At 38.0% G+C, this 139,416-nt stretch overlaps 2 protein-coding genes across 8 annotated transcripts; one reads left to right on the top strand and one right to left on the bottom strand.

Annotated features, from left to right (window-relative positions):
- The first annotated feature begins 72,386 nt into the window (after positions 1-72,386).
- Positions 72,387-111,682, top strand: LOC133530044 (protein 4.1 homolog). 7 transcript variants are annotated; one of them, XM_061867860.1, is made up of 18 exons: positions 72,387-72,540; positions 72,923-73,070; positions 73,689-73,805; positions 74,164-74,347; positions 74,754-74,906; positions 76,003-76,188; positions 76,831-77,003; positions 90,866-90,966; positions 93,035-93,118; positions 95,439-95,526; positions 96,068-96,132; positions 96,457-102,762; positions 102,975-103,196; positions 104,018-104,122; positions 104,670-104,756; positions 105,249-105,356; positions 107,366-107,476; positions 108,694-111,682. In XM_061867860.1, exons 1-18 carry the CDS (start codon positions 72,406-72,408, stop codon positions 108,763-108,765), a joined length of 8,445 nt encoding a protein of 2,814 aa, XP_061723844.1. In that variant the 5' UTR covers positions 72,387-72,405; the 3' UTR covers positions 108,766-111,682. The 7 variants fall into 7 exon arrangements, with proteins under 7 accessions (XP_061723844.1, XP_061723842.1, XP_061723838.1 ...); XM_061867854.1 differs by lacking the exons at positions 72,387-72,540; positions 72,923-73,070; positions 73,689-73,805; positions 74,164-74,347; positions 74,754-74,906 and adding an exon at positions 75,315-75,448 and having other exon boundaries at positions 76,831-77,243; XM_061867855.1 differs by lacking the exons at positions 72,387-72,540; positions 72,923-73,070; positions 73,689-73,805; ... (1 more) ...; positions 74,754-74,906; positions 93,035-93,118 and adding an exon at positions 75,315-75,448 and having other exon boundaries at positions 76,831-77,243.
- A 1,126-nt stretch (positions 111,683-112,808) lies between these two features.
- Positions 112,809-134,053, bottom strand: LOC133530045 (phospholipase A1-like). Its single transcript, XM_061867861.1, has 8 exons — positions 133,943-134,053; positions 127,177-127,440; positions 125,150-125,246; positions 122,746-122,906; positions 119,772-119,894; positions 116,595-116,837; positions 115,670-115,850; positions 112,809-114,573 (listed from the first exon to the last, which is right to left on the bottom strand). Exons 2-8 carry the CDS (start codon positions 127,433-127,435, stop codon positions 114,414-114,416), a joined length of 1,224 nt encoding a protein of 407 aa, XP_061723845.1. The 5' UTR covers positions 127,436-127,440; positions 133,943-134,053; the 3' UTR covers positions 112,809-114,413.
- Between the last annotated feature and the right edge of the window lie 5,363 nt (positions 134,054-139,416).

The raw sequence follows: 139,416 nt of genomic DNA, 5'->3' as shown, positions 1-139,416 counted from the left end.
TTCAGAGCAATCTAGCTAGTCGTTTTATAATGAGAGCGTAAATACGTTTATATGGAGATGCGAGCTTGCTGCGGACTCTTTATATCAGTCCTCGCTCTCGTTCGTCCGTAGAAACTCCTCTCGCAGAGGAAACTCAAAAATGCAGCGAAAATTAGCAACTTTACAAAATATAGAGATAACCTACAAACCCATTCCCTCAGTAGATCATTGTTAACATTGCTAATCTTTGCAATGTTAACGATCTCCTTGAGAACAATATTTATGTTTACATAACTAATCTTATCTTAGGCGCTTATCCTTATCACATTGGATGGGATTCGCACGTCGCTCCGATGTTTGAGCGAGACAACGCTCGAGTATTATAGCGATATAAGTGTGATAACCGCCTTAAGTATGGTGTATGCATACAAACACGGTCCTTATAACTGAAGAATTTAGTTCTAGAATGGTGTGTTACTTACGGCGGTATTCTAATACAAAGTTTCATCAATGAAGCCGTAACAGCATAATAGGTTTTCTGGTGAGTCATTCTTGTGTGGCTTTTGTGTTTACTAATTACTTGTGTGCCACCTTATCGCTTGCAGTATACTGACTGCTGGGAGGACATTGCATTATAAAGATCGGAATGGCGTTCTAGTGTTCAGAAAGCAGATTAATTTGAGCAGCAGCGTCTGGAAGACGCGATCTAAGCCCCCCTACACGTACACCCGCAACCCGACTGGACAACTCCATTGCGCATACCACATCTTCAAGACAAAGTTTGGTTTTGCGAGCCACATTAGGGCCGTTCATAATCCGGATAAGAATTATTTATATATTAATTGTTGATGAAGTCGCCATTGTCGAATAGGGCAACGAAGATTGATATGATGACAATTTGGGCTGTTCTCTTAAATTTCGAAGGATTTCCGAAAAATAACTTTTGGGCACTGCAAAGGTTAACCTAATCTGAGGGCCTACCACCCTTTCACTTGACTCACTTGTAAATTCGTACGCAAGTGTGACAAGGAGGCAACGCGTCGAACGTGGTTCGTGGTAGACTTATTCTCATTTAATACTTTTTTTTGTATACTACGTCGGTGGCAAACAAGCATACCCGCCTGATGGTAAGCAGTCTCAGTAGCCCATGGACGCATGTAACTCCATAAGTGTTACATGCGACTCTAACAGCCCGCACCCTCGTCGAATTCTGGAAACCTTACTCGCCGGTAAGAACACAACACTATGAGTAAGTACGTGCTATTTGGCTGCTGGTTATTTACTTTGCTGTAACAAGATAAACTTGCGTAAAATTGACACTTAATTAAAATAAAGATAAACGTGACAAGGTGTTTATCCAATCTAATTTACGCCACAGCACCCAATTTACGCAAGTTAATTAATTAGGAGTCGTCTGTGCGGAAAGCGCGCTTCCTTACTTATTTACGACATAGCTTTCACTTACAATAAAATTGACCAAAACATTATTGGGCGTAATTAGTGAGAGTAAAAGGGAAAGATTCCCGCAATTTGCGAATTTCGGGTTTCGCGGTAGGCCCCCTGTCGCCATTACGACAGGCGTAGCGTAACGTAATATAGGCGTAAAAAATCAAACTTCTGACACATCCGCCAAAGACATCTGACATCTGACCAGTGACGCCATGATTTCAACTAACGAGATTTCAGTTGATTTCACTTATAAAACGATACGCTTACTCGACGCTTGGTGCCCAGAACTCTACGCGTCTCGTACTCGTAACGTTTTTACGATACGCTTACGCTCCGTGTGATATCAGGACATACGCGGTCTTGAAGTACTAGGGGAATAAATGTAATGTGACACGATTGTTTCTTGGCTCATAATATTAAGCTGATCTCGTGTCCTAGCCACGAGTTTAACTCTTGGCTAATCCCCAAAAAGGGAGTGCGGATAGGCACCTCCGGCGATGCAGTTCACGCTAAAGTGATTTCCATTGATGATTTGCAAAAGTGTACTACACACTCACTACGTTTTACGATTTAAAATGAGAGCGTAACTACGTTTGTATGGAGAACCGACTTGCTGCGGACTCTTTAAGTGTTATTGTTACTTATTCTGTCTGTGTGTAGCTCTCATTCTAACAGATAACTGCCTCCCTTTCCCACCAATCAGTATAATAGCGTATAAATCATCAATGGTGTCGCAGCGGGAACTAGTTCCACTGGTACATCCGATCATTACCCAGTTGAGCCTTAGGCAATTAAAGTTCCAGCTCGTTTGTGTACATTTCGCCGTTGACTGTCGCTTCCGTAGTGTCCTCATTCCAAAAACACGTATAAAAGTAGATCATCTAAATACCTTTAGATTTATATTTTCAGTTTAATTCATAATTGATTGACTAGCACAGCACGTTAATGCCCGTTTCAGACGAAGCGATAATATATATTAATATACCGAAATATATCTTATAGTATCGCAAGTTTCTTTTCTTGCGAAAGTATCTTTTGTCCTCTTCCAACTTCCTAGCTTTACTTTTACGCCCCCTTTAAAGAGAGTGGAATTATTACTTCCGTCTTCCCTAGTAAATGGTTTTCAGAACTTATTTTACGCTAAGTCGCGGGCAGTCGCTAATAGCCCTTATTTTATGTAATCCGTCTGAACAGACTTGTTTTCCATATTACCTCGTTCCTTGTTCTCATATTGACCTTCATTGCAAGGTCAATGACTCGCATTCTGTAGTTGCACTCCTTGACATTTAACCTTTCTGTCAATGTGATATTTAATTATATGAACTCGACGAAGCTTTGACCTAATTTCGTTTATTTGCAGACTTAGCTTTTCACACGTTTTGGAAAAATAGACAAACGAAGTGTAAAAATAGACGAAGTGTAAAAATAGACAGACGAAGTGTGTCTATTTTTACAAGCTTTTGTTTAACTTGTACTGTTAGTATGTAATAGCCACTAACTTGCTTCATATTTTTCAGTGACTTCTATTATTATAATAAAATAAGGGTGACAGCAGAGCTGGTAACCACAGTCACCAAAAGCGAGGGGATAGTACATTAGTATAGTAATGTTACATTACTATAGAGGATACGCGGCCGGCAACCCCGTTTCTCGCCGAGATTTGTATAGTGCTTTTCTCAAACTTGCAATGAAATAATAATAAAAAAAAAATACGATGATGATGATGATTGTTTCATGTTCTAATGTGATAGGTTATTCAGTGCGTCGGGCTCCGAAGGGAAACGAAAATTTGATTATTTCAGCGCTACGACGCACGGTTTAGGAGATAAAGCCCTATAAAGATTTCTGCATGACTGAAAAAAAACCTTTACAGGGCTGTATCTCCTAAACCGTACATCGTAGCGCAAAAATAATCAAATTTTCGTTCCGGTTTGGAACCCTGAAATAATATTTAACAAACACAAGAAAGAAAAAAGACAAAAAAAAGCATACTGGCAGAATTTTGCCTATAGGTTTTTTATGGTTGAATGCCAAGACGTGCCATAATTTTACGTTGAAAAACAAAAGAAGGTTGCCTTACAGGCCTAGGCGTGTAAGCCTGTATGAAATTCCTTTACATATCATCTTCACTCATAGCACCTGATATGTGGTATTTCCGGACCTAATTTGAAGTAAGTCATGTCAACATTTCATTACAAGTTTGAGAAAAAATATTTTGTTCGTGTCAAATCTTGGAAGCTTTTGACCGACTTTCAGATTTCCGATTGAGCTGAAAATTTGTATACAAATGTAAGTCTGGTGGCAATGCAATATTTTGGTACCATCGAGCTGATCTGAGGATGGATGCAGGAGGTGGCCATAGGAACTCTGATGAAACAACGCAACTTAATTGTGTTTGGGGTTTTTAGAATTGTCTCGATGAGTATTAGTTGCCTATTGACAAAAAGTGCATGTGCAGCTTATTGCCAGTTCTACATTGGTCACCAAACGCAAGGTACAAATGTTTGAACTCGCCATAAACATTAACCAATGTGTAAACAGGCCCCAAGGCGAAGGCCAGCCGAACTTAGCCGTATGCCACACTTAGGTACCTGTATTGACTTAGATACCTTGTATAATGATTTGTTCTTAGTTAGTGTACATTTTAGCAGCGACAGGTATGTCGCTCAAAAGAAATTCAAAGAATGCGAATGAATGAAATAAAATACATTATTATAGGTATATAATAATGTATTTTATTTCATTCATTCGCATTCTGTGAATTTCTTTTGACACGATATGTAAAGGAAGGACGAATACCCATATTTAAAATTGTAACTCGTTTTCAACCGGTTTGGGGATCATAAATTAATAAAGGGTTCTAACTTCAAAATGGCGTCCATTTTTATAAAGCAAACCGTTTGGGTTTGGAATTTAGCGGCGAATTGCTTTAACAATTTCGTGACTTCTGTATTACGCGGATATCTCCGGTGTGTGAGCGAGACAATGCTACACGTGTACAGCGATGTCTGGCTCGCACAGCGGAGCGGCGTGCGGATACGCATCCAATGAGTAGACCGCCTTATTTACCCTACTGAAGACGTTGGGAGGGTTATTTTTTTGAGTATGCGTGTCTTTTGTGTCTGTTTCTTTGACCCATATGACCAAGTTTAATGGATTTTGTTAGTAGACGCCTCGACTGTTGAAATTAGGATATAGGGATATTTTTTGAATTAAATACAGGTTTTTTCGCTTTTTAAGTGTAAGACCACCAGTACCCCTAGTGTAAATAAATTCGATTTCCAAACGTGACGTACGCGTTTGCGTTTAGTCTCATTTTGTATTGGATTTCGAAAGAGCGCGCCAAGCGGGACGTTTTGGAAACTCAAAATCCTATACAAAATGAGACTTAACGCAAACGCGTTCGTCACGTTATGATGTCGATCAAAGTTACACTAGGGGTACTGTACTCTACTTTTAATTTACAAAGAATATTTGCGTCAAATCCGGTAGTTCTGATTTTTTACAGACTAGTTTATGATGTTAACCTTATGAATAATCCAAGTTTGTAACCTCGAGTGCAGAAGGCAACTTTGTCATCAAGTGCGAGTCGGACTCGCCCATGAAGGGTTCCGTATCATTTATGACGTATTAAAAAAACTACTGACTAGATCTCGTTCAAACCAATTTTCTGTGGAAGTTTGCATGGTTATGTACATCATATATTTTTTTTAGGTTTATCATTCTCTTATTATAGAAGTTACAGGGGAGGGCACACACATTTTACCACTTTGGATGTGTCTCTCGCGCAAACTATTCAGTTTAGAAAAAAATGATATGAGAAACCTCAATATCATTTTTGAAGACCTATCCATAGATACCCCACATATATGGGTTTGATGAAAAAAAAGGTTGAGTTTCAGTTCTATTTTTGTGTGAAAATCTTGATGCGGTTCACATAATACATCTACTTACCAAGTTTAAACAGTAAAGTTCTTATAGACGGACAGACAGACAGACCTGACGAATCCATCAGGGTTCCGTTTTTTGCCATTTGGCTACGGAACCCTAAAAATCGAGAAAAAGGCCATTGCAAAATGCGACAAAGTTACTGGATTATAATAATATTGTTATTATATATTAGTTTTAATTTGTTAATGTTATTGAGAACATTGTCCTCAAGATATGTATATATCTGTAACTCCATTTACCTCTACTGATGACATCACCGGCGCCTCGTGACGTCATTAATGATTATTATGGACGATACTCACATAATTATCCGCTTTCAGCTATCAATAGATTTACGTGACGTAATTTGCCAATCATAGTGCTAATGGACCCCATTAAAATGTATAATGAATGTATTAAATTATTTTAATTAACCAAAAAAATCCCATAGAAAATCGTTAAAAACCTTCTTATTGCACAACTTCAAAATACATGTACAATGAAACACACGTAATACATAGGGAGAGAGGTAAACAACAGGCGGCCTTATCGCTAAAGATCGATCTCTTGCAGACAACCTATAGGTAGTGTAGAAATCAAACTCATAATTTTATTTATTTATAACTGTCAATCCAATATTATATTATTTTATTTGTTAAGGGTATTTTTTTAATACGAATATTACGAATGTACTGAGGTCACTAGATAAGTTTTGCAAAAGACAAATATGAAACAATGAGGTGCCATATCACATATATTTTTATAAACTATATTTCCATAGACAATGTTTGGGGGGAAAACATTTACTTTATTTTAAAATTTACTTATTAAAAAACAGATTTAAACTTTGAAAACGTCGGCGTGGGCTAAGGGCGATTTACGCATATTTTATACAACATTTTCATTTCATATAAATTTAAGATTTTTTAATAAGTATTTTTAAAAAGAAAGTAAATGGTTTCCAGCCAATCTTTGTGTATGGAGATATAGTTTTAAAAAGTATATGTGATAGCCTGATAGCCCAGCTGTTTATTTCATATTTGTCTGTTACAAAACTTATCTAGTGACCTATGTATTAAAATCCCTAAACAAAGTCAAGTTTTTAGATTTTAAATGGTATAATTTAGAACATATTCTGAATATCACTGTAAATACTAGGACAGGAATACTAGGTATTCTATGATATATACATAGTAGTCCTAGGAGCAACACGTATGTATAATATATGTAAGTATCCTCCTCATCCGGAGGCAGTAAAGATGTTTAAGACCACTAACTCAGAAAATGTGCATTTTAAATGGCATAGGTAGTATGCGAAGCTTATATCTGGAAATCAGAACGTCGTAAGTCCATAGGAACTTTCCCACAGTTTTAGGTCGTAAAATTACAGCAGTAAGAAGTATAATCAGGTGTGAATATATTGCTGAGAATGTAGTGTTGTGGTAGGAAAGTAGTTTGCATGTTAATAGCTTTAACGAAGTGTTTAACATAAACATGCACAAGATTTAATGTTGCGTTAGGTTGGTTAAGTAAGGTTATGTCAGCCCGGCCATTTGTTCTGTAAATATCATTAAATAAATAAAATATCAGCGGCTCTAAACTCTGACCCGAGAAGATTTAAATCCCTCCTAAATTGTAGGAGGGTATTCCAATATGGGACCGACAACTCGGCGGGACACATCTTTTCAGAACAAAACTATGGATATCTGTTCTGTTACTAGTTGCGAGTTGGTAAAGTACCGGAAGTAACGCAATGGTATATTTAACATTGCCTTTAAAATCAGCCCTTATAACGAATTCATAACGCTTGGCTTGTCCAATTATGTGCAGTTGTCAATGTAAGGGACGTTTCCTTTTCATATACAGTTAATAGTTACGTATATGGTCTTCGCAGTACGTCAACTTAAAGCATGGGCAGGTTATGCTTCGACGTTTCAATGCTAACGACACGAATAAAATATAGTCATACATAAAATTTAAGATAAGGCAAGATGATAGATGGATGAATTATTTGGCGGCAACTATACTCTGTATGTTTAGGTATTTAAATAATAGTAAACAAAATCTACCCTCAAATGGCTCCTTAAGCCAATAGAGCGTAGATGAAAATCATTACATGATCAAATATTGTAGGTTAGGTTATGTCGTTCAGTGACAGATCCAGGTGGTTTTGTATTTGGTTGCTTAACCAATAAATGTTATAACTACCCGAAAATGTACAAATTGTTTGTTTACTTTTATTTAAATAAGTATAAACAACAACCTAAAACACTGGCTTGACTAATAACGCGAAAATATGATGTTGTGTTTAAACTGCTTAAAAAAGTAAGTAAATATATTTTTTTGCCACAGAAGAAAAATTCAATAACGATTTACAATTAAGTATAAGGGCAGGAACAAGCGATCGCTTCCAGACAACATACAACAAAAACTAAACCTAAAAAAAGATGCTACGAATATGGCTAATCAAACGTCTGGTCATGTTTAGTATTTTAACTTTGTCCTATAAAATATAGAATAATTTCAATGTCACGCTAGTAGGTTTTACAAATGTTTTCCTTATTTTGATGTTTGCTACCCACGAGTGGCCATTATACTATTTTCCTTGCATACGGCAAGTCTTAAAGTTATCCATCCATTATCTAACATGCTGTTTTTCTGTCGAAGCTTTTGGAAAAATCCTGAGAAATTCAAGAAATATTTTGGCTGTCTGGCTGCTGCCATTGCTATCTGTTTCAAAGGAAGCTAGCATATTTTTAGACTTATATACTTGTATCAGGCCAAATTTCTTGAATGAATAGAATACTTCCATAGTAGACTAGTGTTAATTTCGTCAAAGCAAGTTTTAGACTAGACGCTGTTACACTGAGATAAGGGCTACTATTGGATGTGAAATGTCAATTTAGACCGCCTCCAACTTACGTGGGCGCCATGGTCTAGGCAATCAAGTCGGATAGGGTAATGCTCCTTTCAATTCATACCTATAGAATTCCTTGCAGAAGAGCATGTTTCTAAGGTGGGTTTTTTGGAGTTCAGTAAGATTGAGGTTGATATATCTCCATCTGTAATTGGGCTGTGCTGCCTGCTCCGATTTTGAGCAAGAAATTGTAAAAAAAATCTAAAAAAAAGATAGAAGAGTAGAACAACAGTCCGTTAATTGTAAGACCTTCACAGCCGGAGTGAGTTGACGCTGAAAGGAATAAAAATTTACGTACCAGTCTGACTTAAATACATCAAATAAGCTTATTTTTACCTCCCTGAAAAGTAGTTTCGTTTTCTTGCTCATAAATTGTAACAACAGCCGATTCATATTCACAAGAGGTTGTCCAGTTTCCTAGTTTCACATTGATTGAGTTCCATTCAGTCTTAAATCGAAACATGGAAACATGGAATGAGCGTGACTTCCAGGTCATTAAATTAAATAAATAAATAAATATTATAGGACATTATTACACAAATTGACTAAGTCCCACAGTAAGCTCAATAAGTAAGTTAAGTAGCAGCATATTTAAAAATACTGCAGTTTTCTGGACTGATTTCCATTCTGAGTCACCAGTGACATAATGCAAGAGGTCACCGTAATGACGTGGCCGTATGAGGCTTAAACTAAAAATAGAAGGTGACAAAGGAAACAGTTTTTGTTAGTTGTGGATGTAAACAAATTAGTATATGATTACGTCATATGTAAACAAAATGGATGGAATTTTTAGTTTTACTTGTTTACTGTAGCAAAGTATTTTGTTTTTGAAGTATTGCAATTATGTGAAAATTATACAGTTTTAATTTTTGTTAAAAAAAACACCCCAATTTTTTTTATGTCACTTTGCGAACTAGAAATGTATGACACATTGACCTTATGTAGTTTTCAAGGAACTTAACAAACGATGTTGGCATTAAAATATATTTTCCAACATGTCTCAACTCCTCCCTCCTCCAAGGGTCAGGATTATGACCTCTACTACTAGTATTTGAACGATTTTCCAATAATTTTATAGGTTTCAACAGCCGTTCATCAATATCGAATTGAGAAATGTCTCAACGGCAACCTCATTTATAAAATGATAGGTCTAGCATTCGCTGGATCGGCAGCCATTTAGCTAGAAGCTAGATTACCTGGTTCGATGAACCGTTTGATCTCTAATTCGATACCGTTAACGTCTAGTCGTGGTTAACCAAGGTAATATATATTTTTTTCATTTAGGTGCTGCAATAAGAATCTGAACTAATCTTCCTACTATTTTAATTATTTTTTTAGGTGTCCCACAAGGGAATCTACTTAGGGCCTCAGGTTTTAACTAGCTTCTAACATGAACTCTAAATATTTCCCAGGTTGTATAATATGATAAGGTCTAGTTAAACCGGCAGGCATTTAGCTAGATTACCTGGTTCGATGAACCGTCTGATCGCTAATTCGATCCCGTTAACGTCTGGTCGCGGTGAAGGCTATGTTCGCTGATGCACATTAGTTTTACTACCTCGTTATTCTTGAGATACGGACTGGAGCCCTATTCAAACATTTCTACATTGGATTTTCATATTTATGTTTGCCAGTCATTGAAAAATTTATTTTTTATTACAATTAAGGCCTTCAAGTACATCTTAGTTTACTAAGGGTAAATCGTCATTTTCTAAAGTTCGGTTTGTCAGATATTAACTAAAATTTATAAGGATAACTGCAGTAAAAAACGTAGTAATTAATCAATAAAACGGCAGCAAGGCATAAAGTAGAAATTGTGTTTAAAATTGCTTTCATTGCAATTTCATTTACATATCTCTCTTGTTACTTGCCAAGAGGTAGTTGCTTTTTATTCTCGTTTAATAAAGAAAAGGAAAACTTGAAGAAAGTTTCCTTTAAAAGAACGACCACGAATTCCGTCTATAAATGGCGTATTTACAAATAAAGTAGGTAAATAAAAAGTTTTATCTCAAACGCGTAAAGGAAAACACAGTGGGCGGTAATTTCCTGTATTCTTTTCTATTGGATTTATTCAATGCTTTGTATTCTATGTCATGGACAAGTTTTTATTGAACTTTTGTGGTGTTTTTGTATTATGGTTGTGTCATGAACTACAACTAGCACGGAACGTTTTATTATTGATGTGTAACTTTATGCCTATGGCATTCTCTACTAATCAAACACAGGGCATATAATATTAGGCAATTTTTAGTCTCAAGGCTGTGCCCTCCGTCTTCATTAACCTAAAGGTCAATTAGTCAATAGAATAAGTATAAAAGGGTCGCCCACAACCGCCTACGCTTGAGTATAAAACAATGGCATACATTTCATTTTTCCTTAACTTATGTTTTGTTAGTAAGGTTTCGTAAATCCAACGCGTAATTGTAGCTTTTTTCTCTACATAAAATCTTTCACATAACGACCAGACACAAAAAAACTTAGTCGAGTTCAAACGGTTTTCCTAAAATATGTTATTTCATCTGTGGTTCCGCGGCAGATTATCTTATCTTATTTTTTCGGGGGTCCTTGTGGATACGCTTCAACTCATCGGAATCCATCCCTTAAAAGCAATCTTTTGCCTACTCAAGAGCTTTTTCGAACATCTCCATGTGTCGGATTATGAATAATTCCTTCGGTTCCAGATAGCCTACTCCCAAGTCCTTCATTCTCTGTCTGGTGAGGACGTGACACCACCTACATGGCGGTATCAGTGTGTGAATATTTATATGCTCACCTGTATTCATGCTTTTGTCCTAAACCTAATGGTAATGAACCTGCGAGCAACACCGGCTTCCGACACGTCGGAAGGGAGGAGCCTAAGCGATATCTTACCGTACAAATTTTTCTGCCATTTTTTGCGGGGGGAAACGTGCACACAGTCGCACTTCTAACTCACTATATGTATACAAAATCCAATCTGTAATGACGACACAAATACATAGAAAATGACACACGTCAAAGACAAATCTTGCAGACCTCGATCTCTTTTTGTGTACGGACGAGTCACAATGCACCGCCATAGGTACAGTTGTGCCTATGCTTTGGCAGAGGGGAAATAGTATGAATGCCGTCTCCCTTCCCTGTGTTGCTCGAAGTAACGAACATTGCAATGAAGTAGTGAAGACTACCTATATTGTTAACTATTTTTAAACTTTATTGCATAGACATAGGGTCCAAGAGTGGTTAATGTGTTACTATCAGTACGTCTTTTAATTCAAGATGAAATAGTTCCCGTTGTCATTGTAGTGGACGGACCAGAGGTCATCTCATTTAGTCGTGATTTATGATGTCAATTGCTACAAATTACTATCCAGTTACACAACGCAGTTGAGAATGAAAGTGTCCATCATAATGATGAAAGTATTGCTGTTCTAGTTATGACCCTTCAAAACCTCAAAACAGTGATTGTGAGAAAATTGTGGACAATGGTAAATCAGATGTTATAAATTATATGGTGGTTTTCGAAATCGCACTAATGTGTTGTTATAGTTTGTGCTGTGAAAACTGTACTTAAAAACTTTCTAGTCGTTTAAAATTAACTGTTAAAACTTGGTAGTATCGATAGCTTTTGTAAAGATAAATTGTGGTCCAAGTAATTGATGCTATTGATGAATCTTTCCTTATCGCATCCCTCTAAAAAGTCTCTATATATTATTCTTTTTCAGTTTTAAGTTTTGAACAATAAAAATCCCCGCCTGTATGAGTGATAAATGAGTAGAAACGAAGTAACAATTTATACTCCCAAACATATTTTTTACGGCACACTTTGAGAATAGCTTAAACGCTGTGCATCCCGCGCCGGTTGGCTGACATCATCCTACTTAAATACAGGCGTCGCCAACCGGTTCCGCCTGCAGCGAGTTTGGCCGGGGGCCTTAAACTGTGCGATTAGTTGCTATTTCTCCATGTCATCTTTATACTAAGGTATTTTTTATAGAAATACCGCTATACGTTGACTAAAATCTTATATTTGTAACTAGCGCCAATAGCCATCAGATATAGCAGAGCGGATGGTGTAGCTCAAAAATACCTGAACATGAATTTTAACGTTGATAATAGAGGATTTGTTCAGATATTTTTGAGCACCTAAGCCGCTTCGATATATCTGACGGATGCAGTACAACGTGTTATGTTAGTTGTAAGCTCCCCAACAAGGTTGAACATCGATCTGGTGAAGATTACAGGAAGAATAGTCATACATCCATGACGGTTATCGGAGAGATCTATCTGTTAAAATGATGATGAATGAAAACATAGATAATGAATAATTTGGTTATGCAAATGTCTGTTTACTGTCCATGCACCCGTCCTTCAAACTTTAAAATGACATTCATTTTTTCGTAACCATTAAAAACGCTACAAATAATAATGAAGCAACAAAAAACAGTGCCAATTTCAAACATAACGTCTCTAACCGCCCATTCAGAACAACTGCACTGCAACCCGACCAAATTCAAAATTCATCCACATACATTTTCTTGTCTACACTTCAGGCGGTTGGTACAGAAGTTGCTCAATGATTTTCGTTTTTGTATTTGTATATATTTACATTATAGCCTTTACACATTGAAAATATATCTAGGACGGGCCTTACATCAGGCACTAAGAATGTTGCTAGTTCACTGGTGTCACTCACGAATTCGAACCAATCTAGCAGTCAAACGCAACTAGTTGCGACCAATCACGCGCGTGATGCGAACTCGTCAACCAATCGCGTTGTGGCGTTAGACTGCACGATTGGCTCGAATTCGTGTGCGTGACACCGAAGTACTGGCCCCATTCTTCTTAGATGTCAATGCCTTCATAGATGACTATAATATCTTCTTATGAATCGCCTCAGTCAAACGCTAGACCTATATGTGTGCATAAGGAACGCTTCCATCAGAGAAGGATGGAAAGCCGCATAATAAAATTCGGACTTCGCGAATCAGACGTGATATTCGCTAATAAACACGCACGACCGGTTGTGTGTTTTTGCGTATTGCAAGGCTTGGTCGAAAGGGTCTATTGAACTTTAGTTTCTCTTATATTTATGTATTTTTATACGTGTATGTGTGATTAGTGTAGTGCAATGCCTTTTGTAACGACAGGATTCGATTCTTTCTTGTTCGACTGATTGTGCGTTTATTTCAGCTAAGCCGTTACAGCCGGAGCGATAATATACCAAAAGATATAGTAAGGCATCTTACGATATTTTTTACGTACCATTTGACAAAGTCCACGCACGGAGCTATAACAAACATTTTGGCATCTTACGATATCTTATAGCAGGGCATCTAGCATCTACTGACTTTTTAGGGAGTTTTCCGGAGGAAAAGAAGGAGGAGGACTTGTTTAGATTTATAATTCGTTGTCTGTAGTTTTAAGTTTTATTTGTGTTTGTGCTCTTTAAAATGTTCCTTGTAAATTGTATTTCTGGCAAGGCATCTTAAGATACGATATATAGCTCGGTATATGACGATATATTTTGGTATATTTCATCTCTCTCACAATGTAGGTGCTAGACAGAAAGCGATATATATTTTGGTATCGTTGGCGTGTCTGGTGCGTAGCGATACTATAAGGTATCTGTCGCTATCTTACGGTATATTAATATATATCATCGCTCCGTCTGTGACGGGCTATATGATTCTTAACACGTGTGCAAACAAGTGCGAGTCGGACTCGCCCATGAAGGGTTCCGTACCATTTATGACGTATTAAAAAAAACTACTTACTAGATCTGGTTCAAACCAATTTTCGGTGGAAGTTTGCATGGTAATGTATATCATATATTTTTTTTAGATTTTTCATTCTGTTATTTTAGAAGTTACAGGGGGGGGGGGGGGGGGACACACATTTTTTCACTTTGGAAGTGTCTCTCGCGCAAACTATTCAGTTTAGAAAAAAATGATATTAGAAACCTAAATATAATATCCAGTCTCAAAAGCTGTAATAGTTTTGCGTGCAGTGTCCCGGAGAGGCATATGGCGCTGTTGTTTCTAGCTGTTCAACCTTATGTATTAATGTTTGTTATGTTTTAGTTATTTTGATGATGACATTGACATATTAAATACATAGTAGTTATGTATTCTGTAGAACTAGTTTTAAGATTGTTAGCTTAACAGTCTCTTGACGTGAAATATGTATTTCATACAATTTTTTATTTTTTTTATTTTTTGACATTTGGAGAACCTTTACACCTCCAAATCTTATTATTGTGTATTATTATTTTTCTCAGACCGTGGGGACCTTATACATCTCCAAACTTAATGTATTAACCGTGGAGACTATACGTCTCTGTCATATTGTATAATATACTTGACTTGGTACATACTAGTTATGTACAGAATGTAGCATAGTTTATGAGACTGCTAGTTTAACAGTCCAGACGCGGTTTATTTATTTAGTATAAATTTTATTTTGACACTTGGAGAGACTTTACACCTCCAAATTTTATTAGTATTAGTACTCTGACATTGGGGACCTTTTACATCTCCAGATTTAATGTGTTTTTAACCATAGAGATTATACATCTCTATTGTATTGTATTAATTATTTATTTTAAGATTATTATAATGTAATGTTTACCCAGGTATTGGCTGTTGTATTTATAAATTTTGTTATGTATTTTTCATGTCACTATATGATGTTACTATAAATGTTGTATTGACTTGTTAAAGAGCCCTTGAGGCCTACTTGCAGAATAAATTTTTGAATTTTGAATTTTGAATATCATTTTTGAAGACCTATCCCTAGATACCCCAAACGTATGGGTTTGATGAAAAAAAAATTTTTTTTAATTTTTATGACGTATTAAAAAAAAAACTACTTACTAGATCTCGTTCCAACCAATTTTCGGTGGAAGTTTGCATGGGAATGTATATCATATATTTTTTTTAGATTTTTCATTCTGTTATTTTAGAAGTTACGGGGGGGGGGGGGGGGGGCCACACACTTTTTACCACTTTGGAAGTGTCTCTCGCGCAAACTATTCAGTTTAGAAAAAAATGATATTAGAAACCTCAATATCATTTTTAAAGACCTATCCATAGATACCCCACACGTATGGGTTTGATGAAAAAAGATTTTTTGAGTTTCAGTTCTAAGTATGGGGAACCCCCAAAATTTATCGTTTTTTTTCTATTTTTGTGTAAACATCATAATGCGGTTCATAGAATACATCTACTTACCAAGTTTGAATAGTATAGCTTTAATAGTTTCGGAAAAAAGTGGCTGTGACAGAATCGGACAGACAGACGGACATGACGAATCTATAAGGGTTCCGTTTTTTGCCATTTGGCTACGGAACCCTAAAAAGGGAGACGGTGAAATGCTTTAATAACTATAGTTTCATGTGCTTCTTTGGCTACGATCTTTAGTGCATTTGTAGATCAGAGGAAAACCAACTGCTGAAAAAAACGCTTTCTGCCGCTAACGCTTGAATATGACTAAAATAGAGGTAGATATAAAATTTCGATATTCGCGGTAGGCTCTTAAGCCAAATAAAAATGTTATCGAATCAGAAATTAGATATAAGATTTATGTAAATGTCTGAAAGAAAAAAAATTTCAACGTTTTTCGATCAATTGTACCTCTGATTTGAATGAATGAATAAAATTTCCATTTGAATTTGTAAGTCGTTAAAGAAATTACCTTTAGAATTGAGTCATTATGGAGGCTAATTTCGTAGTAATTCTATGCTAATCGTGGTATTCTTATTTAGCGTACAATCATCCATAGATACCGTAAAAAGGTAAATGCAAGAAAAAACCATTGCTTTTGGATCGTAATATTATTAAGTTACTGGACCTATATCCAGTATATTTAAATTAAATATACAGTCGACCGTAACCTGGGTTAGTGCTTCTGGGCATTTTCCGCAAATCGACAACCATTGTGCCTATTTTGCGTGAAACGAGGTAGCGCTACTCTAACCACCCCAGCTCCTCCACGAAGCCTAGCAAAGTTTTCAGGTCCGTAACCTGGGTACAGTCACGTCTAAAAATATCGATACGGGAAAAAATATGTATACACTACCGTAATAATATATGAGCAATAAGGTCATGTATACATGTTATTGGCACTTTGTCCATATCGGTATTTTTAGAAGTGACTGTAAACTGTGTATAAAAATCTTGGCCTGCCTTAGATACAGTTATCCGCCGACATCTCAGTAACTAAGCTTCTGTACTGATTTAAATGACTTTTTTACTTACCTTGTTTTTCTTTATTTTTTGCAGGTAAATCCTTGCGTGCCAGTAGAGGTTGTCTATGACTGTAAAAACTGAAACTGTAAGTTTTAACTATGAGATTAGTAGAGAACTACGAACTATGAGAGGTGTTCAAAATGGGCTGTACGGTCACAGACTAATTGTTGACCCGTCCACGGTTCAAGCTAATTTGTTTTCACAATACTAACGCTATGACATCTCCAATGTAAAGTAAACCCTAAACATGACATGGTAATTTACACTAAAACAATTAACTTTAAATAAAAATTAAGATAACTCATATATTTTTTTTTTGTTTTAATATACCGAACAAAATAATAAATTATTATTCCGTCTAAAAATAGTTATTATGTGCATTTTACTGACAAGATGTTTAACACTTTCTGTCATGTCTACAATTGTGACGTTTTCAACTAAAGGGCACAATGTCTGTTGTCGATTAGGTTAGACTCTATATTATTTTATGCGTTCTTCTTGTCTGTTACCTTTCGTGATTTTTCTCACTTGATGGTCTCATCGGAAGATCAGCGCTGGAAGCCACCAGCAACATGTTGAGATGAGGCCATTTCGTGGTACTTTATACTTTATTTGTTTTTGTTATATTATGTAATGCGTCTTGTTTGTGTTAATAGCGTCTTATTGATAACCAAAAATACCAAACGGGTACTTGGTTGAAAACGCCACAATTGTGTCCATTGTGACAATGAGGTCCCATTTAATTATCTCATACAGGGTGTTATTAGTACGTAGTAAATTTGTTTTCCAATTTTCTTCAACAAAACATCATAAAACCTATAATGTGTGATACTTAAATTATTCCAGGAGCCGAGTGCTAGCTGTAAAAATAACGGTACTTAATTTGTTAGCACCTTATATTTTTGGAACGTTGGCTATAATAGTAGTTTATGTGACTGCTACATAATAATAGGGCTTAAAATACACGAGTGTGGCTTTAAGAAACGAACGAAGTGAGTTTCTTAAAAGGATCACACGAGTGTTTTAATGCCTAATTATGCACAGTTACATACACTATTTTATCTACACACATATTATAAACTTTTCAACAATTGACATTTCATTTCGAACAAAAAGGCATCTCGACTGATATTAGAAAATTGAATGTCATAACAGATAAGAAATTTGTAGTAACAAAACAGTTTATCGTAATGTTGGCCATTATTTACGCATTTTGAAGGCATCATAGAGGGTTTATGATATGTGTGTAAATAAAGATGTTTGCGAACTCTACCGTACATATAACAGTAACAGTACCAATCAGTATTCTTAATTGACAAATACGTCTTATCACGGCATACCTTTCAATTGAAAAACAGGGGTCACAGTTCTGTCCTCCATTGAGAATTAGAAAAGGGTTCGACAAATTGACTTGAATGAAGGTCCGTAACGCTCTATTGGTCATTGCAAGTGCAGGTGCACTCGAAGGTTGTGTTGCTGTGTTTTTGAAAGGCGTGAGGTATTGGAGTTTATCGAGTTTTTGCATACCTATTTTTTTTCTATGGTAATGTTCGCAATCACAATTACATTTAGCGTTATAATATTGATCTAAAAACGTATCTGGGAGAAGATTTTTGACCTCGCGAATAAAATAAGGAAGACATACCTACAGATGGGAATTTTTTTTTGTGACATTAATTGATTGGTACGAGTAGATAAAGGTATATAGAATTATCTTATCTTAGTTTCTTAAGGTGGACTGGAGTTACAAACTTGAAATCAGTGTCAAAACAACTGCCAAGCTGGAGCTAATAATTTAGCCATCAAACTTGTGAAATTTTTGACATCCCTATTTTTAGTGGAATACTTGTGTCGCAACTTGATTGGAAGACATCGTTAATCTATCCTCTTCATGCGACGCGATAAACCCAAATAGAAATCAGACAAAGAAGCGATAAAAACGATCCGCACCTCATTACAATGTTAAATACGAGAATGTCAAAATTTTAAATGCAGCCATCAATACTAACAAAGACATTTTAAAATGGACCTTACTGCACGATATCAAGGTTTACGATCCCATATCTGAACAACGCTATGAATTTTTGATGACGGATTTGTATTGCCGATAATTTTCGCAAGCTCGCATTTCGTACTTACATGCCATTGGATTCCTAATCTTGCCACATTGATATAAGGGTTAAGTTCCAATAGTTGACAAATGTGTGATATAGCCTGCCTATTAGGGTCAGAGGCGGTCAACATTCCGTCACGGTACGGTAATGGCGTGTCATTAATTGTTTATGTCCCATGCATGCATTGTAAACCTTTTTATTCTGAATGGCATTCCATGTGTTTAGGGCACCGTATGAGGAAGAACAAATTTTTGTTAAATAACTTTTTGGAAGAAAAAACATTTTTGGTACAAGTTTTTATCGTTGACTATACTTTTTTATTTTCCACTAGCAACTAATACTCATCGAGACTATTCTAAAAACCCCAAACACAATTAGATTGCGTTCTTTTCCTGTCTCCATCATCAGACCAGCTCGATGGTACCATAATATTGCATTGTTACCCGACTTACACATGTATGCAAATTTTCAGCTTCATCGGAAACCAAGAAAAGTAGGTCAAATTTAACTTGCAAGATTTAATTACATATCCACAGACAACGGGACAGGTGAAAGACAATAAAAGCTCGTCAAATTCAATTTTCTTTTCTTTTCAAACTCAATAATAATTATATAAAGAAAGACTTGAAAGACTCTCGCTAGGTGGTTGGATCAAGGGTCAGATGCAGAAGGCGGTGATCTTGGACACGGCGCGGATAGTCCGGCGGTTCCTCTCTCTGCGGCCCTGACCACCGGCAGCTTGGGCCTTGGGCCCAGCGGGCACCCTAAGTTAGGTTTTTTATAATGTGTTTATAACTTTTTTATTGTTTTGTAAGTGTTTTATATTTAAATTTTATTTTATACATATTGTAAAAAGCCTAACCTAAGAAATAAGATAATTAAACGAAATCATATAATATACTTACTGGACTGGACCCGGGTATGTCCTTAAACTACGTCCAAAAGAGAGGTATGGGCAATGTGAATGTCATCTCGCCTTGTGTGGTAGGGCACAGCACAGCAGATGTCATTCCAGATCTAGAGCAGAGCCCAACTGGGGAAGTACCTCCACCTTACAGAAAACCGCAGCCAAATAACACTTGACCCTACTCATAGTGTTGTGTTCCTGCCGGTGAGTAAGGTTGCCAGAGCTCAACGAGGGGGGTGGGGTTAGGGTCGGCAACGCGCATGTAACTCCTCTGGAGTTGCAGGTGTACATAGGCTACGGAGACTGCTTACCATCAGGCAGGCCGTATGCTTGTTTGCCACCGACGTAGTATAAAAAAAATACTTGTACAAAATCATTGAATTTCCGTTACAAATTATTACTATAGACTCGCGACTCAAAGTAATAGAAGGTACAAGAGAGTTGAACGGGTCGGTTACACAATAATGGCACATTAGATTAAACGATGACATCATAACTGCGGGCGGATATTTTTATACTCGGCCCTGCTACTGGGCTTTGATTGTGCTGCGAAACCCTGCCAGAGTAGATGTATATTAGAGTATTCCATCTATAACATTAACCTAACAGTAGTCATGATCATGAAATTTGACAGAGACGTAGGTCGTATTTATAAATGGAATTGTTAAGTCCAAACAACTGGGCTTTGATTGCTGCTACGAAACCCTGCCAGAGTAGATGTATATTAGAGTATTCCATCTATAACATTAACCTAATAGTAGTCATGATCATGAAATTTGACAGAGACGTAGGTCGTATTTATGAATAGAATTTTTAAGTTTAACATGAGGAGGATCTTCCACAGTGGTTGTGTTTGAGGCACAGAAAACCGCCTAGGTGGTTGGTCTGTGGTTTGAGGGATCAAAATGTATACATGTCCAGCGAAGTCTCTGTTTGGGGCAAACTTTGCGGTATTTATAATAGTATTGAGGCAAGGACGTATATTAAGGGACCAGCACAGAGGTCACCAATAAGTGTCTTCAGGGGTCCGGTTTTTCAAATAAAATGACCACCGTGGTTCGTTTCTATTTGAGTTTATTAAATAAGCAAATGTAATGCAGCAATAGCTGATCCGGATCCAGACCAGCATAAGCACAGCAAACCATCGTTTTTTCCAGCTCGATAACAGTTATAGATATCTCAAAATTGACATTGTTTTAACTGATCTCTGTCTTAACTCACCTCGGTCTCGCCTACTAGTACAGTATATAGACAGTAAAATAGTTAAGCCTTTAGTTATGGTATCTGCCTTCGTCTTCAGTCGTAAAAATGCGGTGCCAGACAGTCGGGCTTCATCGAGAAAATGTCGAGTCGGTTCCATTCAGCCGTATTACCAGACGGCAAATATTGAAGTATTTCTAAAAGAAATTGGAGTTCCTTCTTGAATTGTTATAGTCAGTCGGTTTTACCCAAATGTCGTAACTAGTGGCTCTGTGAACTGTAGACGCGATAAGTTAAAAATAATAATAATAAGGCGTCCGGTTTTTTATCCCATACTGGGCTATGGGATAAAAAACTATTTAGACCATCGCTTTCACACATTAGCCCATTTTAGATTCCATCAACTCTCAAATAGTCCTTACACCCTGGCGGGTGCTACAACGGGTACAAATAATAATAAATACTTCGTTGACACCGGGAACAGAACACAAGAACAGGGCTATAACTGCGAAAATCGAAGTTCGTCAATTGCGGACATTTTTTCCTGTCACTCTAATTACGTCTTAGTGAGAGTAAAAGGGAAAGACCCCGCAATTTGCGAATTTCGGTTTTCGCGGTAGGCCCCCAGAAGCGGTATCACAGCGAACTCATAATTGTCTTACATGCCAAGTACCCTAAGGCGTTTAAGATCTTTAGGCCAAAAACGAAACGACAGAAAAATAAAATTATATCTCGAACCTCACAAAATGTCACGAGAATTTTTTGCCCAAGCTAAAACGGAGGTCTTCGCTGACGCTCTTTCAATAATATGGTGTCCCTGTCCAAGTTTCAAATAGGGCAGGATAGGAAATGATCGCATGTAGCTTTAAAAAAAACGGAGAAAACAAACACATGTTGATTTGACTACTATTTTGTCCAAATTATCCATACATGTTGTCAATGGCTATCCACTATATTCTTTTCCACCCCAGTTACAACATTGCCCTATTTCCACTCCGTATTCCGTCCATGCTGAGAGTGCAATAAACCTGTTTATTGCGCTATAGTGGCCCAAGATGGCTTTTATTGCCTCTAGCGATGGTTGGGTCTCGTTATGTTACTGCGAATAGCTTAATCTATACTATTTTAAGGACAAAGTCGACAAAATCTTTAAAATATATTCTTTTTTTTATATACTACGTCGGTGGCAAACAAGCATACGGCCCGCTTGATGGTAAGCAGTCTCCGTAGCCTATGTACGCCTGTAACTCCAGAGGAGTTACATGCGCGTTGCCGACCCTTACCCCCCCCCCCCCCCCCCCCCCCCTGTCGTTGAGCTCTGGCAACCTTACTCACCTGCAGGAACACAACACTATGAGTAGGGTCTAGTCTTATTTGGTTGCGGTTTTCTGATTCTTTTGCATTGCTTAGGCGCGTTTGCAATAAAAAATACCTAAGCGTTAAGTACAGTGCATAAACATGACAAATATTTTTTTCCACACATACAATTATCATTGCATGCTAAACCCAATGCAATAATGTAGAACAAGTACCTTCTAACAAATCTATTGTTTAACCAACATAATTCATACCATTAATATAGGTCCTAACGGATTTAAACTACTTTAATATTACAGATTTATAATTTTTATACCTGTACACTTTATAAAACAAAGTCCCCCGCCGCGTCTGTTTGTCTGAATGTTCGCGATAAATTCAACAACTACTGAACGGATTTTCATGCTTTCACCTTTCAATACAGTGATTTTATGTGTATAATTTATTTAAATTATGTGACTTATGTGTAAACCCGTGCGAAGCTGGGGCGGGTCGCTATAGTATATAATACAATAACTAAAATGCTAAATGATGCAACGGCCCTCTTAGACACTGACATTCAGTTTCCACCCGGTTTTGTTCGAAACTAGACAAAAAAACACAAAAACAAAAAGACATTTAAAATTAAAATTTAAGATCACATGATGCCGTAAATGCTAAAATTAAATTGGAGACTTAAAATAACCATAAGAACACCCTAGTCCCTACTGAGTTAATAATGTGCCTATTATAATATAATGTTGTCTGCTATTCAAATTAACTTTAAGTAGCATTAGCACCATATGACTTCGCAGTTCACATAGTAGTCGTCACCATTTAGCATTATTCAACCAATTTTTATCACAAAATGTAGTATCATACATATCTCACAGACACTAGGCATTTCATGTAATTATCAACAATATTATGCCATTTCCGGATTCCAGCATCATTTCTGGCAAATGATAAATTCCTGACGTATTTGAAAGTACATTGCGAAGATTTCGTATTGGATGTAATTCCATTAAAAAAAAAACAACGGGTTACACTCCGGGAGTGCCGGCAGAAGTGAAGACTTGAATATTAACGTTCAATACAATACAATACAAATCCTCTTTATTGCACAACCTCTGAAAATAATGTACATGGAAACACATAAAAAACATGAACGTTGTACATTTTTGATATTTTGGAATGGTTAGGGGATAATTTTGCACGAATTGCTTTAATTATCAGTATAAAAGTACTATCATTTATGTGGTAAATTACAATATTCATTTATTGCGCTATCGTATACAAACATGACAATTTATATTACATAAAAAATTTAACACTTCAGAAATATTACATTTATTTAACATTAAAAATGCACAACGTTAATATTCAAGTCGCGCCGGCGGTCAATCTGTCGGTCACGTGACCTGTCGCGAGTGTAATATTTTTTCCCCATCACAAAAAGTGTACAGCGGCGCTAAAGAAGTTTTCACTTAAAAAAAACGTTCATTGGGACCTACATATTAACACCTCTGGTATTGCAGGTGTCCATAGGCGACGGTGATTGCTTCCCATTAGGCAATTCGTCTGCTCGTTTGCGTCCTATATCATAAATCTGAATACAACTGTGGCCTGTATGTCACTAGATGACTTCATCCATTGGTCATCTGACCATCCAAGGCCAGTCCCAGCCTTTTGCTTGTGACTCCTGACCCATTACCACTAATAAAAGTTTATTACTCGTTTTACTAACCCATTAGGGCTGACATAGTTCCTGTCTCTGGCTTGGGAACGTGAGAATCTGTAGCGAATCAAACTTATAAAACTTTCCAATTCTAACTTTAGAAGATTAATAACGCACTATTTAGGTTCTAAAGTGCAGTGACTGCAGTTTTTGAGTGGTCTACTGATTTTAATGGCCCTAAATATTGTTTTGTTTCTGCATAAATTTGTCAATTAAGAGCACTTGAGTCTACAATTATTTATTTTTTATTACTATAGATATTTTAGTTATATCACGCGCTTAATCATCTTGCTGCGACCTATGAATCATCTACTTAAACTTATATACTAATAAATAAGTCATCGCATAATTACTTCCTTTCTCGTGTAATAAACTAATTACTCCATACACGTCGATACTCAATTTAGAACCTGACTATCGCTCAACTCAAGTACCGGACGCAGGCAACGCTTCCTCGATAAATTGTTTCCAAATATCATTAGTTTGGCATCGAAAACCCTAACTATATAACGTTTAGATACATCACTGCATACTCTGACTTGTTGCCTAGCCAATAGGGTTGACACCGCTGGCACATGGTGTGGCTAGGGCTGCAAACGGGGCTGCAAATTGATTGCAAATCAGATTAGGGTGCCATCAAAAGTTTCTGATGTGTCTGTGTTTAGATAGAGGAATAGTTTATTTGCATATTATCGTCTAGCTAGTTGGTAAGGTTGACAGCTATATAGTACATTACGATACAAGTGCGAAAAATAGGAAATTCGAAACGAGTGGCGATAAATTAAAACACGACCGAAGGGAGTGTTTTAAATCGACACGAGTTGCGAATTACCTATTCGCACATGTATCGTACAACGTTTTACAGTACATATATCCCTTTAAATGTTCGACACAGTAACGTAATATGCTAATTTTCGCACTAGTGTTATAAAGTAGCACCATATGTACTGTAAAAAATATTATGTAGTAGTTAATTAAAGAAGAAGCACAAGATGTCCCTGCTTTGTCCAGCTGCTGATTTATATGCTCCTATAATTTTATCTGCCATCTGCCAGACAGATCTGATGTACAGATACATTTGTGTTTGGCAAACAAATCTGTAAATGTACATATGTCAGGAATTAGAAATTAGAAGCCATTAGGTAAGCTCCACCATGCACGAAATAAAGCACCACAACATTAATAGAGAAACGTAGACTGCAATTATTTTTAGACACTATTTCTATTTCATAATTCGTATAGAACTACGTAGGTACTTGACCATGACGTTATTTGTTAGTCTTTCATATAAATTCCATAGTACCAAATCGTTCTGACCGTTCGAAACAAGAAACTGATCTGATTAGTAGTCAACTACCAACCCTATTATCTGGTGCCAAGTACAGTTGACAATACATAAGTGTATTTGTATTTTTAGTCCACTCTTTTCTCTTACATAACGACTAGATAATATTCTTATCAGGACAACCCTAACGAGGCTGTTAATGGGCCCGATGAGTCATTGACGCCAATCAACTGCCCTACGAACTTAGTGCACCTAGCTTTCTACTCATTGTAGTCATTGATGCTCCTTTGATAATATTCGTATCGTGACAACTCTAGGCTGTTAAAGGGCCTGATGACTCATTGACGCGTCGATAATAGACTGTTGATCCCAATCAAATGCCCTGCGAATTTAGTGCACCTAGCTGTCTACTCAGTCTAGTCATTGTTGCTCCTTTGATAATATTCGTATCGTGACAACCCTATCGAGGCTGTTAATGGGCCCGATGAATCATAGACGCGTCGATAATACTCGTAGACTGTTGATCCCAATCAATTGCCCTGCGAACTTAGTGCACCTAGCTGTCTATTTAGTCTAGCCACTGAAGTTATTTTAAAGACAGAAGCTGAATATGAAATAAATATGATACTAATTTGACGTTTTTAAAGTGTCAATGCCGCAATGTGTTTATGACCGGAGATGTGATTATGAAGACTTTTTATTTTATTCGGCAGAAAAATTAACTTTAATTAAACATTTTGACTGTTAGGCTAGAGGTTGAGGAAATATGAAAGACGTAGCATGGGAGAAAGATGGTTTACAAGGTTGACCGAAGTTCGATTCAAAAGACGTAACGTGTAGAGTTGTTAGCGTGGGAAGACCCTCAACAGTGGACCGAGTGCGCGAATTGCGTGATGCTCTGGATCTCCCTGCAAGACAGAATTCGGAATAAGTACATTCGCCAACGCACAAAAGTTACCGACATCGCCAAAATATTTGTGCAACTGAAGTGGTTATAGGCCGGCCATATTTATCCCAGGGATGTCGACCGATAGGACCAGCGAGTATTGTTCCGGAGACCTCGACTAGGAAGCCGAAGTGATGTAAAACCACGAGCCAGATGGTCGGTCGACATTAAAATGACAGCAGGGCCGACCTGGCATAGAACCGCTGCATACAGAACATGGAAACATATGAAAGAATCATATGTTCAGCAGTGGACGAGAATATGCTGAAAAGAAGTAGACCGAAAATCAGGCGAAGATCTTTTTTTTTAACCGTCGGATAAGGGCAGCACGGACGTTTTGGACTATGGAGATTCCTAAAAAAGGCTCTTCTCAAAAGTAGGGTTCTTTATTTGATATCTCTTAGAAAAAAAAAATGGCTTAACGGTTCTATATATCTGAAAATGATAATGTTATCATAACATATAAATTATAACCCCTGAACCTTTGTCTGTAAGATAACGGTTATTTATGGACCTGACTCAGATTGTTTACAGTTATGACCATTCTCGTTGTTACTTATTAATTCATTGATGAATGATGTTAGTCATATTAACTGCATTGAGAAAGCGTATGTGGATGATATAGGTACAGATATTTAAAAAGAGTCAGAGTTTGCTAAGACAAAGTGCAAGTGTCTGAAATATATCCGTTTTTTCGCGTTTTATTTATGTGCGATTTGCGTAGTTTTCTTGCGTTCATTGTACATGTTGCTTGATCAATCCTCGGCCAATACTGTGAGGTAAATAAGGGCAGAGCATACTGAATAGCATTCATTATGGAGTATGAGGCCGATATTTATTTGGCTAACATAGATAGGGACGCCAGGCCGGAGACAGGCGGGATGTCGATCGCTCGTTGCGTTCATTCAGCCCCTGGAGTTGGAGCTGCAGGTTACTGTCCCGGCGGCATTTCCACACTCCTCGAAACTTCTTGTTTTCCTGCAGAACAGAAGGACATCTTTAAGTTCGACGTCCTTTAGTTCGCTCTCTTTTAGTATACATACAGAATGTACCTGCTTATAAGTGTAAGCTAGTCTCCTCCTTACCACAGAGTGGTCAGGGGTCATCTCTACTTAAGTCCATTACCTTAAGATGTCTGTTGAGTGTGTTATAACCAACATAAGGAAGTCCCGTCTGTTTCAATGGCCGGCTAAATATAGTGACCATTAAAATTTAGATCCGTAGCAACGGGAATAAAAGCGTCTTTATAACTCATTACGCTAGCATTGCGTAAGTGCGTTCAGTCGGCGGTTATTTTTGTGTTTCTGCCCTATTTACACTACATAATTGCCGTTTTGTCTGGATTGTTTGGAGTGTTGCATAATAACCATGCGCTCGAAAATATTTCGTCAGGTGACAACCAAACTTACTAATGATTATCACAAGTAAGTAAGTACTTAAGTTGTTAAGCCACAGTGAACCGTGTTGGCACTAATATAAGATAATTTTTTTTCTATTTTTTTTTTCAGTAGTGCTTAGTTTTAGTTGTCACTTGACCATTTAATTATGAGTGCACACCTAACAATTTTTTTTCCCGTTGGTGTTTTACAGCTAAGCAAAGGCCTTTCGACCTCATTCGCTAAGTATTCCTCATGGCTTACTCGTAGTTAATGCTCCCGTTAGTCTCCTTTTTGATCTGTCTTTTTTTTAAAGATAAGCATTTGACCACAATCTCACCTGGCGGTAAGTGTCTAAAGCTTAATGTATAGAATATAACATTTGCTGAACACCGAACTTCTTCTTGAACCTAGCGTTTTTCCGGCCTAGCGCCAGGGTCCGCTATCCTACTCAATCTTCTCCACCTTGCCCCGTCTTCGGCATCCTAAAGTGTGAGATTGTTCTCTTCCATGACCGCTATCACGAAGTTCAGCCAGCCAGCAGCTTCTTAGGCCTACCGAACACCGATGTACAATAAAATTGAGTGCCCGAAGAAATCTCCGCCATAATTTATTTATTTATTTTATTTTAAACTTTATTGCACAAAAGAAAAACTTAATGTACAAAAGGCGAACTTAATGCCTTGAGGCATTCTCTACCAGTAATGGCTAGTTTTAACTTTTAACTCGCTGTGTCATTTAATTTCAGCAATTATCGAAAATGCATTTAAATTCCACTTAGCTTCTCTCCCTCATTATTTGGTTGTTAGGATATGATCGGCATCGAAGCGTGAACTCGCTTAAACTTGTTATAAAGCTTTCAACGCGGCACGCGAGAAAACAATTAATATTCTACTTCGTATTAGGGTAAAGCTTATAACCTAAAATAGTTTACAATGTTGTAGTAACGTAGCAAACTTAAGATGCATTCTGGCTTGAAGAATGGAGTGTTTATCACACAGGGGTTACAAACTTCTTAAAACATTGTTTAGTAATCATAACAGACAGATATTACCGTTAAAAGTTAAAAGAAGTTGGTGTACACTGTACAGCATACTGAATTGCTATCATAAGATTCATAAACGAATACAATAGTATCTAGATAACCAGACATCATAAGATCAGTTAAGTTCTTACCCGGTTGCCATTTCGAGGGATATAGATCAGTGCCAAAGTAAAATGTAGCTGTTTTAAAATACCAATGCATACATTATCATATTTTATCTCGTACTATTTAAATAGACCGGTCTGGCGTATGAAGCCCATGGTCCCGGGTTCGAATCCCGGTAAGGGCATTTATTTGTGTGATGAACACAGATGTTTGTTCTTGAGTCATGGGTGTTTTCTATGTATTTATCTATATAAGTATATAACTATCGTAGCCGAGGGCGGGAGTCGATTTGTGTAAGATTGTCCCCAAATATTTATTTATCTATTTATATTTATTTAATATTTTTGATTCGTACAATATCTAATTGCATGCTCCCAAAATAATAAATGCGATCCTCCTCGAAGCATCTTTCACAACACAAAATTTTCTACGCATGTCGGCTACAACTTCACAAACTAATTCTCCTCAGAATAGCTGATCTAGTTAAACTTACCCCAACTTCCCCTATTTCCAATCCCCGCTTCCGTCTCACCCTCACTTCCCGTTTGGAGAGCACGCAACTTTGTTTGGAAAACATTGGCTTTGCCTTCATATTGTTTGTGTACTTTGATGATCTTCGATTTTGAATTCTGTGTCTTTCGTATTAGGTTGTTTTTCTGTTAATAACGTTTTGTTGGGATTGCTGACAATGATGGTATTGCATTATCAACTATACGTTATACTGTCATAAGGTTGGCTTGTAATTAGTCTTAAGGTATAGTTTTTTTAGGAAGCTTTTAGTTCTGTCTAGCTAGGGGATTTTAAAAGGTTTGCAAAGTCAAGTATTGGTGGTTAAGTAATGTGATAGAAGGAGGAAACATATTATAATGTTTGTGTTTCCTTCTTATATCCTTGACATTCAACGTACTTGTATTATCTGTGCACCTAAATACCTATTTAATAATCAACGGTTCCTTTGCATAAATATGGTATCAATCTAACTTGTTTCACGTAAAAGACCATTAATGTTAATTTTGTCTTGTACTAATTAAGACATAGGTATCAAAAATATGTACAGTCGCCATGAGATATATCGGAGCGGCCGAGGTGCTCACAAATATCTGAACACGCACTTGCGCACTAGCGCCTTGACAATACAGGTTTTTTCAGATATTTGTGAGCACCTTGGCTGCTTATTATTTTAATAAAATGAATAAATAATTTCCTAAATAAAATATATTAAATTAGTGCCCTATAATTCCCTCTTACACACATACAATAAAGGTAAAAGAAATCATAATGTCCCCAAACATCAAAGCCATAATCATGACACAATCTGAACTACGCTTAGTACTCATTCCGTGACGAATATTCTTCGTCAGCGTTGACAACGCAATTGATCATACAAACATCTTTTTCACAAAAGATTGCATTTTCATAGAAATAACACGTCACACGTTCTTTTTAAAAGGCTCTGCGGGACAAATTGATTTCAAAACATACAAAACACAACTTTGTGTTTAAAATACAAAGTTCAAAATCAAATGGGAAAAAAGCGAGGGGCGAAGATGATTGCGGTCGCTTTGTTTTATTGTTTATAATAGAAAACCCTTATTTTTAAGGAAAGGAAGTATGTGATATTCAAGTTCCTTAAACTTACTTCCTTTTTACGAAAGGATAGCATCCCCCTGACTTTACGGAGTAAAAACTGCGCTTTCAAACTTTCCCCTAATATCGTATGAGCACGCATTTGTACCCAAAGTTTTAACACAGTCTACAGAACTGTGATTCTATATTATAAGCGTATAGGAATTCGTAACATTATCGCATGCAACTTATTAAAATTTGAGTCTTTGTGACACTGATTATGCGGAAAGCACATAAACAATGTTTATGTGGAAAGTTAATGTTTTGAATACTCCATGCACAAGGGGCGAGGACCGAATGTAGATTTTTTTGTATGTATCAATTTAAATGCATTTGGCTAAAGTGATTTTCTTCTCTTCCGCTCTTGCGGAACTGAACAAGGAAAGAAGCGGCCAAGTGCGAGTCGGACTCGCCCATGAAGGGTTCCGTACCATTTATGACGTATAAAAAAAAACTGCTTACTAGATCTCGTTCAAACCAATTTTCGGTGGAAGTTTGCATGGCATGGCATTACAATCTATAATAAATAGATAATGCTAAGTAAAAAAAAAAGTAACTTTGTAACTAACTTTGTTATAATAAACAGTTTAATTTTTTTTTTTACTTGACCAAACCTTCATAAGAATACTTAATTCCTCATTCCATCTTAGTGTTTCGGTAGGGTAGACTAAGCTTTCCCCAAAAACAGGCTTAGTGGGTTGGCAATTGGGTATTGGGTAAGTAATAACTTCCATTTTAGTATCTGGTATACAAAAACAGGCATAAACTTTGGTCTACTACATATCCCGTGTGGACATGTTAAATAAAATATACAAAAATTTGCATTTTATTAACACGCGCTTTAGATGATTTAATTTAAAACGGTAATCCGGCCTGAATGGAATTAGGGTAGGGCTCCACTGTTCGATCGACCCGCCCGGGTTCGGTTCGGAACTGGGTCAGATGATCGAATTAGACAGAGGTTAGTCGGTGTTGTCGGTGCACCTATTCTTGCCCGCTGAAGCTGAATTCTTGACCGGAAAACCGGCACGGATTAGATTACCACCCACGCTCCTCTTACTTCAACCAGTAGACTTGTCACCTGAAAATGATAATTCACTGCACAATCTACTTTTTCGCTGAGTAACTTTATATGGTACCTGGCCCTTGCTTCACCACGCAGATGAATCTCACCTGACACTGACAATTTCAGATCGATAAATAGCGGCGGTATCAAGTGACATTTTTTCTTTGTTGGACCAGTAAAGCGAATTATCGCCTGACAATCAAAATTTACAGCACATTGCTTGTCCAACATGTAAACATTGATAGTAGCCATCGTTACTTACCGACTTAGAAATGTACACGAAGTTCTTAAGGTGACGATTGTCAGCGTGGTATGTATAGGGCCTTACCACGCTGACAATCGTCACATACGCACGTCGATCTGTATGGCAGACGCGTCTTGAGGACAAATCTGAAAGTGTATGGCGGGAATTAGTTACAGATGTATCTTCAAACAAATCTCCGGAAGACATATCTGTGTCTAATTCTCGCGGCACGGTGGCCTAGTAAAGTAAGGAGAATGGTCTCTTTACGCTGACAGTTGTAGTCATTTCAAAACATTGAAATAATAGCATGTGAACTTGTTCTGAAGGTCAAGATTTAAAACGCTCTTTGAGTGGATTGACCATCATTATGTCACGAGTAACGAATCGAAAGAGCTAGTTGCTAGGCTTACCTGAATAAAGCATAGTTTGAATCTTGAATCTAGGGTTAAAATGCTTGAATCTGTAATATAATATAATGTACTTAATGATAATCCAGTAATACCTGAACGCCGAATGTAATTAAATTGACTTTATCCTTCCGAGTAACTATTTATAGAGCTGTTGTTAACCATCCTATTTTTTTTATCAAAATTATTACCTATTACATTGTGGATTTATTTATTTATTTAATCTTTATTGCACATAAAATATTAAGTACAAATGGTGGACTTAATGCCTAAAGGCATTCTCTACCAGTCAACCACTGGTTCAAAAAGAGACGTTTGTTAGGTGCAGGCTTTGTACTTGAGAATAATTAACCGACATCACTACCTACTACATATTTACAAATTAAATACGAATTAATATAATATAATAGTGGAAGGTCATTCCACAAGAGTATGGTCTGAACATTGATGTAAGTAAAAGGGGTAGATATGTGACGTTAATAGTTGACAAAACTAAAATCTGGTCCAGCACCCATACATTTGCAAATACTACACACCATTATAATGTACATGTGCACAACGAGCAACAAGGATAACCAAATATAGTTAACAGTGCTGCGCAAGCGAGACCCCTATATTTTGCGTATTCCTCGAGGTGCAACAGAGAAAAACTAATAACATTATACAAATGTGTAGGCGAGACGTACATACTTCTTACATTGTCGTCTTAAAGTGATATTAAGGCATTTCGATTTTTAAAAAATATCAATGATTTGATATTACCTAATCTTAGACCGTCTCTCTCAAGCAAATATCTGAGCGAGCGAGTTACACTGAGATTAATATCAAATTATTAACTATCATATTTTTAAAGCATGAAATTGACCCTCGTTTTTTACTTCTGAAACCCTGGTCGACTATTCACTATGTTCAACTAACGTGTCGCCTCGAGAAAACCAGTATAACGATATGATCTCAGTTGATAGGGATCTCGAGGTTTCAGGGTTTCACTTCTGATGGTTTTTCGGAAAAGACAGGTACGCTTGACAAGAGCATTGTAATCACTGGTAATTCGTAGTTACTCCTGGTATTTATATATTCCAATCGTTCGCCGAGCGCACGACTCAAGAGAACCAATATAAAAGTGTGGACCTTGTTTATTCATAGCTACGATACGTATACGGATTCACTTATATTGGACAAGTTGTAAGTCATGGGAATAAGCGCCTTCAACGTCGGTCTTTATTAGGTAGCGTCAGGAAACAAATATTTATAAAATATATACGAAATTAAAATAAATAGGCACTTTATTTTTTTTATGGAAAACAATTATTTTTTCGCTAACACACTAAATAAAATATGTAAAACCGTATGTATTTTATATGTAAAACCGATAGTTTATCTATACAATTAAAAAAAATATGCGTAGAGGGCGGTATAAAAAGGAAAATTATAATGTATGGAGAGAAAAAAAATTGTATCAAAAACGAAACCGAACATCATTTTTAATTTTTACAATTCAATCGCTAGGCATTTCCACTGCTGCAGCTCGTTTTAAAATAGAAATAAGTTAAAGTTTTTTCTCTAAACATAATAGTTTTCATTTTTTTAACGTTCATATTCATTTTTAGTTAAAAAAATTGCAAAAAGTTATATTTTTTTAAATCATTCCCTATCGAAGGCGAAATTAGCAACCCCACTTTTCTCGATTTGAGACGGCAGCTTGCCCTTACATTAGAATGTTCAATTTAAAGTATTCGTTCTGATTTTCATCGTTTTCATTTTCATCACCTTAGTTGCTCTACAAAGAGGACAAATTAAAACAAATAGTCAAACGGTAAATACGTAGTTAGGTAGTTTCGTTCTGTTCATCATCAGCAGTTCCACTACACTAATTGCCAGTTTTTGGATGAAAATGCTTAATTTGTAGACAAAAACTACAAAAATCACTATATGTGTACCTATAAGATTTTAGGTGTTCCCTCAATTCTTCATGGATTCCATCATCAGAACTTTGAACCCGGGACGGGACCATCGGCTTCATAGGCAGGGTCACTGCCCACTAGGCCAGACCAGTCGTCATACATTTTACTTGACAAATAGAGATGATTATTATTTATTTCTTTTGTTTATGAAAGGAAGTAAATAAATAGGTTAAATTTGATTGATTTAATATCTGTTCTAAATATTTTTTACACAGTTTTCAACATACATAAATACATCTTAAAACTACACTATAACTCGCATATTAAAATTGTAAATCCAAGCTCTGGTTAAAAATGTTGTCCATAGTTTTCCTATTGTTGTACAAGTACTATTTAGTAATTTTTGATGGACTATTCCCGATATTTGGGTTTCAAGTTAATGCAAGATATTGTTTTAAAAATACTATCAGTAAAACTGGATTTTTGGTTAACAACCGGTTATTCGTATATTAAAATAAAAACCGGTTACATTCTATAGTTTCAAGGAATAGGAGCACATGATTTAACAAGTTGCATATTTATAAAAAATTTGCTGACTCTACAATGCATGAAGAGGGCATGCCTACTTGACACTCGGATAAACGTGTTTCTCACATGGGTAATGCATTATTTAGCTGTCGCGCTCACTCAATAACAAGGAAATTTTAAATATTATTTAGAAAAAAATATGTTTTCAAATGTTATAACAATACTTACGAATGAAAAGTGATACCGTGAGCTTTGTTTTTGTGCTTGGAGCTATTGAAGCACTGGAAAAAGGCGCAACACGGCATTCTTTGGCAATATTTTATCGAATCTGATGACAATGTTGACACTTCAGCGTCACCCGTACGACTAATTCAATATAGGTCCCGGAACCTATATTTTGTGGCTCACGATCGAGCGCCTGGTACCTCATCTACCCCTATTACGTACATCAATGGGTCTGAACTGAACAGTATAGGAGTTTGTTAGGAAACCGGTGCGATTAAGGGGAATGGAAAGCTTAAGGCTACGGGAGCTACGAAGAACACCACCAGGGCGAGCAGTAACAAATTTAAATTTGGATCTTAGTTATTCGGGTGTATTGGGATCAAAAAGAAAATAGTAAAGTGTAGGTAGTTAACAGATTTCCAAATATGTTCCCACTTTCGCTCATTTAACGCGGCTAGTTTGTAATCGTTAACTGGCTGGCGTCGCCAGCCGTCAAGTATTTTTCCGACGTCCGGCGCTTCCAGTACACTTTCTATTTCATCATTATTTCCTTCAATGGAATTCTTTACTTGAGATGTGGGCCCTTGTGCAGAGAAGCCCCACTTAGGTGTAGGTACAAGGCGCCCATGTGACAGAATATCGGGCCCAATACCTCGGTTCAGAGAGTTCGGAGCGACGTTGAAATTAGTACCTAAGCTTTCTGATACAGCTGGCTTATCACAGAGTAGATCTCTTATTAACAGAGAGTTACATATTGCACAATATGCCGGCATATACTCGTATTGAACTTTCTGTCATCTCATTCCTTATCGAACTGAAATTCGGTCAATCTTCAGTCAAACTTTCGCCTCGTTCAGTCAAACTTCCGCAGCGGGGTGAGAAAAAGTTCCATTCGAGGCGGAGCAAAACGTGGCCGTTCCGCATGGAGTACTATTATATGTAGTACAGTCGCCGTGGTGCTCACAAATATCTGAACACGCCTCTATTGTCAAAGCGTTAGAGTGCGTGTTCAGATATTTTTGAGCGCCTCGGCCGCTCCGATATATCTGATGGCGACTGTACAGTACAGCCATCATTTTTCACGATGGTTCAATATGACTGAGGGCCTACTGTTATCACAGGAGTTCACAAATTGCGGGCGTATTTCTCTTTTATATCATCCTACTCGTATAGCAAAGGGTGAAACCACCTCCTTCTAATGACATTAACCCCTCATTCACCTTACAGTTGCAAAGGTTAAGTGGGTTCGCCAATTATACGGAGTTACACTGACTCTGTGACATCACAGCGAGACAATGCGATTTGCATTCGCAATTTCAATGCCCCGTGCCGATTATGCGGCGTGCCTACGCGTTTTTAAACTTTTATGTTGACTTTTATTTGTTATTAAAGTTTATAAATTGTTAAGAAATTTGACTTTACCTACCAACTTATGCACTATAACTTTTACCAATTATCTTTGGTTCGAGGTACTGCCTATGCCTATTCTGTTTAGACTTTGATGCTGTGTATGGCAGATTTTCTTGTTTATAAGTTAGACTGACTAGGGTTCACGAACTAATCATTAGATTTATTTGAATCACAATAAACGAATACATTATTAGTTTATAACTCAATTTTCGAAGGGGTCATAGAGATGATTCAATAACCAGTAATCATAGATTTTTACAAGGACATTTCTAAGGAAACATATTGATATTATTTCTGTCTGCGTCGCCATACCAACTTTGCCTGGCTTAAAAAACATATCATTGACTAAGCAGTTCGCTTATAGACAACTATTTATTAAATAATCATGGTTTTTCCAAACCGGGCAAAGTTTATCATGGTAGGCAATGTTGAGTATGTTTACGATTGCCTAGTCGGTAAATGCTTAAGTTGCTCCATTTCATAATGAGCTAGGAATAAGACGATAACCGGTATCAGTACGTTAGTTCCAGTTGAACGCTCCGTACAACCAATATGTCCGTTGCACCATTGTAAACATGCGTTCACATGACTTTATTTCCCCTGTTATTAAAGTAACGGTTTAGACACTACTGTCTGGGCTAAATAAAGTCACTCGACGGCACAAGATTTTTATTAGAATTCATTCGCTGTGATTTATATAATAACGATGAAAACGCGGCCCATTTCTTGAACGGTATTAGTCTAATATTGTTATTGTGTTGCCATGGTAACCCATACGACTTGGCAGGGGCCCATTTCTCAACCGGTATTAGACTAATAATATTAATAAATAAATAAATAAATAAATATTATAGGACATTATTACACAAATTGACTAAGTCCCACAGTAAGCTCAATAAGGCTTGGGTTGAGGGTACTTAGACAACGATATATATAATATATAAATATTTAGTACCTGGGCGACCGAGCTTTGCTCGGTTATAACTATTTATTGTAATATGGTGGTGTATAAGTAGGTGATAATCTTAACTACATTTTTTTACAAAATTAAACTTGTCTAAAACAATAAAAAATTATATATAAACTTGAACTTATAAAAAAAAAATTAGTCACCGGGCGAGATTCGAACCCGTAACACTCGTTTAGCAGTCCGCGTCTTAACCCGCTGGACCAGATGGACAGTGGCCGGTGACACGAAATTAGCGACCATATTCTGCGTCGAAAGAAAAACGCATGAAAACTCGAAAACACGCGTTTTCCCAAACATAAGACTAATCTAGATAGATTGTATACCCCCAAAAACCCCCATATACCAAATTTCAGCGAAATCGTTAGAGCCGTTTCCGAGATCACAGAAATATATATACATATATATATACAAGAATTGCTCGTTTAAAGGTATAAGATAAATACTTAAATACATAGAAAACACCCATGACTCAGGAACAAATATCCATGCTCATCACACGAATAAATGCCCTCACCAGGATTTGAACCCGGGACCATCGGCTTCGTAGGCAGGGTCACTACCCACTAGGCCAAACTGGTCGTCTAATTAGTCCACGAACTGTCAATTCGTATGGGTATGGGTATTCTAAATGAAAAATAGAGTGTTTAATTCGACTGAAAGACACCATTTCAGCCTCGGACTATTGGCGCCAAACTACCTCGACAGAAATGTGTGTCTTTCATCCCTTGGTTAACAATCTACTATTCTACTTTTGCTGCTGACTGCAAGAATTGAGAACGTCGTTAAAAAACTAGTGTTTATCACACTTGTCTAGGTCGGAACAGGTAATTAACAGTCGAAAGGAACACGCTAATTGCCCACTTTGGCATTGCTAATTAATTTAGAATCGCAATTTCCGGATTGCGTCACTCATGACGTTAGTATATATTTGGCAATCATGGTTCATCACAACCTGCTTCAACTTAGCGGCAAATAATCTATCATATTTTTTTAAGATGAATTTTCATATTTCTTTTGGTAATTCCTCAAAAACGGCTCTCGCGATTTTGATGAAATTTACAATATAGGGGCGTTTAAAAATGACGATTCGTACAAACTAAGGTACATTTTTAAAATGATTTGATTGCTTGAGTTTTCGCGGTAACCCGGTGGGTATTAAATTGTAAAGTAATGATTAGATTGTTTAAGCCCACACTGTAGGGTTGAAGCAAAAAAAATTCACCCCCAATTTACGTGTAGGGGAGGTACCCTAAAAAAATTAAATTTTTAGATTTTATTGTACGACTTTGTCGGCTTTATTGACTTATATATCCATGCCAAATTTCAGCTTTCTAGCACTAACGACCACGGAGCAAAGCCTCGGACAGACAGACAGACAGACAGACGGACATGGCGAAACTATAAGGGTTCCTAGTTGACTACGGAACCCTAAAAAAGGTGGCAACCGTATATTATGAGAGACGGCACACCGCTTGCGTGACGTGCGTGGCTCAAACATTTTAGCGCACGTGCACGTGCAAGTCGACGCACACGCAGCCGGTGTACTTTCGCTTAAAGTGCATGTTCAGATATTTTTGAACACCTTGGTTGTATAACTGATGGCGACTGTAGCCCAGTCACAAAGTCTGGCGGCCCGCCAGCCCGCCCGAATCAATTGCTCGGGTTCACGACACTTAATCGCTTTACCTGTTGTCGTAGAAGTGTTTACAGCCATACAAATGTCTAGAGTTTACGTACGGTTGCCGTTAGAAATATCGGAGCGGCCAAGGTGTTCAAAAATATCTGAACATGGGCAATAGGGGCTTTGTTTACAACGGCCGCGACCGCGGCACGGCGCGGCGCTACGGAGGTGTATGGGACATTCGCTATATATAAGTGCATAACGCAGTCTCGCTCACCGGAGCGGCGTGCAGTGTGTTAATTGGCTTAATCGTTTTACCCGCTGTGGTAGAAGTGTTTACAACCGTTCACTGTGGGGCTTGTAAGGCTATTGGGAACACGATACTTATCGTTTGCCGGCTAAGAAGTTAAGTTTGAGTCATGGCACACATCACCTATTCCGAAAAGGGCTTTTTCTTCCCTACTAGGAGAGATCAAAGTAGTACATTTCTATTCTAAGACACTATTTTTTACTTTAGTAGAAAAAGTATTGTATTTAATAGTTATATAATCAAGCTTTTCATTTATTTATTTTCCATTCAATTAGCACTAACAGCCAGCACTAGGGGTCACAAAACCGCTAGTATTTTTGAAAACCGGTTTTTCGGTTTTTGTAGATTACAAAACCGGGTTTTCCGGTTTTTCGGTGATTTTTCGGTTTTACATATAAAAAGTTAAAAAACTGCATTTTATGAATTTAAATTTTAATATTCAGTCATTTAACAATGGATATAAAACCTTTTTTATATCTTATAATTATTAGGAACAAAAATTAAAAACAAAACAACTAAACTAATAATAACCTCCATGCACTTCTGGAACGCAAAATTAACTACAAATAGTTATCATAATAAGACAAAACGCAAAACATCGTATATTCCTTTTACGAAAGTAAATACTTATTAAATACACTTAACATTTGAGATCAATATTAATTGTTTTCATAGGTTAAGTTACTAAATTGGAGATCAGTGAAAAAAATAATGTAATTATAATCCCTCTTCTCGCCTTCTTTCAGCCAGGCAATTAAGAATAAATCATTATAATAACCCACATATAGAGATATTCGTTGCAGGGATAAGTTCACATTTGTTTGCACATATAATTTTCAATTTTTCATAGTTTGCATTTACCTTGTGGTTCGTACAATAAAAAGTTCGACTGCTAGTATTAGACTATTGCTAATAACTTTACTAATTGGTAGGCTAAATCAACTATCAAGGCAAGCGATTATTTTTGGTTTTTCTTTACGAATTGATAATGGGATCTTAGGATAGAGAGAATGTCTAATGTATCATCACTATACGTAGGGTATGGCAATTAGCTAATTTTTATTAATTCAATTATATGTTCTATATTTACTGATAAACTAAAAAGTAGAAATTACAAATAGAAGAAGAAGTTATAAGTAGTAATAAACTGATAATCAAAGTAATACTTACAACTATCAAGTATTTAAGTGTAAAACCGAAAAACTCGAAAAACCGGTTTTTTTAAATTAGAAAGCCGGTTTTCTCAATCGACGAAAAACCCGGTTTTTCCGGTTTTTTCGGTTTCGGTGAAACCGGTTTTGTGACCCCTAGCCAGCACTAAACCTTACGCTCTAATTGGCATTATATTACTTAAACAAAGTCTAACATGCATTCATCGCTAAAAACAAGAATGTAGACTTACAAATTCAATTTCCTACCTTCATTAGGCCACTCAGCAAGCTTCGTGACCCTCCCACACTCTGTGCTATCAAACGCGGCGCAGAGTTCCCTTAGGCGGACTCTATTAGCAAGTTTCAAAATGATCCCACTTCCCCAAAGACGTATGAAACAGTTTTCTTCTTATACATACATAATAACTCCATATTTTCTGTTACAGGTAAGCTGGTAAACTCCTCAATCAAATTAATCCGACGAGGATTAACAGCTCTTATTAATGGAACGCATCTCGCGGTGAGGTTAAACTTAACGCTGTTAAGAATATTAATGCCCGTATCGATTATTCATCCGGCAGATTAAGGTCCGATTCTATTAATATCTAATAGGTATTTTTATCAAATTAAATGTAAATTTCAAATTCTAGTACTTGGCTTAATCATTAATGTGTGAAGCGGGGTAAAAATCGTGGCTTCAAACCTCGGTCGTGTTGCAAGTCTTTCTCGAAAAAAGCGCAAATAGTTGAATAATAATCTGAATTAAGAGTCAACTTCAGGATCCTTATCTTACACTGACGAGAGTTTAAAATCCCTTCTTTTCTCATCCCCCTATAAATAATTCTTAGCATTCTTAAAAAGAGCTCGCGTTCAAAAACGATAGTGATGGAAATTGAATCACTTTTCATATATCACTGCATAAAGTCATTGTATGCAATGCTTCGTATATTAACCCATAAGAAGTGCGAGTGTAAGAACCAATCCTTAACCCATTCGGAATACCGATGTGTACAAAGATGAAAGCTCGAACAATGGCCTATGTGAACAAATTTGTAAGCCGCCATTGTTGATAAGTTATTGTGTGCTAATGAATTGGACAATTCGGTTTCTATTTGCTTAGAGTATTGAGATGTTCAGTGTTAAGCGTTCGGTGCAACCTTTCTACAAGTCGATTTACCGTTGGTAGCTGGATGATATTGGTTTTGCACGGTTGCAAGAGGCCACGAACAGGACGGACACAACTGTTTCCTTTAGAGGCTTTAGGGTTATATCTTATTCGTGTGTACATATAAACACATTTGTAAGGCGCTATTGTTAATAACTTATTGTGTGCTAATGCAGAGGAAAAATCGGTTTCTATATGCTTAGAGTATTGAGATGTTCAGTATTAAGCGTTCGGTGCAACCTTTCTACAAGTCGATTAACCGTTGGTAGCTGGATGATATTGGTTTTGCACGGTTGCAAGAGGCCACGAACAGGACGGACACAACTGTTTCCTTTAGAGGCTCTAGGGTTATATCTTATTCGTGTGTACATATAAACACATTTGTAAGGCGCTATTGTTAATAACTTATTGTGTGTATAAATAATTTTGTATTTTGTATTTTGTATTTGTATTTTGTGTGCTAATGCAGAGGAAAAATCGGTTTCTATATGCTTAGAGTATTGTGATGTTCAGTATTAAGCGTTCGGTGCAACCTTTCTACAAGTCGATTAACCGTTGGTAGCTGGATGATATTGGTTTTGCACGGTAGGAAGAGGCCACGGACAAACGGACACAACGGCTTTAGGGTTATATCTTATTTGTGTATACATATAAACACATTTGTAAGACGCTATTGTTAATAACTTATTGTGTGCTAATATTGTGTGAAAATTCGGTTTCGGGAGTAAGATGTTCATCGTTAAGTTTTACAACTCACTTAACCATAGGTTAGTAGAAGGAATTCATGCCGCGGTTTGACGGGTGCAATTTGGTTTTCCGTTTAAGCCTGTTTAAGGCAGAGGGAATATATTCCCACCTGATTTTGTAATTTATGGTTTAGGGTTAAAATTTGCATAATTTATGCCTTATAAAGGCTTAAAAGGAGGCCAAGTAAAACATAGGGTATAAGTAGATGTCGATAAAATTATGACTCACGACAGTACCTTTATGTAATTATTAAATATTATAATCACTTTTACAATAAAATGTGCTAAATTATTATTTGATGTAATTTTAATAAATGTCAAAATTACTAGAGTCAGTGTCAAATATCCGATATAGGAAAAAAAATACGTAGACGATTCGTGGAATCGCATTATTTTCCTTCTTTTCAGTATTTTCATACAAATTTAAATTCTTATCAAGATATTTTCATCTAGATTCCACATCATAGTTGATAATGATAATGGGTACCTAACTACTGTGTGAGTAACTATGACGAAGAGTTTTTATTTACACACTTGCAACGATAAAAACTACTACGCTAGTAAAACGTGTAAAAGCTTATCCGATGACCATTACGCCATCAACACCGCGACTAAAACTTTAAAAAAGTCGTATATCATCCGGAACACCACTTCTTAATTCAACCTTAACTATTCAATAACAAGGTTTACTTTCACAGAGTAGAAAGAGAATTAACACACCTTTGGAAAGTAACTGGTCTTGACGTAGTGATCTTTCCAAAAGTCTTATATCGTCCGTAACACCACTTCTAAGATCAACCTTAAAAATTCAATAATAAGATTTACTTTCTCACAACAGAAATAATATTAGAACCCCTTCAGAAAATTTCAGATCGTGTAGTTGACGGTTACAAATGAGTCACCGTCAGTTCGTGATTTAGAGATAGACGGATGATAATCATTATGCGTAGTGACTTTACGCTATCCTGTTATTTGGAAGCTTTATTATAGTAGTCGCCATCAGATATATCGGAGCGGCCAAGGTGCTCACAAATATCTTAACAACACATTAGGCTGATTGTTACTAGCTATTTTCATCAAATCTTATGTTCTTTACATTTGGACGAGTGTAAATAATTTTGAGTCGTTGCCTGAAAACATTTAATGCATTAAAATATTGTCTATATCATTATGATCACGAGTGAATGAATATCCGGCTTTGTGGTCCTCGAGAAAACACCGCTAGTAGATGTAGAGTCGAAAGCTGTCCGCTTTCCGTGTTTTATTTTAATCGTGTGACCGCCTTGTCTACTTGTTTGTTACATGTTATGTTATTACTATTTTGTTACATACATACAAACCAACCTTACTCTTAAGGGGCCCACTGATTACCAGTTCGCCGGACGATATCGCCCTGTCAGTTATTCGCGATCGTCAGCTTTTGCGAAACTGACTGGCCGATATCGTCCGGCGAACTGGTAATCAAAAATAAAGAAGCCCACTGATTACCAGTTCGCCGGACGATATCGGCCTGTCAGTTATTCGCGATCGTCAGCTTTAGCGAGTAATGACAATAAATGACAGGCCGATATCGTCCGGCGAACTGGTAATCAGGGGGCCCCTTTATTTTCGACTGTACGTACATTAGTACCTACATTAGAGTATTTCGGCGTGAGCGGACGCGACTCCGCTGTACGCGGTTCCGTGAATACAAATGAGGCCCTTTCGCCATTACCAATGCATTACACGCATACTTTGTTCAGATTTTGTGTCACTTTTACATCGTTTTATTATTTTCGTGTAAAACTAATCTTATTTGATAATAGTAAACCTCCCCTGAATGAAAATTCCCCTTTAAGTCCAGTGTGGGTACCACTAGTTCGGCACTGACATAAACGATATCGAGAACGTAACTGCAAGCGAGAGACGTGCAAGTGCAAGAGAGAGACGTGCAAGTGCAAGAGAGAGACGTGCAAGTGCAAGAGAGAGACGTGCAAGTGCAAGAGAGAGGCGTGCAAGTGCAAGAGAGAGACGTGCAAGTGCAAGAGAGAGACGTGCAAGTGCAAGAGAGAGGCGTGCAAGTGCAAGAGAGAGACGTGCAAGTGCAAGAGAGAGACGTGCAAGTGCAAGAGAGAGGCGTGCAAGTGCAAGAGAGAGACGTGCAAGTGCAAGAGAGAGACGTGCAAGTGCAAGAGAGAGGAGTGCAAGTGCAAGAGAGAGGCGTGCAAGTGCAAGAGAGAGGCGTGCAAGTGCAAGAGAGAGACGTGCAAGTGCAAGCCGAGGTGCTCAAAAATATCTGAACCGGAACTCTAACGCCTTGACAATAGAGGCGTATTCAGATATTTGTGAGCACCTTGGCCGCTCCGATATATCTGATGGCGACTGTACATTTAACCATCTCATCACATATACGTCCTACACTTCTACTAACAGTATTAACACGAACTAGATGTTTTGTTCTACTTATCAGTGAGCGTGTTCCGAAAGTTCTAAATTATATTTTCTAAAGCAACGCCAAACAAAACTACTGAATGTAACTTTAAACGTAACAGACGGGAATGACAACAATAACAGTTGCATAACATGATTGTTATGACAATTCTTTGTGTCGTCCTGTTTTGTTTGTTATAAATATACTACATTTTTGCCTGATATATGTACGGTTTCAACTAGCGACTAGCGAATCCAACTTCGCCGGTTCTTATACTAAATCTTATATTTGTTTGTATTTTGCGTCTAAAAAAATCAGTTAGGCAGAGATTTTGTGTAATTTTTTTAAATGCGCGATTTGGCCCAAGTCAGATTATATGCTAAATAGACCCTAATACACGGTGTAACACGAACTATTTAAACCACGCACTTCTAAGGTCAAAGGAAGGAATTTTTTTTAATGAGTTTAAGGAAATATGGCCAAAAAAGATTTTTTTTTTTATGTTTTTGTACATAAAAAGTGAATGTTATGGTAAAACTGGCACTGAAAATAATTTTTTTCGATTTTTTGTAATAGCTAGTTTTTGCAAAGGTTACTTGTCACTTTTTGACATCTATCCATAAGGATATTTAGACAACGCCCCATAATGCCATCCTCGCCATCGAAAAGGCGTTTTGAACTATGTTACAATAAGATGTTTTTTTAATTGGTATTAACTCTGAACCTAGGCGAAATCCAGAAATTACATTTTAGTCTCAGGTCAATGTTATACATACACTGTAAAAATCTTTCGGTTTCCTCATGTTACACCGTGTATAATGTGTGTGTGTGTGTATGTATCTTCTATACTTACCTACAGTTAGTACGGCCATTACTTAGATCGCAAGTGTAAGTAAGTACATACAAAAAGATCCTAGAACTCGATCATTGTCGATAGCAATCGCTTTAAATCGCTATACCTACCTAATCACTATAAATACCTGACCCGTTACTAAATCGAGTATTTTTACACGATGAACTCACGATATGATGTCAGATGTAGGGCAGACATGTTCATAATGTGCTGGAATTGTATTTATTTCAATTCTGTTGGTCTCTGGAAAAATATACCGTGTTTAATTTGGATAAGCAGTCCAATTCGAGTTATTCGATCTTATTCCAATATCATACTGATCTGTTAGTGTCCGAAGTGACGGTTTTGCCTGATTGTTGGTCTTCCGGTTCGAGCGTCATATTGATAGTCACGTCACGCCTCGTGATCAATTTGTTTGTTTTTTTCTCATTATCTAATATTGTTTAAAGTGTAATATCAAGTATTAAAATAAGTTATTAAAATTGGAAGTTGTCGCTTCAGTAGACTAGAATATATAGTTATCTGCTAGCATATGATGGATGACGTCCACGTTAATACAAAAGTCGCTTCATGACGCTACGAGATTGAAAGAGATATACATTGTCTTTATCACGCTGTTATCTGGACTAATTTGACTTGTGTGGCCACTACTTTTTTTACTGGTATATACATTGTGCACGTGCAACGAGGGCGGTAAGTGAAATATTGCAAACGAGGTCTGTAAAAATATTTTAAACGGCTATTAGTTTCATGAAATAAAACATTTTTAACTTTCTTTTTTCATAATTCATAACTCCTGCGGGAACAATACATGCCTCTGTCCTTCAGTATACCTGCATGAAATAAGATTTTCTTCGAGCAAGTGTGATGAAAATGTACTTTGTTAGGTAGGAGATATTTAATTTTATGTTCTTCATGACACTTTTACTCGTCTAGTACATTTAAGTTCGTGAAAGTATTACGACTCCATAACAAATTAAGAGATAATGTGCGATTTAATACGCACCTGTCTACTGTCCACCCGTCTATTCAGCTCTTACTCAGCAACCTTTCATATCTGATTTGCGGACTTGAGATATTAACAGAGCAAAAGTCAAGTCATTTAACACGACCGTCAACGTTTTTATCACGCTTTTTCGACGCATGTTTGACAAGTTAGACACATGTGACACGGTTTATGTAAACACGTGTTTGAAGAAAGTTACGACACGAGTCATTTCATTTTGCGGAAATTTACAAAAGCTTTTGCAATGATATTTGTCACCTCTAGTTTGAATTTCTCTTCTTTGAAATGTTTATTTTTGAGCTGCGTAGATAGTGTTTGCATTTTGTTTTTGCTGACTGTGCATAGCCCCTAGCACGAGCGCACCGCGACAGTATGTCGTGCGAGTGAAAAAGTACCGGTCTCATTTCTAACTGTATCATAGTAGCAGTTGTTATAATTTAGTTGTTTGACGACCTGTCTGGCCTAGTGAGTGGGTAGTGACCCTGCCTATAAAGCCGATGGTCCCGGGTTCAAATCCTGGTAAAGGCATTTATGTGCGATGAGCACGAATATTTGTTCCTGAGTATGGATTTTTTCTATGTATTTAAGTATTTATAAATTGTATTTATCGATGTCTAAGTACCCACAACACAAGTGGGACTTAGTTAATTTGTGTAATAATGTCCTATAATATTTATTTATTTAGCTATGCATAGATACGGGCCTGCAATAACATTTTGTACAACACAAAAATAAAACACCTGCTTAATATGACTATCCTATGAATGCCCTGTTATTTTGGGTTCTGTAGAAATGCAATATAGATACATATCACAGCAATCATGTTATTAGACGACTTCGCATCGCTCGCTCGTCAATATCCCACTTGTTCTTATGGCTCAATAAGTAATATCGGGTCAGATATTTATGCAAGATATGAAATTCTGCTGCTTTTTTTTTCTTAGGTTTTGCTACACCAATAACAGAAATTTATCTACCGCAAAAAAAAATACACCCACAACCTTCCTCCACCGCCCTTTAGAACAATCATAACCTTTATATCACAGAGCATAAGATAGATCTACATGACTGCGTGCCGGGGTCAATGAACCCGCCTGGTGACGTCACACCTAACTGTGCCAGGGGGCCTGACGGCCATAGCTTTATGGTGCTGGATGTGACGTTGACAGTTGGATTATGGGCTGTCATAAATATGAGGTATACATATTAAGTATTTCTTGTATACGTTTAGCTGTCATTTCGTAACTAGAGACAGTAGCTAAGAGAGGGGGATGCGCGTCAAAATGAATATATAAGCAGTATGTATATTAATACAATATACTCTTATACATCTACTATCGTACTACTGACCAGGCTGTTCGAAAAAAGTTAGTCTAAGGTGTCATTGAAAGTTTTTCAGCGTGCAACCGATTTGTTATGAGCAGTCAATAAAAATACGTAAATGAGGCTGCATATGCGAAAAATGGCGAGAAATCGCACGGTAAGCAACATCTGCACCTGATGTCAGCAGTTGACCACGACACAGAAGAAGACGCACTGAGGCGGAGATGAGGGGTATCAAGCAATATCGTTGATGGTAATCTAGCGAAGCGAAGAAGAGATGTGGATTACAACATTACACTCTATAAGCAAATCATCATTTACACATCGTCACATAGTGTATCAAGTAGGTATATACAAAGACAATTGTCGTAAACATTTCTTGAATGAATCAAATTTCTCTAAGAACAGGATACTGTACTGTAGTTTTTAGGTGCGATTTAACTTTTCCTTCGCATCGTTAGCCAGCGGGCCATCTTTGTAGACAACACAATGGCCCCGTTCAACCTTCAAGCGTTTCTGCATTCACGAAAACTAACGAGGGTTACTATAAATACAGCTGCGGGCGATGTGTTCAAAATGATCTGAACAACGCTTTATAGTAAATCATTTGAACACCTCGCTCTCATGGCATCTATATTAATATTCATTTACCGATACAAAGTGCTATGGAAATATTTGAGATGTATGAATTCGAATCTTTTTACTGTTATATGTTCAAGCGTGGCTTAAGCTTTAGTGAGATCAGGCGGGATTCGAGATTTGCAAATGTGGTGACCGAAGAACACCTAGGTTAATAACAAAAACCTTTAACATTTTTTTTGGCTGCCAATTTAAACAAAAAGCGATAGCAGAATGTCGCTTTTAGCTTTCCCTGTCTGTGGGTTGACATATTGCAAGAAGTTCAACTTGCGAAAAAAGGTCTTGTGTCAATATTTTGTGAGGGTGATAGATGTTTTATAAACAAGCGTCTCTTTACGAAAGTTCATTGAACTATAATGTTTAGTGTTTTGCTATTTGGGGCGTAGTAGTCCACATGAAAAGGTAAACTAGACATTATTCTGAGACTGGGTTTTGATTGAGTGGGATTTGGGCAGCTTTCTATATTTGGAATTGTCAGTCACATTGAAAGCGTGAATGACAACAGTTATGCTACACAGCTACCATGCATCATGAATGAATAACTAATATTGTTAGATTGGTACTCGGATGTTATGACATGCGAGGTATGCACGGTACGCATGTCGCATGACGTTTACACGCACGCTCAACGAGCATTGACAAATGCTTTGCTATACTGTGAGTTCTTTGCGATGTCTGATTTCGGATGTCCCATGTTTTTGCGAGAACCTATCGCAAAATAGGTGGTTAACCTCCCACCACAGTAAGTTGCCTTTTTTATTATCTCAATCCTGGTCGTTCCAGCAGCTGTAGAAACGTCTGGAATTGGAATACAATTTTGCTTTCCGTCATCTATAAAAGAATTGTTTCTCGATCGACCTCCATAGTCTGAACGGGAAACCTTCCAGTAGAGTGATAACCCTAGATCCAGCATCCAGTGATAAGAAAAGAAGTACCGTAGACTCATGAACCACTTTAGAATTGTTCTGCTTCACATTAATTTTGCAGTTCTGTGGTGGCAATCAATGGGACGGTAACTATCGTAAATTAAATACTTTACAAAAAGTACGACATGAAAATTTCATGGTTTTTCGAGTTGATATTAAATTAAGTAAGTAAATGTGTAATTAAACTAAAACACCGTAAATATGATCCTTGTGACCTATATTCAGTTATGCTACTAGTATTACGTTGACGTAAACGAGGGTGCGGTACTGTCCGCCAAAGGGCGTGAGCTGTCGGCTAGGTGTGAGCTTTAGTTTTTAATTAATTGGCTCTGAATGACCTTTCAAGGACGTAAGGTGCGACTTAATGTCAGGTTATAGTTTAGTGCATGCCAATGCTATTACTAAATTATTGTAATATTTATTCTGCTTGGCGTGAACTTTATCGTACTAAAAGTATCACAACTGAGGTTTTACTTCTTATTCACAAACTTTACTATAAAATAGTCACATGCACACGTATTTCCGTTTTCATACAATTTAGCTATATCATTGTCGTGTCGTTGACGTTTCGTGTCAAAATTCCAGCGATCAATTTAGCCACGAATAAATACCGAAATTGCGTGCGTGCATGCGATAAGAAATTGGGAGGGGTTCCAAAGTTTTCAAAGTTTACACTGCTAAATGATATGTAGCATTATTTTAACGATAGAATTTGAAATACAGTACTCGCTAGAAGACCCTGAAGAAACCGCGCGTGATAAGAGAAAGAAACAGGTACATAGACTAGTGTAAAATATCGGTTTATGCGGGAAATCGTATTAAAAGATATTTTGTTAAGCGGCTCCTTCTATATCTTATTTTAAGATTCCCGTTTTAAATGTAAAAAATTAATTTGTGTAAGTAAAACCGTCTCCAAGAGAACAGATATGATGTGTTAATGTAAATATCTTTTTTACTAGACTATTGCCGAAGGTATCTCTCCTGGCCAAACTGTTATGAGAGGTTTTGATCACGAATTGTCGTTCGATTAATCACAGTTGAGTTTTCTACTAATGTACTCGTATATAATGCCAAAACAAATTGCACCTGAACGCAGCGATAAGCCAGGCAAATATGTATATATCGGTGACACACCTCGGTGATAACGATAACATACTGATTTGAGGTCTATTTACAGGTTCAACGTTTTGTGACTCGGTTAATTGCAGTGACTGATTTATATTTACTACATTACGCAGGTAAATATGTAGCTTCTAATGCCCAATAACAAATTTATTATGGCCGACGGTAGCTCAGATTAGAATCAAAGCGACGTCTCTGAATTGCCAATCAAGTTGGCTTACCGCTACGCTCTCGACCACAAATCAATTTTCAGTGTGCTATTTGGGGTAGGCACAAGTTTGTTTGATTGTAATATTTGCCGTGTCAGACAAATAAAATCAAACTTGCAAGTCTTCTTTTAATCTGATTTTAACACAGGTAAACAGAACAAACGAACTCGTAAATTACTATTGACTTTGATGGGGCAATAGTGATTGAACGACCACACTGATTTACACCGTTTACGTTTCATCTAAACCATTTTAGCAGTAATTCAAACGGAACATAAACGGTTGCGAGTGATATACTACAATTACAGTAATAAAAGAAACATGTCGAAGTATAGGATAACAAACTAAATTTGGAACTTTTCGGAAGCCTTATTAGTTTTAGACGAGGCGTGTGACTACTTCGTTAACGGCGTTAAGTAAATAGAATCCACTTATATTACTCATAGTTACTGTTTTTATCGTACATGTTACTGTATTGAACGAAGCAAATCTTAGATAACTATATTTGATGACATTTCCGCAAGATGCCCAAGAATCCTTAGAGGTGTGCCTAAAGGTACTATACTAGATCTTTATAAGCTTAATGTTGATTGAGAATGTGCCTAAAAATGAAAATTAGAAAACTCCAGTAGTAAACAAATTAGTGCCATAAATTATCTCACCGTTCAACAATGACTAAAATAACAGCAATATATAATTCTTTAGCAGAACACCAGATGTTTCGTAGGACATTAGCGTGGCGTTTGACAACTCTGGCGTTCCGCGCCAAAACAATATGGCTGCCAACGTAAACAAAGATCTAACCCACATTTAGGGGAAACACGGAGCTGCGTCGTAAAACTGGCATTTTTATAAGCGTTTGATTGTTCTAAAAACTGTATTGTTTTATGGTTTTGGAAAACTATCCTGTAAGTGCGGCACCTCAAACTGTGACGCGAAATTATAATCCGTACTTGTATTTTTCTTCTCTATGCTGTTACTTAGTTTCTGTTGCACAATGGTCTGTAGAATGTATCACTACATTTGACTGATTGTTTTATATTGTTCGTGGAAAGTTCTTGTTCAATTCTTTCGTAATATTGAAACCACCTTGGAATCCTTGGATACCATAAACACTAATAAATAAAACAGTATATGAAGACAAAAATAACCACATAAACGAATTCCAACGAAATTGAATCAATAACAATTCCATTTGACTAATACACGTTCTAAAACAACAACGTCCACTTGAGACAGACGTCTGCCATTCGAATACATAAACATAATGTAGCCGAATATATTATTCACCACCTCTTCAAAATACCGTTCGAGTGTTCTTGGGGTTAAGCCATTCACCTAGCCACAGAAAATTTAGTAGTCTAGAAATTAGTCTTCAAATGTCGCAACAAAATCTCCTCTGTTAGCCGAATATATTATTCACTGTCTCTTCAAAACACCGTTCGAGTCTTCGAGTATTCTTGGGGTTTAGTTATTCACTTAGCCACGAGAATGTCGTAATTCAGAACTAAGTCTTCCAACAAACGCAACATTAGCTTCTCGAAGCAAGTTTCTTTAGTTTAACCTAACCGAAGGTAATATCGCCATGTCTGGCGGTACGTTAAAACAGTTAAAAGCAGGATCAATAAAATAGGCAACTGAAATTCAGTTTCACAAATGCAAAACATCGATCCGTTGAAGGGACGGAACAGAATAAATGCAAAGTATGCAAACAAATCGATAGGGGACTGTTTACTATGTCCAACAAACATTCGACAGCTTTTGGGGTGTAAGGAAAATTCACCAGATATTCTGAATTGTATAACACACTTATTCCAAATTCCAATGGGAAATTTTAGTAATACGACCTATACGACTTTGACTATAATTGATTATATTATGTATACAAAAATCTAATCATGTTAATACTTTGGCGTTCGAACATCTTAAGCGACAGCCACATTTTAGGCAAGCCATCCTACATTATCAATACCGTATTTATTCGCTCATAACAATGCAAAGTAATTTTCTACCGTCGTCACCGTCCCGCAGTGTGCAATAAAAATACGCCTCACTATTGAATTAGTGAGGACCGTAACTTAAAGTTCTGCTTTATTATAAAGTATGTGATATCGGATAACAGAAACCCCGTCTAGGCTCATGGCTCAGACTATTCCTCGCCCGAAGCTCAAAGTTTTAACAAGAACTTGATGTTTAACCCATTGTAATACGGTTTACAAATGATCAAAAACGAATGTCCACTGTAGTAGATTTAAAGGATTCATTCTTGCCTTCAACAATGGGGTATTGGGTACGGTCTGGTGCTTCAAAATGCAATAGGGGTTACCTGGTGAATGAAAAGGCCGGTTACAAAATACTGAATATTTTGATGTTACGTTACGAGGCGGGTGCAGCGTTGCGTGTCGTCCGCGGTCACCCCTAAATCAAAAGTGCGCATTTGAACTAAAGAGTAGTTATCCATTTGAGATTTGAATAACTATGAGTAGCCAGCGACGCGTGCATTTTTAGAGACAAAATTGCTTTTAAAACGGATGATATTTTGCCGCAATAATGCACGAAAGTGCATTTGGCATGGTAAACTTTCATAATAAGTTATAAAACTCCCAGAATGCATAAATAAAAAAGTTGATATTTTATCTCTGTTCTTGTTATCCCTAAATTAAAACTTTGCTTATAAACTAAAAGCGTGTTTTGAAATTTTTGTTTAAATTAACCATGACTAGAGGCAGCCATTCAAGCGTTTTTAAAGGTTAAAGAACAAAAGACTGAAAGATCGTCGTATTTTGATTCAAAAACACAGAAAGATGCATTTAGCATGTCGAAGTTTCATCGTTTATGTCATTCGAAACGATTTGAATACTACATTTGAATATAGCTCCGGAATACTTAAATCTTACAATTTTGACATCCTTTACGTGACGGGAAATTTGTTTAGGCAAGTAAATAGGGGTGGGAAAATTAATTAGGATTAGGTCGGTTACTCTGGGGGTCGGATTAAGGTGTCCCTTTTCGGATGAAATTTATGGACACAAGAGCGAAAGTGAGGAAGACTGGGATTAAAGACAAACAAGGCGAATATTCTGATCCGTATTAGATTGGTATGTCTAGTTTTGTCGGCATCAATTGTAGGGGATCAGACTATGATCAGTCAAAAGTATATACCATTTGTTAGCAGCAAAAACAGATGTATCTGTATGTAGAACAATAAGACTGTAATATAAATAAATATAATAAATAAATATTACAGGACATTCTTACACAGATTGACCAAGTCCCACAAGGTAAGCTCAAGAAGGCATGTTTGTGGGTACTCAGACAACAATAAATGTAATATATACAAATACTTAAACATAGAAAACACCCATGACTCAGGAACAAATATCTGTGCTCATCACACAAATAAATTCCCTTACCGGGATTCGAACCCCATCATAGGCGGGGTCACTACCTACTAGGCCAGACCGGTCGTCACATATACTTTTAAATACGAACACAAGTCAACACAACACATAATTTAACATATATTTTTGAATATGAACTGTAGAGATATATCTCTATTTGCGAAAGTATTTCAGGCTGGCAGAAACTGTTGTTGCGTTGTTTCATCTGGTACTGTTGATAGTGACTGTATTGTCGCAGTCAGACATCGGAGTTATTCGGAGCGAACATGTTGGCCACAACTATCTGATATTACTTGCCAAGGCGATACATTATATATCATATATTCGTATTCCATTCATCCACTATTTTATATTTACCAATCGCTTTTTGGGGAAGAAAAACATCGTGGGGAGACCGGACTAATCTAATAAGAGCTAGTTTCCCCTCTGGTTTGGAATTCACTTGCAAATCTATTCCCAGTCCATTATAACTTGGATCTTTTTAAATCGAGAGGGAATAGATATCTTTTACGTAAGCATGTTCCATCCTAGACTGCATCGGCACTTACAATCAAGTGAGATTGCGGTCAAATGCTTACATTTTTCCAATAAATAAAAAAACTTTGAAGGAGCAAACTAGTGTATGTGCCAATTCTTGGGCCTTGGTTGCCAAGCGGCGGTGGGCTCCTCAAACAAACTGTGGACAATGCTAGTAAGATAATAATAATAATAAAATAATAAAATTCTTTATTGCACACTACATAAAAAACAGATACAGAAATTGATAAAATATACACATTGGTAGGTAACAACATGCGGACTTATCGCTAAACAGCGATCTCTTCCAGACAACCTTCAGATAGTGAGATGGCGAACGAAGCGAAGTCAACGGGTGGTGTAAAAAAATAAAAATAAAGAAAAAAGTAGTAAAAATACAATACAATACATATACTACACATATAAAGTTAAGATAGACTACATTTATTACTATATACAAAAAATATATAACATATATATATATATATATATATATATATATATACATATATAAATGACAAAGGAAGCCATAACAACGACAACGAGTTTAAAAGAATATGAGTATAGGACCTTCATGAAATAGACAAATAATGTGATAGATGATGATCGTGGATAGAAATCATGTTCCCTTTGTAGAGCTTATAGAATTCTTTAATAGTCTCTGATATTAGTGGAACTGGTTATAAATTAAATATGTTGTTTTTTTTGCGAAATACATATTTATTTACAAACGCCTGCCAAGCCTCCATAAAAAAAATTGTTGGTCTTATCTAATTTAATATACATATGAGTTTATTTGAACTCAATGCAAAAATAATTAATAGAATCAGGCGTTACTTTGCGGAATTCCATGCTAATTAAAGCAAGAAATATTACTTACGTTATTTTCTCGCGGATTAGCCAAGTAATATTTCTCGCTTCAATGCAAAAATAAATAAACAAACATTGGTCAAAGAATTCCTCAAAGAAAATAGCGAAATTTCTAGAAAAGAGAAGTAAAAAGTCATTAAAGTTGCTGCGTGCAAGTAATAGTCTCAATCAGCTCTAATGCAAGGAAAACATGCAGGTTCGCAGATCTACGAGTTAAACCTCTAATTTAAAACGAAATATGAAGAATGCTGAGCTGTTATTAGTGAACATGAGTTTAGGTTTAACTTGAACATTTTGTTTCAAAAAATTCTATGGTCGGTGAAAACAAAAGCTATTTCGAATCTGAACCCCTGACGCAAAAGCGATGTGTTATAAAATTAGCATGCGTGCTTGACTTGTGTGTTTGTCTGTGGCCCTGTAGCTCCTAAACTAAACGAACGAACAGATACAAGTGCGATTTTTTTCTTGTCGAAAGTAAACAATGCATTCAGCTTGTTTAAGGTAAGAGGCGCACATGCCAACATGCCCTTTGCCGACCATCTAAAACCTTAACACACCATTTTGAAGAAGATTATATTGTAATCTCTTCATAGTACCTAGAGCTTGAATTTACAAGTATGTACAAAAAGGAATTTCAATCTAAACCGTTGCAAAACATTTCGCAAATCGCTTGGAGCCCGAGGGTATTTTCGCCACATAAGGAATCCCGGCATAGGTACGCGTCGAGACGGGAGGAACAAAGCAGACGTTTGAATTAATATTTAAAACATTCATACAAAATGAAGTTAGTAAAGCACGACTGCACACTTAAATATCATATCTCAATCCAGTTGAAACAAATTTGCTTTTTCTATATCCCAAGTCCCACTTATGACACGCATAGATAAAAAACAACAATGTTATGTTAGCATTATTCTAGAATTCTAGAGGTAATCTCTCACATTCGTTCTAACCCACCTATATAGTAAGTACTAAACTTGGTATGGCCACGTGATGAGACGATCCGAAGACCTTGAAGCCTTGGCATTTCCGAACAGGGAAGCGAGCAGACAAGGAAGACCTAAAGCCACACGGTGGTCTACAGTGACCCGCGACTTTGGAACGAGCCCAACTTACCCAAAAGATAACTCACGGCAGACGGTCCTGGCGCATGAGAACGAGGAGAGCTGACCCCAAATAATGGGACTAAGGCAAAGAGAAAGAAAAGAAGATAGTAAGTACTGAACTTCGCAAGTTGTATTATAAGTAGGTAGTTTTTTTTATCGTTGGAATAAGGCAACCTCGAACTGTCACATAGTCTAAATAAATAAATAGTTAATCACAGAACAGCTTTATTAAACTACTGTACATTTAAAGGATTTATAAAAATAAGATTAAGAGTTAAACAAGATGTTTATGACATGTGTTTTATTGGACGTGAAAGTAACTAGGAAAATCAAAAATAGAATACTTAAATATTTGTCTGCAAAAAAGAAGTGCAACAAAAACGCATTCACGAACTTATGAACGTATTCGCGTATGAATGTCTAACAGCCCACACTCTCACATGTGTGCACATATTCGCACATTTACAAGTCGTACGAATGTGAATATTATTGAATGTCCCCGGTAAAGTTGACAAATTGCTGACTTTTTGACACATATTTATGACAGCAAATAAATCAACGATGATACTCGTATGTGTACTGCATAGCGAAAAATAAACCAATAACAAATATATTACTCTAAAGCTGTTTGAACATTCCGCCACGTAGTGATCTATCAACAGACAGAGTGTCTGGAGAATCAATAACAGTATTGAGGTAATGAGGTATGAGGTATTTGGCGCGGAATCCTAATTATCCTAGACTAGACAATCAGGTCATAGGTTCACGACGATGAAGTTTTATACGATTTAGGAACTATATACAGTACTTTGAAAGGTACGTGTGTGTTGTCATTTAAGTATTAAAAATGTCATTGGGATTCTAGAACTTTTGAACGCACACAAAATTTCTTCGGCTTATTCATTCCATTCCCATTGTACCCAACGTAAATCGTAAATGAAGATGCCTGCAATAGTTTCCGGTGCCCATTAATATGTAAACTGTAGGTACTGTACCATGGAGAGGTTTTTTCCAAGATGCTTTGATGACAGTTCATGATATGACGAATATAAGACGGCTTTCATAAGTGCTTGTTGCTAGGCCTACATGAATAAAGTATATTTGAACTGAACTGGACTGAGACCAATTTTCTAAAAACTGCCGCCATCCGGTCCTGACTGTAGACTTTTTGCATTTAGTAAACTTCTAAATAGCCTGAGACAGATCTCATCTCATACATTCCCACAATCAAAAGGAAAACATTGTCAGATGTTTCTAGACATGCTAGCCGGCCGGTCACACAGTGATGTCATCTAGGACAAGGCTAGGGAATGCAAACCGGTTTTAACCGAAACCGAAAAAACCGGTTAAAACCGTTTTTTTGACGGAAACCCAAAACCGGGTTTTTAGAATTTGAAAAAACCGGTTTCGGTTTTATTCGGTTTTTTTATTTACCTAACATGCATGCATATTTGCATGTTTTATTCATTAAAAGGTTATAAATCGGTCCTAAACCGATTGAATCGACATCAAATCAAATAATGTGGTGTTGTGTTAGTTTGATCATTTGTAACGCTAAATGAATTTTTACGGTACAAAATACAAAAATACGAAAAATTTAAATAATTTAAAGTACTGGCAGTGGCAGGACATCCGTGCTGGTGTACGAATTGTATAGTAGTACTTTTTAATAAAAATGGGTATAAAAGGTCTTCTTCTTCTTAGTCGTATACTCTTGTCAGAGTAGTCGTGGTCATTGCGGTCGTTGTACGGCTTTTTTCGCTGTTTCCCGCCATGCTTCTCTATTTATTGCCTGCCGCGCGCACAGATTCAGAGGTGACCCGGTGAGAGCTTTCACTTGGTCGGTCCATCGCATTGAAGGCCGCAATCTGGGTCTTGTGCCATCCACTCTGCCCTGAACAACCAGCCTCTCCATCGCGTCGTCTTCCCTGCGCGTAACGTGACCGTAGTAGCTAAGGATGCGAGAGTGAACGATTGCCGAAAGTCTTTGTGTAACTTTGAGCCCCTGGAGAATTGATATATTAGTGCGACGCTGAGTCCACGATATCCGCAGCATCCTTCTCCAGCACCACATTTCTAAAGCATCAATGCGTTTCCGTTCACTCTCTCGTACTGTCCACGTTTCAGCACCGTATAGCAACACTGGGAAAACGAGAGATCTTACTAGACGAGACTTCGTTGCCTTTGTGATGTTGCGGTCTCTCCAGATCTTAGAGAGCTTTTCCATTGCAGACCTTGTAATGGCGATGCGTCGCTTGATTTCATCTTCGGAGCCTCCGCTGTCTGAAACCAATGACCCCAAGTATATATATGATGACACAAATTCACAGTTTCCAATCGCTTTTGGTTTATTCACGTTGTTACGGTTCGCGACCATCATCTTGGTTTTCAGTCAGTTGATCTTCAAACCGAATTCGAGACTGACTGTTTCAACGCGACGCAATAGTGCTGTTATAAGATGTTCGCTTGTTGCTAGGAGTGTGGTGTCGTCAGCATAACGCAGATTGGAAATATTTTTCCCGCCTATTGGTATACCATCCGTCCAACCTTCAAGCGCTATCCTCATGATGTGCTCAGTATATAAGTTAAATAGCAGGGTGATAGTATACACCCTTGACGAACCCTTGACTTGACATGACTTTGACATTGTATTGTCCACTTTTACTGACGCGGAGTTGTTATCATAGAGCACTCTTAATAAGTAAACGAGATGTTTTGGAGCGCCCATTCTTAAGAGAATTTCCCATAGCTGCGGCCATTTAACAGAATCAAATGCCTTCTGAAAGTCAACAAAACATATGTATGTTGGTCGCTTGAATTCTCTAGCTTTCTCCACTATTTGACGCAGTATGAGAATCTGCTCTCTAGTTCCTTTACCTCTTACAAACCCAGCTTGTTCTGGTGCGATTTCTTTGCTGATATATGCCTTCAGTCTCTCATTTAAGATATGCAGTAAATTTTTACTGGAATGATTGATTAAAGCGATCAAACGATAGTTACCGCACTTTTTTGTAGATCCCTGTTTTGTGAAGAGGAACAAAGATCGAATGGGTCCATTCTTGAGGCCAAGTGCACGCTTTCCATATGTTGTTGGATACTTAATGGAAAAGTTCTGTGCCATATTCTCCGCTACATTTGACAATCTCAATCGGAATTTTATCATTTCCCAGCGCTTTTCCAGATTTAAGGTGTTTTATAGCGGCTGCAACTTCCTCTTTCAGGATATCCGGCTCTAGGTCTAGTTCAACAGGTTCTGGAGTCGAGAAGTTGTGCGCGTCTGGATCCAGAAAAAGAGATTGGCAGTAGACTTTCCATGTTTCTTAAAGGTTAAAGGTCTTACTTATAATTTTATTATGCGATGCGCTGTAGAAAAATTCCACGTAATCAATTATATAAATGGCAGCTTTAGAGTCTTTTGTTGGTTCGGTGATACCGACAACCTTTTTTGTCTCTCGCACTAATAGGAAAGGGTAGTTCAAAAACCCTAAAGAATGGAATTACTTGACTACCTGTGTTTGCCCAGTTTAAGCTAACACAATCAGTTTCTAATATACTAGAAGACAGCGAAAAACTTAGAGCAAGATTTCGGATTGAGCCATTTGATTTAAGACAAATAACATTAAATTATAAATTGATATTGTCATATATTTAAGAAAAAATGACCTATCCCATCGGTGTCTAACCAACAAACCAAAAAAATAATTTAATAAAATTGGTTTGTTCCTATTCCTAGTTACAAATAACATTAAGTCATTTGACAATTCCCATACAATACAACAAAATAGTCAGATATTCTGTCTTTAATTCCGTGATAAAATCGTGTATATACTATACTAGCATTCGTTTTTACACATGAAGCAATCTTTTCTTTATTCCATGGCGATGAATTTAAGAATTGTTGATTCTAAAAACCGGTTTCGGTTTTTTTTTTGGTAAAACCGAAGAAAAAACCGGTTTTGAAAATCCTCCGGTTTTTGCATTCCCTAGACAACCCACTAAATATAAATACTTACAATACTCTGATAGAATGGTGGAATTATGCGGCGTTACGTCAAGTTTAAGTTTCAAAGTCAAGAATTGTGGAACCGGTTTTTGGCCACTTGTGACCAGTGATAATAATGGCGAGGCGCTGTGTATATTTTTATTAGCTAACTTTAAGCTGAAACTTCGTACAAGTTTGGTTACTTGGAAAATAGGTTTAACACTAAGAATATGCTAGAAATACCTATTCGACACTAATATTGTGTAAGCTGTGCGATACATACATTGCAGTGAATTCCTGCTTTTTTAAGTTTTGAAAACTTTTTGAACCAATAATATATATGATATAAAACGATCATACGGACTTGACCTCGTTATTGACTGAAAGGGCAATAAAAGTAGAAATTAATGAATCAATTTTTTTTTCGAGTAAACTATACCGAGTTAAGCATGCGAAGCGCAAATTACTAGCTTGTAGTTTGTACATGTAAAAGTGCTTGAATGTTTCTGATAAACAACTACTTTTTAAGAGACATTAGATATGTATTTGTACCGCGTGTATCCTTTAAACTGTCAATAGATGTATGCCTATAGTTTACCTATATATACCTAAATAGAAACCAAACCAGCATCAGCATGCCGCTCCTGTGTGCGAGCGGGACTACATAGGTCATGTCACCGTCTCGCTCACACACCGAAGCGGCGTGCGGATCCGCATCGGTGTGATAACCAACGACTCAGGCCATGCGGCAATAATTCGTTACGACATGTATCCGTCAGTGATCCCGGCGCCAATTTGTCGAATTAAGGTCACCCAGGGGCCTCCGGCTCAGGACACACGGAGATAAAGACGGCGCCTGTGACAATGAATGAAAATTGACATGTTCCAGAGGATCCCAACTATGATTCAAAATTATCTCGAATATCTTCGTTCAGGTGCGACTATGATTTATATGTCGTAGTTCCAAGGCAAAACGTGTGTAAAAATGGGATGGAAAATGAAGACAAAACAAACAAGAACATTGGTTATACTTAATGACGTTTTGAACTTGTGGAACATTGCAGTACTGGACTGTAGTTTGGTGGTTTTATGATATTCGTTTTACGAGGGAGCAAAGGTGTCTTTCCTCGTGGTAATATTGTAACGGAAATGACCAAGCGAACGATTCCAAAATTGAACGCGGGTGGTTTTATTGTGGAAGTATAATGTGCCGTTTGCTAGGGTTTTTTTGCTGCCGGGTGGAACACAAAATTTATCAAAGTCATTAAACTAACGCGAAGAAAGACTAGCTGTAAAACATTACAAACAGATTACAGATCTAATCCGGAAAATTGTTTTATTACGTAATAATATGTATACCATGTGTGTCGCATCAAATGTACACTGAATTTTAATTGATGTTGTCGGCCATGGCAAGACGAGATTCTATACTTTTTAAAGGAATGGCCGAAGACTGCACAAATTTGGGAAGAATGGAAAAATCGGGGGAGGCCCAAGCAGTAGAACACAACAGGCTTGCGATATTTCGATATAAAAATGGTTCACATGCTTTGGCAAGAGTCCTTCCGCATTGCGGTGACGTTTACAGCAGTTTCCGGTTGATCTCATCCCACCGAGATAAACGAACCGACTGAGTTCATAAACTTTAATAGAGAACAAGTCTGCGAACACTTCTTTATTTAGAGCCAAACTTAGAAAAATACAATAAAAATGGAATTAGATAAGTCTATTTATAAAAGCTTTAAAAACACTGCTCGTCCGTACAATATAGGCTAATTCGTACTAAAAACGAAGTTATAGTAAAGCAGTTCCAGTGGCAGATTGGAATTTGGGAGTTCAAATGGTTTGAATAATAAAGGACTGTCAAATTTCTTGTGTTGAAGCTGACAAACTGACAACAGGGAAAAGATAAACCATAGATCTTTATGAGATGTAGGTAGATTCGATTCTCATCCGAGTGAACTGCACCGTGGATATTAACTGGCCAAAAGCACGTGCTTTTACACGTCTTCATAAAGCACGTGCTTTCCTTAACCTTGACGTTGGCGGAATAATCAAAAATATCGATGGAGCCATAATACCCAAAGGTTAATTGATTGATGATCTTGATGGTATTGGAGGCAAACGAACATACGAATCACCTGATGGTAAGCAATTAATAAAACCAGAAGGATTTCAAGTGCGTTGCCGGCCTGATGGGAGTACGCTCTTTTGAAAGTTTGATGATCGTTTCGGTCCGGAAATACCGCAGGCGATAGTTTATTCAGTAGTGCACAATTTGTAGTTTCGACTACATCCATTCCCTTGTGATTTTTTGGGACCGAATTTTGCTGGAATGGGTGGACTTCCACTATCCACTCTGGTTTAGTGTAACCAAATTTATTCATAGAAAACCGGCTATGTCCATCTCGTGTGTCTATCAATTGAATTCGTTACGCGCATCTGTCCTTGACCGTACAACGGCTGCTATGACATCACCCACGCTGTTATGTCCCCGTCGATACGCGAAAACTGGCGCCAAGGACATTATCTGTACGATTCAAATAAGTTCAAATTCAAACGCTTGCCTCGAAGTTCGAATATTTGTTAAAATTGTTAAGCGTTAGCAAAGGTCCCCGTTACTGCTTGGGCAAACAGCTTTCGTACATCCGGATATTCTCTTCTACAGGTCGCAATTCTCAATCGATTCTTGTGCGATTTTGAGAGCAGGCACGATGATTTGTCAAAATAGCGATGCGGGAATAGCAGTCGGTGGTTACGCCATTATTAGCAGCGTGCCAATACTAATGCAGTACTACGCGACTTCGCCATTAGGTCCCTTTTGATGTGGACTGTCTCATTGTATTGTATTGTAAAATTTGTAAGTACGGCTGTATCTCTAATAATAATAAATGGCAATTAGCTGATTGAGATAGTGGATAATCTTTAAACAGTATCAAAGTATATATTTCAAATAACGCTTTTTAGATTTACGTGCTTATCAAGTTTCAGACTATCAGGTTGACCCCCTGACTTAGAGAGACCATGACCCAGATTTAAGGGACCTAACATTCATTTGAAATTAAGGGGGGACCTTATGGCGAGTCCCCCATCCGACGATTTGCGGGCCTCATTTGTTGTATATTTATGCCACTGTGTAACCTACTTTTTGTAATCATACTCCATTACAAATAGCTCTCTTCTTCCACCATGGTTATGACTAAAGGTCAATTCTGTGTAATATGTCCTGGCGTATCTCCAAAACGCTGGATCGATAGCAAATGATTTATACCCGTTTAGCTGGAATCGAGTCTCAATGAGTATTACTCACGAAGGCAGATGTCTCTGGCGTGCGGCCAGTGAATCCAGTGATACAGGCATTAGTGTCGATGGTAGACATACTGGTGATACAGATGGGTCGATGAGTAATGTATCTATATTGTCTGTAATTAGGTCAATCATGTGTATCAAAATAATGTAAAATCTAATTGGAATCTATCTAGTTTCGGCTCTCGATGATTACTCACGAAGGGAGGCAGCAATTCTGTCTGGCGTGCGGCCAGCGATACAAGCATTAGTATTTGTCGATGGTAGACGTAATGCTGATAGTGATACTGATTATTATATGAGTATATGTATCAATTATGTTTGTGTATTGGCCTCGAATAAATAAATAACTATATATTATAGGATATTATTACACAAATTGACTAAATCCCACAGTAAGCTCAATAACGCTCGTGTTGTGGATAATTGGACAACGATAAATATAATATACAAATATTTATAAATACTTTAATACATAGAAAACACCCGTGACTCACGAACAAATATTCGTTCTCATCACACAAATAAATGCCCTTACTAGGATTTGAACCCGGGACCATCGGCTTTATAGGTCGGGTTCCCACTAGGGCAGACAGGTCGTCAAATTTAAAGATTGCATAAACTCGAGTGTCGGTCGGTGCAGCCGTGACTCGGGTTGCCTAGTGGTTATGACATCTGTCGCTAATGCAAAGACACTGTTTCGATCCCAGCCCTAGACACTGGAGGCCCTGGTTTTTCTTTCGGGTATAGTGTCTATTTGTGTCTAAAACTTACTTATTTATATAAGTGGAAAAAACGCAGTCTGAGAAGAACCGGTAAAATTTAGTGTCCCATGTGTCACACGCACAATTTTTGCAAATAGGGCTACATCATTATCGTGTGAAATATTGAGGAAAGAAATGTAACACGAATATTTGAGCAAAAACGACTTCGTACGTTTTCGACATCTGGAATGGGTTAATCCGGTGAAATTTTATAGAATTATGCTCTAATATCTCTAAACAAACATACACACAAAAGTACTTACTGACAATACAATAGTAGTAGTAGCGCGTTAATATATAAGTGAGCACCTAGGCCGTTTCAATATATCTGATCTGAAGACGACTGTATTTCAGTCGACCATATTGCAACGGAATCAATCTTGAGAATCTTGAGATGTTTCAAACTTAATATAAACAAAACACTATCGTAATTAGTCAAAGATCTAACTTAAAGCTTGACTAAATCGGAACGGAAGCACGTAGGCGTACCGGCTTCTGTCATTTAATGACAGACTATGACGGTAACACAATCTCAAGGTGTCAGCTCGGATAGCAAGTTCCTGTGACAGTGATGTCACGAATTGGGGTCTCGGATACGTCTATTTTAGATGAAGAGGTCAAGCGGGAATGATTGCATGGAGTACCTAACATTTAGAACCCGATTCGTTATCGCCTAGCGCCGCGTCGGCATTATTGCCACGGCTAGCATAGAGAACCTGGGGTTCGCAAGCAACTTAATTTGTAGAATCCGAGAAGGCACTAGTTTTTACGACAGCGTTCATTAGACCTTGCAACCCAGAAGGGAAACTAACCCAGGAAGGGAAAACTCGGGCGGTGTGTTAAGAAGAGGAATGGAAAAATGCGTCGATTCCCAGCAGGCTCTCAATTGGTTAGGTAATAATGATGGCGCTGATACTAATGATATCCCAAAAGCGTTCCGATCTTCCTTTATTTTTTAAAACCGACATAATTTTTTGCTGCGTATACAAATCAGTCTCGGCATGTAATGAATATGTTAGGTTAGTCAATAGCTAAATCGCAATTCGCTTCCGATGACCTTTATTGCTCCAGCGGACAGCGTATAATGCATGTTGCATTATCCTAGATGTACTTAGGTATGGGTAACAATAGTTCATTTATACTCCTAGGCGATCACGTATAAAAAGTTGCACGCGAAGTTTTGCGATCTGGCTTTTCGTAAATGTACCTTTTTTCGTTATTCTACTTAAGTACCCCACTGCTGGGCAAAACCTATCCTCTTTTTCTCCACTCGATCCTTTTGGTTGATCTTTAATCTTCACATAATTCTTTCGTTTTGCCATCACTTTTGGTTAATTAAACAACCTCTGTACAAATTGGGCCAGATGACACAATAACAACTTTAATACTCCAATGCACTGGAACGCTTATGTGTTTATAATTACAAGTTTCCGTCACGGTCGGATCAATTACTTAAATAGTGTCTTTACAACATGTGCCAGTTTGTGATCTGTTACACTCACTTACGCACACGTTTTTTCTGAGTGTTAACTATTAAAACTTATAATGTTTCGTTAGTTTGTCAACAAAACAACCTTGCTCTTTCTAGAGACTTTAGCCTAAACGCGGTCGTAACACCAGTGGTGAACGCTGACAGGATAAACTAAACATCCAGTTTTTATTTACCTTCTGCTAAATTCCTCATAATTAGTTGGTCACACCACAGTCACGTTTCTCAAACAATGGACAGGTGCATGTTCCCACGTAGTGGCACTTTAGTGATTTATACCTCTATTGTGATGTCCGGTGCAGTTGCAGAGGTCATGCCATTGTAGGCATTACTCATAGGTGTTTAGTGAAGAGATTTCAGATAAAATGCGGTGGCTTGAGCACAGAACAGATAACGGTGGAGGTAAATATACTTGTAAACCCTTCACGGCTCACATCTAAAGATGCAAACATGGAGTCGGACCTCGCTAAGTTTTGAACCTAATAGGGATATGTATGCATTCTTACTGTCAAGTTTGTGCAAAGTTGACGTGGTCAAAGTCTAACGCTTAATTGGAGTAACTCATGCAAGGTTCGCATAAATCTCGCAGTGTATAGCAGGGACTGAAAAACCGCAAAAGACCGGTAACCTAAAATAAAGGTATCAATTGAATAGGTATCCAAAGCTAAGGGTACCCGAATAAAATCGCAAAAGACCGATACCTAAGATAAGGGTATCAATTGAATAGGTATCCAAAGCTAACGGTACCCGAATAAAATCGCACAAGACCGATACCTATACTAAGGGTATCAATTGAAAAGCTATACAACTGTAACGGTACCCGAATAAAATCGCAAACGACCGATACCTAAACAAAGGGTATCAATTGAATAGGTATCCAAAGCTAACGGTACCCGAATAAAATCGCACAAGACCGATACCTAAACTAAGGGTATCAATTGAAATGCTATACAACTGTAACGGTACCCGAATAAATAAAATGTAATAGGTACATTTTTCAAACGGTACCGCTACAGTTGAAAGGGTACCGTACGGTACCGTTTCAAGTAGACTTCTACTTTGGAATCCAAGATGGCGGCCGTGCACTCGTCATAAAAGTCGTCATGGATATCGTTTTGTAAGTTTTAGGGAGTGCAGATTTCGAAAATGGTGACCATTTTGGAATCAAACATGGCGGCCGTGCACTATGTCATTAAAGTCGTCATGGATATCGTTTCATAGGTTTTAGGGAGTGCAGATTTCGAAATTGATGACCGTTTTGGAATCCAAGATGGCGGCCGTGCACTATGTCATGTAAAACGACATGGATATCGTTTTATAGGTTTTAGGGAATGCAGATTTCGAAATTGATGACCATTTTGGAATCCAAGATGGTGGCCGTGCACTCTGTCAAAAAAGTCGTCATGGATATCGTTTTATAGGTTTTAGGGAGTGCAGATTTCGAAAATGATGATCATTTTGGAATCCAAGATGGCGGTCGTGCATTCTGTCATAAAACTCGTCATGGATATCGTTTTATAGGTTTTAGAGAGTGCAGAATTCGAAATTGATGACCATTTTGGAATCCAAGATGGTGGCCGTGCACTCTGTCAAAAAAGTCGTCATGGATATCGTTTTGTAGGTTTTAGGGAGTGCAGATTTCGAAAATGATGATCATTTTGGAATCCAAGATGGTGGCCGTGCACTCTGTCAAAAAAGTCGTCATGGATATCGTTTTGTAGGTTTTAGGGAGTGCAGATTTCGAAAATGATGATCATTTAGGAATCCAAGATGGCGGCCGTGCATTCTGTCATAAAAGTCGTCATGGATATCGTTTTATAGGTTTTAGGGAGTGTAGATTTCGAAATTGATGACCATTTTGGAATCCAAGATGGCGGTGGTACACTATGTCATAAAAGTCGTCATGGATATCGTTTTATAGGTTTTAGGGAGTGCAGATTTCGAAAATGATGACCATTTAGGAATCCAAGATGGCGGCCGTGCATTCTGTCATAAAAGTCGTCATGGATATCGTTTTATAGGTTTTAGGGAGTGCAGATTTCGAAATTGATGACCATTTTGGAATCCAAGATGGCAGCCGTGCAATCTGTCATAAAAGTCGTCATGGATATCGTTTTATAGGTTTTAGGGAGTGCAGATTTCGAAAATGATGACCATTTTGGAATCCAAGATGGCGGCCGTGCATTCTGTCATAAAAGTCATCATGGATATCGTTTTATAGGTTTTAGGGAGTGCAGATTTCGAAAATGATGACCATTTTGGAATCCAAGATGGCAGCCGTGCATTCTGTCAAAAAAGTCGTCATGGATATCGTTTTATAGGTTTTAGGGAGTGCAGATTTCGAAAATGATGACCATTTTGGAATCCAAGATGGCAGCCGTGCACTATGTCATAAAAGTCATGGATATCGTTTTATAGGTTTTAGGGAGTGCAGATTTCGAAACTGATGACCATTTTGGAATCCAAGATGGCGGCGGTGCACTATGTCATAAAAGTCGCCATGGATATCGTTTCATAGGTTTTAGGGAGTGCAGATTACCAAAAATTAATCTTAGCTAATTTGGTTGGAAAAATAATTAATTATATTTTTTTTTCAAAATCTTTGTATGGCGCGTATCAGAAAACTCGAGTTTTCTCCGAAAATAAAATTTAACCATAATATCCTGACAGATGATTTTAAAACCAATTATTCTTGATTTTTCCATATAATTAGAATTTTCCTACGGGGTGCACTTTTTTATTAAATCGATATATATATATATATATATATATATATATATATATATATATATATATATATATATTCACTCTTTTACTGGTTCGATCAAACTCAAATTAATTTTTTGTAGTCAAAGTAACAAGTATAACCGTATTACAATAAAAAAAATACATCGATTTAAAAAAAAAGTGCACCCTGTAGGAAAATTCTAATTATGTGGAAAAATCAAGAATAATTGGTTTTAAAATCATCTGTCAGGATATTACGGTTAAATTTTATTTTAGGAGAAAACTCGATTTTTCCGATACGCGCCATACAAAGATTTTGAAAAAAAAAATATAACTAATTATTTTTCCAACCAAATTAGCTAAGATTTGAGCTATATGTTTGAGCCTTTTGGGGTGGAAACCCTTGGGCCGTGGGTACCTGGCGCTCACAACATTTTTAAAGAGCTTTCGAAGCGCCTCGTGTAGGCAACGGGTGACAACTCATGACAAGAGGGCTGGCTCTTACCTCACACAACGCATTGGCATTGCTGTCCAGCGCGGCAATGCCGCCAGCCTTCTAGGCACCTTGCCACAAGGCACCGAGCTGGAGCCAATTTTTTACTTATAACTTAAGTTGTAGTTTTAGTTTTGAATCTTTTTCCTTTTTAGCTTTATGTAGTTTTGTTTAAGATATATTTTAATGTAGTTTTTATTTTTTATTTTTCAATAATATATTCTTAGACGCTACTTACGATAGATTAATTTTGGGACATAATAAAACCCAACAAAAGCTATTCCAATAAAAAAAGTTCAAATTTAAGACTTTGGTTTCTATTTCTATGAAGGCCTATTTTCAGCCCACCGTGCGCCGTTTTGTCACCTAACTAGTGACGGACGGACGGTAATTTTTTGGTAGGTACATGGAGATTGTATTCCTTACGTCCGACTTCCATATTTAAATTGTATCAATTTTATAGTGACATCTGGTGGCGTAGTTTGCATAATTGGAAGTCGACTTTAAGCAAAAGTTAGAGATATCTCGATTCAATTAATATAAATCGCCTCCATCTTAACTAATGTTAACTACATTTCTAAGTGTCGCACAATGAGTAAGACTGACACCGACAAGGTTAGACTCGAAACGCGAGTGTAAGACATTCACCATGGAATTCGTGGATTTAGATAAAGTGAAAAGTAAAAGTAAGTTATGTTATATTCATAATATAGGTCTTCTGGGATCCTCAGATATCGATTTTCATCTTAATCTGAGCTTAAATGCCGAAATTTAAAATGGCGTGCGTTTTCTAAAAAATTGAACTCGGAATCATAATAAAGGTCCTCTGGGATCCTCAGATATCGATTTTCATCTCAATCTGAGTTTAAATGCCGAAATTTAAAATGGCGTGCGTTTTCTACAAATTTGACCTCAGAATCATAATAAAGGTCCTCTGGGATCCTGATATCGATTTTTATCTCAATCTGAGCTTAAATGCCGAAATCAAAAATGGCGTGCGTTTTCTACAAATTTGACCTCAGAATCATAATAAAGGTCCTCTGGGATCCTCAGATATCGATTTTCATCTGAATCTTAGCTTAAATGCCCAAATCAAAAATGGCGTGCGTTTTCTACAAATTTGACCTCAGAATCATAATAAAGGTCCTCTGAGATCCTCAGATATCGATTTTTATCTCAATCTGAGCTAAAATGCCGAAATCAAAAATGGCGTGCGTATTCTACAAATTTGACCTCAGAATCATAATAAAGGTCCTCTGGGATCCTCAGATATCGATTTACATCTGAATCTGAGCATAAATGCCGAAATAAAAAATGGCGTGCGTTGTCTAAAAATTTGACCTCAGATTCACAATAAAGGTCCTCTGGGATCCTCAGATATCTATTTTCATCTTAATCTGAGCTTAAATGCCGAAATTTAAAATGGCGTGCGTTTTCTAAAAAATTGACCTCGGAATCATAATAAAGGTCCTCTGGGATCCTCAGATATCGATTTTCATCTCAATCTGAGCATAAATGCCGAAATAAAAAATGGCGTGCGTTTTCTAAAAATTTGACCTCAGATTCACAATAAAGGTCCTCTGGGATCCTCAGATATCGATTTTCATCTTAATCTGAGCTTAAATGCCGAAATTTAAAATGGCGTGCGTTTTCTAAAACTTTGACCTCAGAATCATAATAAAGGTCCTCTGGGATCCTCAGATATCGATTTTCATCTCAATCTGAGCTTTAATGCCGAAATCAAAAATGGCGTGCGTTTTCTACAAATTTGACCTCAGAATCATAATAAAGGTCCTCTAGGATCCTCAGATATCGATTTTCATCTCAATCTGAGCTTAAATGCCGAAATTTAAAATGGCGTGCGTTTTCTAAAAATTTTACCTCAGAATCATAATAAAGGTCCTCTGGGATCCTCAGATATCGATTTACATCTGAATCTGAGCTTAAATGCCGCAATCAAAAATGGCGTGCGTTTTCTACAAATTTGACCTCAGAATCATAATAAAGGTCCTCTGGGATCCTCAGATATCGATTTTCATCTGAATCTGAGCTTAAATGCCCAAATCAAAAATGGCGTGTGTTTTCTACAAATTTGACCTCAGAATCATAATAAAGGTCCTCTGGGATCCTCAGATATCGATTTTCATCTGAATCTGAGCTTAAATGCCAAAATCAAAAACGGCGTGCGTTTTCTACAAATTTGACCTCAGAATCATAATAAAGGTGCTCTGGGATCCTCAGATATCGATTTTTATCTCAATCTGAGCTTAAATGCCGAAATCAAAAATGGCGTGCGTTTTCTACAAATTTGACATCAGAATCATAATAAAGGTCCTCTGGGATCCTCAGATATCGATGTTCATCTCAATCTGAGCTTAAATCCCGAAATAAAAAATGCCGTGCGTTTTCTACAAATTTGACCTCAGAATCATAATAAAGGTCCTCTGGGATCCTCAGATATCGATTTTCATCTGAATCTGAGCTTAAATGCCAAAATCAAAAATGGCGTGCGTTTTCTACAAATTTGACCTCAGAATCATAATAAAGGTCCTCTGGGATCCTGATATCGATTTTTATCTCAATCTGAGCTTAAATGCCGAAATCAATAATGGCGTGCGTTTTCTACAAATTTGACCTCAGAATCATAATAAAGGTCCTCTGAGATCCTCAGATATCGATTTTTATCTCAATCTGAGCTAAAATGCCGAAATCAAAAATGGCGTGCGTTTTCTACAAATTTGACCTCAGAATCATAATAAAGGTCCTCGGGGATCCTCAGATATCGATTTTCATCTGAATCTGAGCTTAAATGCCCAAATCCAAGATGGCGGGCGATCATTCAAATTGTGTGACCGGTTTGTATTGGGGTATCCGATCGCGTGGCAAGATACTTTTACTTAAGGGTATCGTTTGGACGGAAGCTTGTTTGGATACCCAAAGTATTGATATCGCTTGCGGAATGCTATTTTAACGGTCGGGTACCCTTTCAAAATTGTTTTAAAGTCTAAGGGTACCGTTTGGGCGGAAGCTTGTTTGGATACCTAAAGTATTGATACCGCTTTCGTAATGCTATTTCAACGGTCGGGTATCGTTTCAAAATGGTTCTAAAGGTACTTTTATTTAACGGTACCGTTTGGACGGAAGCTTATTTGGATACCCAAATCGTTTATATCGGTACCGAAATGCTAGTTTAACGGTCGGGTACCCTTTAAAAAGACCGGTCAAAACCGTTTTTAAGGGTACCTTTTCAGTCCCTGGTGTATAGCAAACATGCGTGCACATTCGCTGGACATATAGCAACTCAATTTGAAAACTAAAATTTGAATCACTATTAAACGATCTATCTTTCTTTCCAGGTGTTGAAGAGCCGGCAAGATGCCGGAGGGAGTGGCCAAAGAGGCCAAAGATGAAAAGAAGTCCAAGGAGTCGCCCCGGCGGCGGCCCGCGGGCAACACCGCCCATGTTAGGGTGGAGCTGCTTGATGGATCCACCATGACATTGGACGTTGAGGTCAGTATCCTTACTGCTTCTGTTTGCCTGGTACTTATACCCGGAAGTATGGACATTGGACATGTGTATCCCTTGGATGGATAATGGAACGCTTTCTATAGTCGGGTTTCTAGGAATTGTTTCTTTGAAGTAAATGTAATTCCTTTTACAAAAGCTATACTTTCGACAAAAGCTATCGATAGAAGTACAATGAGTCGAAACACCGCTCACTTTACGGTGTAACAACTTGACTGAGCCACCATTACGATTAGTTATTGAAGTCCTTACTGCTTCTAATTGTCTGGTGCTTGAACCCCCATGCAAATATATTACACCCGTATTATGTAGCGATATCTAATTGTCTGCCATAGATTTTTTTATAAATATTCCTATCACTTTTCAGAGAAAAATCCGCGGCCACGAGCTCCTCGGCAAAGTCTGCGACAGTCTGAACCTCGTGGAGAAGGACTACTTCGGGCTGTTGTACTCTGATCGCGGCGACAACAGAGTATGGATCGACCTTGACAAGCGCGTCTCCAAGATGCTTAAACGTAAGAAGCAGATTCTTTATTATTGGACGCTGGACACATTATTTAATTGCTGTGAACTTAATTAAGTTACGGTATTAGGACGTTTTCAAACTCCACCCATCTGCAACTACCATTCCATATGAGTCTTAGTAGGAGCTTGCTACGCGGAGATCGGACTGGCGAACTTTGATTAAACGCGGTAGACCCGTTTTGATGACTTCAGAACTGCCCGTTTTTTAAATTTAGACGCCAAATGATAGCTCCGAAAATATCAGCCATACGTATAAACCTGTCAATAGTGTCAATCCCTAGAATTGTGTTAATTCTTGTTTTTTGGAATTTTATGACCTGAATGCTAGCCAAATCTCAGAACAAAACTAGAGACAGGGAAACCTATGCTGGCGCCATCTATGCAAAGCAACCTTTTGACTGTTGCCAACCCCATTATCTTTCTTTATCTGCCTTCTACATTTAATCAATTGTTGAAGTGTGCCAATAAAGAGTATCCTATCCATCTATCTATGTCACACCGTGCGATTTGACTTCCTTTACCAAGAACTTTAAACTACAATTATCTATAATTAAATTCCTCAAAAGTTTTGATTGATCTTTAGTTTAAAAGATACTATATATTTTCAGATGAGCCCTGGCAGGTGCGTTTCGCGGTGAAATTCTACCCGCCTGAGCCAGCGCAACTTCAAGAGGAGCTGACGAGATACCAACTCGTGCTTGCTGTCAGGAAAGACCTGCTCGAAGGTGAGGGTTTGTCATACTACTTACTCGGCTGGCGCGAAGACACAAAATGAGTCTTGGCTTTCAGCACAAGTGCACGCCAATTTGCTCGGTCCTGAACGGATTCACGCCAGTTTTCGCCGACGCCGATCTCATGGAGATCTACCTCCACACTATCTGCCCAACGATATTTAGGATGACTAACAGGACGCTGTCCTGTTGGTTGACCCAACCAAGGAGTTGGAGCTGGTCGAGGGTTTGTCATAACAGCGTGTATTTTTGATACAACCGCATAATCTAAAGGTAGTTAGTTTAGGCCCTAATGAACTATTTGTACACCAACTATCAGAAACGTATTCAAAAATATTTCATCATTTTCCAGGCCGCCTGCCATGCTCAACGGTGACGCACGCGCTCCTAGCCAGCTACCTCCTCCAATCAGAGATGGGCGACTTCGAAGAGTCCGAAGTAGGCGCCGGCCGCTGTAAGCAGCTGAAGCTAGCCCCGCCCTCCGCCTGCACTCCCGAACTTGAAGAGAAGGTGGTAGAACTGCATAAGACGCACCGGTAAGTCCAGTACGTCCTCAAAACTGATGCTGGTCCACAGCTACCTTCAAGAACCTACTGTGATACCGCGTTAAAATAAGCGAAATAAGAATAAGCTGGCATCTCGCTCGTTTCTTCCTAGAACGTGCAGAATGTGGATGAGTTGCTTCCTGAGGTATTCCCTTTGCGCTACGACATGGGAATCTTCAAGAAGCGGGTATTTAGGGTTCTGAAGGGTCGGCAACGCTTAAGTAGCTCCTGTGATGTTGCTTATGTCCATGGGCGACGATGACCGCTTCCCATCAGGCGGCTCGTCTGCTCGTTTGCTATTATTGTAATGGATTTTTTTCTTGCAAATTCATCCATAAATTTCATTTCAGGATTGTTATAATACAATTCAATTTTATAATTTGTTTTCGTTTAACAGAGGCCAGACCCCCGCGGAAGCCGAGCTCAACTACCTCGAGAACGCCAAGAAGCTGGCCATGTACGGAGTCGACCTTCACCCCGCCAAGGATTCCGAAAACGTCGACATTACTCTAGGAGTATGCTCTTCTGGGCTGCTGGTGCATAGAGAGAAGTAAGTACACACACACTATAGAAGCCAGTTTACACACATACACAAACAAAGGCCAGAACCCTGGAGAACGCCAAGAAGCTGGCCATGTACGGAGTCGACCTTCACCCCGCCAAGGATTCCGAAAACGTCGACATTACTCTAGGAGTATGCTCTTCTGGGCTGCTGGTGCATAGAGAGAAGTAAGTACACACGGCACACACACTATAGAAGCTAGGTTACACATGCACAAACAAAGGCCAGAACCCTGGAGAACGCCAAGAAGCAGGCCATCTAAGGAGTCGATCTTCACCCCGCTAAGGATTCTGAAAACGTCGACATTACTCTAGGAGTATGCTCTTCTGGGCTGCTGGTGCATAGAGGGAAGTTAGTACACACACACTATAGAAGCCAGTTTACACACATACACAAACAAAGGCCAGAACCCTGGAGAACGCCAAGAAGCAGACCATCTAAGGAGTCGATCTTCACCCCGCCAAGGATTCCGAAAACGTCGACATTACTCTAGGAGTATGCTCTTCTGGGCTGCTGGTGCATAGAGAGAAGTAAGTACACACACACTATAGAAGCCAGTTTACACACATACACAAACAAAGGCCAGAACCCTGGAGAACGCCAAGAAGCAGGCCATGTAAGGAGTCGATCTTCACCCCGCCAAGGATTCCGAACACGTTGATACACTCGGAGTCTGCTCTTCTGGACTGCTGGTGCATAGAGAAAAGTGAGTATTATGAATTGTTCGACTTAACTAAATAATTCAACGGAATGGAACCATGTAATTTTTAACCACACAATCTCCAGATCTGAGTGTACCAGAAAAAAAAAAAACTATTACACACTTTTCAAGAAAAAAATAAATTTTCAAGAAAAGCTTACAACAGAGCGTAGATTTATAAAATACGTTGAGCAAAGTACCATATTAGGCCAAGCTATAAGAAGGTATAGAGGGAAATGCTTTGAACAGAATTTTTAACTCCGTAACTTTGTTTGGAGTAGTTAGGAAGTGAACATATCAAAAGTCTCGTTTATTACAGACAGATTGAGCTACTTAATGTCTCTATAATGATGAGCAGTTATTATAATTTCGTTTAATTTACAGGCTACGCATCAATCGCTTCGCCTGGCCGAAGATCCTCAAGATCAGCTACAAGCGGCACAATTTCTACGTTAAACTGAGGCCTGGAGAGTTCGAGCAATTTGAATCCACTGTTGGTTTCAAGCTTGTCAACCACCGTGCTGCTAAGAAGCTTTGGAAGACTTGTGTCGAACATCATACGTTCTTTAGGTATCTTTCTTTGATAATTTTGTACAATTTTAGTCAAATGTGGCGTAAATAAATTTTGGACGACTTATGTGGAGTACGATTTTTAGGTAAGATTCAGAATAAAGTACTTCTAAGTGAAGTTGACGCCTGGAGAGTTCGAAAAATTTGAATCCACTGTTTGCTTGGAAGATTTGAAGAAATTAATTTAAAGTGAGGACTAGACCAGAGCAGTTCAAATAATTTGGTTCCACCGTCGTTTCGCCGTTCAAACTTTTTAGACTACGCTTATAACATTTCAGATGCTTGAGTAATTTTTCGAGTGTTTTGAAATGTTGCCACAAAATAACTCGATTTGTGGGAGAGTGCATCAACTGAAGGCGCGTGAGCGGGAGTTAAGTTTTGATTTAGGCTACTACAACTAGAGCGTGTATGAATTGTAGGAAGTAGCATCGCTTCTCACACTGGATACGATTCGCTCGTCGCTTCGATGTTTCAACGAGACAATGCTATGCGCGTATGATAGCGACATGCCGCTAGCACTTCGGAGCGACGTGCGAATCGTATCCCGTGTGACAACCTTAAAGGTGTTACACGCTTAAGTTTGCGACTGAGGTGGCAGAATCTCCAACGCGCTCCGTGTATGAACTGAGTTATTGTTTGCAGGCTGATGTCCCCCGAGCCGCCGCCGAAGGGCACGCTGTTCCCGCGGCTGGGCTCCAAGTACCGCTACTCGGGGCGCACGCTGTACCAGACGCACGGCACCGCGCCGCAGCGCACGCAGCCGCACTTCGCGCGCACGCTGTCCTCCCGCCAGCTGTCCTCCCGCAGCATGGACGGTGAGTACCGCTACTCGGGGCGCACGCTGTACCAGACGCACGGCACCGCGCCGCAGCGCACGCAGCCGCACTTCGCGCGCACGCTGTCCTCCCGCCAGCTGTCCTCCCGCAGCATGGACGGTGAGTACCGCTACTCGGGGCGCACGCTGTACCAGACGCACGGCACCGCGCCGCAGCGCACGCAGCCGCACTTCGCGCGCACGCTGTCCTCCCGCCAGCTGTCCTCCCGCAGCATGGACGGTGAGTTCACTTTTAGCCAACAATTCAGTAGCAGAATTGCAGTGCAGCAAATTGGAATTTTTGTCTTAATTAAAATCACTCGCTACGCTTGGATAGATAGATTTTATTTGGTATTAATCATACACTGTCACATTAAGTTAAAATTTAAACATAATTAACCTTTTGACCGCCAAAGACGTCATATGACGCGCGCGGCTATAGCCCAATATCAACCTTCATGCGTACCGACAACGTTCACGATTACGCGCCGCGTACGATACGCGTGACGTTCAAAAGGTTAATTACAAAATTATCATAAAATAAAATACAGACATACTTAGGAATCTATTACAGAATTTTTCACTTGCTCGAACTCAGCATTAGCATTGGCAGCAAACTGTAACTTTGTTCTCTTTAATTTTTGATTCTGCCAGAAGCTTCCAGACTGCAGCTGGTCAGTCCAAATAATGTCAATCTTATCCAATGAATAAGATGAAAAAGGTCGCCTTTTCAGTTTGATTTTTTTGTTTCTGTTATGTACTTATTTTATGCAAAATATTTGGTTACTACTTTATACTAAAAAAAACTATTACATGTCACAGATCTATTAGATGTTCGATCCAAGTATTGAATTCGCCTGAGCTGCAAGAAAACATTATGTATACAAACTCTACCTATTCTCAGTACCCTGGACTATAGTTATTGTATCGGAGATCTTAATAGTACAGAAAATTGGGTCACAGACGCGCAGCATAAAGCGGCCAGACTATTAGAGCATATAATGTAAACACACTCAACAAAGTACCATACGCTTTATTACATTCTCTTGCCAAATTGCAATAAGTAGTATTTTATACAATTGTGATGTAGTAGAGAGCTTTTCAGTCGAGTACCGTGGTTAGGCAACGAAGCTTGCTGAGTTACCTAAGTAAGGTACGAGATTGAAAAGCTTAATTATATCACTATTGTATACAATACTTTATCTACGAGTTATCAAAAATAATACTTTTTTTACTATAAAATCTAAATAACTAATGAAAATTGGTAAGTATCTCAGTACACAAAAATGTAGTACAACAGACATATACGCGCGAGCCGCCCGCTTTTCCCCCGTTCTATAAGAGCGCGGTGGCACGTGATTGGTAATTATTTTTTTATAGTGGAGTTGGGAGCCTATACATGAAAAGTACGCCATTATAGTTTGGTATACGAAATCTTAATTCAACCATTACAGTCGACGAGTAGAAAATACCTATTTATATCTGTACCTACAATGATATAATGCAATAATGCAATAATGTGTCGATCCCAGGAAAAACGCTCGTAGTGCATAACTTACAATAGGTGTCGCCAAATTGTGGCTCTTAAAATCACCCTCAAAATTAACTGAATACATAATATCTGGCTTTCTGAACTTCAAAAAACTGGTGATTTCTACTGCAGTCGGCTCTTCTCAGAGATTTATCGAGCTTGCCTACAAGATTGCCTGTATTTTAAACATCGTCTTTAACAGCGTATGCGCACCAAATTAAATTCTCTCTTCGCTAAGAATTGAAAGAACGGTGGCGAATAAAAATATACATAAATTCAGGACATCGAGTTGTATAATTATTCCAAATGTCAGCAAATTCTATGACCTGTCATTTTTTTTCGCTGCCCGCTTGGCGCGAAATGCCCCAAATGTTAATAAGGGTTTTTTTTTTATAAACAATTTTGATTGTTATAGTTTTTCAAGCCGTTAGTAGCAAAATGTGCCAAATTGACGAAATTGTAGGCGCGTAGGTTTGACCTCTTATAAAAAAATTTGAACTTCGCGCCTTTTTCTATTGACAAAGTGGATTTGCCAAAGTATAGGTTTTATGTCTGGTAAATAAGATTCATAATGGTATAATTTCATGTCAGTTCAATAGTGTAAAACAATGCATCATTACCGCAAATTCGTTTATTACATCATACTGTAAACAATCTAAACGGATTCTGTGAATAAGTAGTCTTTTGTTCTGAGAAACGCTTCTGAGGCTATCTGTTTACGTTACAGTCTAGTTATATTTTTGCTTTTAAAAAAAAGTTAGTTGAGGAAAGGCGTTATGCAACGATTATGCAGGGCAAATTAGCTACAGTAAAATATACAGTATACTGACAACATAAGTTATGCGTTAGGCACAGTTGAGGCGAATCTCGATACCTATAATATTCAATAGGATTTGATACATCAAGGCTATCGATTTACGAATTAAATTTTGAGCCTGAGGGCCCTTGTACACCGCGTCTTTGTAACGCGTTTTAGGAACGCGCGTTGATAGCGCGTTTTTCATTCCGTGAAGCTAGAAGCAATTTGTTTGCGTTCGTCGCTGTATGTGTCGAGGTAGGTGTGCAAAGGTCTACAAGCTGCGTCTGACTTGCGCTTGAATCGCGTTTGTATTAAATAAATAAATAAATATTATACGACATTATTACACACATACAAATGATACAAAAACAAACACAACACAATCAAACAAACAACAAACAAACAAAACGCGCGTCGACGGCGCGTTAAAAAACATGGAATGCATAGGCCTTAAGAGTCCTTATTCCTACAGACGAGCGTATTTTGTAAAATGCTTCCTTTTTCATTCAAGATTACGACGTAACTATTAGTATTTATTCAAAAACTGATAACGTACTTAAATAATCGTTTCCTAAACTAGGGGCTCCAACAGTTCAAATTTTCATTTTCTCTTTTAAAACCTCTTTTTTAATGAGGTTTTTTGGGAGTCTTTTCCAAATTTTGCAGTGAGATGTGGCGTTTCGGTTCTCAATTTTGCTATAAACAAGAATCATTTGGTACATGAATGACTACAATTTGATTCAACATATCTCGTACGAGGGGCTGGAATGATTAACAATCGAAGATTCATTTGAAAAAACTGATAAAATACCTTCCGAGTTTTCTTCATTTTTTTGGCGAAAACAGGGTTTTATTATATTTTATTTCCGCAAATTGTACGCATATTTTGCTTTAAAAATAATATTATAGCAAACTGTAACTTTATGTTAACCTATAAAAAAAAAATCGTAACTATGGGACGTACATTGCCGTAAATTTATATTTTTTTAAAACACGTATAAATCACGCAGCAGCGACGCCCCGCTCTCAGTCCGCGCGGAGCGCGCTTAGAGGACGGACCTGTGCTCGATTGTCAGGCATTCGTTGCGATCGTAATCAGCTACGGAGTTCCGAGAAGTGCTATATACTGCGATTAGAAAATCTTAATAAAAGTTCATTGTTTACAGTATGCCTAACAGACTCGCTTATTGATGGATTTTCAGTGTTACTTTTTTTTTAATACTAAGTCGGTGGCAAACAAGCATACGGCCCGCATATGTACGCCTGCAACTCCAGAGGAGTTACATGCGCGTTGCCGACCCTAACCCCCTCCCACCCCTCGTTGAGCTCTGGCATCCTTACTCACCGGCAGGAACACAACACTATGAGTAAGGTCTAGTGTTATTTGTCTGCGATTTTCTGAAAAACGCATTTTCACTTGAAATTACGTTAGGGTTTGCATTATTATTTTTGACCCGGATGAAGTCCAAGTTCTCATGATGGAGTCAGGAGTTGGTCACCAGAACTCCTAATCTACTAATTATAATCCCATCGTGTTTGGGCTCAAAAGATTTGCCCTGACGAACACCATCAATCTAGATGAGGTCCAGGGTCTCATGATGGAGTCAGGAGTTGGTCACTAGAACTCCTAATCTACTCATTATAATTCCATCGTGTTTGGGCTCAACAGAGTTGCCCTGATGAGCACCTTCAATCTAGATGAGGTCCAGGGTCTCATGATGGAGTCAGGAGCTGGTCACCAGAACTCCTAATCTACTCATCATAACTCCATCGTGTTTGGGTTCAATAGAGTTGCCCTGACGAGCACCATCAATCTAGATGAGGTCCAGGGTCTCATGATGGAGTCAGGAGCTGGTCACCAGAACTCCTAATCTACTCATCATAACTCCATCGTGATTGGGCTCAATAGATTTGCCCTGATGAACACCATCGATCTAGATGAGGCCCAGGGTCTCATGATGGAGTCAGGAGTTGGTCACCAGAACTCCTAAACTACTCATCATAACCTCATCGTGTTCGGGCTCAATAGATTTGCCCTGACGAGCATCATCAATCTAGATAAAGTCCAGGGTCTCATGATGGAGTCAGGAGTTGGTCACTAGAACTCCTAATCTACTCATTATAATTCCAACGTGTTTGGGCTCAAAAGATTTGCCCTGATGAGCATCATCGATCTAGATGAGGTCCAGGGTCTCATGATGGAGTCAGGAGTTGGTCACCAGAACTCCTACTCTACTCACCATAACTCCATCGTGTTTGGGCTCAATAGAGTTGCCCTGACGAGCACCTTCAATCTAGATGAGGTCCAGGGTCTCATGATGGAGTCAGGAGCTGGTCACCAGAACTCCTAATCTACTCATCATAACTCCATCGTGTTTGGGTTCAATAGAGTTGCCCTGACGAGCACCATCAATCTAGATGAGGTCCAGGGTCTCATGATGGAGTCAGGAGCTGGTTACCAGAACTCCTAATCTACTCATCATAACTCCATCGTGTTTGAACTCAATAGATTTGCCCTGATGAACACCATCGATCTAGATGAGGCCCAGGGTCTCATGATGGAGTCAGGAGTTGGTCACCAGAACTCCTAATCTACTCATCATAACCTCATCGTGTTCGGGCTCAATAGATTCGCCCTGACGAGCATCATCAATCTAGATAAAGTCCAGGGTCTCATGATGGAGTCAGGAGTTGGTCACTAGAACTCTTAATCTACTCATTATAATTCCAACGTGTTTGGGCTCAAAAGATTTGCCTTGATGAGCACCATCGATCTAGATGAGGTCCAGGGTCTCATGATGGAGTCAGGAGTTGGTCACCAGAACTCCTAATCTACTCATCATAACTCCATCGTGTTTGGGCTCAATAGATTTGCCCTGACGAACACCATCGATCTAGATGAGGTCCAGGGTCTCATGATGGAGTCAGGAGTTGTTCACCAGAACTCCTAAACTACTCATCATAACCTCATCGTGTTTGGGCTCAATAGATTTGCCCTGACGAGCATCATCAATCTAGATAAAGTCCAGGGTCTCATGATGGAGTCAGGAGTTGGTCACTAGAACTCCTAATCTACTTATTATAATTCCAACGTGTTTGGGCTCGTGAGGGCAAATCTATTGAGCCCAAACACGATGGAGTTATGATGAGTAGATTAGGAATTATGGTGACCAACTCCTGACTCCAGCATGAGACCCTGGACTTGATCTAGATCGATGGTACTCGTCAGGGCAAATCTTTTGAGCCCAAACACGATGGAATTATGATGAGTAGATTAGGAGTTCTGGTGACCAACTCCTGACTCCATCATGAGACCCTGGACTTCATCTAGATCGATGGTACTCGTCAGGGCAAATCTTTTGAGCCCAAACACGATGGAATTATAATGAGTAAATTAGGAGTTCTAGTGACCAACTCCTGACTCCATCATGAGACCCTGGACTTCATCTAGATCGATGGTACTCGTCAGGGCAAATCTTTTGAGCCCAAACACGATGGAATTATAATGAGTAGATTAGGAGTTCTAGTGACCAACTCCTGACTCCATCATGAGACCCTGAACATCATCTAGATTGATGGTGCTCGTGAGGGCAAATCTATTGAGCCCAAACACGATGGAGTTATGATGAGTAGATTAGGAATAATGGTGACCAACTCCTGACTCCATCATGAGACCCTGGACTTGATCTAGATCGATGGTACTCGTCAGGGCAAATCTTTTGAGCCCAAACACGATGGAGTTATGATGAGTAGATTAGGAATTATGGTGACCAACTCCTGACTCCATCATGAGACCCTGGACTTCATCTAGATCGATGGTACTCGTCAGGGCAAATCTTTTGAGCCCAAACACGATGGAATTATAATGAGTAGATTAGGAGTTCTGGTGATTAACTCCTGACTCCATCATGAGACCCTGGACTTCATCTAGATCGATGGTACTCGTCAGGGCAAATCTTTTGAGCCCAAACACGATGGAATTATAATGAGTAGATTAGGAGTTCTAGTGACCAACTCCTGACTCCATCATGAGACCCTGAACATCATCTAGATTGATGGTGCTCGTGAGGGCAAATCTTTTGAGCCCAAACACGATGGAGTTATGATGAGTAGATTAGGAATTATGGTGACCAACTCCTGACTCCATCATGAGACCCTGGGCCTCATCTAGATCGATGGTGTTCATCAGGGCAAATCTATTGAGCCCAAACACGATGGAATTATGATGAGTAGATTAGGAGTTCTGGTGACCAACTCCTGACTCCATCATGAGACCCTGGACTTCATTTAGATCGATGGTACTCGTCAGGGCAAATCTATTGAGCTCGAATACGATGGAATTATAATGAGTAGATTAGGAGTTCTAGTGACCTACTCCTGACTCCATCATGACACCCTGGACTTCATCTAGATTGATGGTGCTCATCAGGGTAAATCTATTGAGCCCAAACTCGATGGAGTTATAATGATATAATCGAGTAATATGCACAAACGATTGGCATCTTGGCTGGGCAGCATGGGTGCGTAGCCAACATGCCAAACGTTTACGATACGACAAGGAAACACTATCTGTCTCTCTATCGCACTAATATGCGCAATCGATTGGCTTCTTGGCTAGGTATCATGGGTGCGTAGCCAACATGCCAATCGTTTACGATACGACAACGAAACACTACTCTCTCTCTATCGCACTAATATACGCAAACGATTGGTATTTTGGCTAGGCACTAAGCAAGTGTGTGGCCAACATGCCAATCGTTTACGATACGACAACGTAACACTATCTGTCTCTCTATCGCACTAATATACTTTATTTATACCTGCAGTCATTTAGTAACTTCTTCATTTTCCATTGGTGTGAAAGAGACAGAATAAAGAGCAAGGGTTATAGTACACTCTGTAGTCTGTACACTTAGTAGTAGTGTACATAAAAAAAAAAACTACTGTGCATATACAATAAAATAAAGAGTGCCCATATGATATCATATGACACTAAAGTTAATGTTGCTTGAAATTATATTGAAAACTATCAAGATTATTCTAGTCTGCATTGAAACGCGCGTCGCGTTGCCGGCGCTCGCGTACCGAGCGCCAGCGCCATCTATCGAGCGTTATTTCGTGAAATCGGAGAACGCTCCAAGGATTAAGGGCTCTTAAGTAACCAATGTAAAAATAAATGTTCTTTGCATTTCGCCTCTCACAAGAGTTTACAGTAGGTAACTGTAAGATTTTAACATATCTCATAGGTGGCGAGGCAACAAAGTAAACAAACATTAGGAACGTATTCCTTTCTTGTGTCAGTCTATTAATGTGGCGGGATCGGCTCTGACAGGAACCCGTAAAAAGTTTGCGTTTTATCATATGTTTCGCTGCCTTCGCCGCGTCCCGTCATCACACGTCACAAATAAAATTAGCTCAACCACATCATAATTAGACAAATGATATCATCCCGCTTTCCCCGAAACAGTTTCATCAATGACAGCGCGCGACCTTGTGCATGGGTCACACATGACGTTTGTCGTGTGCGATAAGTGAATTTTAGCACTACCGTTTGTTACTCATACTAATTGTCACCTTGCCAGCCAAATGCATTGTAAGATGGTGTTATGCGAGAATGCGAATATATTTAACTTTTTTAGCTTTTTATATATACCCCATTGCCTGCTGATCGATTGGATTTTCTGAAAAATAATTGAGATGTGCAGAAAAGAACATTTTATCTATTTTTACTCTATATTTCTAATACAAATTTGCATAAGCTATCAAATATTATATTTATTATATCGTGAATAAGTGTTTGTACGGCGTGTTTTATTCGTCATTACCTTCAGACTTTACGACTATCGATAGTTAGTAATAGCAAAGAGAATTTGAAATAGAGGTGGATTGTCAAAGAAAACTTTGTAGCCACAGTAAAGTTACGGCCATCTTTCGACACATGATTAAAATTTTTAGAACGCCATTTGGCATTGATCCTTATTCTTTCACTAATATGTGTTAAATTCGTGAAATATCAAAAACTGGCGCCATACTAATAGATCAAAGGCCAAAGTTATAGCAGTATCGTTTCGTGCGATGGCGCCACAACCTTTAGCCGATTCCCGGTAAGATTGCGCCACTTTTTGACAGATGGCAGTAAATTTACTGTGATTACAAAATTTTCTTTGGTAATCCAACTGTATTTCATATTTCATGTGGTAATAATCGTGATTGAAATAATGATGTTAATAATTAAAACGTTTCAAAATTACTCATAACTCTGATTGTTAAACTTATAGGTGTTTTTACTACTGATTGAAACTTAGTGGTAATGTTTCTCATTTTGTCGTGCCGTCCACCATACAAATGTATTGCTAGGGAAGTTTGAATCTAGTTATTTTTTTAATTGAATTGAATTTAATTTGTTCGAAAATTTTATGAAACAAAAGAAATGCTTCTTTGTTTTTATGAAAGTCTAAATTCAATTGAAACAGAGTGTACATTGGGCGGCACGAGTATATGTATAGACAATATTAAATAATTATTGTTGGTTCTCTCTCGCACCACGCGCTCCTAACATCAGAGCACTATAGTGAAGTAGGCGATATTAATAACATTATTTACTCAACCGGCGTTATGCGTAACATACACAGTCCGGCCCAGACTCTCGTCGGTGCAGTGTCGGTCAGTGAAAAATACCTAATTATAGACAGTGAGTGCATAAGTGTGAAAATGGTTTTCATGGATTGCTGTCGGACGCGTTAGTATTTGACTTATTTTTTTATCTGTATTTTGGTTTAAAAGTCCTATGTTAAAGTAGGTAGTTGTAAATGATAGGTTACATTTATAGATACAAACAAAAATAGGGCCTTGTTTACTAAATTATGTTATGGGTAGGGAATGGAATAACCAGCTTAACTTCATAATCGGTTTGGCCTTTGGGTTACGGTTATGCCCGAAAACTAACCGATAATCGGTTACGGTTATTTTCGACAAAAAATTTTAAATTTACAATTATGTAATTAAAAAAAATACGAAAATAAAGGTATGTACATTATTAGGGAATATGAGTATAAGTTTTCGTTTTTTAATAAAACAAAATACAGTAAAAGTGAAAATACCTTGGACGTCAATATTCAATCAAAATATCTCATAAATAAGTCAATTTGGTATGTTTTCGTTATAATGTACAGAAATTACAAAAATTATAGGCGCAGGCGTCACAACAAGTGAGAATTTTGTAGTCGTAATCGATAACCGTAATCGATTATTCGAATTTTCAATAATCGGTTTTTAAATTTCGTCAAAATAATCGGTTATAACCGATTATTTCGGTTACGGTTACGACCGATTTGTATTCCCTGGTTATGGGCTAAATCCACCAATTCGGAAGTTGTTTAAGTAAATACTTTGGTTTTAGCTGCTTGAGTCTTGGGCTTGGTTCTGACTTTCAACATTATAAACAGCTGATTATTTTGTAGTAATCTCACCTGTTTTTTTTCCTTCATTTATAAAAATGATTCCCAGCACCCGTAGTTTCTACACCGAGCAGAAGAATTTATTAATGAAGTGGGTGTGCAGTTTTGCAGCTCTCTGTACTTGTAAGTTGTACAGACAAGGTATTAAATATCGACACGAACAAAGTGCCAAAAATATGTACACGCTATTTTAATGTACAGGCAATAAGGTCGTGTATACATATTTTTGGCACTATGTCCGTGTCGATATTTAATACCTTGACTGTACTTGCGGTATAATTTATTTGTTTTTAATTCTGTTCCCACGCGAAAAATAAACGTACGTTCAAGAACTGTCTGATTTGTTTATGCACAAAAAAACTTACGTAAACTCTTTAAAATTTAGTCTAGTTATTTAAACCTTGACCAATATAACTCTAGTACTAACACGAAAACTACTGAACCGATTTTCATGCGGTTTTCACCAATCAATAGAGTGACTCTTGAGGAAGGTTTAGGGTGTATAATTTGTTAAGGATAACCCGTGCAAAGCCGGAGCGTTCGATAGTTATGTTTTTTGTCGATTAAGTTTTTTTTTTTCAAAATGGCGGAGCTATGGGGATTCGCGAATCTGACAGCTCACGGAGCTACTAGTTTCATCTATAAAACCGCAATAAAACTATCAGCCACAACTATATCTAGAAAATAAACAAGGATGTATTTATAAGCTATTAAATAACTTTGTTTATTTTAAGCGTAATTGCCTCTCATTGCCGTGAACCCATTAACTAGATAGTGTTATGTTTATTCAAGTTGAGTGGTTAAAATATCAGAGCTGGGAATAGTTATGCTATTTTAAGCGTGTTTTTGATTCTTTAGGTACTTTTCTTTATGATTATTACTATTAACTTTTTATAAGTCTAAGAATAGGGGTCATCCATTAATTACGTCACACGTATATGACAAGTCTAAAACAGCGAAGGTTGCGGTGGCTAGGCCATGTTCTACGTATGGACCCAGATAGACTTCCCCGGGCAGTGATGTTGAGTGAAATTGCATACGCCAAAAGACCAGTCGGACGCCCAATGCTTCGCTTTAAGGATTCCTGCAAGCGGGACATGTTGTCCTTCGGCATCGACCCGAACACCTGGGAAACGGAAGCCCTTAATGGGAATGGCGTAACCTTCTACATGACGGCATAGCGAAGCGTGATGAAGTCTGGCTCGATGATTTAAAGCAGAAAAGACTTCGGACTGCACAGGAACCATCAACAGATTCGCGCTTCACCTGCGATCTTTGTGGCAGAAAGTGCCGTGCTGCGATTGGGCTTTACGGTCACTGGAAAAGATGTGCCGCACCTCCGATCTCCGACGGCACACGGACCTCTTCTTCTTCTTCTTAATAACCTGTCGCTGCAACAATCATCTGTCAAGATGCTGTGGCCAATGATGATATGACAAGTCGTATGAGTATCGTGAAGAAAATGTGACATGTTGTGACAAGGGTGAGGGGGGAGGAACAAAGTTTGTGACGTCACTTTAACGTCACCTGTAATCGAAAATTATTTGGATTGTTTTGTATTCGCTGTACAGTTCAATAATAGGTTTATACATTGATAAACCGTTTTTATTCGTTAAATTGTGACCAGCGGCGGTATCATGGTTCCATTTTTATCACTTGTCACTATGCCTGTCACTTTCTTGATTGCGCTTACATACTTGTTAGAACGTGACAGGCATGGTGACAAATGATAAAGAGCCGACCATCTTAGCCGTACAGGTGTGACAAGGAGGGCGGGAGAGATGAAGCAAAAGTAGAGTAAAGTAGGACGACTTCCAAAAGGGAGATAACCTATATTGAAGCAAAAAAGCTTAAAAATAAATAAGAATTTTATAGGACATTATTACACAAATAAACTAAGTCCCACAGTAAGCTCAATGAGGCTTGTGTTGAGGGTACTTAGACAACGTTATATATAACATATAATTATTTATAAGCACATACATAGAAAACAGCCATGACTCAGGAACAAATATCCGTGCTCATCAAACGAGTAAATGCCCTTACCAGGATTTGAACCCGGGACCATCGGCTTCATAGGCAGGGTCACTACCCACTAGGCCAGACAGGACAGGAAAAATAAAAGCTTGTAATTACCTACGGTATAAATAATTGACCCAGTGAAATAACTATGCCGGAGAAATACTCACTAAAGTTGACATGAACATCTTCTAGATGCGCGAGATTTTCGAAGTAGCACTTAGTGTGTTTATCAATTTGAATTTTTTGCACACTAGACCATGAGAACAATGCCGTCTTCGAAACGTCGGAGGTCATTTGAAAGCACACGATACGCGATTAAGTCCCGTTAAAGAAAACAATATGTTTGAACATCGTGATAGTTTAAATCAGTGTTTTCCTAAATCTTATTGATGTACTTTTTTAATAATTACGCCGGTGGCAAACAAGCATACGGCCCGCCTGATGGTAAGCAGTCTCTGTAGCCTAGCTATGTACGCCTGCAACTCTACAACTAGTTACACGCGCGTTGCCGACTACATTTTCAATAGGGAGTATTACTGGAAAGTTCTGCCGCCAGAGTGCAGCACTAGCACCTCTCATAAACCATAGAGTAACTTATACATACTGTGTCTTAAACTGTTTTTTGACAAGTTTTCACAGATTATAAAATATGACATTGATGTATCAAGGCGGTTTTTTTTACAAAGGGACTATACCGGGAAACGCGAAAATCGAAATGTAGTTATCTGCCTCTTCATTGCTCGAATACGCAAGAGTGATAGAGAGGTTATAATTATAATATAACGAAATTTCGATTTTCATGTTTTTGCGGTACACCCTCAGATTGTGATGGATTGTGGTAGTGGCGCCCCCTACGTATTATTATTCGTATAATTTAATGCCTAGTATTCGTATTCGTATTCGCGGGCTAGGTTTCCGCAACTCGTTGACGGACCCGGGTTGACGGCACTACTCCTGCCAACCCAACTCTACCAGGAAGCCTAGCAGACCCTTGATGTTGCCGACGACTTCTGGGAGAGACTCTTTAATGCCTAGTAGTGGAGCATACGAAATCGAGCGTACGAAATTCAAAAATCGGATTCCTGTATGTCTAGATTACTAGTCCATCTCATGCATCTGCATTGATAAATTTAGACGTTTGTGGTCTGCATCTTATCTCAACTAGGCCGCGCTGCCAATTGCAATGAGTTATTACTCTCGCCGATCGCTTGTGCAATGTGGAATGCGATATTCTATTGAGATAACTTGGACGATTCATTCATTGATGCAAATAGATTTTATCTACATTAGGGGCACTTTAAAACAATTACTATTTTACATAGCAAAGATGTTGGCGAAATTATACTCATCATAAGGGAAAAAAAGTTAACCAATTTTAGTTTCACTACAAAAAGTTAAGTAGCTAAAACGACTTCAGTAAGCAGGTTGGTTAGGGTTCTTGGCTTAAATTATTTATGTAATTTTGTAATTTACACTAAATTACAAATCTTTTACACTAAAAAACAAAAAATCTTTGATTGTTGTCTGTTTAGTACGCCTTTAAAATAAGTTGCAAATGTCCAAGCAACGCCGAGGTCCAAGCTGAGGTGGATGCCTATTTTGAAGGTCTCGAGGAAAGCTTCTTCAAAAGTGGTGTAATGGCTCTGGAATCCAGATGGAACAAGTGCATTCAACTAGACGGGGACTATGTAGAAAAATAAAAATAAATTAAAAAACCTCTGTTTTGTTTTTAATATTCAGGCCGCGAATTTTTCAATCCACCCTCGTAAGAGCATAGAGCGTTTGTAACTTGACTAGAGATTCAGAGCACACACATATTTGTGACACCGCTGGAGCGTCCATATACTGCGATGTCCGCTTACCCTCAGGAAGTTCGTATCCCTGTTTGCCACTGTTATGGTGTCAAAAGGAAAGAAAATGAGGTCAGTTTTCAGATAGCCTACCGCGAAAAGCGCGGTTGGACATTAGTTCCACACATCGGTCTCTGCTTACTCTCTTCGTAGCTTATGAAAATCTTCATTTTAATGTAAGATTTATATCTCTTTCTATTCCAGCGCTGGCCGCCGAAGAGAAAGCGAACACGCTGCCACCCGAGGCGGTGAAGAGACACACCATGCCGCCGCAGCCGGCGCCGCGGCCCGCGGCTAAGGACAAGGTAGAGTGAACCTTCGGTTATGGTGTTTAGGGTTCATTTTAGCTGATACTAGATTTTGTTAAACACTTACCCCTTATTCATAAACGTCTACTAAAGTTCACAAGCCACTAATAATCGTTTGTCCCTTTCCATCATACCAATACGTCGGAAAGGGACAAACGATTATTAGCGGCTCAATAAACTGTGTTATTGTTCCTCGCCGCTTAGTTGGCAAATTTTTTTCTCATTATTGGCAATTAATCATAAAATAAAGAGTGATGGAAAGATTCTCCAATGGTCGAGTAAGTCAGTCAGAAAACCGAAATTCGCAAATTGCGGGGATCTTTCTCTTTTACTCCAACCAAGGCGTAATTAGAGTGACGGAGATGCCCGCAATTTGCGTACTTATAGCCCTGACTCGGGCCAGTGTTGAAATCTTGCTCGCGGTGAATATTTCCATTATTGCTCACTTATGAAATTCAAAGATCATAATACAATTAACAATGTACATTGTAGTTATATAATGAAGTTCATATTAGCGTTACATCTCATGTTATTTTGAAGATATGCATGAGACAGCTTCTCCGTGGGGAGGGCAACTGTCATTCATCATTGGCAACACAAAGCAATTATTTTAATAATGACAGGGTCTTCCCTATACTGATTTTTTTTTAGCCAATCATTTACAGGGCGAATATATAGTTCATACTGAGCAACTTTTGCTATGAGACCAATACCGAAAACACGAAAAAAAGAGTCCCATATAGAGAATATCAACATCAGACCAGCCCCCGTAAATTATTGCAGAAGACTAAAAAAAACATCCTGTATGTGGTGTAATTGTGTCACATATATTAATTAATACACAGTAGTTTAAAATATTATACCTAAGAACTAATATGTCGGATGTCATGATAACATAGACTGTCACAGAAATTTAAAAACAAGATTTACCTCTGTATATAATAGTATTTTATGCAACCGTTATATAATAAGGGTCAAAAAAGCGAGTGGCGTGGGTATAATGGACGTTGACTAGACTGTGATGACATTAAAAAATAGTTTTTGTAAGTTGGCAACAATGCATTCGGTTCGAAAACTGTATTCATTTCGATTTTTTAAGTTGGTAGCCATTAATCGCAGTATCGTTTTAGCGATTTAAAGCACAAGTGCTGTAATGAGGAATAATAGATAATATAGACTTTCCTTCAAACCTATTATGGATGTTTTTATATTATTTTTAGGGTTCCGTAGCCAAATGGCAAAAAACGGAACCATTATGGATTATGAATGTATATGTGACAGATAACAATATAGGAGCAGAAAAAATATATAATGTTAAAAACAGAGTAAATAAAGTCACATACAATAATATCCTACCCGTAAAATACCTTGAAAAACACGTTTTGCTCTCATAGAATATCAAATACTTTTCGCGGTTCGTTATTAGTTAATTTGTCCTAAGGTTAAACTTCTTATGTCCGATATTAGGGCAGGTTGCCTTACTAATTAGGTGACTTGGGCCTTTCTCACATGGTGTAACCGCAAAAAAAGATTAGTTATAACCTGCGAACTGAATTTATTTGACTGTGCATGTACATCCGCCATATTGTTTCTGAGGTACAGATATTTAAAAACAGTATCGTTTTAGTTCACTCACATAGTGAGCATGTTGCATTACTGACCATTTTGGCGTAAGAGATCAGCACTCATATTTGACGAATGGCTTTTGTTCATCTTATTGTACTAATGATTCAAAACATTGACATTTTATTACGTAAGTTTGTCCGATTCAAAAACCATAAAAATCTGGGTAGTATTAGCATAACACACGTTCACAGTTTTCGCAAAACGAATTCAACCGTCAGCGTTCCGGTTTAAGTGTATTATTTTGTGTTCATGCAGTGCGGTTAGCTGCAGTGATAAATATTTTGTCTCAAATTGCTCTAAAAAGAGAGGTAACATGGATACAATTTGGTGTCACATCAATCCGGTTCGAAGGACCATTCCCAAATAACTGTTCATCTCGTACGCCCACCTATGCTATACTATTGTTATACCGTGGCGTTTCTCGCACGCCGCTCGGAAGCTGCGCCGCGGCTCCAAGGGGACGGTCAGCGCGTCGTCTGCCAGCTCCATAGAGGGAGAGTATTTGGCCGATAGAGGGGAGAAGGTGGGGACTTTACGCTGAGAATAACCTCCTAAGGCCCACACGAACAGTAAAATAAATTAGCAGTTGAATTTAAAATCAATAGGAAATAGGCGGTTCCACACAGAGCGCGGACTCTGTGTGGACCTGCCTCACGAAATGTATAATTAAATTGTTATGAAATCGTTCACACAAAAAATATGTAACACTATTCCAATAGAGAATATTACGCGAAATTCTGCGTTGAGGTGCCACTACCACAATCCGTCCCAATCTGAGGGTCTATCGCGAAACAAGGAAATCGAAATTCCGTCATCTAACCTCTCTATCATTCTTGCATATCCGAGCGATGAAGAGGCAGATAACTTAATTTCGATTCTCGCGTTTCCCTGTAGGCCGTTTGTAAACAAACCGCCTTGATGCCTCAATATCATATTTTATTATCTGTGAAAACTTGTCAATAAACAGTTTAAGGCACAGATTATGTATAATACACTGTGGTTTACGAAAGGTACTAGTGCTGCACTTTGGCGGCAGAACATTGCAGTAATATTCCCTATTGAGTTATATTACGTTGTTTTTTTAATGAATATTTTATTTGTATGTCTGCAATGTAGTTTATAGGACATTATTACACAAATATTATAGGACACGACTAAGTCCCACAGTAAGCTCAATAAGGCTTGTGTTGAAGGTCAATAATCAGGGCCCGTACTTTTCATGCCGTTGACGCAAAAATGACGTAATTTAACATACTTACAGGGAGTTATTACAAATTTAAATAACTTACTTATTGATGGGTATCATAATAAATACTTGTTACGTGAATAAAAGCTTGTTACGCTGTTAAAAACAAAAAATATGTATTATTTCATAAATTAATAATCTATTATTTATTTGTGTGACAATAAAATGAAAGTCAGTTAGACGTTTCTGTACTGATTGTCAAGTATATGTATCAGTTACCTAAAGAGGTTGACAAATGATTAATTATTACGAAAATACTAATTGGAATCATGCTCTATGTAGCGTGACGTCATTTTTCTGTCAACGGCATGAAATGTACGGGCTCTGTCAATAATGCTTATGCAGAAGACTAAATTACTGTGCCCTTACAGGTTTTGTATTCCATGTAATATAAGGCAATACAGATGTTTGAAGTAATTACTAATTAGTACTATGGAAAGTACCGTGGGCCTTAGGAGGATATATGCAATTAATTTTGGTTAAAACGATAACGTAACAGCGGTCATGATAAAACTCGTCAAATTATAATTCATAAATCATAACACAAATGGAAAACGGTACAGCTGTAGTCCAATCTTAATAACTCCATCTGCAACACCACTTCCTAATTTCCATTCTAGTGTTTTATGAAATCAAATCTATCTCAGGTGTTCGGAACAAGTTTTTTAATTGTTGATAAAATACGGCGGATAGATAGTTCCTTACTCTGTACAACATAAGTGCAATTTCAATGTTTGTCCTATAATATCTTACACTGAGTTACGGAAAACTAATGAAATTTTCCGTAACTCAATGGGAATTGTCACACATTTTCATTTTTTGTCCCAAATTTGGATTTCGTGTCAATTCTAACCAGTATAAGGAGCTTTTCAAACCTATAATTTTTTATCCAAATCTGTCAATAAAATAAAATCGACAAAGAAATTGAATCATAATCATGTTCACAGTAACTTGTACATTTTGCACCTAGTCTCGTAGAGTAGAATTTGTATTTGTACTTATTGTAACCGCGACACTCTTAATTCATTATTTTTGTAGAATTAAGAAATAACGTAGAATTTCGTACATTGACCCGCCATTTTCTATCTCTATCGCACGCGCCTCTTAAAACTGATAAAAAAAGTAAAAAAGGCGTGATCGGAAAATACTGAAATGGATAGTGTAAATTGTGTTTGAAACACGTATCTACGCTATAAAATGAGTTCTTCTAGTGAAGAAAATATAAATGTTCCTGGCGATGTATTTTCGCTTTCTTTCAACAATTGTCCTCACGCCAATATAAATATTAATTTCTATTAAAGTACTTGAAGTTTTGCAAATGTTTTCTTATTTCCTCGCAGTAGTCGTGTACTTTTCACGTAATGCCTCGGCCGGAAACGCTAAATATGGACTCGTATTATTTGAGGGCCTCCACTATCGTGTCGGCCCTCAAACTCACTCGTCCATCTTTAAGCGGTTTTCCAGACTCTCCTACAATGTACTATATGCGCGTGAGATAGAAATAGGAACAGGTAGTAGCGTACGAAATTATTTGTTTTGCGTCATTACTTTAGATGGTATCATTATTTATTTTAAATAAGATAACTGTTACTTGCAGAAACCACCCCCTGGTGCTGTGAAGGTAATGCCGACACCCGAGAAGAAGGAAGACAAGAAAGTGGTCGAGAGTAAACCCGCTGAAAATGGTAATTCATATTATGTTGTTAAGTTTAAAATGTTGAAACCAGTACTATATTAAGGCCCGTTCCCGCACAGGCGCAAATTTTTTCGTAGGTCAGCGTTCTTTATGAGTTTGTTTGATTGATTTATTCTTCATCATTCCTATACTCAAACACTCCGTTTTCAGTACGCAAGCGAACTAGGGACAGATTTCTATGACCATCGGCTATCTTTCCACCGCCATAATGACGATTTACTCACAATAGCATCTAAATTATCAGCTTATCAAGTTTGAATTGGGACGCGATGAAAATTTTTTTACGTGCTTGGGTGGTTGCTGTTCCTCAACCCATCAACGGAGCGGCAGCTGACGTGAAGTTCACGAATCACTTCATGATTACATCTCCCTTAACCACTACAAGTTATCGCCCGGGATGCGATGACCGACGAAATTTGCGCCTGGACCGAGGACTAAAAGAACAAAACTTGATTCCTTAATATGAAACACTAAACTTACATTAGCTTACAATCAGCGACGCAGCAATAGCCTACAATTTTTCGTTTCAGGCACTGACACTGCCAGCGATCCAGGCGTCACTAATAACGTGGATACCACTCCCAAGAAAAACAAGGTAAGTCAATGATATCCAATTGATTAAGCAACTGTCCATATTTACACAATTTTGTAACTTTTGTAAGATCCATAGAAGCATTTTGGTAAACATTTCGATGTCTCAGAAAGTATTTTGTACAGAATTTGTAAATACTTAATGTTAGAAGCGAATAGAGAGGCATGCATATTGCAATTTTATAATTTTTGTGCGACATTTTATAAGTTACCGTAGTAAATGCAAAAGAATGCTTATATTGTCACACATTGTCGCATTTGTATTTTGTGCGTTTTTATTATTTTTTTAATTCTTTTTTCGTCCTCTCCTCATCCTTTCCTACCATAGAGCGGAGGTTTTGGCCTATTCGGTAGTAAAAGAGAGAAATCGCCTAAAGAAGACAAATCTCCCAAGGACAAGTCTCCCAAACAAAAATCACCTAAAGAAAAAGATTCGAAGAGCAAAGATCCCAAAGGCAAAGTGGCGGTGCTCGATACATCTAACGAAAGCTCTAATCTTGACACCTCAAATGAAAAGAGTCCAGAAAAAGAAAAACCAGGCTTCACAAAACCTTACGAATACACGGACACTGAAAAGAGCCCATCTCGCACCAAACCCAAGCTTCAAGGAGCCTTCAGTTACGAAAAAGAACCTATTACCGACGAGAGACAGAGACAGCTTAACGACAGTCAAAGTCCGACGACGAGGAAAGCTGGACTCGCTTTCAATTATGCTCCTGGAGAAGATAAGAAGGTTGCCGAAAGTGCCGAGAAGAGAAAGACTCCAGAAGACCCGAGCAAACTTAAAACTCCAGGCATTGATTATGTCCAGTCAGCTGCACTTAAAGAACAAGCTAAAGCTAACGTCATCGATCCTACTTTGGCGCTATTAGATTCAGAAAGAGCTCATCATGAAGTAGGCGCGCCTTTAGCTGCTGTAATCCCAGCAGCTGCTCCTAAACCAGAAAATGAAATACAAGTCGTCATTATAACTGGAAGATATAATCCTAAGAACAAGAAACTTGACGATGCTAATGGTACAGTTCTTGTCGTCAAAGGAACGCTTGACAAAGCTACTGGAAAAATCCAGACTGAAAGAGAACTCATCGATACCAAGTCAGGACAAATTACATACACGAATCCTGCGACTGGTAAGCAGGAGAGTAAACACGGTCACGTTGATTCCAAGACTGGACATATATTGTTTACTTCTAATGTCATTGATCCTAAAACTGGCAAACTTGACCCAACATTGGCTCAGCAGTATTGCTTTGTTGAACAGGCTGCCGACAAAGTTGGAGCTAAACCAGGAAGAGAGGTCAACTTGGTCGTAATCACAAGCAAATATGACGGTAAGCACAAGAAACTAGATGCCGCACACGGACATGTAGATGTTTCAAGAGCAGTAGTAGGCCCAGATGGCAAAGTCAGCTCCAATTATGGTGTCATCGACCCACGCACAGGCAAAATCGATTACATCGATCCCAAAACAGGCAAACAAGAACCTAAACAGGCGTACGTTGACCAGAAAACAGGCAATATACTGGTTACAACAGGAGTTGTTGATCCTAAATCTGGTAAAGTTGATTCATCGCTTGGTCAACAGTTCAGCATTGTTGAAAAAGATGCCACCAAGGCCAACAGGGAAGTGAGACTAGTCGTCATTACTAGCAAATATGATCTTAAGAGCAAGAAACTAGACCCCAACTTCGCTCACGTTGACGCCGTTAAGGGCGTGCTAAGCGGTACCGATGGTAAGATTTACACTGATTATGGCATTATTGACCCTAGAACGGGCGATATTCAGGTCACTGACGCTAAGACTGGCAAACAAGAAACCAAACAAGCCGTAGTCGATCCTAAGACAGGTAATATTCTTCTTCTATCGGGTGTTGTTGATCCTCGCACAGGACAACTCGATACGACACTAGGACAACAGTACAGCATTGTTGACAAACCTACTGACACTTTCGCCTCGTGCCCTGGAAAGGAGGTTCAGCTCGTTGCTGTCACTGCCAAATACGACTCTAAGAACAAGAAGTTAGATACACCCAACGGATTCGTGGAAACCTCACGAGCCATCATCAGCGACAAAGACGGAAAAGTACATACCAATTTCGGTATTCTCGACCCTAACACCGGCAAAGTTCACTACACTGATCAGAAAACTGGCAAGCCGGACTCGAAGCAAGCTGTCGTTGATGCTAAGACAGGCAGCTTCATTGTAACATCGGGCATTATCGACCCGAAGACAGGCAAACCTGATTCATCACTCGCTCAGCAACTCACAGTTGTCGATAAGGACGCACCTAAGGGCATTCCTGAGAGGCACGTCAACTTGGTTATCATCACCACTAAGTATGACCCGAAGAACAAGAAACTAGACCTAACCAATGCTCACGTCGATAGCATACCTGGAACTGTCGGTACTAATGATAAAGTCCACACAGCGTTTGGTGTCGTCGATCCTAGCACTGGTGAAATTACTGTAACTGATCCAGTAACAGGCAAACAAGAAGTTAAGAAGGCGTCTGTAGACCCGAAGACAGGCAATTTACTGCTTACTTCAGGAGTTGTGGATCCCAAGACAGGACAAATTGATCCTTCTTTGGGACAACAGATCAGCATTGTAGACAAGCCTAAAGACAAATTTGCTTCAGTGCCCGGCAAGGAAGTCCAGTTAGTAGTTGTCACGAGCAAATACGACTCAAAATACAAGAAACTAGACCACCCCAACGGTCACGTAGAAACTTCCAAAGGAATAATGACCTCGGATGGCAAGGTCCACACTAACTTCGGTGTGATTGATCCTAGGAGCGGAAAGATTGAACACGTAGACCCTAAGACAGGCAAACAAGAGATAAAACAAGCGGTCGCTGATCCCAAAACAGGACACCTACTTATCACGTCCGGTGTCGTTGACCCAAGAACAGGCAAGACTGATTCGTCTCTTGCTCAACAACTTACTATCGTCGACAAGGATGCTAAGCCGCAAGAAAGAGAAGTCCGTTTAGTTATTATCACTTCCAAATATGATCCTAAGACTAAGAAATTAGATCCTAATGGTCATGTCGATTCAGTGAATGGCACGCTGGGTCCTGACGGTAAAGTCCACACATCATTTGGTGTTGTAGACCCGGCTACTGGCGAAGTGGTCACCATCGATCCAGTGACGGGCAAACAGGACGTTAAGAAAGCCACCGTTGATCCCAAAACTGGTAATCTACTGGTCACATCAGGAGTTTCTGACCCAAAGACTGGTCATGTCGATCCTACATTAGGACAGCAAATAAGCGTTGTGAACAAATCTAAAGACACATTCACATCTGTGCCAGGAAAGGAAGTGCAATTAGTCATCATCACTAGCAAATATGATCCTAAGACCAAGACTCTTGAAAACAGTAACGGACATGTTGACTCATCACGAGGTATCAAAGCCGCTGATGGCAGAATCCATACTAATTACGGTATTATTGATCCGAAGACAGGAAAGATTGAGTGCGTCGATCCAAAAACAGGCAAGACGGAAGTTAAACAAGCAACTTTCGATCCTAAGACAGGACATCTCCTGCTGACATCGGGCGTGGTCGATCCGAAGACCGGAAAAATAGACGCGTCTCTTGCTCAACAGCTTAGTATTGTGGACAAAGATGTTAAACCACTAGAAAGAGAAATCCACTTGGTAATCATCACCACCAAATATGACCCGAAGAACAAGAAGATCGATCCAAGCCAAGGATACGTAGATACTGTAAGTGGAACTATTGGTCCTGACGGCAAAATCCGTACGGCTATCGGCGTCGTAGACCCAGCTACTGGAGAAATCGTTGTGACTAACCCGGCGACTGGCAAGCAGGAGGTCAAGAAAGCGCAGGTGGATCCTTCAACCGGCCATATGCTCGTCACCAGTCAGGTGTTTGACCCGAGGACCGGGAAAGTTGATCCGACATTGGCGCAGCAATTCAGCATTGTTAACAAGCCTGTTACACCTCATACAAAACCAGCGTCGGTTGGCGAAATTCGCCTAGTAATCGTGACGAGCAAATATGACCCTAGAACCAAGACAGTGGATGCTGGTGCTGGGACTATTGACGCCTCAAAGGGCTACGTCAGCGCCGAGGACGGAAAGATACACACCGACTTTGGTATTATAGACCCACGATCCGGACAGATCCTCTACAGAGATCCCCTAACCGGCAAGCAAGAACTAAAACAAGCAGATATCGACCCGAAGACGGGCAACTTCATCGTGACCACCGCGGTTGTAGACCCCAAGACAGGCAAGGTAGACCCCTCATTCGCTCAACAGTTGACGATTGTTGATAAGCAGAATGTGTTGGCTAAAGCACCACTAAGCGTTTCCCCCGTGAGGCATACCCCATCACCAGTCAAGACTCCTGCTTCCACGCCAGTCCATACACCATTGCAATCGCCCGTATCGAAATCCTCGCCAATCATTAGTCAAGTGCAAAGGACATCACCTACGGTTGCAACTATTCCTAAAACACCACCAGCTAAACCTACTACAGCTCCGCCGGCTCCTCCTAGGAGAAAGATTGTTAAGATCATGGTCATCTTCACTAGAATTGACCCTAAGACTAAGAAACCAGACTTACACACAGCTGAAGTTGAACACCTCACTGGTATTTTGGACCCTAATGGTGTAGTCGAGACGAAATATGGTGTTATAGACATTAACAAGGGCACCATCGTCGCTACTGATTCCGCTGGACAGCAACAACAAAGAAATGGTGTTATCCTACCCGAGACAGGGCAAATCTTCATCAACTCTGGCGCGATTGATCCTAAAACCGGCAAAGTTGACCCCAACTTAGGGATGATTTTGAGCGTCACGAAACAAGACGACCCAGTTGTAGACATTACGACCATCACCGGCCCTATCGATCCTGCTACAGGTAAAGTAGATATCGACAACAGCACTGTTGAGCTCACTAAGGGCAAAGTTGACGCTGAAACCGGACACATCTCCACTAAATACGGAGTCATCGATCCATCTAATGAAGTCATCTTCGTTACGGATACTTTGGGAGGACAGGACAAGAAATCTATCAGTATTGATGAGAACACTGGTCTGATCACCTTAACTGGAGTTGTGGACCCGAAAACTGGAAAAGTCGATCCAAAACTGGGACAACTCATTGTTGTTGGAACACATATAGATCCTGTGGTAGAAGTGACGACATTTGTCGGTAAGGTTGATGCGAAAAAAGGCCTCATTGAGCCAAAACATTCCGTCATCGAAAGCACAACTGGTCAGTTCAATCCCGACACCAACAAGATCGACACTAAGTACGGACAAATCGATCTAGTTAAAGGCACTGTCACATACAACGATCCTAAGACCGGCAAGTTAGAAAGCAAGGAAGTGAAAGTGGATCCTGTTACCGGCCAACTTTTACTACGCAGTGGACAAGTTAACCCGAAATCTGGAAAGCCCGATAAGGACATTGGCAGGCTTATTTGCCTGAGGATAATTCAAACTAAAGTCGATCCTGTCTCAGGCAAGCAAATCGTATCAAATGAACCCAAGAACGTTAAGGTTGATCCCAAAACCAACCAGATCTGGACCGCTGGGCCGAAAGACCCTACAACTGGAGAGGTTCTATACACCGCTGGTCAAATCGACCCCGTCACTGGTTATATCATCACTATTTACGGTCGTTTAGACCCGAAGACTGGAAATATATTGAGGGCACATGAAATCGACAGGTCGCTTATCAAAGTCGACCCGATTAGTGGACAAATCTACACTGCTACTGGTCAAGTTGATGAAGACAACCAACCTTTGTATTCCGCTTCTCAGGTAGATCCGTCCACAGGAGAAATCTACACGAAAGTCAGCAAAATCGATCCGAGGACCGGCAGGTTGGTAATCGTGAAGATTTACATCATAACGCAGAAAGACGAGAAAGGACGCGTCAAGGAAGTCGATCCTAAAGAATGCACCATTGATGAAACAACTGGCAGAATCATTACAACAAAAACTGTCTACTTGTATCAAATCATTGACCCGATCACTGGCGAAACGATCGATGTAGACCCAGATGATCCAAGACTCAAAGGCGCAAGAACCACTGTCACACAAACCATGACGTTATCAGGCAAAATAGATCCAGTCACCGGCAGAATCAAGACGGAATATGGAGATATCGACCCAGATACAGGAGATATAGACCCGAGCACCGCCGTCAGAGACCCGGTTACCGGACAACTAATATTACATTACTCACAAATAGATCCCTCACACTTCGAAGACAAGAGCGGTAACTACACGATAGAAAAGGAAACCCAGGATCTCCCAGCCACTATTGATATCCAGAAAGTTAATACCCATAAATTCTCAACGTTCGGCAAAGATGAAAGCCCTGTTAGAGGAGATGAGCCTAGGACATTCACAGAGTTCACAACGAGCGAGCATATAACGCACCAAGGCTACGCGTCGTCAAACACCCCTCTATCCTCAAAGATCCCCGTCTCGCAGCGAGCCAAGAAGACCCCGACTCCGCCCGTCGTCGTCAAGACCACCACCAAACAACTCCTGACCAAGAATGACGAGGGCGTCACGCATAATGTCGAGCAGGAGGTCGAGAACCTCGGCACTGGCGAGGTCACATTCTCCACACACACCAATAAGGTTCGTTTATGATTTTGTACCCTCATTTTCTCATACCAGGCCAGACGCCATTTTTAATCAAATCTCATTTCATCGTTTCGTTGTCACGTGTGTTTTTAATTTACTTTTAATTTTACCCCCTTTTTTCAAGCTTAGAGAAGCCTGTCTTAGTAAATGTGTTATATAATTGTGTAAATAGTTTTGATGCATGCTAGTCTAACCCTTAACTTTAGGCGGAAAGCCTAGAGCCGATGGAGACCGGAAAGAGCCCGTACGTCACGGCGAGGGCTGTCACCACGAGAACGGCAACGACGCATCACGATCTCGACACCAAGGCCAAGACCCAACAGTTGGAAGAGAAGACAGTAGCCCATACCCTAACTTCATCAGCCACCAGGCAAGAACAGCGTGTTTTGACGCAGGAAGTCAAAACTATGGTCACTACTGGCGATAAGGTAATTGACAACCCTAATTGACTATCATTGCCATTGGATGGTTCTTGCATGCGTTTGTATCATTTAAATTGTTTCTGATTTGTTTTTAATATCATTTGAATGGAATTCAGTTCCAATTTGATTTTGTCATCTCTGTGCCTGCTCTTTCATTAAATTCAAAGGATCGATCTTACGAAAGCTTAAAGCTGAAACAACTTTCGATGTCTGTTTTACATCTAGTAAATGGTTTTTGAAAGATTAAGTCAACTAGACTTTTAGTTAAACTTTTCTCAGAGGAAAATGTTTACAAGTTTTGGTATGGTCGGTCCTTAAGTCCTCTCAATGTTTTTGGTTAACATGAGTGAAACAGCAGTCTTGCACGACATTTATTTTGTTCTAATTTTCGTTTTTTTATTTTTTTTCCCATTACAAATCAACTCCAACCTGTTGACGCACGATCCTGAATGAAAACTGAATGGTCTTGAATCTGCAATCCGAACCTAACCTCATAAACACTTCATAAATGTGATAACTCCATCCATTTCGCCATATCGGCCCAACTTTTCCACTACATCGGTGTTTTAAAATTTAAACATCATCGGTGTTTTACATCCTAATGTTTCAAACATTAAAAATTCTGGGTGTTTTACTCATAATCAACGTACCTTATTTTCACTAAACTTGAATGATCCCAAAATATCTTAAACACTTCATTGTAACGGTGAATCACAAACTCTTGAAATGCTTCTCCACCCCTGATCCTTCATTCATCATCCCGAATATCTCCGAACGTGCCCGAATCCTCCCGAATGGAATGCCTAACATCGCGTGGCTTGCAACAGCATCAGATAACCAGACGAGGCTCAGAGAGCTCAATCTCTAGCGGAGATTCCGGCACACCCATCGATTTCGAAGAAGGCGCCGGAGAGGGTCACTACTACACCACCGTAAGTTCTAGCACATAAGGCTTAGTTTCCAACTACACAGTGTAGAGCCATATGTAGAGGCTACACCAGTAAGGTACCTTATTGAAGCATGGTTTGAAGTGCATGGTCTCTGAATAGAGCAACTGTAGAAATGTGTTCTTTTGTGAGCTTTCAATCAGTTTGTCCATTAGTTTGATTTTGCACTGCAGTAGGTATAAAATATACTGTGTTGCTTAGTCACAGACAATGAAATATAGAAAATATCAGGTAAGAAGGTAAACTACAGCAATGATAAGACGTTTATAGAACTCTAGTGTCACCGGTTTGATTATTTAAAATATTTTCATTTACACCTACAATTTGTACTCGAGGAAAGTACAATATTATTGGACCTGCATTTTTGTCTGTCAAAATATAATTTCAAATTTTAATGAACGTAGTACTTGCATTGTCATCGGAACTTATTTGTGCCAAATTCAACTCAATGACTACCAAATTGGACGAATTGACTGCTCCATGTTATCAAGGATGCCGATTATAATAATTATAATATATGTTCTGTTCTTAGGAACCCGGATCGTATAGGACGACCACCACCACCAGTGTAATGGGCAACGCTCCTTTTGGCAGCATGGTTCACGGAGCCACCACCAGGGTAAATATTTTAAATAATTAAAGGTGCCGGCCATTTGTTGGGTGTTGATAATTGTAGTTAGCCCTACTTATAGGGCGAATCCCTGAGATTGTGAGTGGTCCAAATCAAACGTCATGTACTCACGGTTACGACAAAAGATTTTTTTTTTTTATACTACGTCGGTGGCAAACAAGCATACGGCCTGCCTGATGTTAAGCAGTCTCCGTAGCCTATGTACACCTGCAACTCCGGAGGAGTTACATGCGCGTTGCCGACCCTAACCCCACCCCCCTCGTTGAGCTCTGGCAACCTTACTCACCGGCAGCAGCAGCGAAAAAGCAGCAGCGGAACCAGTGGCGGCAGGAATAAGTCGCAGTTTACAAAAATAACGAGTATAAATGTTCCGTGAGATTAACATTTTACAAAAACATTTAACACGGGTCACTCACGTTGGCGTTCGCGAATTTCGCTCCAAATGTTTCGATCAACTCTGTAATTATTATATTTTTTCAGACAACAACAAGTGCAGGGGAACCGGAAGAGACGACAATCAACGAGGACGGTGAGATCGTGTCCTCGCAGACCATCAGCTCGAAGACGCGCACGGTCGAGACCATCACCGTAAGTCCATTTATATTTACCGGTCCCTTCACTTCAGGGCTCCTCTACACGATGGCGCAGCGTAGGCCCGTCTAAGGGACGCAGCTATGCGGTGGAATGAGATAGCAATATCACTCGCTCCCTCTAACGCATAAATGCGTCCCTTGGACTGGCCTACGCTGGGCCATCGTGTAGAGGAACCATCACATGTAAGCAGTGGCGAGGCGACCATTCTATTTGAATAGTGGCTTGCTTACTTTAGAAAACCTGAGCACCTTTTCATGGTTCTCTGCCTTTTCGCCGAAAATTATATTGCCAAATTTCACATGCCAACAAACTTTTCGCCGAAATTTCATTTGGGCGAATTTCATTTCCCAACTTTACATAATCCAACCTAACCTAACCCAACCTAGTACGCAATTTTCATTTCCCAACTATAGGTTGGGAAATGAAATGGTTGCGAAATAATTATTTGGTAAAAGTTATTATGCCAATTAAAACGTCTGCGAAAAATTTGGTTGGCAAGTGAAATTCGGCATTACAATTTTCGGCGAAAAGGCAGGATAGCCCTTTTCAGTTTTGCTACGCTCGTATTGCGGACGCGAATGGCCGTCATTATTTGACAAATATCACGCATGTACACCTAAACCAGGATTGTTACGTTTTTGCCAATAAAAATTATAGGATATGTTACAATTATGCGAGAATACGGCAAACTAGACAATGAGTATACCTACAGTTGTTATTACGAGCAAAAAATTAAACTGCAGGTTATAATCCTCATACTAACCAACATCGATTTAGCTACTTTTAAAAATATCTTGCGTTTTAATTTTTAATACTCTTTAACCCTTTGAACGCTTCGTGTCATAAACACAAACATCACTCGAACGCCAAGCTCCGAGCTGTAAATCTTACTCCAAAGTGTCTAGGTTACATTGACAGCGTACGTGCTGATCTGCCGAAGGAAACTTTCCAAAATTGCGAAATTTTCCACGTTGGAAAGTTCCGGAAACTCCTTATTATTTTGTATGGGAATTGAAAGATTCCGAAACATGAAATGGAAATTTCTTATATATCTGTGAAATTTTCAAGAAATTTCCGAGAACGTTTCCTAATTGATGACGACCGGTCTGGCCTAGTGGGTAGTGACCCTGCCTATGAAGCCGATGGTCCCGGGTTCAAATCCTGGTAAGGGCATTTATTCGTGTGATGAACATGGATATTTGTTCCTGAGTCATGGGTGTTTTCTATGTATTTAAGTATTTATACATATTTATATATTATATATATCGTTGTCTAAGTACCCTCAATACAAGCCTTATTGAGCTTACTGTGGGACTTAGTCAATTTGTGTAATAATGTCCTATAATATTTATTTATTTATTTAATTTTTGGAAACTTTCCGCAACTTGCACATCTGTAAGCGTACGTCATAAGTGTCATAACGTCTTTAGTTGCCTATGTTCTTGGCGTTCAAAAGGTTAAAGTTTATTCTAAGACGCAATGTATTGCGAATTTTGTCATGTTTAAGGCGTGACAAGCAACGTCAATTGGTACATTGAAGATAATATTTAATTTGTATGAAAAATAGAAAGTCAAAATAACTTCATAATTTTTAAAACTTATTGAACAAAAGTGTCACCGTCTGAGATATTTGCTAGTTTACAGATCATACATGGTGAGCAAATATCTGATGGTTAGATTGTTATGCTTACTCGTAGGTTCCTATTGACTCTATTAAATGTAAATCGCAGCCAAATAACACTAGACCCTACTCATAGTGTTGTGTTCCTGCCGGTGAGTAAGGTTGCCAGAGCTCAACGAGGGGCGGGAGGGGGTTAGGGTCGGCAACGCGCATGTAACTCCTCTGGAGTTGCAGGCGTACATAGGCTACGGATACTGCTTACCATCAGGCGGGCCGTATGCTTGTTTGCCACCGACGTAGTATTAAAAAAAAATGTATGTTTTTAATAAATTGTATGAAAATGTATATTGTATCAATCTTTTTTGATTAAAAAAAATTACAGTACAAGACGGAGCGAAACGGCGTGGTAGAGACGCGCGTAGAACAAAAGATCACCATCCAGTCCGACGGAGACCCCATAGACCACGACCGAGCCCTCGCCGAGGCCATTCAGGTAATTATTTGTTAATAAAGTTGCAAAGATGACTCTACCCCATTGATTTATTATTACTATAGAGAAACCACTACAAACAACGAAATTGTCAAAACAACCTGTACTACGCACATAACGTCGTAAGCGTCCATGGCGCTTACGCGTTTATGTCGCTCCGTTTTTATGGATTGTTGTCAAAGCAACAACAACTCATGGCACAAAATACTGGTTCTCTGTACCGGTTCTATACATAGTAATAATTTAAGCCCGTACTTTTCATGCTGTTGACAGAAAAACGACGTCACGCTACATAGAGTATGATTCCAATTAATATTTTTGTAATAATTAATCATTTATCAACCTATTTACGTACGTTATACATATACTTGACAATGAGTACAGAAACGTCTAACTGACTTTCATCTTATTGTCACTCAAATAAATAATAGATTATTAATTTATTAAATAATACATATTTTTGATTTTTAACAGCGTAACAAGCTTTTATTCTCGTAACAAGTATTTATTTTGATACCCGTCAATAAGTAAGTTATCTAAATTTGTAGTATTGTAAAACAACTCCCTGTATGTTAAATTACGTCATTTTTGCGTCAACGGCATGAAACGTACGGGCCCTGGAATAATAGTTTAATGCTCAAATACACTTCCAACACAAGATTTTGGTTAGTTAGTATAACACGACAAATTAAGAACAACAAAAAGATGAACCTAGAATAACCTAAACTTTATATTGCATTTTAGACCCGATTGGTCATAGATAGGTCAAAGACTATATTTGACAGCCCAACTCTATATCTTTGGTGGTAACTTAATAGTCAAACAAATGCAATCAACTTTTGACAACCAACATCTACATTATCGGTCAAATTCGAAGCACGAATTTGTCTTAGACTCACCAATCGTCTACCAAACCAAACGTCTAAACTATCGATTCGAATATCCTAAAAATATGTATACACGACCTTCTTGACCATATATTAAGGTGTATACTTATTTTTGGCACTTTGTCGTCCGTATCTATTCTCTAATCTTTTGAGACTCGACCGTTACAATCAATTAATAGTTTTAAGTAGGGCTTATTTCTAGTTATAATTTTTTATCAGAATATCTTTTTATATTTCCTCTTAACATTAACGTATTTAGTAGAGATGGAATAAATTTATATAAGTTTTAAGTCGAAAATATTTAAAACTTACCATACAATTTTTGTTTCGCAGGAGGCAACAGCGATGAACCCAGACATGACGGTCGAAAAGATAGAAATCCAACAACAAAGCACGCAGCCGTAACACGACACCGAGTCGCCAACCCGCACCGACAGCGCGTAAACCGCTCCACTAGTCGACAATACAATCCGCAACATTGGGTAACCATGGTGGTTCTTGTGCAATTCTAAGTTTAACTACTTATTAAACTTCCAGCAACCTCAATTAGGATGCACAATCCTAAGCTAAAAACTTGGTAATCTTTCCGTCCTTGTGGAAGCTCTCGTGGGGTGGAAAAGGATGAATTTTACCTCTTTTTAAATGAACCCATTCGTTTTTAGTCAAAATCCGTTTATTCTTTACAAATAACGAATCAATTTTACCTGAAATAAGTCCTTAGGAAGTCTTTTATTAAGTTTTTATGCTCTGGTATGGTTGACTAGTGAAAAGCGGTTTAAATAAAATAAGGTCGACTAGTGCAATGCAATCAAGATGGCGGAACTCAACAAAATGGCCGCCACGTTTCTTAAACTTGTATGTAAACTTTACATACGATAGTTGTAAGCGACAACACTGCGAATATTAATATAAGTTACGCTATACTATTATTAATTAATTATGAAAGTTAATTAATCTTTTATTGGATGTTGTGACGTCGAAACGCACCTTCGATTTATTTTATCTTGCAATTTTATTTGTATAAATAAACGTAAGTTTGGCAATGATATTCAAGCATTTTTATAAGGCTAGGCTAGGTTCAACGCATTTCATACAACCAGTTATATCAGGCCTACAGCGAAATCGTTCGTTCGTCTGTTTGCCTCTCTATCGCTCGAATATGCAAGAGTGAAAGAGATGCAGTTAACGAAATTTCGCGTTAGGTTCTCAGGCTTTGTAGAAATAAATGTTGCCATAGTAAAAAAAGTGTTCGTGTATTAAAAATATAATAACGTTTCAAGATTAATAATGTTTTCAATATGGGATAGCTTTAAAACAACGTCACACGAGGTAAACCACCGTTTTTTAGATTATAAAAAATGATATTTTCTCTCTCTTGATTAAAACACTACAATGTAATGCGGGACTAATAATAAATTGTTTCTAGCTCGACTTTCGTTACTTCAATAGTTGAAAAAAATATTGCCAACCCTAAAAAATATAAAGCACTGGTAATATTTAAAAACTTTGGGGTTTTAACAAACCGGCAAACCAGAAGAACGCAAAGTCGGGCAATTCAAAAATTATATGTTAAATTAAATATATAATATATGACGTGTTGCTACAACTTCTAATATATTTCACTACTTAGGTGCTACTACTTAGTCGATAGGATCAAAGGTCGGACACGTTCAGTCGAAGCGAGTGTAATTATGGACTCTAGTGCCTTGACGATAACACTCATTAACGCATAACTTTAAAACGCAACGTGAACATTGGGTAGCCAATAACGCTGCGTTAAAATCGTTCGACCAATCAGCGATCACGATTTTAAACCAATCGGAGAGCTGCAAACTTGGCGATTGTTTAGGGTTGTCAAAAAGCCCGGTGTAATATTTTCATTGGAAATATTGAAACATGCGTTTTGACTGATCGTTTTCGACCGTCTCCGTAACATGTGTTTGCGTCTCGTGTTTGTTTATGAAATGATGCGAAATTGATTTATAATAATGACGATAAATAGTGGTCAATGTTTAGGATTAATGTTAGGGCCAGTTGAGCATTTTATTCTATGCATGCACAATAAAAACGACAACCGTGGAAGGGTCCGCGGCGCAACAAAAATGAACCTCATTACAATGTACATAAGGTACAATTTTTTTAGTGGACCCTATATAGCAGCTATATAGCTTGAAGCTCATCGATGTCGTGTACCGTAACTCCATTTTATAAACGTTATATAAGTCATATTTCCGGACATTCCAGTATACCTGATATATCACAAAATCGTATAGTAGCTTTACGCTAGAACATGACAGTTTTTTAAAATAATTTTAATCATTAACCCTGCGGGTAAATATAAACTAACATGTCATTTTCGCAAGTTCCTGTCAGAAATGTCGTTCGAAATTTTTATACCTTCTAAAACATGAATAATATTACTTTAGAACGAGTTATGGTCTTGAGAAAATAATAAATATATTCTAGTATGCTTTTCATCACATACTGAAGCCCAGTTCTTTGAAATTTCTAAATGTGTATGTGACAAAAATACCCGCAGAGTAACCACAAGTTATAAATTCAAGCAGTAGTTTTTTTCTGAATAATTGACACATATTGCATGAACAGTTGATTGTTTCTTTACAAAGTGACAACCCTAGATTCTGTCGCTATCTGAAGTTGGACTACTGCTTTTATTTATTTACTGTGGCATCAGGTAAGTCAATGATACTGATATTGTACAATTATTATTAATATATTTCTTACACGCTAGACGTAATGTTTTGTATTAGTATAAGTTTATATTATGAAATTGACGCTGATTTTAAATCAGATTTAAGTGTAATATTTTTTCTTTACTTTTTTATCAATTTGACATATGGTTCTTCAATATGTCACAGTGAATAATGCCTACACTATTAAAATTTCATATTTCGATATATCTCTTCCATACTATATTATATAGACTTGGCAACAAATGTACCTAACAATCTTCCTAAATCCTATATGTATGTAAAAATAATTAAGAAACTTATGGAACATAAAATCCATTGTGACATGTTGAAAATTATTGACGAAATACGGTCTTTAGGAAAAAATATCATACAAGAAATATCTGCAACTTTTTGAATCAATATAGACTTTATGCGCTCTGTTTCAGACTTGAAAATAGAGTGACAGATATTCGTATGAATGTGATATTTTCCCCTAAAGTCCGCCTTTGACTTGTGTTGTCGTATATTTATTGAAGATGTTTATTTTTCTAAGAGTCCCCATCTCCGTATTATTTTGTATTTAACGAGAAGTTATGGATAAATTACAATAAAGATGCTTTGTTTTAAAACTTTTATTTAATTTCTTCATACCTTTACAGGTATTTTAGTTTTTAGACGTTTTAGTAATTTGGAATTTAATGTTTCATATGTGTGGTGGTCAAGAATCGTCAGCTGCAACCTCGGCCGGGTTGTAACTGCTGTACAAGGTGTAATAAAAATAGTGGGGATCAGTTTAACCTTTTGAACGCCAAGAACACCTAAAGTCGTCGTTACTAGTCGTGCTCACAGCGCCAGGGACAACTATAGGTGTTATGGCGGACGTTGTCAATGTTACCTTCACACTTTCAAGTAAGGATTACAGGCTCGCTTGCGCCCGGGAGTTTGGCGTGTCAGTGACGCTTCTGTTTATTATATAAAGCGTTCAAAAGGTTAAGGGCATGTAGAAAAATATTTTTGAAGCAGAATATGTTTGGCCTACACCATAGCAAAAAAAAAATTTGGCGTCAAAAAATTCTTCTTTTACTTGTTCCTAATCTGTAGGGCTGAGATGGTCGGCTCTTTATTATTTGTCACTATGCCTCGTTCTAACATGTAAGTGCGAAAGTGACGGGCATAGTGACAAGCAATAGAAATGGAACCATGCTGCCACCGCAGAACCCTATCGTGTATGCTGTAGTGTCATCTGTTCTTGTTAAAATATGTCTACATCACAATGCCCTCAAACGGGTCCCCACGATTTTTAGGGTTCCGCACCCAAAGGGTCAAACGGGACCCTATTACTGAGACTTCGCTGTCCGTCCGTCCGTCTGTCACCAGGCTGTATCTCATGAAGCGTGACTAGCTATCAGTTGAAATTTTCACAGACGATGTATTTTTGTTGCCGCTATAACAACAAATACTAAAAACGGAATAAAATAAATATTTAAGGGGGGCTCCCATACAACAAACATATATTTTTTGCCGTTTTTATAAATAATGGTACGGAACCCTTCGTGCGCGAGTCCGACTCGCACTTGCCCGGTTTTTGTTACTAAATAGAGCAGCAAAAACCGTTCTCGAAAAATATGTGAGAAGATCACTAAGAATTCGGTCTGGATCTTCGGAAACGAGTCAAAACGAACGTATGTTATTAATTTATCGTTTTAAATGAGATTTTTTGATTTTCACATTATTGGAGTAAAAAATAAAACAAAATTAATTTTTTATTTGTATTCGATGTTGGTACAAATATTTTTCATAATATCACAATTCATGTACTATTGAATCTCTATTGAGGTATTGGTCTACAATTTAAAACTACATAAATGATTTAACTAAGTATATGTCAAACTTAACAAATAAAAATTTAGTATCAAATCGACGGTAATCACGATTTGCTACGAGCACATTAACCCCCTTAAGGTGCGACCAGACCGCAGCTTAAAAAACGGTCACGATACGGAATCGCAGTGACGCGTCGTATGCGTACCGTTTTTGACGCATGCTCCCCACACCGCTGCTTAAAAAACGGTGACGGTACGGAATCGCAATGACGTGCTTCACGCGAATCTTTTTTGTTTACAAAACAGTTGCGTCTTTTATACGTCACCGGTGTGGTGTCTGCCATAAGATCTCCGTGTAATATTTTTTGCGATTTTTACGCAGATCAATTTACGGTGCGTCAGCGTATTTTATCAGCGGTGTGGGGAGCATGCGTCAAAAACGGTACGCATACAACGCGTCACTGCGATTCCGTATCGTGACCGTTTTTTAAGCTGCGGTCTGGTCGCACCTTTATTCCTAAAGTACTAAAGTTACGATGCCGCTGATCATCGTTTGTCCCTTTCCGATGTATAGGTAAGATGGAAAGGGACAAACGATGATCAGCGGCATCGTAACTTTAGTACACGTTTATAAATAAGGGGGTTAATGTATTCAAACTTTTATAAAATATTAATACAGTTATTCGATCACTTAAGTTCTTGGAACTGAGACGATAATTGAGCAAAAAAATGGCGGGTATCACCATAAAATAGCTATAACGCGCGTACGTATTCATTGTTATTACTCTTTAATACAACTTATAAAACAAAGTCCCCTGCGACCCCTGCCACGTCTGTCTGTATGTTCGCGAGAAACTCAAAAAAGAATGAACGTATTTTCATGCGGTTTTTATCTATCAATGGAGTGATTCTTGAGGAAGATTTAGGCGTATAATTAATACCTGTGCGAAGACGGGACGGGTCGGTAGTACAATTTTAATACATACAACGCCTACGAGCACATGAATGAATGGCAAACATAAAAACCATGTCGTCGGCTAAAAACGCAAATCCATTGAAGAGGTTCGCGACTTAAACCGAGGCTACCTATAGCGAAATTCGTGTCATGGCTTTCTACTTTCATACAAACCCAACAAATTCAGTATTGAAAAAAAAAACGAAGGCGCAAATGTCATAAATGGAAAATGCGCATTATGGAAGGTAGAAGTAAGGAATGCAATCTCCGTAAACCAAAAAGTGTCCGTCAAAAAACCTTAAATAGGTGGCGCTACAATACCTTGAATATTTGAGAAAAAAAAAAAAACAAATCATAGACAGCGCACTTCACTCCATCAATAACGCCTAGGTTCTTAGCTACTCTAGCGCTACTCTGGAAAGTTTTGGAACTATTATTTATGACTGACAGCTGGACACTTGCAACAGTTCTGCCTATGGAGATTGCATTCCTTACCTCTCCATAATGCACATTAAGTCATTTTTTTTATCTATAAACACCCGTCCTTACAGATACTAGGTATTTTATCCTATGGTCTAATAATTAACCAAACAAGTTAGACACTTTGGAGCCGATGTTCCTCACAATCCCCTCGTTGTTTTTCCACGTCAAGCCCTGCTTGCCGAGGCCGTACGGGCTGTCTTCGCCGGTCTGCAGGAAGTAGCGCCCGATCGTGCCCGGTTGCGAGGCGAAACCCATGGGACTGCGGAAGAATTACGAATATTATTAGCTGTAAGAGGTAAAACAGTGAAGATTGCATGTGAAACAAATATTTGAGGTTAGAGAATATGATTTTGAAGTAATTATAGGTATGCCCAGCCCAGTCTCTAAGACCGCGGGCCAGGGGCATATATCGTTAGGCATCGCCTCCCGGCGGATTGTTTGTCAGATTATAGTTTAGATGCTATAAAAAAAACCGTCAGCCGGTTGTATGGCGGTGGAAAGACCGTCAGCTGGTCACATGAATATGTAAAAAATACGTGCCTTACCATGTAATTATGTTCGCAAAGTATGCGTAATGCGTGATTCGTTTCGACCCGTTAATTTGAAACGCCTGATATAATGCTACATGCAAAGTTTCATGATTTTGTTATTACTACCATAAAAAAGGTAAAGAGCTTATTATTGACATGTTCATGCGACCAGCGGATGTTCTTTCCACAGCGATACAACCGGACGATTTTTTTAAACCATAGCATCTAAACTATCATCTGACAAAGTATCAAAGGCTGAGGCTGCCATTCCTCAACCCATCAACGGAGCGGCAGCTGACGTCCATGAGGACGAAAGTTCATCATACGTAGCCGTTAATCACTGTACGAGTTATCGCCCGGGAGGTGATTGGACATGGAAATCTGTTCCTGGCTCGCGGTCTATTTCTACAGCGAGATTCCCTTGAAAAAAGCTAGCCTACGACACATTCATGTCATTACCACAAAGGCGGGCAAAGCTGAACTGTTGAAAACATTCAAGTACTGGAGTCTTTTACGCTTTCTAGCAGAAAATTGCCGATGCAAGAGCATTGGACTCGCAGCCTGCCACAAAGTAGGATAAAACGCGACTTTCCACACGCTCCTGTACTAGGCGCCCATCACAGTTTTAAAGCTACCGAAACTAGTCATTTCAAGAAACCATTTTGGTTGTCGTCCTACCTACATATCAGTGGGGCTCCATCGGTTCTAGCCCTTTTATTGTCTGTTACCGTGACTGTCACTTCCTTACAAGTATGTAAATGCAAGAGTTACGCATAAAACGACAGGCGTGTGCCATCCTATCCATACGGAATTTTACATTTTTACCTAATATCACTGTCGCACTGGGCCTTCTTGAACGCCTCATAATCTTTGCACCTCCGCGCAGGGAACGCCTCAGGGGTCTTCACCGACTCGGCGAAGTACACCCATGCGCGGCTGTGGCTACACGTCTGGAAGAGACAGTTGGGCTGCTGAGAGCCGCTGTTTGGGAAGTAGTCCACTTGACCTGGGAATGAAAATAATGATGTAAACAAAAAATCAACGTTGGATGTAGGAGTTGGGTCTTGTTAGATAAAAAAATATATATATATATTATAGGACATTATTACACAAATTGACTAAATCCCACAGTAAGCTCAATAAGGCTTGTGTTGAGGGTATTTAGACAACGATATATATAATATATAATTACTTAAATACATAGAAAACACCCATGACTCGGGAACAAATATCCATGCTCATCACACGAATAAATGCCCTTACCAGGATTTGAACCCGGGACCATCAGCTTCGTAGGAAGGGTCATTTAAATTCTACATTCTACTAATGAAATTGAAAGCGAGTGGTCATTACCACCACTAGATCCCAAATTCTATTTATGGAAGGTGGAGGTAAGGAATTAAATCTCCATGTATCAAAAAGTGTCATCAAAAAAACTTAAATAGGTGGCGCTACAATACCTAGAATACTTGACAAAAAAATCAAATCATAGACATCGCACTTCACTCCGTCAATAACGCCTGGGTTCTTAGCTACTCTAGAGTCGCTACTCTGATTTGGAACTATTATTTATAGCTGACAGCTGGACACTTTTGCAACAGTTCTAGCATAAGAGATTTCACTCCTTTTAAATCCACACTCCATAATTCTATTGTTCGCATTCCTTTCACTGATTGTTCGTATTTCAAAAATATCAATTCGCCGTTTTCTTGAAGGTGTCACTGTCAATGGATGATATATAAGAGCTTACCAACAGGATCCTTCAATCCATAAACACCAGCGTCTGTATGTATAACATCTACATACTCCGCGTCAGTGGCCTTGAGCCTCAACTCGGGTTCCACATGGCTGAAGCACGGCCCGGCCGGGTCGAGCCCGGTGATCCGGCCCACCTTGTAGCCGGTCAGGTTGGCGAAGGTCTTGCCGGTGAAGCCGGAGATGTGGGCGCCCAGGCTGTGTCCGATGATGTGGATGCCGGAGGGGTTGTGGCCCTCTGTGGATTAAAAAAAAAGATTAGAATCACAGATTCATAGAAATGATTGTTTTAGTGTCCAAGAGCGCGCATTGGGAGCGGAGAAGTTTTCTTATTAAACATTTTTGGTGTTTTAAAAATAAAAAAAGTTATCACTGAGTTATATTATATAGTATATAGTCAGTATGAGTTAGTTATCATTAGTTATATTGCTCATTTTTAGAAATAGGTAGTTTTCATATGTTTAGTGTTTTTTTTTTTCTATTGAGCGAAAATCAAAAACTCTTTCGAATCACATAAGTCTTTACAAAAAGGCCTCAAGTTTGCTAATTTAATTTATGGCAGCCATATTGTGATCCAAAAAAGCGCTACGTATTTTTAAAAAACATTTTTTGATTGTTCTGCGCCTTAATATATGACATATATTTCAGTTTATAACTTAAGTACCTTGTTACAAAATAACTAAAGTAGGTTTTTTTACCCCAAGCATTATTCTTGATAACACTTTGATCATCACTAAAACATGTACGCCATGAAACATTGTACCTATACAATGAAAAATCGGATTTTCCTATAATCAAAGGTTGCGTGTCGACAATAAGGATGTACTTACCTATTATGTATACTTAGGTATCTATATGTAGTTTACCTGACGCTAAGTGGTAGTTGGTAGTTATACATAGATTTATATAGTAGCAGTAATAGTAGTATAACAAGCGTGTTTTGTAACCGACCTCAAGAGTGTCATTTACTTGTGGGTAATTCACTTCCTAGTATGGAAATTGTGTTACTTTACAGATATATCCATAGCGTATGTATATCCTAATAGAGCTTCGAAGATGCATTATGTGAAGGCGAGCATTTGTTTCTAAGCTATAAAACCCATAACAAATGCGCTTGTGGCAAGGACGGGCCTTAAGGGCAATAAGAATAGGGCTAGTACAGCGGTGTCACGTACGCGAATTTTAGCCAATCGTGCAGTCTAACGCCGCAACGCGATTGGTTGATGAGTTCGCATCATGCGCGCGATTGGTCGCAACTAGTTGCGTTAGACTGCACGATTGGCTCGTCCTTGGATAAATGTCAATGCTTGTGGCACATTTGGAACTAGGTACAAGCGTCTAGACTAGACAACAGGATCGGCAGGCCTGTGAAGGTAATTTATATAACAATAAAACCGGCCAAGAGCATGTCGGGCCATGCTCAGAGTAGGGTTCCGTAGTTACTCTTCCGTCACAATAAGATAAACTGGAGCTTAAAGTATGGTAGATTGTTAACCAAGGGATGAACTGTGGGAGTACGTCTTTTTACTATGAAGGGGAAACTTTTTGCGATAACTCAAAAACAGCTAAACTGATCATATCCGCTATAGTTTTCATTTAATGTCTTTCTAAGTAAAGTGGGGGTGAATTTTTTTTTTGCTTCAACCCTACAGTGTGGGGTATCGTTGAAAAGGTCTTTCAAAACTAATAGGGGTCTTTAACAAACCTTTTTTGATAAAGTGAATATATTCGGAGATAATCGCTCCGAAAGAGAAAAAAAATGTGTCCCCCCCCCTCTAACTTTTGAACCATAGGTCCAAAAAATATGAAAAAAATCGTGGAAGTAGAGCTTAAGAAAGACATTAAATGAAAACTATAGCGGACATGATCAGTTTAGCTGTTTTTGAGTTATCGCAAAAAGTTTCTCTCATAGTAAAAATACTTACTTTAATTAGGTACTGATTATGCAAATTTGCCTATTTGTTTAACTCGCGTGAAAGGTAACATTTCATCCCTTGGTTAACAATTTACTATACTTTAAGCTCCAGTTTAGCTTATTGTGACGGAAGAGTAACTACGGAACCCTACACCCTACACCCTTAAAAAAACATATTTGAACTCAACAGAAATGTATAATAAGTATACAATATATCTATAGAACCAGATAAAAATGGACTAATACCCAAAAATGTACCATGGAAGCAAGAAATAAATGAATACTAAATAAATAATTTTGTTTGTTTACATCTTTCTCAATTTCTATTCATGGTAGGTACAGTCAGCATCAAAAGTAACGCATCAAATAACGCTTCATAAGTATCTACCATTCTGTAACGGCTTAACAAAAAGTGATGTATTTAATATAGAACAACTAAGACAGTAAAATATATACTTTTGAACGTGAATTATAGAAATGTATCTATATTTGGAAAAGTTATCCGGGATGTCAGATACTTTTGGCGCGTTGTTTCATCCGCTACTATTGATGCTGACTGTACATACCTAAATTATATGAGGTTTCTTAAGTTGTAGATTAAGTAGCTATTAAGTTTTGGTTATCGCTGGATGATTTGCATGTAAAACATCACTTTATAAGGATCATGGTGGAAAATACCGTATCAGGCCAGAAATACGCAGTTAAATAACACAAATAAGCACATACCGTTTAGAATAATTTTAATGTGGGGAATAATTATGCTAACTCGTTCCAAGAAGACCTTGGTTATAAATAACGACCATAATTAATTAATCTGCTATTAATAAAATTATAAACACCGTCAATTAATATGTCAAGACCTGCAAGTAATATACACATGAGGCTTCCATACCGAGTTCGTAGGTTCGAGCTTGGTTAAGCATATTTTTATTCCCTTTCGGAGCCACTATTTTCCAATCTATTAATTTTATCAAAAACTGGTTGTTGAAAACAAGTGTTCGCTTTGAAGGAGCTATTTAACGACACCCCACAATCAAAGAGAAAAAAAATAATCTCCACTTTACGTGTAGACAAGGTAGGTACCCTAAAAAAGTTTTTTTTTTTTAGTTGTTATTTCACCGGCTTTCTAATATCATTTACGTTAGGTTAGTGAGCGGACGGACAGACAGATGGACACAGGCGTATAAGGGTTCCTAGTTGACTACGGAACCCTAAAACTCTAAATTCAGACCTCAGGACTCATCAAATATAACTTACTGTTAACCATAGCGGCGAGTACTTCTCCCAGCCTCTCTCCGATGAACCGCACGTAGGTCGAGGAGCGTAGGTACAGCCATTTAATCAGCGCGCTGGCATCCAGGGCCAGAACGTTGGATTTTCCTAGAACACAGAAGAAGAGCAGGTTTAAATACAATTAACCTCTTGTCTGTATGTATGATGAGGATTTTGACTGAATTTTTAGTCATCTTTTAAATAGTTTTCGAGAACGACTTTTTCTGGTCGACGAGTCATACTCAGGCTCAACTCAGGTGAATCCACGATTTTGGACCACCACACACATTATAAAAGATTAAGGGATGGGTTGGGACACCCTAAGAATATGTATCATCTGTATCCGAAAGTAGATCATGGAACATATATATGACCCCAACTTTATTTGCTCGAAAAATAAAGGATTTGATGATCAATGTTAAATTAGGATAAAAATCAAGGACACAGTCAGTAAGGAACTTCTGCTTTACGACCTTAAGTGAAGTATGTGTGCAAACGCAATGGTTGGTAGCGACGAAAGAGCTCGAAGATGTTCTTATCTGATAGACGATCGACTCAACTTTGACCTTATATAAATATTATTAAAGTAAATGTAGAGAAGTCCGGCTATTATAATTTGTTGGTTAGGAAGACCGTCTTAGGGCATAAACTCAGACTACTTCGCTCAGACACAGTAAAAAAGGACTTCCTGCTTTACCGACCTTCTGTAAGTAAGTGGAGTAGGTATTGTAAAGGGATACAGACAGTCATCAACGATAGTCGATATTTGTATTATTACTGATTGAAGAAAAAAAAATATTATCAGAAATCTCTACCCCGCGCCTCCACCATGTAAAGGGATACGGTCTATCTGCGGTGGGAAATCTAAACGCTCGAGGTAGATTTCTGATAATATATATATATTTTTTCTTCAATCAGTAATAATACAAATATCGATTATCGTTAATGACTGCCGCTTTCCGAATGAAACGCCTGCAGATCTTTATTCCTTCAGCAGGGAAATAGTTCTGAATTCAAATAATCGTTGCCAGTTATTTACCACGAGACTGTGAAGGTTTTCCAACCTTCACAGTATGTATGCAAACGCAAGAGTTAGAAGACTTAGAAGCGACGAAAGAACTCGTAGACGGTCTTATATAAATATTATTGAGGTCCATGTGGAAGGCACCAAGGGCATAGCCACCCAGTGAACTAGGGGGGGGGGGAGGGCAAGTGGATATCGTTGGAGAATTAGGGGGGGGGAGACGCCGCAGAGGGGCATACATTGTTAGTAAAATTTGAGGTACAACTGCCGACTGTCACCTTGGCTGGCATCCTGAGATATTTAGACGGTCTTACCCACATTTTGTCGTTCACCGTGTCGTGAAACCGCTTCTAGGTTATTTAACTTAAACGTAACTACTAACGCCATCTACTCCATGACGTTGGCAAATATTAGCCGGTTCGCAATACGTTCGCGACACCCTGGTCAGGTTTATAAATTGTTGTCAAAACATCGCATAACTGTGGTGCTCTCATTGAAATTGTATCAAAATGTAACAATAACACTTTCCTACTTAATAATTGAATAGGCCTATTAATGTACTTAATCATTAATTGCCTACCACATTGTTGCTATGCTCATTGTAATTCTATTGTAGACTATAAATATCTACAATTACCATAATTATCTTATCAAACGGTATTGCGTTACTCTTTTGTTCAAAAGTTAAATTCGCGCAAAACTGACAAGTTATAAACATGTTCTTATTTTGATATTGTACAAGTTAGCTATTATAGTAATCTATTAAAATAAAAAACAATTTAAACTACTTACGACATTGTTGCCTTTGAATAAGGTTCAAAATGGAATATCAACATTTTAGCAAAACGGGTTAAAAAATGGTGGTCGCGATCTAATTTTAAGATAACAGTAGGAACTAAAGAAGTGTAATAAATAAACTGTTGTTGTCGTCTAAGCAAGTTATTAACCGTTGACCTTACTATCTCTGACGTTATCTAAATAAAAATATATTTGTCTCATTCGCTTAGTTAGAAGTTTCCCGTGAAAAAACGTGAAATAAGTATCATAATACGAGTACATATGTGTTGTTTCGAAGCAAAATGTCCCACTTTGTCGCTTGCCATAAGAACGCTTTGACAGATTATTCGTATAAAGATATGTCCTTAATCCTTATGGTAAGCGGCAAAGTGGGACCCTTGACTAAATAGAGTTCCAGAGAATCATGTGACAAAATAGTATTTTGTGCAACAGGTACCTGTCTGTCTGTCTTTAAAAAACCCGAATTCGTCTCATTTTGTAATTTCGGCTCTTGAATTTTAAGCCCTAATTCATCATCTGTGAATGTATGGATTAGGATATAGTTTCTGGGTGGGGTTGAATTCTTGGGCCTCAGGTATGCGCACTGCGCATAGCACTGCCGCTGCCGCGCACTGGATGTTGTGTATCGAGCAGCTAGGGTCGAAAAACTTCAAATGTGGGATGAGAAACACCTCGAAATTATAAATAATATATACACTACCTTGGCTCAATAGTGCATCGCAGATAGCACTATAACTTTCTTTGGGGTGATCAGTGAATCCATGGGCGAAGATGTATAGTTTCTCCACGGGGTTGAATTCGCGGGCCAGAGGTATACGCGTCGCCGCGCTACTGATATTGTATATCGTGCAGATATGGTTGAAAACTTATAACGCGGGATGAGTAACGTCTCGAAATAATGAGGAATTTATACACTACCTTGGCTCAAAAGTGCTTCGCTGATAGCACTATAACTTCCTTTGCTGGGGTCATGAGTGAATTCATGGATGAAGATGTATATTTTTTGCGCGGGGTTGAATTCTCGGGCCAGAGATATGCGCGCCGCCGCGCTACTGATGTTGTATATCATGCAGCTAGGGTTGAAAACATAATGCGAGATGAGTAACGTCTGGAAATAATTAGCAATTTATACACTACCTTGGCTCAAAAGTGCTTCGCTGATAGCACTATAACTTCCTTTGCTGGGGTCATCAGTAAATCCATGGACGAAGATGTATAGTTTCTGCGCGGGGTTGAATTCTCTGGCCAGAGGTATGCGCTCCGCCGCGCTGCTGATGTTGTATATCGTGCGTATGCCACTGTTATAAATAAAGGCAATAAATAACAAGATAATCAAGAATTTTTAAAATTTCTTCCGGACTTCAAACTTCTCCATTAAAAAACATAACAATTGACAGATCTCGGGCCCATTTCTCGAACGGTATTAGACTAATATTATTAGTCCATAATCTGTCAAATCGTATGGGTTTCTATGACAACACTAATATATTAGTCTAATATGGGGCCAATTTCTCGAATGGTATTAGACTAATATTATTAGTCCACGAGCTGTCAAGTCGTATGGGTTACCATGGCAACACACTATACATATATTAGATTAATACCGTTCGAGAAATGGGCCCCAGAGGTATAAACGATATTATGCAATGATTCGCTATAAAATTAGTTCGAGTATTCTAACAATAATCTGTAGGTATTTACTTGTTATCTGCTAAATTTTGCTTACTACACCCATCGCCGATATATTTATAGAAAAATGCACTTCAATCGATTTATCCGTATGACAGTTTAAATACCACCGACAGACATAGACACACATGTTATTTTTTTATTAGTATTTTAAAAAAATTGTGAAAGACGCTAATTGCTATGCATTTAATTGATACATATCTAATAAGGCACCTCTTCAAAGCAAATCCGCTGTTAATTGAACTGGATATAAATAGATATAATTGTAATTGTAATACTGGCATGTAAATAAGCACACTAATTACTTTATATACTAGTTTATTAGTATACCTACTAGTTGCCTACTTTGCATACTAATGTTGTATGTCTGTTTAAACGTAACAGAAAATAGGCTGTCGGTCTTTTGGAATACCTATCGAAAATAGACAAAAAACCCAAAGCAATTAAACAGATATACCAATTTTGATACAATATGTCTAAGAACCAGAACTAGAAAACCTGCATTCAAATAAAAATACTGCATCCTAATCGGTTTATCCATTTAAGAACTTCAGCGCCATATACACACATACACACATAGCGATCAAACTTAACACCCCTGTTATAACACCCCTCTTTGCGGCGTCTGTTGATAAATGAACCATATAAATGGTAAAATATAATTTATTTGGAGTAGAAAAAGTGGACGTCTACATGGAAAAACTGTATTACCGATACAATTTAGGCATAGATTTTTAAACCAAGATGATTTTTTTAACTTTACTGCCTCGGGTGAGACACGTCACTCAGGTTTACCGGCCTACCGCTTTACAACCATGCCTATTCCTTATGAGGGGGGAGAATTTTAGTAACGATTGCGGTGGGTGATCCGTGAGTTGCGAGATCAAGTTTTCTAGAGGAGGTGAATTATATATTTTTAATACATTTATTATTTCGCTAGCAGAGTACGGTTCGCGACCCCATAACGTAATCGGTAGTGACTTTTCTACAAAGTTCGATTCTCCTCGGTTTAAATGCGTGCGCGCTTGCGTGCATGCCTGCGTGTGGGTGTGTGAGTGTGTAGGTATGTCTGTAGTGGTGGTTCTTAAACTATTGAATGATTAGGATGTTTTTTTTAAAGCTAAGCTAAGCCCCTATGCATTGAAACATAGAGGAAACAGACCTTCATCTTTTTATCTATTTCAATGCATTGGGAGTTTATTTATTTAAGCATAAGTAAGCTAGTAGAGAGTACCATTTTGCAACATTTGGCGTTGATTTTTTTTGCAGTAATCGCGAAGCGTCTGATTGACGTAAAGTACGTGATGATGATGATGATTCTTCTGGCCTATATCGACCATGGCGACCACTTCGACTCCTAGTTAGCTTGGCACTCATGCGCCCGAAGATGGCTGACGTAGCCGATCTTCGAGGTGAACCCCCGTGCACATTGAGGGCACGTGAGGACACCAGCTACGTAATGGTAGTGAATGGACGCAGGCTGGCGTGTTTTCAGCTCGTCGCGTTTAGCGTCGAGGTCAGCTTTACGCTGCTCCTCGAAATCGCGCACATTGCCCTGCACCAGCCTGCGCCACTCAGGCCAAACCTTCCCACTTAGAGGGATGCATCTTTTCATGTGTCGTGTCTGAACATCTTTGTATCGGAGGAGTTGTCCGCCAACTTTCCGCTTTTCGCACAACGTATCAGCATTGCGATACAACGAGGAAATGCCGCCAGCATCCTTGGTACAATGCCTCAAGAGCCTATTTTAGATTTAAGCTAGATATAGTGATACCGCTGCATATATGCAATATGTTTACCTACTGTTATTGTAAAAAAATATGTTATATTAACATAAGTTCAATTAACTTACGGGTCTCGGTACTCTAGAGTCAGTCGGTCCAGTTGGGGCTCGTCATCTCCCTCGTAGTTCTCGTACGCTACTCCGAAGATCTTCTTCACATTTGTACCTGTACACAAGCATTATCAATAAACTGTAATATATGTCATCTCGATCAAATCTCGAGCGTTGCGGGGGGTTTAAGGCACGAGATTAAGCAAACGGTGGTAAGCATGAATTATATATACTGTACCTAGGGTGACCAGATGTCCAGTATTTTACGGGTTGTCCCGTATTTCAGGCACGAATTTTTCATTGTCCCGTAATTTGGCGAAACGAATATGGGACAGTACGTTGTCCCGTAATATTATGATTCAATGGCATTTAATGATAAAAATACTTATTCGTATATTTATTTTCTCGTACACAGCGGTTACACTGTGAGTGTGTGTGTGTTTATTAATATTTATTATTGTTTTAAGGGTATTTCATTGTGAAAGTCAGTATTTGTTTGTAGGTATGTATATGTTATTTTGTTGATATTTTTTTTTAATGTTTTTGTTGATATTCATATTTTCTTATCCAAATATGTAATTCATTTTGTTTTAAGGGTAATTCATAAAGAAAATCAAATTTTGTACTTATATGTTAATGGATAGATAGATATAATACTCTTTATTGGCACACCTCAGTAAAAGATACCTACAGCTTAAACAAAAACAATTAGCAACATAGTAACACAACCAATAGCATCACTTATTGTAAAGGTTATTTAATTGATTATTTCACATTTTCTTTTCCAGATATTATAAAAATTGTTGTTTTAACCATTTGAAATTGTTTTCTAAAGTCGTTCATTAAATAATTTAGCATTTGTGTAGGTAATTTTTGTAAAAAAAAATGAACGTTGATATTTAATAAAAAAAACTGATATTCCCGTATTTTAATTAGGAATCAGATCTGGTCACCCTAACTGTACCCCACTAACGCGAGGAAAATAATAACTGTTGTACTGTAAACATTTTAATGTTGAAATTGTCTTTATATGCTTGTTTATTTTAAGATAATTTGCAAATACTTTATTTCAAAAACAGCTATTGTAAACCTGAAATGGAAGAGCGGGGTGTCCTGACACAGATGTATGCTATTCATCTACTAGGAAATTCTAGCCATATATTGTTTTCACTTTAATTTTCAAACATTACTAAACAAATCCAAATGAACGCTATTAAATATTTTTCCTACTCCTCTACTGTTATCTGTCATTTATGCATTCATTAACACGAATATAAGAACATACATAAAAGATTTCAAGAAAAGTCTATATTGTCTATTCCTCATAAAAGCTCTTGTGCTTTTATAAGCTATAATGTTACTGCGATTAATGGCTACCAACCTAACAACCAAAACGAATACAGTTTTAAACTAAGTGTATTGCTGCCAACGTACAAAATATTCATTTAGTTGCATAGTAAAAATAATTACTTCGTAAGTCAGAAACACGCATGTGACACCCGTAATATAGCAACACCCATAGACTACGAAGACCGCTTAGCGTTGCTTGTTAGTCTCCGTAGGCTACGGTAGCCAAAATTGAGAAAAAACTATCCAAAAAATTAATTTAGCAAGTAGCAAGTACCAGGGCCTCATGAGTTACGAGGAGGTGTCGCTGACCGGCCGGCCGCGGCCCGGGGCGGGCCGGGCGCGTAACAAGGTATGCTCGCGCGTCTTGGCTATATACTTTTGCTGTAATTTGTTTACTTAAATTAAGATTTATTTTTGTTGACTCGTAGGAAAAATATTGTATGCAACGTTGTATAAGTAGGTCAAAAAATTCTCGTGGCGTATTCCTTTACAATGTTCGCCTACGCCTTCGGCTCCGGCTCACATTGTAACTCACGCCACTCGCCTTTTTTGACCCTTCTTATACCACTGTTGCATAAAATACTATATCATTCAACATCGTCAATTAAAAATCACTTAAAATTTGCATCAAATTACTTTGCTACTCTTGTGGATAAAATCAATTAGATTTTTTGAATAAAGAGAAACTTAGTTACATTGGCTAGATCCGATGAAAGCAATAGTTTCATCTATAGGCTGCTTTACAGCAGCTATCTCTTTCTGCACGCCCCTTCCGAAGCTGCCGGCCGCGTCCGAAACGTTTCCCGTCACTGCGTCGCGTACTTTCACCGCATCGTTTATGGATGGCGCTGAGGGGGTGGGAACTGAAGGGAGGGCTTGTTTGAGCCCTGAGAGGGGGTTGTCGGCCGAACACATGGCGAGGGAGGCTATGAGGAGAGGTAGTAGGCCCGCCATTTTTTCTGAAAAAGAATGCCAATTTTTAACACGCTTTTTTATTAGGTCGACCTGTATGTAACTATGTAATGGAATCTAAGGTAACTAATTTAACCATCTTCCAAGGATCGTAGCGTCATGAAAATTGGCAGCTGTATGTAGGTCTGATGACAATACAATAATATGGTACTGTCGAAGTGATCTGATGATGGAGCCGGAAGATATGAACTGGAACTTCATGATGGAACATCGTATCATAGCTGTGTTTGGATTTGTTAGAAAAGTCTTGTAATGAACTTTGACCACGATTAGGTTTCAAGGTGTGATGATGAAGCCGGAAGATAGGCACTGGCATTCCATGATGGAATATCGTATCATAGTCGTGTTTGCGCTTGTGAGAAAGGTCACTTAGAACACAATCAGGTTTTTTTACGTGCATTTATAAAAGCGTGTTTTTCTAGTATTTTTTAAAAATTCATTTATTTACAGGTTCGTGCCATAATAGAGACCGTGCGTATTGGAGAGTTGAATCGATAGCGAAAACAATCCACGCTTCTATCCAGGTGCTGCCCACGCTGGCTCTATTTTGCATAGAGGGTCTGCCATCTACTGTCTTAAATCAAAAAAACCCGGTCAAGTGCAAGTCGGACTCGCGCACGAAGGGTTCCGTACCATTATTTATAAAAACGACAAAAATTATGTTTGTTGTATGGGAGCCCCCCTTAAATATTTTTTTTTCTGTTTTTAGTATTTGTTGTTATAGCGGCAACGGAAATACATCATCTGCGAAAATTTCAACTGTCTAGCTATCACGGTTCATGAGATACAGCCTGGTGACAGACGGACGAACGGACGAACGGACGGACGGACGGACAGCGAAGTCTCAGTAATAGGGTCCAGTTTGACCCTTTGTGTACGGAACCCTAAAAATGGAAACGTGACATAATGCTTTGCGCCATTGAATAGCGGGTTTCTGTGCTTGCGTCTACAGTTCATACACGCTCTTTATACTAATTACTTTAATGTAATTTCACGATAAGTTTCAACCATTGTCAAGCGGAACAGAGCTGCATTTATTCCTATTATGGAAGGTAGAGGCAAGGAACAGAATCTCCTTAGGCAGAACTGTTGCAAAAGTGTCCAGCTGTCAGCTATAAATAATAGTTCCAAGTCTCTCCAGAGTAGCGCTAGAGTAGCTAAGAACCTAGGCGTTATTGACGGAGTGAAGTGCGCTGTCTATGATTAGATTTTTTTCTCAAGTATTCTAGGTATTGTAGCGCCACCTATTTATGGTTTTTTGTCGGACACTTTTTAGTATATGAAAATTCTGTTCCTTGCCTCTACCTTCCATAATTTATTTGTTCGATTTCAAAAGTAAATATCAGTTCTTCTTCTTTTAAAATATGGCTTCCATCAAGTCTATGATGATTTTGCCAATGTCAAGTTTCGTTGTAAGTTTTAAGTGTGCTCGTAGAGCATGACGTTGTTCGGTAGTTGCTTTTAGTAAAGAGATAGCTGGACTTTACTAAAAGCCACGATGGATTGCCGGGTGTTGATTAAAACATGGTTAAACGCGTTTTAAGATTAGTTTTTCATTAGCTGCACACTTCCACGATAGTTCATTGCATAATAAGCTATCGATATTACACTTTAAACTACATGAATGAGCTAAACACAAAAAAATATTCTCGAGACGTCTTCGCCATCTTGAATCTCAACGACAACCCAAAAGAAAATATATGCAAGCATATTTTCTACGGGTGACGTTTCGACGGGATAAAGTATGACGTTGTATTAAAATATAACTAAAGCTATTATACAATATGTCTTTAAGCTGGCCATACACAGGCATACCCTAGTGTGTATTTCCAGCTTTATACTAGTTAAAAATGACTACCAAAACAGGCATTATATTAATTACGGTTTATATTAATATATATTTTGATAGATAATTTAATAAGTATAACTATATTTTATCTGTCACACCCCGGAACAAAACTAATTGATTCATATTTATATTTGATCTAGGATTGCTTATTTGACAGATACACGAAACTAGAAGCTTCACCTAATACAATTATTTATAATACTGTGGCCCTAGTGAAAAAGGGTACAAGTCTCTGGCAGTTTAGGTGTATAAGGGCATAAGTGTTACGTGGAACTTACACCCCTTTACACCTGCGCTGCCAGAGACTTGTACCCTTTTTCACTAGGGCCACAGTATAACTGTAAGTGTTACGCATGTAAACAAGAATTAGAGATAAGATAAGGAAATGCTTAATGATTACCTAATATTTGTATATTTTATATACAGTTCTACATACTAATTTACTAATACCTTTTGTCTTATTGTAGTGTTTAATTTTGTACCACTCCAATATATGTATCAGTATTGCGATACAACGAGGAAATGCCGCCAGAATCCTTGGTACAATGCCTTAAGGGCCTATATTCGATTTAAGCTAGTTATAGTAATCCTCTTTGTATATCCATTGTGTATATTGTTATTGTAAATAAATAATGTTAAAATAGAAAAAATAAACCAAAAAAGGTTAAAAAAGGACAACCATCCGGTTGACAAGATGAACTTTAAATCGATTCGTAGCCATTTTGCTAGTTAATCGGCTGTGTATTGTATACTGTGCGTAAAAATGTATAAGTATGTGTGCGTTTAAGCAAATTTTTGTTTGTCTAAGACATAGCGAAGAAGCGCTTACTTAGAAAAGCATTTTAGCGAACAACTTTAACTTTTTCATATTTTCAAAGCACTAGTAAAACTGCAACATTTGTTCAGCGACTTTTAAAAATAACTTGTGTTTTGATTTTTAGTACAATTTAAAGTTTATTCTAAGACGCAATGTATTGCGAATTTTGTTATGTTTAAAGCGTGACATGCAACGTCAATCACAAAGATGTTAGCGTATATTGAAGACAATATTTACTTTGTATGAAAAATAGTACCTACTTAATCTAAACGATTCATAATTTTTTAAATTGTTAAACAAGTTTTATAGTTTGAGGAGTGCAATAAATGTTTTTATTATTTGGCCGTGTTCCAGGCCACACCCGGTAAACGATGCCTATTTTTTGTTAACGTAATAATTACGTTCGTATTTTAGATCACCGAGTTAAGCCGCGGACGAACAGACCTAAGAGTTCCTAGTTGACTAGGGAACCTTAAAAAACCGGTCGTACCTTATTGAATGTAAGGTGAAATGTACAAATTCGATGTACTACAAAGTAGGTAATACCATTATGAACCCATCGGCCTCAACCTTCTTTTTATTCATTCAGCGACCGGAAAGGTTACCTCCTTGCAAATCGGAAATATATTGTGAGCAAGTCTCGGAATTGGTTTATAAAATACTGGTATATATCGTATACTTAACAAAAAAAGATGAATATAATAATTATTTTGGGTTTTATTTAATAGGTTCTAAAGATTAACCAAATACTGTTGTAAATGTTAATCCTATATTATACTGTAGGAGTACTCATCATTGGCGTCTTGGCATAATACAAATTTTGGTATCTTATGCAAGGGATGGTCTCATGTAGTAAGTAAAACAGTTACTTTACAGGAGCGCTAAATAGTGATCTTTGGGTAAAAGCGTGATCACTTAAATTATTTACAAGAGCAATATAAATAAATTAAATCAACTATTAACGTTAATGCACACCTATCAACTTTATGCAAGCATGTGTACCTACCTCTAACTTCAATTTTCATGTTGATTATCACCTACTGTTACTGTTACTGTGCGTGGGCTTGCACAGTTTCACTTTGATTATTACTTTGTTTAACTAATTATATTTGTATATTATTTTGCACCCAACGGATAACTGTTATTGGCCTAATACTATGTAAAAATACCTATGTAAATTGTATATCTACGGCTGTTGTTGTCCTGAATACCAATAAAATAAATAAAATAAAAATAAATAAAAATCGGTTTATTTCGGTTTTTCTCCGAACTTTTATAAGAACGCGAACGTTTAAAGCACTTTATTGTTCCCTAAAAAGACCGGTTTATTCCACGAGCGACGAAACGGCTGGCCGGCAGGGCGCCTACCGCGAATACCGAAATTGTGGGGATCTTTCTTTTACTCTCATTAAGACGTAATTAGAGTGACAGAGAAAAATGCCCGCAATTGACGAACTTCGATTTTCGCGGTTATAGTCCGGTTGGTGTTCCACGTAAACATAGACAACGACATAAGATAAACCGATTTTTATTGCTCTAAACCGGTTAATTTGATAAGAACTCTCATAAAACCGGTTTAATAATAACGGTTTTCGAGCGAAACCGAAATGAAAAGGTTTTGCGCAAAGTACACAAAAAGGCGTTCACATGTCCGGCTGATCTCCTCTACAGGGTCGCATTTCTAAGAGATCTCGTGGAATCTTGTGAGCAGGTTCGATAGTATTTTTCTCATCATACTTGCTCGAAAAAGATCTTATTTCATGCAGGTATACTGAAGGACAAATGCTGAGGGAGTTATAGCCTTTTTTTTATTGTGTCACTAACGCATACGATACAAGTAGGTATAAGTTTTACTTATAAAATACTGACGTGAAAAAAAATTTTTAATTTGATTAATTTAATAGCCGTTTAAAGTATTTTTACACTATTTTCAATCGTGGCTGAATGCCAGAGGTCTGTGCCTTCGATGCCTAACCTGTCAAAGAATTACAATATGGCGGACGAATGTTTGAAATGTCAACGTCAAGAGTCATTTCACTAAAAATTCAGGGGGCCTACCGCGAAAACCGAAATTCGCAAATTGCGGGGATCTTTCTCTTTTACTCTTAGTAAGACGTAATCAGAGTGACAGAGAAAAATGCCCGCAATTGACGAATTTCGATTTTCCCGGTAGCCGCGCAGTTTTTTCTTCGCAAGTGTGATCAAATATTGCAAACTCGAGTCATTAATTCTCCAATCTGCGGCTGTCGTGTATTAAAGGCCTATTTGAAAAAAATCTCTTACTCCTCGTTGCACAATGTACTGTTTTGTCGATTCAGTTTATGGAAATATTTCAAAATGGCGGAGACAGGTTTTTATAGGTTTTAGTTGACTAGGTGGCGCTGTTAATTTTCTATCGGGGATTCATATTTTAATAAACACATTCCGTTATCTTATTTAATTTGTTGTCTTTAAATTATTTATATAAGAATTAAGGATAATTTGAATGATCGTTTATAGGGTTCCGTGCCCAAAAGGTAAAACAGGACCCTATTACTAAGATTCCGCTGTACGTCCGTCTGTCATCAGGCTGTATCTCATGAACCGTGATAGCTAGAGTTGAAATTTTCACAGATAATGTATTTCTGTTGTAAAAAGTACGGAACGCTCGGTGGGCGAGTCCGACTCGCACTAGTCCAGGTTTTTAATTATATTTTAACTCTGACACTTAGAGACTTTTACATCTCTAAATAATTTTAGTATTTGTTGTTTGTATTTTTTATCTTTTTTTTATGTAATTAGACGTTTAGAGATTGTATACATCTCTAATAAATTATCCAATATTTCATTGATTCCATATTTGTAATTATATTTTGTAATTATTGGTAATTTAATTGCTTGTAAAATTTGACATGTTTGGCTTTGATTTGCTGAATAAATGTTTGATGTTTCTCAATCATTCCGCAACACAAGCCTTATTGAGCTTACGTGGGACTTAGTCAATTTGTGTAATATTGTCCTATCCTCCTGAGACCCAGAACTAGTTGTTCTGTTTTTGAATTTAGAACCCTTAGTTACACAATAAAAGTTCAAAATATATTGTGGAATATGTACAAAAATTTGTACGCAGGGGGAGGTTAAAATATTTATTTTTCAAATATTCATTTATTTATTCATTCATTCATTTATTTACTTATTTGATCATGCAATTTATTGAAAGTTAGGGTTGGCGAAACTATCTCCCGTAGGGGACCCTAACACTGTTGATGCCCAACTTCGCCTTATCATTAAACGGCCTAGTTGATTCGATAGTGATCCTGCTTATGAAGCAGGAGGTCCCAGGTTTGAATCCCGGTAAGGGCATTTATTTGTATGTTCATCACGAATATTTGTACCTAAGTTATGGATGTTACGAATATTCTGATAACATATTTATTGATTGATTTATTAAATATACATAAGCATTACAGATCATGACTAACTCGCTTACATAGTAATTAACTAGTGTTTTTAATTAATAATAATAATTTTAAAAGATCGATATTAAAATCCTAAATCAAGTTCAGAAATACCGCTACAATTTTAAAATAGTATATATGTGCCGACTTATTTATTTCGGAACATATATATTATTAAATGAAATCGATCAAAATCTTTCCATTCCTTTTCAGATATTTTATTATGAATTGAGATGTAATAAAAAAAACTTAATATATTTCTCACTTATAAAATAATTAAAAAATAAATAGAATTCTATTTGCTTTTTTTTCTTGTATTATTAATAAATGTTAACTTTACATGGGTAAATGGAAGAAAAAAAATTGTTTTTATAAAAAAAACTGACCTTATTTTAAAATAATCCTAAGTTAAATTCCCCCTCGCACTGTCACAACCGGTACTTCCGACTCGCAGCTCAAGACTGACTTAATGGTCGTTCTGCCGTCCTATATAAATATAAAACCATGTTGACGCAAACAAATTTCATATTATTTATAAAGTTCTTGGAATTATTATTTCTCAATCTAAAGGATAATTATTTAAAAATATCTTATTGTAATTTTTATTACATCAAATAATAAAGTGTTTTAATAATTAGTTACCTCATTTTTAACGCTTTACTCCTTAGGGTAGTATTCCATCTATCCAATATCTTAAATATTATTATCGGATATTATTATACAAATTGAGTAAAGTCCCACAGTAAGCTCAATAAAGCTTGTTTTGTGGGTACTTAGACAATTACATATATAATATACAGTGTGTCCCTAGCTATTGGACAAAGCCGAAATGTACATATGCATTAGGGTATTTAGAACCAGTGTACAAAGTATCATAACAACCGGTGTAGCGGTTTCAAAGAAATTAACAAATTACCATTTTTTACTTTGGAGCAGCCTGTATGTGTTAGTAGCTCCTAAGGTAATATCTTCAAAGAATAGTATGGAACCTTCTTCGACCTTTTTGATTATCTTTTTTGAAGACTTTTGAAAAATGTCATTATTATCAAATATTTCTTGTCGATTATTGCAAATAACTTTAGTTCGAAAAAAATATTTTTTTATCTTTTCTAATTAAAAAATATTTTTTTATCTTTTCTAATTAAAGAGCATTCCTGAGAAGTAACCCTACGTGGGATTTCCGGGTTTGTCCAATGGCTGGTCACCCTGTATAAATATTTATAAAAACTGAAATACATAGAAAACAGACTCAGGAACAAATATCCGTGCTCTTCACACGAATAAATGCCCTTACCAGGATTTGAACCCGGGACCATCGGCTTCATAGGCAGGGCCCCTACCCATTAGGCCAGACCGGTCGTCAAAATATCCGTAATAAATCTAATATACATGCCACTTCTTATAATTACAACAAAAAAAAAACAAATGTCATACTTAATGTAATTACAATTGTCAGTGTTCGTAATTACAATTGTCAGTGTTTGTAATTACAATTGTCAGTGTTTGTAATTACAATCGTCAGTGTTTGTAATTACAATTGTCAGTGTTTAGTCATATCTGAGAATAGTACTGCCAAACTGCGAAGCATTGATGGCAGTTAGTTTCGCTCTTGATCAAACGTTACGATTTGTGATCTAAAGGATAATTATTTAAAAACTTTTATATACATTTGTATTTTGATATACATTTGTGTCAGGTAAATATAAACATGCTGTATTATTTTATCTTAATAACTGAGCAAGCAAACTTAATTATAATTATTCTAATTAGCCTTCAGGGTCAGCAAAGACGGCCAACTTTTTATAGGTTTTCATAATGAGTTGACCCCCCTCTACTGCTCCTGTGGGCAATTATCTATTTAATATTTTTAACACTTGTTTTAAAATAACGTGGGCTTATCTCTTCGGCTAACATTTGGGCATTTTTAGGGTTCCGTAGCCAAATGGCAAAAAACGGAACCCTTATAGATTCGTCATGTCCGTCTGTCTGTCCGATTCTGTCACAGCCACTTTTTTCCGAAACTATAAGAGCTATACTGTTCAAACTTAGTAAGTGGATGTATTCTATGAACCGCATTAAGATGTTCACACAAAAATAGAAAAAAAACAATAAATTTTGGGGGTTCCCCATACTTAGAACTGAAACTCAAAAAATCTTTTTTCATCAAACCCATACGTGTGGGGTATCCATGGATAGGTCTTCAAAAATTATATTGAGGTTTCTAATATCATTTTTTTCTAAAATGAATAGTTTGCGCGAGAGACACTCCCAAAGTGGTAAAATGTGTGTCCCCCCCCCCCCGTAACTTCTAAAATAACAGAATGAAAAAACTAAAAAAAATATATAATATACATTGTCATGCAAACTTCCACCGAAAATTGGTTTGAACGAGATCTAGTAGGTAGTTTTTTTTTAATACGTCATAAAATTTAAAAAAAAAATTTTTTTCATCAAACCCATACGTGTGGGGTATCTATGGATAGGTCTTCAAAAATGATATTTAGGTTGCTAATATCATTTTTTTCTAAACTGAATAGTTTGCGCGAGAGACACTTCCAAAGTGAAAAAATGTGTCCCCCCCCCCCCCCTGTAACTTCTAAAATAACAGAATGAAAAATCTAAAAAAAATATATGATATACATTACTATACAAACTTCCACCGAAAATTGGTTTGAACGAGATCTAGTGAGTAGTTTTTTTTTAATACGTCATAAAATTAAAAAAAATTTTTTTTCATCAAACCCATACCCATATACCCATAATACGTGTGGGGTATTTATGGATAGGTCTTCAAAAATGATATTTAGGTTCCTAATATCATTTTTTTCTAAACTGAATAGTTTGCGCGAGAGACACTTCCAAAGTGGTGAAATGTGTGTCCAAAGTGGTAAAATGTTGAACAAGATCTAGCAAGTAGAGTTTCTTTTAATACGTCTCAAATGGTACGGAACCCTTCATGCGCGAGTCCGACTCGCACTTGGCCGCTTTTCTAGAAGTGCATTAATTATTTTAGGTACCAATTATTTTTCTATGAAATTCCTTATCGGTAGAAAACGGTTTCTAGTCTACTAGCTAAATCTTAACAAATTATTTTGATCTTGATGTCGCTCGCTCCAGCATAACATATTCTAGGTTTACAGGTTTCGCTTTATTGAAAAAACATTTTTTTGTTTTGCAAATTTTGAAAAATAAAAAGCCAAAAACATAGTTTTTCATTGTGTTAATAACATACTAAACAATCATATATTTAGAAGTGGAAAAACGTTTTCTCTTTTTGTATGGGCGGTCATGTGGTACTTATACTTCCCTCTTATGATGTTTTCAGTAGCCTTACCACGACTGGCTTACCTCTTCTTGTCTCGAAATTTTGCCACGGCTCATGGGAGCCTGGGGTCCGCTTGACAACTAATCCCACGACTGCCTTGCCTATCAGTGTAAAATCAACATTCGCTAACGTCGTAACCTATTTTCTATACACATTCGCTCGCACTAACGTTTGGTAACATTGTATTATGCATATCTACCCGCAGATTTGTGCCTTCCGACTTTTTATAACAGCGGAAATGAACAAACCATATGTCATTAAATACCAACTTTGTGATACAGCCGGCCAACAATGCAGCCGCTGCATCTGCGTATCAGTACGTATGAAGAATGATTATAATTATGTCGCTATGAACTGCAAATGTAAATTTGTTATTTCGCCTACAGCATATTTTATTATGATTTATTAGCTATATTTTATTTAATCGTATGGCTATATTTGTCAAGGTCGCTTACAGTATTAGTGAATCTTTAACTAATTAGGTACTATATTTTTACATCTAGCTCTTTCACCCACTGGGCTGCGTTTTCATCAGGGAGGAGCAAGTCCAGAGTATCTCCGGGGTATTTTCTCTTTGGGCAGTCGTAGATGATATGGTGCATGGATTGCACTTGCTCTCCGCAATCACACATTGGTGAATCTCTCCAGCCGCACTTGAACATGTACTCCCCGCAAAGTCCATGCCCAGTTCTGAGCCTGTTCAGCTGGCACCAGCTATAGTCACATACATAAAGAGCAAGAAAAAAGGGTGACTATATGAATATATAAAGTGATCAATTTTAATCGCTGTTTAGTGTATAAGTTGTACTTATTTATCTAAAATACCTGAGCCTTAATTTCCTTTATTATTGGGCCTCAAACTATCTGCACCAAATTGCATCTAAATCGGCTCAGCGGTTACTTACGCATTTATAATATTCTAACAAATCCTTATTTAATTTAGTCGTTATGTTGTATCTTCTTGCTGTGTATTTTTTAGGGTTCCGTAGTCAACTAGGAACCCTTATAGTTTCGCCATGTCCGTCTGACTGTCTGTCTGTCTGTCTGTCTGTCCGAGGCTTTGCTCCGTGGTCGTTAGTGCTAGAAAGCTGAAATTTGGCATGGATATATAAATCAATAAAGCCGACAAAGTCGTACAATAAAATCTAAAAATTTAATTTTTTTAGGGTACCTCCCCTACACGTAAAGTGGGGATGATTTTTTTTTTTCGCTTCAACCCTAGAGTGTGGGGTATCGTTGGAAAGGTCTTTCAAAACTAATAGGGTTTTTCAAGAAACATTTTTTGATAAAGTGAATATATCGGATTGTGTCCCCCCCCTCTAACTTTTGAACCATAGGTCCAAAAAATATGAAAAAAATCGTGGAAGTAGAGCTTAAGAAAGACATTAAATGAAAACTATAGCGTACATGATCAGTTTAGCCGTTTTTGAGTTATCGCAAAAAGTTTTCCCTTCATAGTAAAAAGACTTACTTTAATTAGGTACTGATTATGCAAATTTGCCTATTTGTTTAACTCGGGTGAAAGGTACCGTTTCATCACTTGGTTAACAATTTAATATACTTTAAGCTCCAGTTTAGCTTATTGTGACGGAAGAGTAACTACGGAACCCTACACTGAGCGTGGCCCGACATGCTCTTGGCCGGTTATTTATACAATATTTAACTTTAACCATTTGTTCGCTCATGTTATTTTATGTCTTTCTTCTTCTTGTCTGTTACCTTCCGTATATTGGTTCTTCTTACTTGATGGTCTCATCGGAAGATCGCCGCTGTAAGCCACCAGCATTCTTTCGTATATTATATTAAATTCTCGATAAGTGACATTCAGAAAAAAACATCCAATTCCAGCGAACCTTTAATTTCGGCTTTAACGTATATTAAATTCTCGATAAGTGACATTCAGAAAAAACATCCAATTCCAGCGAACCTTTAATTTCGGATTTGACGTAAATTAAATTCTCGATAAGTGACATTCAGAAAAAACATCCAGCGAACCTTTAAATTCGGCTTACTCCGATTTAAAGTTCAACGGAATTGTTAAGGAAAATTTTATTGTAAATTAATTTGCCTGGCGAAGGTTAAGCAGTAATATTAAACTTCTGCGAATGATAGCGAGACCGTTCCATATATCTTTTTACCACACCAACAGAACTGGTAAAGGCCCTCTTGATTGTACATAATTTTTAAGAAAAAAAAAAGCGGCCAAGTGCGAGTCGGACTCGCCCATGAAGGGTTCCGTACCATTTATGACGTATTAAAAAAACTACTTACTAGATCTGGTTCAAACCAATTTTCGTTGGAAGTTTGCATGGTAATGTATATCATATATTTTTTTTAGATTTTTCATTCCGTTATTTTAGAAGTTACAGGGGGGGGGACACACTTTTTTCACTTTGGAAGTGTCTCTCGCGCAAACTATTCAGTTTAGAAAAAAATGATATTAGAAACCTAAATATCATTTTTGAAGACCTATCCTTAGATACCCCACACGTATGGGTTTGATGAAAAAAAAATTTTTTTTGAAATTTTTATGAC

The sequence above is a fragment of the Cydia pomonella genome, chromosome 22, assembly GCF_033807575.1.
Source record: "Cydia pomonella isolate Wapato2018A chromosome 22, ilCydPomo1, whole genome shotgun sequence".
In the NCBI taxonomy this organism is placed as follows: domain Eukaryota; kingdom Metazoa; phylum Arthropoda; class Insecta; order Lepidoptera; family Tortricidae; genus Cydia; species Cydia pomonella.
Note: the sequence above shows the minus strand (reverse complement) of the source record. Positions and strands in the feature narration are given on the sequence as shown.

Excerpts from the sequence above, each read along its gene's own strand:
- LOC133530045 (XM_061867861.1), bottom strand. The coding sequence starts at position 127,435 with ATGGCGGGCCTACTACCTCTCCTCATAGCCTCCCTCGCCATGTGTTCG. Across the intron at positions 125,247-127,176 it reads TTTCATCGGATCTAGCCAAT|GTACAAATGTGAAGAAGATC; the intron begins GTAACTAAGTTT and ends GCTTGTGTACAG. Across the intron at positions 122,907-125,149 it reads ACTCTAGAGTACCGAGACCC|TGGCATACGCACGATATACA; the intron begins GTAAGTTAATTG and ends TATTTATAACAG.
- LOC133530044 (XM_061867860.1), top strand. The coding sequence starts at position 72,406 with ATGCCGGAGGGAGTGGCCAAAGAGGCCAAAGATGAAAAGAAGTCCAAG. Across the intron at positions 73,806-74,163 it reads CAGGAAAGACCTGCTCGAAG|GCCGCCTGCCATGCTCAACG; the intron begins GTGAGGGTTTGT and ends ATCATTTTCCAG. Across the intron at positions 95,527-96,067 it reads GAGTAAACCCGCTGAAAATG|GCACTGACACTGCCAGCGAT; the intron begins GTAATTCATATT and ends TTTTCGTTTCAG.